General features: G+C 40.9%; 3 protein-coding genes across 4 annotated transcripts; 2 read left to right on the top strand and 1 right to left on the bottom strand.

Moving 5' to 3' along the window:
- The first annotated feature begins 6,352 nt into the window (after positions 1–6,352).
- Positions 6,353–42,614, top strand: RAB11FIP1 (RAB11 family interacting protein 1). 2 transcript variants are annotated; one of them, XM_074287238.1, is made up of 6 exons: positions 6,353–6,812; positions 26,619–27,061; positions 28,310–29,117; positions 30,525–32,483; positions 33,282–33,390; positions 39,484–42,614. In XM_074287238.1, exons 1-6 carry the CDS (start codon positions 6,442–6,444, stop codon positions 39,700–39,702), a joined length of 3,909 nt encoding a protein of 1,302 aa, XP_074143339.1. In that variant the 5' UTR covers positions 6,353–6,441; the 3' UTR covers positions 39,703–42,614. The 2 variants fall into 2 exon arrangements, with proteins under 2 accessions (XP_074143339.1, XP_074143340.1); XM_074287239.1 differs by lacking the exon at positions 30,525–32,483 and having other exon boundaries at positions 6,355–6,812.
- Positions 42,615–56,083: 13,469 nt separating this feature from the next.
- Positions 56,084–59,021, top strand: BRF2 (BRF2 general transcription factor IIIB subunit). Its single transcript, XM_074287241.1, has 4 exons — positions 56,084–56,456; positions 57,069–57,128; positions 57,510–57,831; positions 58,133–59,021. Exons 1-4 carry the CDS (start codon positions 56,297–56,299, stop codon positions 58,839–58,841), a joined length of 1,251 nt encoding a protein of 416 aa, XP_074143342.1. The 5' UTR covers positions 56,084–56,296; the 3' UTR covers positions 58,842–59,021.
- Positions 59,022–59,455: 434 nt separating this feature from the next.
- Positions 59,456–114,846, bottom strand: ADGRA2 (adhesion G protein-coupled receptor A2). Its single transcript, XM_074287240.1, has 19 exons — positions 114,152–114,846; positions 91,286–91,357; positions 77,917–77,988; positions 77,399–77,470; positions 76,939–77,010; positions 75,791–75,954; positions 74,030–74,243; positions 73,540–73,704; positions 69,457–69,655; positions 68,730–68,879; positions 68,397–68,558; positions 67,684–67,908; positions 67,231–67,447; positions 65,861–66,069; positions 64,182–64,309; positions 63,769–63,892; positions 63,037–63,182; positions 62,575–62,664; positions 59,456–62,343 (listed from the first exon to the last, which is right to left on the bottom strand). The coding sequence occupies exons 1-19, from the start codon at positions 114,415–114,417 to the stop codon at positions 61,068–61,070; spliced, it is 4,023 nt and encodes a 1,340-aa protein (XP_074143341.1). The 5' UTR covers positions 114,418–114,846; the 3' UTR covers positions 59,456–61,067.
- Between the last annotated feature and the right edge of the window lie 29,333 nt (positions 114,847–144,179).

Genomic DNA, 144,179 nt, shown 5'->3' with positions numbered 1-144,179 from the left:
TGGCAAGACTGGAAAAGGTCCTAGATGCAATGGGAGACCTTGGCCTTTTTTTTGCTGAGACAATTGGGGTTAAGTGACTTGCCCAAGGTCACACAGATAGGAAATGTTAAGTGTCTAAAGCCACATTTGAACTCTTTTAGGACTGGTGCTCTATCCACTGTAACATGCATATTTTGAAAATAAAAAGCTTTAATTAAAAAAAAAAAAAAACCCATGCAAGGTGTGTGTAAACTAACTCCCTGGGGGCAGGCACTATATTTTATTTAAACTGTGTCCTTTAGAACTAGGAAAGGTGATCTTCTTAAATATTTTTCAATTGGTTTAAATTAAAGTGAAATTAGGTAGTTATAGGCAGTATAAAGTGCAGAAGAGGGACCTGTTGGAGAAAAGCTAGGCTTGTGTTTACTAAATGCACAAATGACTAAGTAATTTCCAATGCGGGCACCACACCCTGGAGCCCTGGGAGGAAGATCATATAACCCAGCCATTGTATCACTGATCCCAACCCCTTCTCTTCTAACCATTCCTCTTTGGGGAAATATTAGCCACAGACTCCTAGAAGCCCCAGCTAGGATTTTCCTGTTTTTGTATTTATTATTAGGAATGGTGATAAGAAGGGGATTGTTGGCAATTGGTGGTCCACCCTTAATAGGGCCCAGAAATATTTCTCCTATAGATTATTTCCTTATTAGGAGGGTCTCTACCCTAGTCTTAAAATTTCTGTTCTGGGACAGAGGTGATCTGTCTCAGAATTTTAGAAAAAATTAAAAAAATTTTTTTTCAGCTAGCAGTTTAAAACTATAAGATGAATCATAGGACACAGAGCTGGACAATGGGACACCATCATTAGGATCCAACCATCTGAAATTTCTGACTGAGTGATATAACTAGGAAGAATGATTTGGTTCAGCCAGTTCAGTGAAGGAATATTCTTTTTCTGGAAATTGCTGAAAAAGAAATCCATGGAACCCACGCAATATGAATTTCTGATGTGACCTACAATGAAAACACAACTCAAAAGACTTGGAGACTGCTGTTGTATTATGTATATGAAAGGACTGCACATGTTTGGAACACAGGAACTCTCATTTCTGTTGCTGTAAGAGGACAACTTTTCCAGTCTAACCTGCTGGGCACCTTGCCCAGGTGCTCTGGGCTGGCTGAAACTATCTTCCTCTTTCGGTCAAAGAACAAGGGCAGGGCAAAAGAGCTCTCATCCTCCCCCACCCACAGGAGGTGTTCGTAAACAATCCTGTAATTTATTGGAAGAGCCTGATCTGAGTCGTCCCTGGAGTTGCACCCCCAGAATTAGGAGACCTATGGGGTGGCAGCAAAGAATGTGGGCATGCTGAGGTGCCAGTTCTGTCAATACCCTGCAGAACACACATCTTTGAGCTCTGACTCAGTGTCTGGAAAATGTGGAGATGTCAAGCTCAATAAAATACCTTTTTGGAGTGGAATCTGTAGGAATAAAAATGAAGGCAGAGAGAGACTGGAAGACGGTATTCTAAGCAAGAAAATGGAATGAAGGAAATAAACTTTATCCTAACAGTGTTAGCAATTGGAAATGCTGGATCCAGTCTTCCCTGATAAACTCCCTCTAACTGTCCCTCTTCAGAAATAGCCAGTATTCTCTACTCCTTTCACACTTAAAAAATTTAGATATATATTTTTTAACATCATCTTCATTCCAAATATGTCTGCCCTTTCCCCTCAACTCCATTCTATAAAAAAAAAAAAAAGTGATCATAATTATCTCAAACACAGCTAATTTTTGGCACAAGGCACTGAAAATTCCCTTTCCCATAAAAGGAAAGCTCAAATTTCATTGTCACCCAGCCAGATTTCTCTGCTCTTTACCCTTGTTATTAGACAGTTACATATAGGAGACCTTGCACTTATATGTGGAGACTCTACTGTCTCTTTTTGGTACAGAAGTGATCCTTGGTTTTCAAAGGAGATCCCAGTAGGTATTGACAGAGCCGGCACCTCAGCATATTCTTTTTTTTTTTTTTTTAATTATTTTTTTTCTGGTTACACATGTATATTAACTTTTTTTTTTAAACACATGTATTTATGAGTCATGTGGGGAAAGAAAAATCAGAACAAAAGGGAAAAACCATGAGAAAGAAAAAAAGTGAACATAGGATGTGTTGATTTCCATTCAATTTCCATAGTTGTTGGGTTTTTTGGGTTTTTTTTTATGCAGATGGTGTTTTCTATCCAAATTTATTGGGTTTGCCTTGGAGAAATCATAGATTCTTGAAGTATTGATGTATGTAGAACTATTTTCTACAAGAACTCCTTAGAAGAACTAAAAGTTGAGTTATGTTGGGAAGGGTAAGGGAGTTGGGGAAAGACTTAATGAAAGGTGAAGTTTATGGAGCAGATAATAACCATGGTATAAACTCCTTTCTCAAATCTGTTCCGTGAAACTTGTACTCTTTTCATTAGGTCTTTTCCTTACTAGAAAGAAGAAAGAAGGAAAGTTGGTTGGTTCTTTAATTTAACTTGCAGATTAGAGAGCAAGTACAAAAATGCTATTTTGCAGCCCAAATAGAGAGGAAATATATTATATATATATATATATATATATATATATATATATATATATATATATATATATATATATATATATATATATATATATATATATGTATGTATACTTTTTTTTTTTGGAGTGGATTCAATCAATGACTCTTAAATGTTAGAAGGGACTTTTAATGTGCCCTTTATTTGAACAGGAATCTCTTTTGCATTTACAATATTCCTGACAATGGTCATTTGACTTTCAAAAATAAAGACCTTCACTGATGAGAAATTCTGACTTACCAAGATAGTCCATTCCAATTGTATACAACTTTAATTACCAAGTTTTTCCTTTAAGCCAATTGAAATTAGCTTCTCTGAAATTTGCCTAGCTCTACAAGGCAGTACTAAGAAGTGGGTAGGAGTTAAAGCAAAATAGATTTTAGTTTAGTATAACAGACAACTAAGATTGTTTTACTGTAGAATTGGCTGCCTTATAAGTTCTCCATCACTAAAAACTTTTGAACTGACCATTTTTCATGGAGGTTGCAGAAAGTATTTAAGATGCGTGTGTGAAACGGACTTGATGATCACTAGACCTCCTCCCAATCATGATGTTCCATGGTTTGATGTAACAGACAAATGAAAAGCCATTAATAAATAGCTTTAATTATTTATTTAACTATCTAGCTGGAATTAAATTGAAGGTTTGAACTGAGGAAAAACAGGTTGGGATCAGAATTTTTAAAAGATTAATTAAGTAGTAATATGGAGATAGGATTGCAGGTAGAGGTGGAAACTAGAAGTGGGAGGATCAATTAAGAGATTGTTGCAATCTAGGCTAGGACTAGGGTGGTGATAATGGAGAAGTATGAATAAATGTGAAAATCGTTTGATTGGAAGATAGTGACTGATTATAGACAAGGGAAAATGAGGACTTAGGTAGCCTTGGTAACAAGTGAAGGGACAAGGGAGGAAAACAAGGACAGTAACTTTAAAATTGCTATTTTTTGTTTTTATATCAACTTCATTTTTCAATATATTCTTGTACTCTCCTTAACATACCAAGTCATCCCTTGTGACAAAGTTATAAAAATTGTTTTAGCAAAATCAATCAACACATCAGCGGTGCCTTATAGACAAGGGCATCCACTTTCCTTTTTTTAGCTGCCACTAAGATGAGCTGCTATGACTATTTTAGAAATGCCATTTATATCAAAATTGTCATAACAGCACTTCTGTGGTAGCAAAAATGAAGTATATCTTGATATACAGGAAATAACTGGTTATTGATGTGGGGGTTTATGGCAATCAGTGTCTGTGTGCTATCAGACCATCAACCAATTAGATCAGAAAGTCAAAATCCACATCATATTAGAAGAAAAAAATAAAATGACTGAGAACAAATACAACAGGCTTAACTAGACTTATTCAAATGAGTAGATAATATCAAACCAAAGATATTGACCTGTATTATAATTTCCTTAAAAAAAAAAAAAAAAACTGGTGTAAAAGTCACCACAAGAAGACAAAAGAGCCGGGGAAATCACCTTAGACAGAAAATATTTGATCTTTTTTTTGCTAAGTAGAGCTATAGCAATCAAAATACCACAGAATGGAATTACAGAGGATTATGATCACTATCACTTCATCAAATAGCAAAAAGTAAGGTAGTTTTGGTGTGAACTGTGCCTGGAACATATAATATCATCAAGCACATTCATAGATAAAAACTGAAAAAAAAAATTGATGAAAAATGGAATTAATTTATCTGCATTTCCATAATAAGCTGTTTTCATTACCAGGGATACTAGTATTGCTAGATTTGGATCCTGTTGTCTTAGACCTTGTTGCACGTGATATATGTATTATACTGAAAGTCATTCCAAGAATCATGTCTAGAGTTGTCCTTAAACTACAAGGGAACTTTGGCTCCGTGTGACTCAAGAATAAAGGGCTTTGCTTTGAGATGATAAAATCTTGTAATTGGCTGCAGATCAGAAAAATGGATAACTCAATAGATGTATAAAAAGGAGCTGTTTCTTTTGCTTTTTCTTCTTTTCCTGCTTTGACTAGTTTTAAATTGCTTCTTATGTTCACCATAGTCATCATTTCTTACAGCACAGTAATATTTATATGCAAGTACCACTATTTGTTTACCCATTCCCTGATTGATGGACATCTACTGTTTCCCACTCTACCAAAAAAAAAATGCTCCTATAAATGTTTTTGTACACGTCATGGGTAACAGTGGAATCTCTGGGTAAAAGGTTATGGGTTTGATTTTTGTTGAGTTTTTTTCTTAGTATAATTCCAAACTACTTTCCTGAATGATTGGACCATTCATAACTTCACCAACAATGCATTATTGTGCCTATTTGTCTACAATTCCTATACCACGGAATGAATTCTCTTTGGTCACCTTTGCCAGTTTTCAGGATAGGAAGTGAAACGTCATCTTTAAAACCCATCTCTTTACAAGCAGTGTTTTTCTAGCCATGTGGTAAGGTGTGAATTCTGGGACAACAAATCTCTAAATGGGGTCTCAAAATGCCACGGAAGAAAAAATGGTGGGCACAATTCCAGAATGAATTCCTTCCAAAAAAGAATGAGTCGTTTTATTATTGTGTTAAATTTAATATATTTATATATATATATGCATATATATGTATATATATATTAAAAGTCACAAAATATAACTAAGGTGAAAATTTCACACCCAAACTTCACTTTGTTCTATAAATTCACCACAAAAAAAGGAAAAATGTAAAACCAGTCCAAGGGATACTTCTCATATACACGGAAGGACTGAGCTCATGGACGGAACCCTTCCTCTAGGGGTGCGATTACATCCAGCTTTAAAAATACAGAGCAGGCTCTTCTCAGCGGCTCAGGGATCCAAGGCAACCCCAGTAACAAATGCTAGATTCACTTTTTTTTCCTCTTGGGTTTTTTCCTTTTGTTCTGAGTTTTCTCTCCCAACATGATTCGTAAAGAAATGTGTTTTAGAAAATAAACGCACGTGCATAAAAGAAAAATATTACAAGTATCCAGCACGCTGCCGTTTTCCTGGAGAGTGTCCGGGGCAGGGACTCAGATGACCCGGTTCCTTTTCCTCTTCTGTCGGATCCCCCTCCTGGGAAGTCTGTCTGTCCGGGAGCGGGGGATCCAGGACGGTAGAGGCGTCTGGGGCTGCGAGGCGGCGCTTTTGTGCACGCAGCTGTGGCTGTGGGAAGTTCTCGGTTATCCTAGCGAGCCGGGCTCAGGAGGAATGAGGGGGAGGTGGCCACTGCGGGGTGTAGAAGACAGAGTAGATGCTCTCTCAGGTACCTGACAATGTCGGCTTCCTGCATTTCCTGTGTATTTGTCTATTTCCCCAAATTTACCACATTACTCCTAGGGGGCAGGGCCCATTTCTTTTGTAAGTCCTAGTACGCTGTTGGTTGAATAAAAGAGACATGTTTTACTTCAGTTGCCTGTAACTCCGCGCAGCCTAGTTAGGGGGTAGGAGCGCCGGACTCAAACAGCCCACGTTCCAGGTCCTTCTAGGCTCCACCTAAAGCTTCTGAGAAACTCCATTTCCCGCTCGGTAAAGAAAACAGGGAGGCTTAAGCCCGGGACCTCGCTCAGAGTTAGCTAGTACTCTTCCTCTCAGTTCCCAGGGATGCGCTCTCTCCTCCCAGACTCAGCCCGCGAGGAGGAGGCGGGGCCATTTCGGTCCAAAACAAGTTCCCGGAGGTACCGCGGGGGCCGCGCGGACAGGTGGGAGGCGGGGCTCCGCGCGGGGGCGGGGCCGGAAGCTTTAAAGGGACCGCGGGCTGTGACCCGGGAGCCAGAATTATCGGGGGCGGCAGCGGCGGCAGCGGCATCGGCGGTGGCGGCGTCGCCGACTTCGGCCACAGGGGCGGCAACATGTCCCTGTCGGCTGGGGGCCGGGGCCTGGGGGCCGTGTGGTCCCCGACGCACGTGCAGGTGACGGTGCTCCAGGCCCGGGGGCTGCGGGCCAAGGGCCCCGGCGGCACCAGCGACGCGTACGCGCTGATCCAGGTGGGCAAGGAGAAGTATGCGACGTCGGTGTCGGAGCGCAGCCTGGGCGCGCCGGTGTGGCGGGAGGAGGCCACCTTCGAACTGCCGCCGCTGGGGCTGCCCGCCGGAGCCGGGGGCGCCGCCACCTTGCAGCTCACCGTGCTGCACCGCGCCCTGCTCGGCCTCGACAAGTTTCTCGGCCGAGCCGAAGTGGACCTTCGGGAGCTGCACCGCGATCAGGGCCGACGGAAAACCCAGTGCGTGCGCGCGGAGCGCCCGGGGGAGGGGGCGTGCGGGGAGCACCTCCGGAGGGGGAGGGGCTGGGCTCCGGAGAGGGATGGAGGAGGAGCTGTAGAGTCCGGGGCGCTGCTGGAGGAGGGTCCGCAGGGATGGAGGACTGCAGGGGAAAGTGGCGGGCAACTGGGAAGGGGGGTCCTGAGAAGGAAGGAAGATAGTGGTTGATGGGAGACAGGAAGCGGAGGTCACTTAGCATTGGGAAAGGTGTGGTTGGTCCTGGCTGGGGAGGGAAGGGAAAAAATACTAACAGAAAAGGGGGAGGGAGGGAGAAGGATTGGGGGAAGGGAAATGTGGGAGTTGGAGGAGTGTTGGGAAGAATGGAGGGGGGGAGAGGATGGTTAATAAAATAAGTTATTTCTGTAATTCCATACTACAAAGAGGGGCAATTATTTGCAAAAGTAGTTATGAAAAACTTTGTAAAAGAGGAAAAAAAGTTTACAATCTGATGACCAAGTAATGTGTAAAATTATAAGGACGTGAAATTTTTGCGTCATGCTCTTCTCTTTCCTAGCGATAGAATGAGGTGTTGGGGCTCTTGTACATAAAGGGAAGCACGTACAGGTCAATCAGTGATCGATTAGTAATCGTGTTGTCATCTGTGTGAATGATACCAGTACGAGGAACTTTGAGCTAAGGATGGGCAGGAGTGAATCAGAACGTTTCATTTTGTGGAGGACAGCCTTGAAGGGATCCTGCACCCAGAAATCAGCCAGGCCTAAAAGATTAAAGAGCACCATTTCTGGGCCGTGCCCTAAAATAGGCTGAATGGTGGGAAAACCAAAGGCAAAGGAAATGGAAGGCAGCCTGAGTAGTGGTCTGGTTAGCAGGTTTGGTACCTATTAGAATAAAGAGATGTTAGTTTCTAGTTGTCTCACATGCAGTGGAGCTCGTGAAAGTGAGATTTCTGGACATTTCTTGGGTAATAAGCTTGGGTTACAGGTCATTCATTAGCAAAATTCTCAAATAGGTGATTGTTTACTATGGGCTCTTTTCTTTCTCTGGGCTTTTTTTTTACTCCCAGATATAGATAAATCTTACCTCCCAGGAAAAAATGTGAAAAATTAGTCAGCATTTGTTTACTATTTCAGCTTATAGGACCAGGCTTAACCCAAAGATGAATTTTAACAGTCTAGCTATTTTTTTTCCCTTTTTTTTTTTTTGACCTGAGGCTGGGGTTAAGTGACTTGCCCGGGGTCACACAACCAGGAAGTGTTAAGTGTCTGAGAACCGATAGGGCTGGTGCTCTATCCACTGCGCCACCTAGCTGCCCCTACAGTCAAGCTATTTTGAAGGAAAAGGGAGTGTGGCCAAGATCAGATTAAAATGTAATTGGAAAATATTTACCAAAATAAATACGAATATGATAAAACAGATAACATGTGGCCTTCTCAGGTATGATTTAGTGACTTCCATTTCTATTTGATCCAAAAGAGTATAACCCTAAAGAAGAGATCACAGACTTTTGAGCAAAGCATTTTTGTTGTTAGGTCATTTTCAGGCATGCTGATTCTTTGTGACTCCAATTAGCATTTTCTTAGCAAAGACACTGGAGTGGTTTGCCATTTCCTTCTCCAGCTCATTTTACAGATGAGGAAACTGAGGCAGACAGGGTAAAGTGATTTGCTCAAGGTCACTCAGCTACTAAATGTCTGAGGGCGGATTTGATGAGTCCTCCTGACTCTAGCATTTCCTCCTCTGTTAAATGAGAGGGTAGGATTAGGTAACTTCCGAAGTCCTTCCCACTTTTTGTTCTATCACCCCAAAGGTCCAGTCTTAGCTGAGATGTCAGCTGATGGGATTAACTCCAAAGTGGGGCCTCCGCTGATGGTGTTTTTCTGATGGGCACAGTGTGTAATAGCACTGCCCAGGCTGTGTCTGTTCGTATACTCACAAGCTGTACAAACTTTATTGAACTCAAGGAAACCAATAAGCAGAAGCTTTTATAACTGGGCACATCTGATCCTGGCTGTCCGTCCCTGTGGCCGCTGGCATTTTCAGTTCAGTTTTACTTGAAACTACAGAAGGTTGCTTTGTTCTTTGAACTCCCCTTGTACCTGTTTTACTGTTCTGATAAGGAGTTCTTTCAAACATATAACTCCACCCAGCAGAAAATGTCTCTGGCTATGGGCATACTCCTTTGCGCTGCTGGGCTCCTTTCAACACTACTGAGGAGGGAACAGAATAATTTAAAGACTTTCCAGAGCTTAATTAAAGAATTGAACCTGCTTCCCTCTATTCTTTCTCTCCTCCCCCCTTTTTTTTCTTTGAAATTTTTGAAAAAAAAAAAAGAAAGAAAAAAATGAAAAATCAATTTTTTAGCTCTTTTTTGAGGATTTTTGAGGGAGTGTCTTATAGGATCAGCTTTTATAAGGTAGATGATGTGCTTTTTCATTAAAGAAATAAAACCAGATAGAATCACATTTTGTCCTTTTCAGTCTGTTTTTCTTCCTGGGATAAGGGCCTAATGTTTTTGTCATTCGTACTTCAAAGAGGACCCTGAAAGGGAATAATAGCTTTACACGGCTGTATGTTAGTTACTTACATGAATTTTTTATCCATTTGAAAGATAAGGTGCTTGTCATGGCTTGGGTAGGGCCTGGAATCTTAGCTTCCTGGGTCTGGTTCCAGCTTTGGCACCGACTCTTTTAGGGCTTTAGGTAACTCGGTTTCTAGACGCCCCAAGTTTCCCTGTTCATAAATTAGAATGTTGTCAGGCTTAATTGATGTTTATGGGATACTATTAGGTTCTTGGATTAAGGGAATCATTGTGTAGATCAGCAAGGTACAGTAGCTGTAATGTGTGTGTCAGAAAGGAAATGAGGATCTTTTAAAGAGAAATAATATTTTGCCTTTTTTAAATTAAGGTTTGTTTTGCTAAGTTTTCTTGCCCTTTTTGGTTTTTGGCTTGATTCTGTGACAACTTAATGCACTAGTTCCTGTGTAAATCAATGAAACAGGTTTGACTAGATGGCAAAGTAAGTCAGGAGAATCTAAGTTCAAATTAGATTTTGGATACTTAACACATACTAGTTTGTGACCCTGGGCAAGTCACTTAACCCCAATTGCCTTGCTAAACTAAACAGAACAGACACCAAAAAAATTCTCTAAATTGGTGAGACTAATTTCTGGTCTGATAAGTGAAACAAGTACACATCTGAAACTTTCCAAGTATCCATGACATCATACCACTTTTGTGCTACATATTAATTTTTTGGAATGCATCCTTGAGAAAAATTTTTCAGTACTAACAGCACAACATGGATTTGGAGATTTGGTAAGCAATATTTCACTAAGGAACTCCAGAGACAAGTTGAAGGGAACAAAAATGGATTTAAGAAAGTTATTTGAACAAACTATCCAGGCAGTTAGAAAAGCAAAGAAACTCAAATTGAATCTTTAAAATGTTTTGCCTTAAACTCCAGGAAAATTTGTTGTTTGTCTTTGGTTCTAAGAGGTCCTGACTTCAGGGAGGTGATGCAAGTGAGTTGGATTTAAGTGAGTTTGGGCTGTACAAAGTCCCTTGCTTCACTTTCTTCTCTAGAACTATCTGTATCCACTGGCAAGATATAGATCAACATGACTGGAGATGGCCCTGGTTTGAGGAATAGTAGCTTAAAAGTGAGATCAGTAAGTTGTAACTGAAGAGACTGATTTACATTTATTCAGAAAGGATTCATTTTACAAAAACTTCACTAATTGAAAAGGCCTATGATGTCAACAGGATGGACACTCTGTACTTTCCTTGCCTCCTCTTTGGATAATGGTTTCCTTTGTAATTCTAGCCAAAAAATGTAATGGCTTAGTAGTCAGTCTCCTAGGGTACTTAGCTAGACTAGTTCTTCATTGACCAACATTCACATTCTGCTTTGCTTAAGTGAGATAAGACTTCGGAAACCCTAGAGAGACATATAAATAAATGCCAGCTGGTATTGTTACTGCTGAACCTGTACTCAGTTTATCTTGGTATTGGACCTGGCAGATTCTGTGCCATATTGTCAGAGTATTTGGGGACTTGGAATGGAAGTTTCTAGAAAAAAAAGAAAAATTCAGGTTCAGATGCTGCAAACTTAGGGTCGATTTTCTAAAGGTGCTAATGTTTCAAAAAGCTCTTCTCATGTCATGTTTATTGTTCTTTAGCATCATAGAAAGAAGAACTGACTTATACTTTTGGTTATGCCAGGGAATTGATAATCAGGTTCACAATAGATATGGTATTTAGGTGATTTTTAAAATACAAAGTGAAATTGACAGGCACACACCATTTATATATTGACATTCCATAAAGGATTTCATTTTAAAGATAGACTAATAGCTTCATGTGGTGGAATAAGAATATTAGATAGAATCTGACTTGCCAAAAGAGCCAGTAAAGTCATGGGTTCTTACTGGACCTCTAAGTAAAACCTGAGTTTTCAAAGCAGAGTAGATGCTGGAGATGAACCTACACAATTTGGTTATTTTTAACATCACAGAGGTATGTGTTTAATTTTTTGTGTCATATAACTTTTTATGATGTAAAATCAAGAAGTCCACAAGAAGATAGCAAAAAAAAATAAAGCTCCCATCTCTGAGGTCAAGTGAAAACCACTAGGTTCATTTTGCCAAAGAAAATTCATAAAGGGAATCCTATGAATGATGAAGTTTTTCTGTTCCTACTGAGGATAAAACTAACAGAAATGAACTTAAATTCCAACTGAAGAGATTTAGACATTAATTCTAGGGCTCTACATTAGGAATAATTCACACTGTCAGAGTTTGATAGGATTTAGAGTTAGAAGGGAATTTAGGGCTTGTTTAATTCAATCTCTTCTTTTCCTGCCCCCAACAAAATCTTTGGAAGCCTGAAATTTGTATCTCTGCCTCAGGGTTTTGAGAATCATTTTTCTGTGACCCATTTTAAACTAATTTTTTGGCTATTTCCCAGAGTGAGTTTCATAGATTTAGAGCTCTAAAGTACATTAAAGGTTATCTAGTCTGTCATTTAAAATAACATTGATAGCTTTTGCTTTTATAGCATCTATATTTCTCAGTGTCTTTTTCCCCTCTCCATCCCAGGCAGCCATCCATTATAATAATTTCCTACATTTAAATATCATGTTCCACATCCATAATTCCTCTACATTGCAAAGACAGGAGGGGGAAGTTTCTTTCCTTCTCTTTGGAGTCAAGCTCGTCATTATAGTTTCATAGTATTGTTTCATTTGTGTTGTTGACCTTTCTACTTGGATTGTTGTCATTACACATATTTTCAAAGTTTTAGCATACTTAACTTTATATCAGTTCTTAATATATCAAGTCCTGCTTCTCTGTGATCATCATTTATTACTTCTTACTCAGCAGTAACATTCCATCCCATCCCATTCCATTCCACTACTCCAACTTGTTTAGTCAATCCCCAGTTAGTGGACCTTTTATTTTCCAAATATCTTAATTTTACAGATGTGGAAATAGGTCCTTTGAGGTTATAGTAGATTTTTTTTTTTTTTTTTTTAATGGTAACTTTTGTGGCCCAGTGTTCAGTCTTGGAATTCAGCACCTTGAATTCACCTACCTTCTACTCTACTCCTCCTACTACCTCACCTTTTTCTCTGGGAAACTGGAGTTGCCTCTGGGTAGCTTAAAAAAAAGTTAGGTATTTATCTTTCTGAGCTAGTTCTGCTTGGAGGCACATAATTAGTTCACCCTAAGAATCTGATTAAAAAGGTTCATAATCAGCACATGCTTAATAGGCTTTGTTTATGTGTAATTACTTTTTATAACTCCTCTGGAAATCAGAGTTCATGTTATTGTTTTAAAATTAGATTCTTTTTTCTCTGCCTACCTTTTTTCTCTCTCTAGATCTCCCCTGATAACTCTGAACCTTACTGGAAAATTTATTTTACTCACTCTTCCAAGTAGCCTTCTATTGTGTGACAAGTTGAAGAAAACAGATTGCTTTCTGTGTGCTAAGGGTAGAGTTCTGAGTAGGTATGTGACAAACAGCCCCAACCCAGAGGTGACGGGAGTGAGATGACTAAGCAACCTGAGTGTGCCCCAGAATTGTTGTTTGGTGAAAATGAAAGAAATTTCCTGATGCTTTAAATGTACTTGTTTATGATGAATTGATTCATTGTTAAAGGTATCCTATCCCTATGGAGAAAGTTGCTACTGCTTCCTCCCCCGCCCCCCTTTTCTCACTTTTACAAAGGGGTAAAGAATGACATTAATGAAAGCCTGGTGTTGAAAGTGAACCAGGTTCCAGCTTTCTTTTCCCAAAATAGCCACAGAAGTAATAATGGGAGCTCCCTATCACAAAAGAAAACTTTGTCACAGTTACACCTTTGAGTTTATTGTTGGAATGAATCAGTAGGTGGATACCATCGAAACCATTTTAAAAAATGTTTCGTGTATTGGTACAAGTTATTTCTTTGTTTTGTAATAGTATACTGGTATTTCCGCACTGGTTAGATTCCTGCCACAGCTCATGAAATGCTTGTTTTAAGTGACCGCATCGAGCACTGCATTTAATGCATAAACAAGTATACTTATATGTTAATAAAAATAAAACTTTGTAGGCAAGTAGCAATTCATTTGATGGGCTTTGGAGCCAAATTACAAGATTGTTTTTATTTTCTCTAATGTCTATGTTTACAATGTTCAATTCAATTCACTTTTCTTTAGCTGTATGCCCAAATCATTTGCAAAAACTGGTGAAATTATAACGAATTTTAATAGAAAGAGTTTTACAAGTGTAATCTTTTCCTTGCTTTTATTAAATTTCTAAATAGATCTTTGTAGATGATTAAATCACAGTGCTAAGATGATAGTTAAGTCATACTTAGGATCATAAGACCATCCAGATTCAGAGCTGGAAAGCTCTTCTAGTCCAGTCAGCTCATTTTGGAAGTGAAGACTCTGAAATCTTCAATAGGGGAAGTGACTTGTCCACGGTCACCCAGGTACAATCACAGTAGTGATTCAGACTCAGTCATCTCTCTGCCCCCCCCTTTGTCCTGTCCCTTGCTCTAACTGATGTTCTGAATTCAAACATCCTGTAACCTGGGAAATGTAAAAGCTTGCCACTAATAATCACCCTTGGTTCCTTCTAGCTCAACTGTGGGAAAAGGACATTGTTGAAAAGGTTCTATTCTCGGACCTAGCCATGATTACCAACACTCAGGAATTTCCAGAGCTGAATGTGCTTCCCTTGCTAGAACAGAGCTATTAGGACTTTTTCCACCAGACTCCTTGACACCTAGACTTTCAAATTAAGCCTTGAAGGAACCAGTTTGGTCTCTGAGAGATCTTAAAGACTGGGAAGGACTGAGAAGGTGGCATCTGGTACCTTAGCAGTGCTCTGGACCAGTCAGGGACCCAAGGCTGTTCTAGTCATTCACCCTGGGGGGATGTGTGTGGGGGGGTGAGGATATGGATTCCTTGCCAGGTGAGATGATAGTTTCCCTGGTTAATTTTTACAAGGACACGTTTTATTTTATTTCAATTGTTTCCAGAGAGTTTATAGCTAAAACTAACTGTTAGCTGTCAACTGTCTAGGTCCTTGCATGGTTTGTGCTATCTGTGCTTTTGCTTAACTTCAAAGGCACAAGTGAAGCCAGCCTCTCTAGCTACTAATGAGAGTGCAGGGGGGGGGGGAGCCTGTTGATAATCTCTTTGGGAGCAGTCTGGGGATTTAGTCTCCTGGGAGTCCCACTGGGACACACTGAGGAATGAGCCTGTTTTGGCAAATAGAAGAGCTTTAGTATATGCAGTTGTCTTTTTCTGAGGTGGTGGTTGTGTGAAAGAAAAATCTGGGAAGGAAATTATGGGAATTTTCAAGAAAATATTGTTTTTTGAATAATTCTTTTGGAAGGCATATGCCTTTTAAAGCATGCCACCATGTTCCCTTAGAGAACAATGAACATTTTGCTGCTAGACTGTTTAAGGAGGTCTCTCCTTGTTATCATGAAGCTGATAAATGAATGATAAAATGATAAAAACCTACAGTATTCTTGTTCCCAATATTACCAAAGGATTTAATTTTAGAATACTAAATCGAGCTGCATTTTATAATACACTTTAATTAAATGTCATGCATTTCACCAATATGAGGCTTTCCCAATAGCTTCTTATTCACAGTGCTATATTTTCCCCCAGGATCTAGACCTATAATTTAAGAGCTATGGGGAACATGAAAGTGTGAACACTCTCCATTAATTGTCATTGGTAACATATAGTCCTAGAAAGTTCCCTGGAACACCAAAAAAGGTTGAATAATCCTTGGTCAGGTTCACATGGCCACTCTGAAAATAGGGAGTGATTGAATCTTCCAGACTCACAGGCCGACCACTATCCCCATAGGATGAATGCATTTTGTCCCCACTTGCTGTTTGTGTTAGACAGGATAGATGTTCCCATTATTAATTTCCCCAACATTGCAGATTGTCCCAGTAGACCCCCAATTCTCCTCGACTGCCTCTAGTAAGGCATTCAATAGCACCCAGCAAAAGGGTTGCTGACAGCAGGATACTAGCATGGGCAGTCTCTGGGGTTAGGATTGAGTTTCTGTTGGTAAAGGCAGTGTAGGTGTCCATTGCTCCCACTTGGGACCACGGGATAAGTAGTTGAGTCCTCCCCCCCACCTGCTTCAGGAATCTCCCTAAGTAGGGACCACTGCCCCTGTTTTCTACCTACTTGGGTTGTTGTAAGGGTCAAATGGATGTAATAGCGCTTTGAAAATTAGTACCATGCAAGTTTAAGGGAGTGTTATTGTAGCCTGTATTTAGTGGACATTCATGAAAATGTTAAGTTTGGAGAGTTTCATCAGGCTTTAACTTCAGAGGGACTTAATTTTACACTCGGATGAAAAGCCCCACTTGTAGGATTGGAAAGAGCTGCTGTCTTCCAAATATTTTCAGAGGCCTCTGGTCTTACCTCTTTCCATATTTAAACAAACAAGTACCTGACACCCAGTACTTGGAGAGAATCATGAGCAAACATTGCTGGGAGGTGGTAGTTTTCTTTCTTTTTTTGGAGGCATCTTCTGGCAATGCTTTTCTAAAAAGATGATCTGTTCCGTGGCACTCCATCTGGAAGCAGTGGAAGAGAGCAGAATCCCCCAGAAACAATCCTTAGTTTGCCCTTTCATGTCCTGGGAGCCCCCTCTGCTCCCAGAAACGAGATCTTACCAGGCAGGCCTGGGTTTGTGCCTACGTTCTTACCAAGGCCAGAGAACGATGACCTTCCTTCAGATCAGGGAGGGCAAACACCCTGAAATCCTCCAATGCAGATAACAGGCCATGGCGCTGTCCTGTCTCTCCACACTCCCCTCAGGAATGTGCACAAGGAAATAGTCCACAGGCTGAGGAGCATTCACCTTGAAGATAGCTTAGTGCAAGGCAGTCTGCAGGAGTTTCACAAGCAGGAGCCTAAACCCACTAGCTTAAGTCCTTCCCGGATTGCTCATCACCTCCTTGCACAGCCCCGCCCAGGGCTTGCCCCATCTTCTTTCTGTGGGCTGATGTTCTCCAAACCAGCTGCTAGAACTTTAATGGGCTCTTTGTAAAGCTTCAGCTGGTCTGCCTTGAATCTTTTTGCAGTCTCCTTTCCCCCCTCCCTGGAAGTAAAACACTACTTTCTCAAGCACCTGCAAAGCTTCAGATACTTTTAAAATTAACTTTTATTTTACTTTAAGAAAATTAATAAGCACTTAGTGGCTCCTGCTTTCTCTCTGCCCCTGTCTCTCTCTGTCCCCTCCTTCCACCCCACCCCCCATATTAAAAGAAAAAGAGGAAAAGTCTTGCATTGAAGACTTGGCAACTTCTTGTTTCCTTAGAATTCTTCTAGATCAATTTCTTGTAGTACCAATCAGTTTGTTTTACATCTTTCAGAAAATCCACAATATCCTGCTTCTGCTAAACAGAATGCCTGCGTATAATAGATGCTTGATAAATGCTTATGGACTGATTTGACATTTATTGTTTCCTTTTAAAAAATCAGCTAAAATTCTGTTTTTCTAAAACTTTTCTCCTATTGAGAATAAAAGGGGGGAAAATATCGTTGCAAACATGTATTGTTAGCAAAATAAATTTCAGCAGCATTGGAAGTGTCCTCAAAAATTCATGCATTGCCTTTTTTTTTTTTTTTTTTTAACTTATTTACTGTATGGGACTATTTTATAGGGATGAGATAGGAGGTTAATTTTAGGGAATCATTATCCCCTGCTAAACATCATTGAGTTTTGAGAAAACCTAATTTAAAAATAAATTAGTTTAGAGGAAACTGAGATGTGTAGGAGTGTGTAGAGGTGTGGAGTGGGAATGGAGTCTAAACTAGATTATTCACTGTAAGGAATTACTAGTTCCACTTTCAGTTCAGTACCAATCTGTAATTCTACAGTTTGTAGTTTTTAAAGCAGGAGGTTTTAGCTTTTTTTGTTGTTAGGGACTCCTATGGTAATTAGTTGAAGCATAGAGAACCTCCTTCTCAGAATGTTTTTTATGTATATAAAATATTTAGGATTACAAGAGAAATCAATTATATTGAAATGTAGTTATCAAAATATTTTTTAATTATAGTTTTTATTTACTAGATATTATATGCATGGGTAATTTTACAGCATCGACAATTGCCAAACCTTTTGTTCCAGTTTTTCCCTTCCTTCCCCCCCTCCAGATGGCAGGTTGACTGATACATGTTAAATATGTTAAAGTATAAATTAAATACAATATATGTATACATGTCCAAACAGTATCAAAATATTTTTTAAAAAATGTTCACAAATCCTAAATTAAGAACCTCTGTTTTAAAAAGTATTTGGGACACTGGGTTTACTTACCCCAAATCACATCAGCAGTGTATGTCAAGAGTGAGATCCTGAGTCTAGACCTTCTGAAATCTGACATTTCTTCCAAGAGGCTGAGGAGGAGAAGAAATGTGTTCCTTAGCAACCAAAATTAGATCCTTAAACATTAAGATAGGAGGTGAAAGGGCAGACAGATGACATAAGATGCTCCTGGCATAGTTTTCAGCTGTTAGTGTCCTTTCTTTCAAACTAGCTTGTATTAATTATCTTATACATATTTGGATTTATTTTCTTTATGTTATATTTATATATCCTTTCCTCTCCCATTAGAATGTAAGCTCCTTGAGAACAGGGATTATATCATTCATTTTACTGTATCCCTGGAGTTTAGTACAGTGCTTGGCTCAGTATTCATATTACTTATTTGACTGGATTAGGAAATCTTAGGTAGAGTACCCATCCTTGGGCTTGCCTAACAACTATTTTTTGATTTGTTGAATTTATCACTTTTTACTATTTAAAGTACCGATAGGTATCTTGGAAATAAGTAAAAGAGACAGCCACGGAATGAAGTTAAAACTCATTTCAGAACTCTGAATTGCCTACTATGGGCATTGGACTTCATTAAATTCTTCTGGGAATAGAAAGATAATGAAAAACAATCCTCATATTCTACTGGGGGAATAAAATAGGTAAACATAAATGAATACAATATAATTTGAGGAAAGAGTGAGCACTAATAAGTAGATTGTTCAGGAGATACTTCCTGCAGCTTGATGTGAGGCTTTGGAGAGGAAGATAGGAGGGAGTGAACTGTAGCTATGAGGGACTGAAAGAATCAGCAGAGCTATGATTAAGCTGTATCCATACTTTATTACAGGATGACATTGGACATCATGGGGCTTATGCTTTATTTTAAAATTCCTTTCAAGGGAGTTGTAATAGACCTGCCTTTAAGATTCATTCTAAAACATTAGAACATTTTGTTGTCTAGCTCTTTGGTTTTCTGTTTTGCCTTTGTCATAACCAGCCAGAGAACTGCATTTGGTAGCTATAAAACCTGCAAGTGAGAAACAACTCTCTTTTTTCAGTAGCATCCTTGTAAGTAGTTTTCAGGCTCTAGGAGAAACTTCCACCCACCACGACTTTATGGGTAAGAAGATGTTGGGTCAGTTGACCAAACAAAGGCACTTATTGTGTGAAGTGCTGGCTCAGTTTGGGTTGATGGTGTTGTCTAGGTGCAGGCTGAAAGGCTGGTTGGTGCAGGTGACACAGCCACAGGCCATGTCTTGAGCTCAACACCAAGAAAATGTTCCCTGGATGAGGCCAATTTAAGACTTTGGAGTCAGGAAGTGCTTAATGGGGGGGAGGGGTGGCACATGAGTAACATTTTAAAGGTTCCCAAAATATTCTCTTGATTAAGAGAAAGATGAAGCACATTTCCAAGGATAGGGATGTTTGGGCTAAGATTTGGAATTGGCATTGTGCAAGGTGTATTTCAGGGACAGTACAGGTTGGAATAAAGTATGCATGAAATCAGACTAGAAAGGTGAGGGGGCTGCCATGTTGTGAAAGGCCTCGAATGCCAGGCAAGAATTTGAACTTGACTCAGGAGACAGTGGGGGATACTGTTGAGCAGAGGGGTAGCATCTTAGGATCCTCTGTGTTAAGGAAGATTAACGTGTTGACATGAAGAGGTAGAACATAAAAGTTAAAAAAATTTAGGAAACTTTTACAAGAGTCCAAGTGGGTTAGGGTCAGTCGTACAGATGAATGAATGTGACAGACCGTGGCCTTGGTTAGAGCAGAGCAGTCTGCTTTCTAAGTAATGATGGTCAATGATGACCAGTAACAAAAGTTATTAAGCTACCTAATTTTTGTAGGTTTTAAACCATACATATTTTATAGGTTACAAAAATTTGTACTTTGTTTTTCTTACTAGATTCTGTCAAAAAGCATTTACTAATAAGTAAGCACCAACTAAGCTTAATACTAACTAAACACTGGAGATAATAGGGAAAGACAAAAACAACTCTAGCCCTGAGTATATATGTTCTGGGGATGGGTCTGAGAGACTAAGTAACTAGTAACCTAGAAAGTATATGCAGAATAAATGGAAGCTAATCTGAGAGAATATACTTTTAAATTATTTTTATATTTTAATGTTTAAGCAGTGATGGCAGTGATTTATCATTTTTTTCAATGAATCTTTTTCAGAGCCTGTCTCTCTCTGTCTTATCTATCCTGAATTTAACATTCCCCCCAAAGAACATTTTTACCTAGAAAGTAGGAGAGAAAAATAGATTATATATGAAAATTAGGAATCCCTATTATATAAAACTTGCTTTTAAAATAGTATATTTAGCATGCTACTTTCTTTTTTTTTTATTAAAGCTTTTTATTTTCAAAACATAAGTGTGGATAATTTTTCAACATTGACCCTTAACAAAATTTTCCCCTCCTCCCCACCCCCTCTTCTAGATAGCAAGTAATCTAATGTATGTTAAACATGTTAATATATATTAAATCCAATATATTTGTACAGTAGTCTTTCTGCACAAGAAAAATCAGATCAAAAAGAAAAAAATGGGAAAGAATAAAATAGCATGTATACTTTCAAAGCTATCTTGCTTGTCTGTTTCTTCCTGGATGCCTGTGCATTTTTTAAATGCTTAAAAGACTTTTTGGCACTATCACTATCTTCTTTTCCCTTTCCTAACCCTCCCCCTATTGTAATCAATCTACTTATTGATCTAGCAAGATAAATCCACAAGCTGTGTCTAAAAATGTGTGTCCATCTTATTCTGCATGTTCATCATTCTAGTGACAGAAAATGTGGGTAGCATGCTTTATTTTTGGTCCTTTGAAGACGTGGCTAGTCATTGCATTGATCAGAATTTTTAAGTCTTTCAATATTGTTTTTCCTTACAGTGCTGTTATTAAATACAGTATTTGCCTGGTTCTGTTTATTTCAGTTTGTATCAGTTCTTATAGGTCTTCTCAGGTGGCATTCAGAGCTCTTTAAAATAGTAAATATCATGGTTTTGTTTTGTTGGGGTTTTTTCCTGGAAAAATGAAATTCTTACTGTTCTGATTTCTTCAGTTCTCCACTTAACATCTCAGGTCATAAAGCTTCTTGTAGATTATTGTAGAGGTGATTGATGCTGCAAACAGAGGGATTAAGATTTTAAATGGAGGAAGCAGGCTTTACATAAATATATAATTGAAAGCATAATGGAGACATGAATATCCCTTATAAAGGAACAATGAAAATCCCTAAAGTTTCTAAGTAGGATCAAAGGGGCTAACTGTACCTGATTTGGTGCGTCCTATAGCTTCTCTGATGGATTGAGTCAATATGGGGGGGGGGGCGACTTGTGGGCAGAAATGAACAATATATAAAGGATCTATGTAAATTCTAGCAATTTGTGTGTCTAAAACACAAGGTTGTTTTTTGGTTTGTTTGTTTCACACAATTATTTTTACCATTCTATGATCAGAAAATGGGATTATTATAAATGTTACTCTTGATTGTAGTGTTTAAAACAGAACACTTTTATTTTCTCAAATCTTCTTTAGAGTGGTTTAAATAGAAAAAATGTTTCATCTGCCAAATGAATTTGAGGCATTCTATCCAAAAAATTTACAGGAATGATTCTTGCTGTCTGTAGATGATGGCTTTAAAAATTTGTTTCTTTTTCTTTTTCTTTTCTTTTCTTTTTTTTTTGGGATGTGAAGGTTTTTTAAAAATTCATGTTAATAAATTGGGAATTTATATTTCCTAATGCCTGAAACTGAATTATCCTTGCTTGATTGCATTCTGACATTTGACTAGACTTCAGAGGAGGGTTATCTGGTATCTGTGTGGGGAAATTTTGAGAAGCTCCACGTCCTAAAGTGCATATTTATGTTGCAAATGGACTCATTGCCAATGAACAAATGAGGTTTCAGTGACATCCCAGAGCAAATGAAGTCTTCAGTTCTGATAATCTGTGTCTCAGAATGATTAATATATAACTGGGCAGAAAGTGTAGATAATTAATTTACTCTTGATCACCAGTTTCCTCTTATTATAGATTTAGAGTTGGAAAGGACTTAAAGGTACAAGGAAACCCACCTTCTCATTTTACAAATGAAGAAACTGAGGCTGAGGGCCACACATCTAGTCAGTTTCCCAGGCAAGATGGGAGTTCTGGTTTTCCTGACTCCAAACAGGGCTCTATCCTCTGGGCTTACTTCATTGCCTCTTTCTTTTTTATGAGTATTTGTCCTCATTCTTTTTTAGCAGGAGGGGGAGAAAAGGAAAAAGAAGAGTCTTTAAGAGACCCTTTCCCCCCTTTTAAAAAGTGATGTTTTAGACTAATTTAAAAGAATTAATTTTTGGCCTAATTTTTCTCCATTTTCCAGGCCATCAGAGATTCTTTCATTAGTCTGAGAAATCTTCTGTGTGTATTTACAAACATAAATCTAAATATAATTTGGGACTTACTTCTAGACAAAGCAATTGTGTTCTGATAAACTCAGTTTCTATCTTAAAAAAAAGAAAAAAAACAAAACCAAAACTCAAATTTGTTTTTTACTTTAAGCAGAAGTTTTATTATTCATATGAGAACTGTCTAGTGAATATTTTAAAAAATCACTTGAATGGAATTCATTTCTTTTGAGGTCATTCTTTTGAGATTGTTCTAATTTTCTGGATTGTTCTAGCATAAGAGTTTAACTAATATGGATGCTGTTTTTTTTTTTTTCCCCTTTTAGTCTTTGTGAACCTGAAACTTGGTCTTTGCTTAGGTTGTAAGGAGCAAGTTAATTTCCTTGTGAAGATGAAGGTTTTTCTAAGATGCATGATCTTTATCAAGGAAGAAAGAAAAAGATCTATGGAAAGAAATAGACATTTGGCAATACCTTATCTTTGGACCAGGGAAATGGACACAATCTTATTTTCTGACATAATGAAAGCTTTCTGAAATTACCTGAAAGGATGTGGGAATACTAGCTTGGCCCACACTTTGTCCCACTTACTGTTTTAGTGTATATAGAAGTTTTATTATTCATGGGGCAGGGAACTGAGAAGTAGCTTAGTGAATTTTATAAAACAAAAATACAAACAAAACCAACCACTTGAATTTAAATAGAATTATTCGGTGCAATTGAAGTCATATCAAAGATTGTTCTGATCTCAGGGATTTTTCCAGTTTGAGACATTTAGCAGTCATTGCTGTTCATTGACCTTTGCAAAGTTGTTTGTGATTAGTGACCTTTGTTTGTTTAGTCTTCCTGATTGAGTAGTGTGTTAGCTATTGTTCCAGGCTCATGTTTTATTGAATCAAAGGGCATATGCCTAATAAAGGTTAGTGATGAGGATAATATCAATATTAAAAATTGTGCTCTCTCTTCCTGTTCCTCTTTCCTGTTTTGAAAACCAGCATCCAAAGGACAGGGCTCTTGTAGGATTGACTTCCCTATTGGTTAAGGGGGTTAGCTTTTCACTTCTTCCAACTGATTGCTTTATGTGCTCTTGGCAGCTTTGAGTTTGGTCCTTAACTGGCACAGGAGTCAATGAAAATAGGTTAATAAAAACAATCAATGAGTTTCTCCTCACAGAGAGAACAGTGTTGAAGTTTCCGGAAAAAAAGCTAAACAACAACAACAAAAAATCCAAACCCTCATCTTGGCACTAGGAAATCATCCCAAGGATCTGACCTATCTGGCACTGAGTAACTTTCCCCGGGGAAGGTTCCCAAGTGGGTTTGTAAGTTGTAGACCAGCATTACTAGCATTGTTACCTTTGGAAGAAAGGCCTGTCCCTGTGCTGATGAGTAGCATTCTTGGGATGCCTGCAGCAGCTCAGCCAAAGCATTTTAACAGGCTCTCAACACAAGAGGGGGCCTGGAGGAGTTGCCACAGCAGTGCAGAAACAGGCTTAGCAGATACCATGTGGAATGTGCCAGGCGGATAAAAGGCTCCTCCGGAGCAGGGTAGCACGCTTCCTGCCCGAAACTGCCCCCGTCTCTCCAGAGAAGGGATGTTGTAGAACGGCTTCATGTTCACAGGCAACTTCCTTCTTCAGAGAAGCTTGCAATTGCTGTTTAAAAATAAAAAAACAAAGCCCCAACAGCTGATCCTTCATCATCACCAAAGCTGCCATTAGGCACGGGATGCTTTGGAGAGAAGCATCTGCTCATCAGTTCCTGACTGAGAGATGCCAGTTTCCTGGCAGGTGTTGGAACATGGTGAAGATATGAGTTACAGGACCCCCATCTGGTGTAATGTGTGGAACCTTAGTGAAAAATTGTCCTCTGTCGCTTTGGGTTTGGTACTGGATGGGAGAGGCCTCTGAGAGTCCAGGAGACCTGGGTTCCCTCTTGTCTCTGACCCAGCTGGCTAGGTGGCCAGAGACTCTACCCTGGGGAGAAGTCAGTTTTGCCTGCCCATTGGGGTCAGCAGTGGACACAAGAGCCCTGCAAGGAGCTCTACTGATGAAGGTAGACATTTGGACCGAGGCCCATCCAAAGGCATCATCTTGTCATACTTACAGACCAAAAGTGAGGCAGGTAGAACAGACCCAGGTAGAACTAGCCCAGTTTTAAAGTTGAGGAAACTGAGCCTCTGAGAGATTGACTTGCCCCCAAAGTCATACTCCTAATTGCAGACTCATGATTACACTCCAGATCATTTGACTCCAGTGCGGGGCAATATTTGATAAATTGCACGGCTTCCTGAAAGCTACAGCATAATAAAAATGAAGGCGGCAGTGTAAAACCACAGGTTTTACATATGTCCACATGTTTAATTAGCCCAGCCCATTTTAAAGAGAGCCACAGAGAAATTTCTTTTAACTGAGCTTTATTTTATAGTTATAAACTTAGCTCCTTAAAAGAGCTGGGGCTTTCCAATAAGACTGAGAAAAGTTAATTGACTTTGCCCAAGGCAATATTAAACCGAACCCTTGTCTCCAAATACCCAGATTAAGATAGCTTCTATCTCTTTTAGATACTACCTTTAAAAAAAAAAAAAAATCTGGGTCCACATTTTTAAATTTATCATAAAATGCTTAAATCACATTTTCTTCTTAAACTGAAAGATTTGACAGATTAATATAGTTGTAGCTTTGAATAAAGCATTATTAGCTTTATATCTGAGGTCTCTTTTCAACTCTAAAATCTTACAAATTACCATCTGAAGATCATCTGACCCAGCTTCTCCTACCTTTTCCAGTTATATTGAAATCCAGAGGACCCAAATGATGCATTCAGTATTTCAACCAATTAATCTTGCTTTATTGACTCTTAGGCCAGGGTTTTTTCTCTTCTGCCATGACTATTTCTCTTAAATTTACCTTGTATGAATTTTATTTTATCCTCTCATCTCTACCATTTTGGATACCAGGTTGCCAGAAATGAATGCTGAAAAAATATTCTGGGATATAATTTAGGGAACTATCATGGCTTTATTTCCATCAGGATCACTAGCCTACCTCATTAAATAAACGAATTGCCATGAGGGAAGATATTGCTACTGGCTGCATTTTCAGTCTCATAAGACCTTAGTTTATCCAGCCCTCTGTCCAGATACAGTATCATACCTTTTTACTTATAGATGCTCTTAAAAGAAAAAAAAAAAAATCCCTCTATTGTACCTCTAAACTCTCCCAAGATGTCTTGGGGTTTACTGGTTAGATTTCTTTTTTTAGGACCAGGCTGTAAACCAAAACCAAGCTAATGGCACCAGTAGGTCCTAGGCCAAGCTTCATTTGATCATTGCTTGGGTCCTGATGACTAGATTGAATGAAAATAGCTGCCAGAAATCCTGAGGATCTTCCCCTTCCAGATTCATTCAGTTCTTTATTTAGATTTTATTTATTTATTTTATTTGGCGTAGGTGAAAGAGGAGATTCTTTGCTTCAGTTGCTACCTAGCCTTAATCACTGAATGGGTACAACCTCAGTCAAATTGAGACCTGTTGAAGACTTAGTTTAAAAAGGCCAAGATTTCCCACTGTATCCAGGGCCATCTCCAGTCATTCTGATCTGTATCTGACCACTGGACCCAGATGACTCTGAAGGAGAAAATGAAGCAACTGACCTTGTACAACCCTGCCTCAATTTAGTATAATTGACTTGCATGTCACATTATCACCTCTCTGAGGTCTTGGTCTGGTCTTTGAGAACAAAGGACAAACAACTAGATAGGAGTTCAAAGATAAAAGGTTCTTAGTAAGATAGAACCTTAAGGAAAAGTTTCTTCCATGCTGAGTTCACTGTGTAGTCAAGGAAGTGTGATTGTTTGTCTTTTAGTGCTGTTTGATAGATTAAGTATCACTAATATCTTCAAGTGATTTTGCATAACATACCAGGTGCAATACTTTTAAAGTTAGATAATGTTTGAAATGTATTCCTATCATTTTCAGATCTTCTGAGCCAAAAACTCAAACTAATAATGAAATTAATGAATACCTTCTGTTGCTTTTCTTTTTTTAAATCACTTTGTTGTTGTTGCTTTTTTTAAACCCTGGTTCAAAACATTCCAGAACTTTCTAGTGAGGACTGTTCTTTCCTCTGACATCTTCATTTTCCTTTGCGATTTGCATGTTTGTTGAGGCATATCATTTATCAAGCAGCTTTTGTTTGACCTTTGCTCTCTTCCCTTATCCTAGTTATGTCACAAAACATAAAATTAGACTGGTTAGGCTGGTTACTTACTGTTTGTTTGTTTTTTTGTTGTTGATTTTTAATAACTAAGTGTTATACACAGAATTAATCATGTTCTTTGTCCAGTGGCCTTTTCAAAATAGAATATTACATTTCAGATAATTGGGAGTTAGAGACAGAGTAGGTTGCCAATGTATTTGTAAAAGAGACAGGTGATAGCAAGAAGGAAAAAGAATGGTTGTAGTTGACTTTTGGAAACTAAAATGCTTTAAAGACCATCCAAGAGTTTATAGAGTTATGATTCTAATAGTTCATTTCTTTACTCCTTTATTGCAGGTGGTATACGCTGAAATCAAAACCAGGGAAGAAGGAGAAAGAGAGAGGGGAGATAGAAGTGGACATCCAGTTTATGAGAAACAACATAACTGCCAGCATGTTTGACCTGTCCGTGAAGGATAAGTCCCGTAATCCATTTGGGAAACTGAAAGACAAAATCAAAGGGAAGCGGCAGGAGGAACCTTCTGACACTGCCTCAGCCATCATCCCCAGCACAATGCACACAATAGAGAGTGATGATGACGACTCTCCCACAAAAGACAAGAAGAAGAAATCAAAGATCAAAACCTTATTTTCTAGGTCTGGTTTGCAGAAAACGCCCCTATCTCAGTCCATGTCTGTCCTTCCCACCTCTAAGCCTGAGAAATTGACGCTCCGCCCGGGAGACTTCCAGTCCCAATGGGAAGATGATGTGGAGGATGAATCTTCTTCCCCCTCTGACAGTGAGTCTCATTTCTCTTTTTCACAGCTCTTCTTTCTTATCCATCTCAGTATAGAGGGAGTTTGCAGTGGAATGAGTGTGGAGTGAACCCCCCCCCTTCTCTAGAGGGGAGACAGGTTAAGATAAGCAGAGAAGCTTCCTTTCCCATGCTTTTTCTCTAGGGGTAGTGTGGTGGAGGAAGCCGTCTCTATTTATTTCTAGGTTTCCTTTGTGATCGTCTGCCTCTGAATTGGCAATGGGGTAGTGTGAATTCTTGCCATCTTTAGGCTGATAGAAGATTGATTTTTGTCTCTCTGGGAATGCCCAACATGTATACGATTCTCAGGGTTTTCAGTTTTTTACAAGCTGCTGTGTCATGGGAATATTAGTAGTCATGCCTCTGTTGATGAGCCTACAGTAGCACATTTCTACCTTGGCCCATCCTTTTAGTCTGAGACCCAGGAGAACTTTTATTCTACTAACATAAAAGTCATCTCATGCAAAATGAGGGCTCCTAGAAAGACTATACCAGGAAATCAGGTAGATGGTTCCAAGAAGTTTGCTAAGTACACAAAAGGTTGTTTTTCAGTCATTCATTCAATAATCATTTCTTGATGTGCCTACCGTGTGTCAAGCATCGATTTAAACCTTTACTTCACACTGCACAAAGAAAGGCAAAAAATGGGATAAACTGGAGATAAGAAATAGAAGAAAGGTACTAGAATTAAGGGGAATTTTAAAAATATGTATATTTAAAGTGTTAATAACCTTGGAACACAGAAAAATTTTTAAAAGTACACCCAGTGAACAGACAAAGCATTGGCCTCAAACTCTCATAGAAAAGGGGTGCCACTCAACCTTAAAGATTCTAAAGGTACATGTTGATTTAGAAAACAATTTACATTATTTATGTTCTGTTGCCTTTTTATTAATTATGCAAAATATCTACCTACTTTAGGATAGGTGCTCAACCATAAATCTCTTCTAAAATTAAAGTTTTGAAATACAGAAAAGGAAACCTATAGAGTTACAGAGAAAAGTAATTATAATGAAATACAGTATTCAAAACATAAGTTCTTGGGACTTAGGTTAAGAATCTCAGCTTTATAAGGATAAGAATAATTCACACCTTTTGCATTTATATTTTTGAGTCTTAGATTCATATGATAATGGTCCTGTCCTACTGCAGGGCCCTTCTGCCTTGCTCATTGATTTATTTGATTAAGATTTATGCATTTGTAACATCAAGGTTTGTTTGTTCTTTCCATAGGCATGTCTCACCGGAGAACAGCAAGTGCAGATATCAAGCAGCTAAGTCAGATAAACTTTACCCTTCCTAAGAAAGAAGGGTTGTCCTTTTTTGGTGGCCTTCGGTCTAAGAATGACCAACTCTCCCGATCTAATGTGTGTATCAATGGAAATCATATTTATGTAGAACAGCCGGAACCCAAAAATGAGTCTGTGACAAAGGACAGCACTCCATCTTCCTCCCCATCTCCTCAAGGCTTTAGGAAAAAGCATTTATTTTCATCTACAGAAAATTTGTCTTCCAGACCTTCTAAGGAATGGGGGGAGACAGGGAGGATCTCTCCAGACCGGCGACTATCTGGGTCTTTTGCAAAAGATTCTTTTAGATCTCTGACTTTGCCATCTTACAAACCAGTTGTTAGTGGAGATGTGAATGTGACCCCTGTGAATACAGAAACTGAGAAAGAAAGTAAGGAGAACAAAAAGCAGGAGAGCAAGAAGTCCTCATTGCTCTCTTTGGTCACAGGAAAAAAAGATTCTCTGAAGAACAGTGAGACCGAGAGCAGCATTCCTGGTGTCTTGGTGAAGGAGAAAGAAATCACGCCTGTGGAAGCCATGGCAAAGGAGAGAGAGGAAGGACTTGTTGAAATTCCGGTGAAAGATCTCGATGAGAAGCCCGAAGACTTGTCATCCTCTGTCTCTAGACAGAGCAAATCTCCAAGCCCTACTGAGGAGGTGACCAGGATGCAGTCTGGAGCAGAGCCTGAGCCTAAACCCAGGCCACCTGCCCTTTCTGCAAAGGGACCCCAAACCAAAGCTGTCAAGCCCAGGTCAGTCTCAGCTCTGCTCATTCATTCACTTGTGGCCTTAACACCTTGCTGTGCAGGAGTCTCCAGTTGCGCCACATTCTTGGTTCCTATTCTCATGATTGTGGTTGTACAAAATAGTATGGAAGGTGACCGACACATCAAGAAAATGCTATTAACTCTGGCTTTTAACTGGGCCTGCTGGTAAATCTATGTGGATTTTAATACTGTGCCAGCCCCAGTTGCTAGACCAGGAGATGTATTGTGTCAGGTAACCTTGGTAAGCAAAGTTAAAACCATCTGAGTGAAATCTAAACCATAAATTTTGAAATACCAAAAAATTTCCCATATTGGAAATTATCCAGAAATCTAAGAAAAAGATATGACTAAAAAGATCATTAAGAATGGTGCTCCCTCAACAGAACTCTTTCTATAGCCTTTACTCCCCCCCCCCCCCCCCCCTTTTCCTTTAGTTCTTTTCTTTGCCTTCTATCCCCAGGATTTTGTTTTTAACCGTTATTTTTTATGGGATTTGAGAAGGTACAAAACTAATCTGTATTTTCAGTTATTGGTGTGTAGTCAAATTTTGACAGTTTTGAAGCAATAGATGGTGATTCCAGATTTGGGCTGACATTTCAGGAAGATAAGACAATATGGCATCGATCACAATTTCAATAAGCTAACTCATGTTATTCTGTTGCGTGCATAGACCTGTGCTAATTTTGTTTCCTTGCAAATTGTGTTTTTCTTTAAGACTAACACTTTCTTCCTTGCACTTGGATATAAGGAGGAGGAGATCTCAGGAATTCTAGTTTCTGTGGAGTATGCCTAGGGCTACTTCCTTTGTGTTTGCTTGGTGTTTTGTTCTAAGAAGACTAACTAACCTTGGGACATTTCTGTTTCTTGGCCTGACTTACATTCATAGCAGCCGTATTTCTGTGTTTTGGGCCATGCATTACTTTTTTTGGGGAGACTCTGCTCACTTTTCACACACACACACACACACACAAAATCTGTCCCCTGCCCTATGATCTATCAGCTTTAATGCTTTAAGAATTTTAAATATCTTTTTACTGCTATAATAATTAAAACAATATGACTGGATCTATCTTCTAAATTAAACTCTTAAGATGTTTTTTACTCTCTGTCCCACGTCATAACTGACAAGCCCAAGTGTGGTAGACATGCTTGATACAAACAAAATACTTCTTTTGTGTTTCAAGCATTGGCGTCAGTTCTCCTAGGATGTTTAAATTCTTTTGACTTCTAATATAATCATGTTGCCAAAAGTATAAAATTCCTCTTTGGAACAGAGTGGTGTGTGTGTGTGTGTGTGTGTGTGTGTGTGTGTGTGTGTGTGTGTGTGTGTGTGTGTGTGTGTAGACATCGCATCTGCAACTGACCTGCAGATTTATTTTGTCCTTTTCACAGACTGGGAGTGACTCCAGAAGCTCCATCCAAAGCAAAGCTTCCCCCTTCTCTTTGTGATTCTTCTTTTTTCTTTTCCACCTCCATCTCTGGTTCTAATCTTGATTCCTTACATTCCAACCTGGGACAAAAATCAGAGACAGAATCCTCAAATCTTTCTGTCCTTTCCTCTTTCTCACCTCCCACCATAGATCCAGTTTCTACCTCTACTCCAATTGAAAACTGGCCTTTTTCTCAGGAGAGCCAGACTAGTTCTGAACCTTCTTTCCTTCTAGCAGTGAAATCTCAAAAAGAAGGTTTAATTCAGGTTTCAAATGCTTCATCTAGTTCCTCAGAATCACTTGACAAGCATTCTCCAGTGCATGAAAGAAATGGAGTTTCCAGAGAAGAGATTGGGGAGATAGATGTAGGAAAGAGTAGAGGGAGCAGGGAATCCTCAAGACCCTCCCTGGAAATAATGGAAAATACAAATGATAAGCAACTCACAAAAGAACAAAAAGAAGAAAAGGTCCCAACATTTTCCCAAGTAAGTAGCCCAGAATATCTCCCTCCATCTAAAGTCTCACAACAAAATAGTACTCTTATTCAAGACAGAAGTGATAGTGGGAAACTTTGGAAGGAAGGAAGTAAAGAACTTGCATCTTCATGTGGGTCATCTTTAGAAGACCAAGTCAGTGAAGTAGGAATTTTTTCTTCTAATGAAGGAGCCGAGTTGCCTCATAAAATGGAAGATTTGACCATACCACTTGACTCTATAGTTGGAAAAAGCAACTTAACTGGTGTCCATGAGAGAGAGGGCTGTAAGAAGATCAAGAAGCGTGTGTCCTTTTCTGAGGAGCTATTTTCAGAAGAAGAGGTAGAAAAGCCCATTTATTTTATGGAAAAGGAGAAAAGCAAACCTCGAGAGCTGAAGTCTAATGATATAGGATCAGAGAATGTTAAGAAAACGATGATAACTGAACCCGAAAGTCTTTCTTTATCACTAAAATCAGGAGCAACAGCTGTTTTTAGGCTCTCTCATGATGAACCAGCTTCCATGACTGGCATCTTTGTTCCGTTTGTTGGCAGTGTGTTGGTGCCTGAATCTCAGGGGAAGAATTCTTCAGGACAACTGGTGAAGGAATCTAGCTCAGAAAAGGCCACTCCGTCATTCAGGATTGAACGATATGAAAATTATAGTGAGAATTATCAGAGCAAAGCTAGCGATCATGAAGGCCTGCTGTCTGACCCTCTGAAAAGTCTTAACTCAGTTTCAGACCTCAGATCTCCAGTTATGGGGGATCTGAACCTGACACTTCCCTCTATTCCAGAAGTAACATCAGATGATGAGAGGGTAGAACAGTTGGAAGATGTCAGAATGACTCCAACCACAAAGAATCACATGGATGCAGAAATACCATTTTTTGGCTCATTGGCTGTCTCTTCTGAGATGGAAAACCAGAGCCTATCGGTGGGACTGAGCTCTGAGATAGCCACTTTGTTGCAAGAGGAGAAAAATACCCTCCAAGTGCAAAAACCTGAAGCTTTGGTTAATTCTGCTCCATTGTCTTCAAGACAGAGCACAGCAATGGGCATTTGCAAACTATCCCATGGGGAAGGTGTAGGTGTAGATACAGACATCCCCAGCCCTGTGAGTTTGGAGAAGCAGGAAAGGAGGGAGGATGAAAAGTACACTGAGGAAAGTAGCAGTCCCAGGTCATCTTCCCAGGGCTCTCCTGTTTCGGGTCACTCCCTTTCTGAGAACTCTAATGTAACACACTCTTTTCCTGGCTCTCTACACTCTGACACTTATCACACAAATAGAGCAGAATCTCCCCAAAAAACAACAGCAGAAAGCTTGGCTGCTAAAGTTGAAAATTCTGACAAGAAGAAGCAGCTTCTCCGAGCGTGGGTTTCACCCTCAGAGCCACATCTATTCCCCGCTCAGCCAACTAGTGGAACCACTGTGTCTGCCAAGCACAGGTGAGAGACTGGGCAGATCCTTCTACATAAGTATGGGATACTTGATTTTTTTCAGTGTTACCCCAAAGGCTGTTTTGATTCTGAGGGCCCCCAAACCCCAGGCTTTTTAAAAGACCAGATACCTACGTATCTGGATCTGGATCACCCACTAAATGGCAGATAAATGAGCCAGTACAGGGTCTTTTTAAACACCTTAGTTATGATAGTTGTAAGGACCAATTTATAAAGCTAGGGTCTGACCTGTAAAAGAAGGATCTGAAGGAATATGCTGCGAACAGATTCTGAACTATCCCCAGGAACAGCTTCAGATATTTAAAGACTCTTTTTTTCTAATAAACATTTACAATTTACTTTTCTTTTTATATTTCTGGCTCTCGCTCCAGTGTTTAGATTTTGTTTTTAAGTATTGGCCACATAAGACACAGTGATTGTCCTTCCTATGGAGGAGGCTAAAGATGTAGTTGGTTCGCATGATGTAAAGATGTAGTTGGTTTGCATAGCCTTTAATGGTTTGTAGAAATAGCTCTAAGAGAGGAGAATCTGTATTTAATTGGCTCCTAGCATACATTATTGAAGAAGTGGTCAGTGTGTTTGGAAAGGTCAAAATACCTGACTTAGGTAGCACTTGACTGTGCTTCTAAATGATTAGTTTAGATTTGTTGTGCTTCTTTAAAAACTCTAAGATTGGACTGTTTGGGAACTGAAGAATGGGGGATAATTGTTTTATGACTTCTAGGACCTTATTGGGTGATGTTTCCTTTGTTTGATTAGTCTATCCCTTCCCTCCTTTTCTTTCAGAACTCATCCTGTGAAACCAATGAATACAACAGCAACAAAGACCCTTCCCACTAGTTTGGGTACTGCTACCATCATCAATGAGAACTTGTTTAATGAGGCCATTATAAAGGTATGCTTCCTCTGGCACGTCAGCTGCTCAGCTTTTATAAATTTCTCATTTTTAGTACAGATGTACTGGTAGAGGTTAGCCTTAGTGAATTTTTGCCTATTCTGGCTTTCTAAATCTTCTTCCCCAGTGGGATGATAAGCTGTTTGAGGGCAGGAATCTTTTATTTTTGTTTTTATATATCCACTGCCCAGCATAATTATCGAGTCATATGTATTCATAGTTTTTATGAATTGACATTTTGTATCTTTTAGCCATTCCAGAGTTAACCATGTTGATGTCCAGTTCTTTTTGCATTTCAATAATGTAGGAAACCAAAATCAAAAAAATTCTCTTGCTGTTTGCAGATAATCAGTTACACATCTGTATTTGATCATTCCTCTTCTAGGAAGAGTCTTCTTTGGCAGAAAAGTATCTTGTCATATAAAAGAGCATGCTCACTGATTTCATTCTTACCTGAGTGAGAATGAGACTGGTTGTTCACAAAGAATCAGGATTCCCTTAAATAAGCAAAAACAACGGCTCAAGTTTACATAGTATTTTATGGCTTACAAAATGTTTTCCTTACCAAAAAAAAAACACTGTGAGGTTGTAAACATTTCCATTTTTGTAAAGGGCTGAAACTGAGTTGATACACTGAGGTTGGATAACCAAGAACTTAAGGGCAACTACCCACTTGGACAATATTCTGTTAGCATATGCTTGGAGAATGGCCCGGCCCAGACTCTGTTCTGGCTGTATCTGTTGGTGTATAGAGAGAATTGTAAGAGGCATTAGAGGGTGAAGTAAGACAAGCCAGAGTTACTTTTTGAGGGGAGAAGAGGAGAACGGATGTGTGGAGATTCCTGTGTCCATTCTCATTTCGACCAAGAATAAAGACCAAGGACTTTTGCTTATCCTGACTCTGGCTGATGCTAAAGTGTCCAGGGTGCTAACTCGGTCTTCACATTTTTTATGTATTTATTTTGGAAGGTTAAAACTTAGAGCAGTTAAGTGCTTTCTTTTGGAGCCAGATCTTCTGACTCTGAGTGCATCATTCCTTCCACTGTGGCAGAAGTTCTGATCTGTAAAGGAGGAAAGGTGCTGGGTGTCATAGGTAGACTTGGCGGTAGATTTCTGCAGCAATGTCGGTGGATGGGTTAGGACTGCTAACTGACTCTGGGCCAATTCAAAAAGTGTCATCTACTAGAAACAATTGTAGAGTTTTCTGAAAGCTCATTCATTCTTTCAGAAAACGGGGAAGCTGATGTCATGAGAGGGACTAGGTGCATATGCAAACGAGGTCTAGGCAAGACAGAGTTCTTGACCTCATGGAACTTCCTTACTCTGGACATAATGAGTCATTGGCAGGAGGCTAAAGTATAAATATGTTAATTAAGGATGAGTTGGATCTTCCTGCCCTTTGCCCTAGTCTTCCTTTTCCTTCCAGTCTCACTTAGCTGGTAATCATGGCTCCCCAGATCACTATCCTCAACTGACATTTTCTCTGCCTTGATGGGTGTGCTTAGGCAGGCTTAATCATCACATGTCTGTTTGGTGGAAATATCTTGGCTTTGGAGTCAGAAGATTTGAGTTTCAATATCAGCTTTTCTGGCTAGGGAGGATATGACAGGACAAATTGCTTCCTCTGCCTAGGTCAATTTCCTCATGTGGGACCCAAGGAGGGGGGAACATCAATTGTACTCCCAGAGCAGGGGCTTGGGAGTCAGGTCCTGGGCTAAAATGGCAGCTGTGCCACTTAATGCCTCTCCCCTCGGGCAGGCCCTTTGCCCTCTGTACCTTAGGGTACCTGTCTGTAAAAGGAGGGAAGTGGGGCCCTTCAGGTCCCTTTTAGCTCTGGGGCTGGATGTGTGTAAAATAAGGGATTGGATTTGCTCCTGTGACTTCTGTCCCCACAACCCCTTCTTTCCCTCCAAACAAACAACAGACCTAAACCACTAAAAATCTCTGCCTTCCCTCTAAGAGAAATGTAGTTTGAAGGAGAAATAAGCTTTTTTTTTTTTTTAACTACTCTCAGCTTAAATTATGACTGACCAAATAAATGCCTGTTTGAATGTCTATACTATACACTCAACAGAATAGAGGCAGCAACTCCTTAAGATATGATGCCAGCAACTGGTAAACTGAAGGAGAGAGCAGGACAGCATGAAGGAGGGATCCAGTAATAAAAGCTAGGAGGGTTCTGCAGCTTCCTCCCCACCACCTCCCCTCGCTGGCTTTTTACTTTGGAATGGAATGCAGTTGGATTCCAAAGTGGAGTACGCAGCTCTCCATCAGTTGGAGATGTTTTAGCCTCTCTTCAATGTGTACTTAATCAAAGTAGTGTGCTTTGATGGGTAGAATACTATTAATAATTACAGGGTCTTCTCTTTCCTTCCTCCAATCTTGCCCCCAGAACAAGAGATAGTAAATAGTACTTGTCTCATTTCTTAATGTCACTTAATGTCTTCCTTCTAACCTCTGACTTTTTTGTTGTCTTAAAAATACTTACTGTATTATACTATACTGTTCATATTCCAAATTGATACAATTATAATGCTTCCTGGACCCATCCAGTAACTAGGCCAAATTTATAATAAGTGCTTTGTACTAAAGTTCTAAGACAATATTTATGTTAATGCCTTTCTTTGGAATGTTGCCATAGCAAGGAGAGGGTAAGCACAGGAATTGCAAAGCTGGAGTTATTAAGACCTCAACTAAACAAGAAACAGCAGTACAGTGCTTCTTTTCTTTCTGCTAATGTGTTAATGCCCCAGCACTTTATAATTGAGTATTGGGAACTCTAACAGGACTGAAAATGTACTTGGTACATAAGTGACTTAAAACTTCAATTTGAAAGTAGGAAAATTAAATGAATTCTAAAGCTCTTGAGCTTTGGGTTCTGCTATAGGGTTTGTATGATTACTACTCTTCCTCTGTACTCTGATTGCTTTGGCAAAGGGTCTCTGAAGCAGGTTTCGGGTTGTACATGTCAATAAAGGCCTATGTTGTTAGACATGGAGAACATGTTAATTTGTTTTATTTTGCTACAAAATGCACTTGGTGCACAAGTGACTTAAAACTTCAATTTGAAAGTAGGAAAATTTAATGAATTATATTATTTCATTCTCTTTGGGGTAATATGGAAAACCCCTGATGTTTCCCTGGCTGTTACTGTCTATGGCTTCACTTCCTATTTGGCTGAGAAGCTTGAGGACAACATCTGACTGGAACTTCCTACTTTCATCACACCCACCTATGTTCATCCTGTCTTCTAGAGGAAGCAGCTAGCATAATAGCTAGAATGCTAAAAGCCAGAATTAGGAAAATATGGATTCAAGTCTCAGCTCTTGCTCTTGCTAGCTGTATGCATGTGAGCAAACTACTTTGACCTATCTGCCTCTCAGTTCCCCTTTTTGTAATTTGGTATAATGCCTGTTATATTTGCCTCACAAGATCTTAGTGAAGATCAAAAAGAAGTAATTGATGAAAATAAAGCGTTTTACAAATGTTACTGTACTGTTTATTTTACTTTTTTGGTAAGGGAATGAAGGCCAAAGCCTGGTACTGGGAGGGCTTTCTGCTGACGCCAGTGTTGGTGGCTTTAGTACTGTCCTGGTTCCACTACTGACGAGCTTGGGGGGGTCCTCCTGCTTCCCGGTGAGCCTGGGCCAGAGCACAGCCAGGCCTAAGGTGCCAGGAAAGCAGGAGCACTCTTTGGAGGCGCTCTGCCCTTTCATCATGGGAAAGAACAGGAGGGCCGGGACAGAGCTGCAGTGGCCTCAGGCACTTGATTAATGTACAATGGTGGTGATTTTGATCTAGAGATGTGTGTCTTTGATCCCCTATGTACTAGAAATAAGTATTCCCAAATGGTTTATACTAGGGGCTCTGCATGGGGTGTGGAGTTTGCAGTGCCACTCTTAAATATTTTACTGATGCTTGTAATCAACTCCCCATAACGGATCTGGAAAGTGAGCTACTACTACTTTCCTTCTTTTTCCCCCTGAACCTGTATCTCAGCTTTCTGTCTCTGCATATAAGATCTAGGGCTGATGATCATGGGGTTTCCAAACTAGAAGGGAGGAGTTATGTGGTCTAATTCCCTCATTTTACAGATGAGGAAGTGGAGTTCTAGAGTCACCAAAGTGGGTGGTAAGTAGCAGAGCTTAGATTCAAACTCAGAGCCTCTAACTCTTTAGACATCATTTTTTTTGTTGTACCAGAATGCTTCTTCTTTCAGTTGAATATTAATGATTTTTTAAAAGTTTCACATTTATCCTCATGGTGATTAATAGCATGAATTGTCATTTTTTTTCAAGATCAACTTGACAGTGGGACTGTCGTTGTCATCTTTTTAGGGACTGGAATATATGACTTAATTAGCAAGTCTTCTTAGAACACTGTGTTTCATTGTGTTGCTTTAAAAACTTTACATTCCTTCTTTCATCTTTCATGTAACTCCTTCCCACTCTTCCATCTGAAGGCCTTAGACTTATTTCATGATTCACAAAAAAAAAAAAAAAAAAAAAAAAAATTACCAGACCATTTGCTGAAAAACTCCTTTTTCTCTCTCATATCATATTCTATCTCAGATGTCTTTTCTCGTTCTTATTTCTTCTGTGCTGTCTTAGTCAAAGGCTTCTCCTTGCCCAGGCAAACCTCTCCACATAAATCTTTGACTCCTCTCTATACTATCTTCTTCAGCAAATTGTCCTCTGTGTCATCTCCACTTTCTCACTAATATTCAGCCTTTTTCTATTTACTGGCTATTTTCCTCATACCTACAAACATGTCCATGTCTCCCCTGTCTTTTCAAAAAAACCAAAACAAACCTTTCATTTGATCTGAATGTTCCTATTAGCTATCATCCCATATCCTCCCTAGAAAGGCTTAATGTTTTGAGAAAACAGTCTATATTAGTTGACTCCACTTCCTCTTCTTGCACTCCTCAGCAGTATGGCCTCTAAGTCATCATTTGATCCAAACTGCTCTCTCCAAAATCACTGATCAACAAAATCACTTCATCAACAGATCTAATGGGTCCTTCTCAATCCTCATCCTTCTCTCTTGGATAACTGTCTGTCAACTTCTTGACATTCTTACCCACCAATGTGGGTGTCTTCCAGAGCTCTATGCTGGACAGTCAGTATCATTTCTCTTCATGGTCTCTTTAGCTTGCATGAACTTTCTTTGTGGGTGATTCTCAAATTGGTTTATCTAGCTGCAGTCTCTTTCCTTACCTCCATTCTCATATCATTAACTTGAATATTTCACATTTTCTCATGGACATCTCAAACTCAACATATCCAAAACAGAATTCATTATTTTTCTTTCCTATGCTTTTTTCCCAGCTCTCCTGTTACCACCAGTCTTATAGGCCCAAGATTTCATTCTCATCTCTTTGCTTGTCACCTGATACATCCTGTTGGCAACTTTTGGGGTTTCTACCTTCACAATATCTTTTCTATTTATCCACTTCTCTCCACTGTTGCCATGCTGCTGCTGTTTCTTAAAACTTCATATAGGCTACTGTGACAGACTTCTGGTTTGTTCTCTTATCTCAGGTTTCTCCCCCTTCCAGTCCATCCTCTGCTCAGTTGCCCAAGTGGTCTTCCTAAAGCTCGAGTCTGACTATTTCATCCCACTACTCTATCAATAGTTATAACCCAGGGTTTAGTTTTCTTTCCCTTTATTCCCCTTTACCACCTCTGAGAGAGTAAATGCTGATCTTGTGATTCCTTGTGTAAGATGCTCCCATCTTCACATTGTGTCCCTTTCTCCTGTAATATTCCCTCCCTCTTTGACCAACAACTTTTAAAGTTCAGCACAAATTTCAGCTTCTGCTATTTCAGCTTCTATTAAAATTCTTTACTGATTCTCCCCTCTGCTTTTTCCTCTGAGATTCTCTCATTTTTATTGTAAATCTTGCATTTATAGTTATTTACCTATATTTACCTGTATCTCTTTCTCATTAAAGTATGTGTTTCTTGAGGTTAGGGACCTTGGTTTTTTGTCCTCCTTTGTAACTCTAGAACTTAGTACTTATAATGATTGTTTACTGATATTTGCATTTCTAGTTTGATTTTTCTTGTTTTTTTCTTTTAAATTCTAAAGAAATACAAGCCATCTGATCCTGAATTCGCTTATACTCAGTTAACCCATGACGAGCTGATCCAGCTGGTCCTAAAACAGAAGGAAACTATAAACAAGAAGGAGTTCCAGGTGCGTGAGCTGGAGGACTACATAGACAACTTGCTTGTCAGAGTTATGGAAGAGACCCCCAACATCCTCCGCTGTCCAGCGCAATTAAAGAATAAAGCAGGGAAGATGTGAGTCATGACAATAAAGGAATGAAATTATTTTTTGTGAGTTTTATACCTCTCTTTGAGGTCATGGACTTTATGTGTGACACCTGGCAAGTAGGATTGGAATATGAATCGCCAACTCACTCCCTCGTAAGTACTCTGGCAAAAGAGTCTATCCACTGACTGAAGGCAGGGAATCTCTTAATATATATTTACATAATTTTATTCAATATGCTTTCCCTTTAAGTTCATCATAAAATATTTTATTCATACTATGGGCATAGTTACAAGATCTGATCAGAAGGCACAAACCATTCGTGCATTTTTACTTCTAGGGTTTTCTAACTTTGATGTTTGGATTTCTTTCCTACTTTTCAAAGGCTGTGTCTGTGAGCCTTTACAGCACAGGATAGACTCATTTTCTTGATGTTTATTAGCTTGGGTGTAGCTTTCCTGGCCTTAGATGCTAAATTTTGATATTTTTATATTTTTTGATATGGATTCTTAGATTTAACTCTAGTTGTTCATTTAACCTTGGCAGGAACATTTAGGGACTGGAGATTTGCTAACTGAACACAAACTCCTGGTTTCACATATTGTGCTTTGGCTAGGCCTGTGTGATCTTTTTATTGCAGGCCATGAAATTAAGAGAGAAAATGGGGAAAGCTGATAATGCAGCTGTCATTTATCATCTTGCATATGGTCAGGGAGACTGTGAGAATTACTGGTATCGTGATACCAGTTTTCCCCTGGGCAGGAAAATTATAGAATTATAGAAGGGAAATTTGAGACGGGTTAAATCTTAAGGAGACAATGGCAGGTTAATTCCAACCTAAAAGTCACATTAACTATTAAGAACTGGGGTTTAAAATCTAGAACTTAATTCAAAGTTCAGCATTCTTTCCATAACATCACCTTGCATATTAGGAATATAGTGTTGATCTTCATAGCCTATACATCTTTTGTAAGGATGTAAGGAAAATATGTGCTTCCTTTAACTGATTCTCACAAGTGACTGCATTTAATTCTCCAGTTTCCTCAGTCGTAAGAGAACAGACTTTTGATGGAGCATGCCATCCTAAGGCATGGGAAGTAGAGAGAAATATGAGGGGCTCTAGAGTAAGAGTGCTTTTTTGGCTCCACTTGAAGTGAATCTGGCTCATTTCTAAGAAATTGAGGAAGTTATAGCCTTAACATATTTAATAATAATTTTACAAAGTTAGGAGAAATCAGAAATGACCCAGATTGTTTATGCAACATAATCTATCTATGTACTTTAGTTTCCTGCTCCTTCTTTCTCTTGGTTCCATACCAAGGGAATAAAAAGGGGAGAAAAGTACAACAGGAATCCTGGTAGGAATTAGGAAAAGCAAGAAGGCAGCATTCATTTCTGCATTTGCATTTTTTTTCTTATTAAAAAAATATTTTTTATAACTCATGCACAAAACTAGGTTATTTGTGCTCTTGTGAATATATCAATTGATGCCATTGGGATGCTTCTGTATTGCACACCTCAGCTCTAAGTTGTTTGTATGTTGAAATAGAGACTGTGAACATGCTTGATTTGTAGTTAAAGGATATTCACTTGGGAATAGATTAAAGTGTAAAGTTGCTCCCATTTCAAATTTTAAAAAGTAAATAGTGCTTTGGTTGGTGGATAAGAAGAAAATCTTTTTTCCCCCCTAAGGATTGCTTTTGCTACAGTATTTGTTATTTCAGAGCACTTTAATCTGAAGGGTGTACTGTAATTCCATTTAGCTAAACGGCTTTTTTTTTTTTTTAATTATGAATGGGTTTACCTAAAACTGTTATATTTAATGTTCTGCAACATCAGAGACTACTGGAGGCTTTTTTTTTTTTTTTTTTTTTAAAGATAACTTGTATTTTGTAGTGATGCAGAATATTTACACATGCACAAAAACACACACAAACACACACACACCCCTCTATCTTCTCTTGAATTATGAAAATGTATATGTATATATGTTTGTTCTTATTTTATTTCTTTATATAAAACTTATTTTTTACTGTGATGACCCAAGTGTTTTGGAAAACTTGGGAAGCAGGTTTGTTTTGCAGAGTTTCTCTTTTTTTTTAAGAAGAGGCTGGTGTGGAGACGGGCAGTACCTCTCATGATAGATGATCAGTTTGATAATCTTTCTTGCTAGGACCTCAGGTATGTAACAGCAATTGGTATTTGAGTGGGACAACTTCAGATGAAGGAAAGGGACCTGAGTGCTCTTTGGAGATTGAGAACAATAGAGGCATGTTTGGTTCAAATGCCTCTAACTCCCTAAGACTGCTGGGGAAAACTCAATCTGCAGCAATACCTCAATAAGCAGCCTTTTGGAGATCATCCTACTAGATCTCCTGAGAATCTCCTCTAATTTATGTGCTGAAAAGCCTTAACTGTTTTAGAGCCATTAGTACAGTTTGGCAAGTTTATAAAAACTGATTGCAGCAGTTCTGGCCAGGTCTCAGGGGCTTTTAAATAAACCAGTAGGAGAATGGAGACTTGCTTCCAAACTGTGTTTTAAAAGCCTAATTGGTATCTAGACAGAGATATGTCCTACATATCTCCATGGCAGGAGCTGCTGTGTTTGACAGTGCCTTGTCAAACCTCCTGAAAGGAATCAGTGCCTTAGCAAGCACCAAATTAATTTAGAGTCAGACTCCTATGGTGTCAAACCTCTTCCCAGAGAATTTCATATATCCTGTGGTACCTTAGAAACTGGGCTTTCTCTTTTTGTTTACTTTTGGGAGGGAGAGAGAGAGGTGTGCCTTTTAGGACACAGAAGGGGAGGAAGAGAAAAAAATCTACTTCCCAGGCTGATGGTGAGAGAATTTCTTTTACACACATAAACACACACACACACACACACACACACACACACACACACACACACACACAGACACTGATAGAATATAAAAGACAGAAAAGAAGGAAAGGAGGGAAAGAAGGAAGAGAGAAAGAAAAAAGAAAGCCCTGAGAGTTGGGACTGTCCCTAAATTCCGGGACTGTCCCTAAATTCCGGAACTGTGAAGGAAAGTCCTTGATGCTTCTTAGCCAGTATTAAGATGAATGTTAAAGGTATGGAGAATCTAATGCACTTTCTCAGTTACTGATTAAGTCAGTGCTGCCTCCAGGGCTGAAGGATTCCTGACATTGAACTGAGAAGCTAATCTAGATCATGGGGAATTTATTACCAAACCTTACTTTGGGCATGTTTCTCATAGTCTGCTGTGGAAGATGTTTATGAAATAAAAACAAAATGTCTTGGTGTCCTTCAATTATATAATGTTTGTATTTGATGTTTCCTACATTGTTACTTTGGGACCTTTGGATTTCTTTAATTTTGTTTTTAAAAGAAGTGAACTCCAATCTTTGAGAACACTAAATAAATGTATCCTGTTCCAAGACCTGTGTCAATGGATTAGTACGCCTGTGCTAAAGACTGCTTTTCTTCACTCAGAAAGTGGCATTCTTTTATAGGAATAATCACTCACGAAGGAAATCACCTACCCATCTCTTTGTGAGCTTGGAATTCACAGGAGGAACAGTTTTTTTTCACCCTTCCAGCTGTAATTACTAAAGGCTCAGGCCTTATTTGATGTGATATGATGGTAGCATTCAGAAATGGGAGGGACCATAGAAATCTGTTCCAGATCATTTTTTGGGATGAGGAAGTTGGGACCCAGGTTCTTCACCAAGGATGAGCAGAAGTACTAGTATTTGAATGTAGTCACTCAGATGCCAAATACAGCCTTTTGCAGTGGAAAGAGTACTGCAGATGGAGGCAGGAGGATCCCACTTTTGATCTTTACTATTGTTGTGACCACAGACAAACCATTACATCTCTCTGAGATCTCACTTTCCTCTACTATGCTAGTTAACTCTTTTGGTCATTATGAGGATCAACTGAAATACCGTAGACATGAAGTACTTTAGCAATCTTAAATTGCTATATAAATGTCTGCTACTTATTAACAATTACCTCAGATACCCTACAGTGCTTATGCCTTTGGTTATCTATATAAACATTAACACTCCTTCCCTATCTTAAAGGATTGTTTCATTTACATCTGTAGCTAGCCCAAGGCTAATTCCATTTAGTCTTAAAACCATTTGTGTTTCTAGAATTATGGGGACAATTGGCTCTATTCACCAGCTTGGATAAAGGTTTTGTTAGGGGCTGTTTAAGCAGCAGCCCTGCTTTCACTAATTGAAACCTCCAACAATTTTAAGGCTTCAAGGTCTCATTGGAGGTGAGCAGATCAGGGAAGAGACTTGCTATTGGCTGTGTACCTCTTGGTTGGCTGCTTTTTTGGGGGAGAGGAGTAGAGTTTCGTAGTATTTGTAATTAACTTGAGAAACTTTCAGTTAAGACTTTCAGATCTACTGTTTGAGGATCTCTGCTATAAATGCTGGAAATTCTTTCACTACCTTCACGCAGACCAGAAGGATTAGTGATTGAAATGGGTGGATAATCTCTACTTTCCCCATTATGAAAAATCAGACCCTTCTCTATTGTTTCCAATTAAATGGCTTTCCCCAAACTTTTAGAGAGCTCCTCTTGGTCACACAGAAACTTTGTTGGCTTAGAAACACTGTGCAGCACAATCCTAATACAACTGATTCTAGCTTTGTGAGTTCATCCTAAAGTTAAGGAAACCATGTTTAAAAAAAAACCCGTGGGGACGGCCCTAAAGTCTGGAGGACCTGATCTCAAACACTTAATACTTCCTAGCTGTGTGATCCTGGGCAAGTCACTTAATCCCAATTGCCTCAGCAAAAAATAAAAATAAAAAAGACCCTTGCTCTAACAGATTTTTACAATCCTAATTTCACTCACCCTTAACTAAAGTTGACTCTCCTCTGAGTAAATTTTTGACCATAACAGTTCAGATGTTTGCTAAAGCATAGAGAAATGTTTTGGAGATCTTTGAATTTTGAATCGCAAATTTTGCTCTTGTGCTTTGTATGCCTGACATTGCTAACAATCATAGGTCTTCTTTCAAAGTTTTCTTTTTGTCATTATGAATATGGCAAACCTCAACAAATGTGATAATTTCCCTATACAGAGAACAGAAAAAGAGGACTGCATATAAAGCCACGAATCTTTATATAGTTTTTATGTCAAAACACAAAGGGAAAGTTCTAGAATGTCTGCTACTTATTATTGACAATTACCTCAGATACCCTACAGTGCTTATGCCTTTGGATATCTATATAAACATTAACACTCCTTCCCTATCTCAAAGGAGCTAGTTTAGTAACTAGTCTAGTAACTGATGCAAAAATCAGGATGTTGAAGCAAAAGCCTTTTCCATAAGTGGTGGATTTAGGGCTTTTCATGATTGTCCTCTTGCCTCCCAGATAATTGTAAGATGTAGGTAGGAAGGGAGTGATCATAAACAAAACTGCTTCATGTTTACTAAGTTCCTTGGTTCTGGGAGTTTGAGGAATTTGGTCCAGTAACTGATAAAGCTAGTAGGGAGGGCTTTGCTTCAGATTCCTGATTTCTGGGGATAAGCTACTCATCCTTCCTACAGTAGTCTAGCAAGTTTAGTACCCCCCCCACACACTATTCTCCCCACACCCACCACCTCCTAATGGCTAAATTGATTAGGTGCCCCTTGCCAGCCTATTATGATCTTATATCCCAGTTTCCTGGAGGCAACAGCACCCCTTCCACTGACTGAACACAGTGAAGGCCATAGGATCCCAGAGTCTTACTGAACCTCAAGTGAGCTCCTACCCAACAGCGCACTTGAAGACATCCTAAGGTCTGTTTCCATGGGGTACCACTGTGTCTGTACAATGGGGCCTAATGTTCCAAGGAATTCATTCTCTAGATCTCCTTACTCCTTGTTTCCCTTACTTGTCAGAATTGCTCATCCTTTCTAGGCCCAAGGGGTTAAGGGCACTGTATCTATTCCTCTTCACTAAAGGGCCCCTTCTGCTTTGGTCCTTCTTTCCTTCCCCACCCTCACCTCAACCCCCAGATTAGGTTCAGACCTATGGCCGCTACATCTTAACTGTTTGAGGAAATAATTTACTTAAAACTTAGGTTTTGGACCATATCTGGGGTCTCTCTAAGGGGGAGAAAAGAAAGTTACTAAGTATAATAGGAGCCAAATGAGGGACAGGTATTTAATATTTGTATGCAAAGGAAGAAATGCTAAACACAAAATGTGAATAGACATTGAGGAAAAAAACAGGATTCAGTAATTTAATAATTACATACAGATATATAACCATCTCTCTCTGTGTATATATATGTGTATATATATATATATATATATATATATATATATATATATATATATATATATATATATGTAATATATATGATTATAATATAGCTATTGTTTTATATTCTCTTTACTCTCTATACTTTTTATACTATACTCTTTATACTCTCTATACTCCTTAAACATAATTAGAATAAAAAGCTTTTTGTCTTTGTCATTTTTTGTCATTATTTTTGTCATTAGTGGACTAATTCTTGAGTAGATAAACCACAATTTACTTTCTTTACTTTCTTCTTAATGGTAGATTTCTTCTAGTAAGCCAGATCAGTACTTTAATTCATTCTTTTGCCAGTGGTTATTTTCAGGAATTACCAGAATATTTGTTGGAGCATCTTCCTTTTTTACTAGTCAGTTCCAACTAAAAGACCAAGGATTTCTACAGCTCTCAAACTCACTAGTTTAGCCTCCAAACTTTAACATTTCTATCTCAGGAATGCTTATTTGTCTAATATTGGGAAAGAATAAAAACACAGAATAGGCAGCCCAAAATCCAGGATAGGCCATAGAATGGGCTTTAGTTACCATTTGCTTCTGGTCACATGGTAATCTAGGGGAGTGTTGGGTAAGCTGTCTGTCTACCTTATAAACCTATGAGCAAGAGAATGGAAAACAACAATTTTAAAGGTTCAGTGAGTTTTTCCTGGTAGGTGTCCAGTAAGGGAATTACGTCTTTCACTCAAGGGTCTGAGTAAGAAGAGGCAGTTTTGCACATGTAAATTCTAGCAATTGAAGTTGCTTGCCATTATTATATAGCTAGTCAGCTTGTCAGAAGTGGAATTTGAACTCTCAAGTTCCAGGCTCTTGAGACCTAAAGTCTCTCTTGATTTCAAGTCCAGCATTCTTGCCATTTTATCAGGCTGCTTCCTTAGCCCAAAGGTAGAATAATAAGAATAGTTCGTATACCAGCTCAAAAAATATTTGCTATTATTTTTAGCTATTTAATATATATGTATTTTATCTCTTTATTAGAAAACCAATATTTAGTTTATAGGCTGAGTAAGGACAGGGTTTTGTGAACCTTAAAATCCTATTTTAGTGACTCTTGATGGTAGTGATGAATAGGGTCTCGAGTGCATTCTTCAAATGATGTTGTGCACAATAAACTCAGCAGGAAGATGGGGGGGTTAAGTGACTTGCCCAGGGTCACACAGATAGTAAATGTCTGAGGCCAGACTCAGCACTCTATTCACTGTCCCTTTATTTCTTAAAATCAGATTAGAACATTAGAATTTAGGGACTTTAAAGATCATCTGATCTAATCCTGCTTTTATTCAGAATTGTGAGCCAGAACAAAAGGAAGTGATTTCAGAGAAGCCCTCCTTTAAGGCTTCATTGATTAACCTCTTGGCTCCCTTCAGCTCTTACCACTCCTCCACAATCTCTTCATTTCTTTTGCTAGATCCTGGCTCTAGGCTGTGATGACTTGATTTCTGAGGCTGTCTTTTCATCTGTATGTTTTATGCAGCCTTTATTTCACTTAGAACATCTGTGATTCCTTCATTGTATTTAAAACTCACCACCTTCTCAGGTTGCTACCTCTCCAAGTGGAACAAAACAAGAACCCTCCAGGTGATCAGTGTGCTACTGATGAACCTCAGCATTTTGCAAAGCTTTCATAAGACTATAGTGAATTCAGTCTGATTTTCCATTTTAATAAAATCCTTCAGGACTTTAGTGTAACCTTCCATGTTGAAGCACTGGGAAAAAACCAGGCTACCTCCTGTAATGAAGTCCCTTCTAGACAGTCAAAAATCATTTCCTCCTTTTGATCATACCTTCTCCTTCCCCATCAGCCACCTCCTGTAGGCTCATGAGATTCAGTGGGATTAAATGAAATCTGAAAGCCTTAATCAAGGGCGCCATCTGCTGACCTCAATCATGGCCCCTCACAAAGAGGTAGTTCCCCAATGGGTAGCATGGGTTTATAGCCTTCCCTGCTTTGGGGGCAGAGGAATGAAAAATTCTAAATGCAAAGCTGAGTATGTGTGATTCTATAGCTCAGATCCTCTTTTCACCAATGCAAACCTATCTATAACTAGGCATATATGTCCTAGGAATCTTACTGAGTTAAACATAATAACTTGCCCAAGATCATACAGTTAGTGTCCATCAGTTAATAGGTATTTATTAAAGAAAAGGAGAATTTGAATCTAGGTCTCTGACTACAAGCCCAACACTCCACCCATTCTACCATACTGCCTTACGTATATGATTGTTTATGTCCATGTAAATGTAACCTGGGACACGCTTATATCTTGGCATCTGTTTTCTGGGATTTTCCCAGAAATTTTGGGGGAAATTTCTCTTTTGCTTAGCCCTGACCCTCATCACAAATTTGGCTTGCAAGGAAATCGGGAAAGGGATAAACATTTAAATAATATCTATTATGTGCCCACTACTTTACAAATATATCACTGGATCCTTACAACAACTCTGAGAGGAAAGTTCTATTATCTCCATCTTACATTTGAGGAAACAGGCAAACAAATCAAGCAAGTTGACCAGACTCACACAGCTAAGTGTCTGAAGCAGTATTTGAATTCAGATTTTCTTGACTCCAGACCCAGAGATCTACCTGCTGCTCCACTTTGTTGCTTCCTGCAAGCACAGTGTACCAACTGCAAGAAAGAAGCTATGTTAAAAAGAAAAGGAACCTGCAAAAAAGTTCAGCAAGTAAATTCTGGTGGACTTGTACCATAACATTTCTTATAATTCAACAAACATTAAAGATTTAATCTGTGAAGAGCACTGTGATCTTCCCTGGGAGAAATATAGATTAATAACATGCAGCACAATACCCCTGTCCTTTTTCTGCTTACAGTGTAGTAGTAGGCTACTGTGTACACCAAGTACTCAAAGACAAAAGTGAAAACCATTTTTTGCCTTCAAGGAGCTTACATTAAGTTGAACAGGATGTAAAATGTATTCAAATCCAAAAGAAACAAAAAGCATAGAATGGCATCCATCTATCTTTTTTTTTTTTTTTTTTGCAGAGGCAATTAGGGTTAAATGATTTGCCCAGGGTCACACAGCTAGGAAGTGTTAAGTGTCTGAGGCCAGATTTGAACTCAAGATTTCATGGCTTCAGAGCTGATGCTCTATCCACTGGGCCATCTAGCTGCCCCTTATATTTATCTAAAATTGTACTGATACCTTTTATTTTTATTATTTCATCCCAATCCGGGCCCCTGGAACTGTCCCTTGGAACAAAGGGGGGAAAAAAAAAATATATATATATATATATATATATATATATATATATATATATATATATATATATATATATATGTGTGTGTGTGTGTGTGTATGTATATATAAAATAAAAAACTTTAATTGAAAAAATATATATTTCAATTAAAGCTTTTTATTTTCAAAATATGTACATGAATAATTTTCAATATTCACCCTTATAAAATCTTATGTTCTAAATTTTTTCCCTCCCTTCCTCTCACCCCTTTCCTAGATGGCAAGTAGTCCAATATGTGTTAAATATGTGCAATTCTTCTATACATATTTCCACATTTATCATGCTGCACTAGAAAAATCAGATCAAAAAGGAAAAAAAATGAAAACAATGCAGGCAAACAACAAAGAATAAAATGCTATTCTGTGATTCATACTCAGTTCCTCTGGGTGCAGATGGTTCTCTCCATCACAAGACCATTAAAACTAGCCTGAATCACCTCACCGTTGAAGAGAGACATGTCCATCAGAGTTGATCGGCATATATTCTTGTTGCAGTGTACAATGATCTGGTTCTGCTCACTTCATTTAGCATCAATTCATGTAAGTCTCTCCAGGCCTCTCTGAAATCATCCTGCTGGTCGGTTCCCAACTAACACAGCAATCACATTCGAACAAGTATATGTCCTCTGCTACAAGATATCACCACTTGGAGGAGGGGTGATCTCTGGCTTGATGGAAATCAAGGGATAGAAATCACTGAAAGAGTCCCAAAGCAAAAGAATATAAGAGTGCCTACTCCTACAGTAGTGTAGATGGTGCAGATGCCTGAGCGTTGTTCCTTCCATAAGAACCCCAACACTCAGTTGCTGATTTTGAAGCAGATCCACAATCACTGAACATCAATCAGTGTAGAGGGTCACAGACAGTGGGGGAGCTCTGGGTGAGGAATAAGACCCTTCGGCCCAAAGAGAACCTGCTGACAATATCTGGTTCGGCTCCCCATCTCCCTTTGGGGTTTCCCAGCCTTCCTGAGAAGTGTGTGGGGGTGTTGGGACAATCTGTGTTCTACTTGAAGGCAAGAGATACTTGCAGTAAAGAAGTATTTACATAATAGCAGGGTGCTTATAGCTAGCACATAGCACAGCACATGCTGTAGTGTACTGGTACTATAGTTAGCACATGCTCATTGTTCTGTGGTGATATAATCTTACTGTAGTTGGCACATCCCAGTGAGCTGTAGTGATGTAATTGTACTAAGGTATTTAAGGCTGAGAGAAATTGAAATAGAGACTCCATATTTGACCATCCATGTGGGTTCCTGCCTCATCACTCCTCTAAGAACAAGGACTGGGGCTAGTCCCCGAGATCCTCCAGAGAGCTAGTCCAGACTGTACATTTTGGGACCCAGATGCGGGGCTCTAGAAAGCACACTACAAGTCAGGGGTGCTCTTGTCACTCTAGCAAGGTTCTAGAGCACACATTTCTCAGATGGCCTTTTTCAGCCTCAGTTTCCTCATCTGTAAAATGAGGATAATAGCAACAACCTATTACAAGTGGTATCAGAAGATTTAACATTTTAAAATAAATTTTATTATTATGTGAGGTACTTATTTCTAACAAAGGTTCAAATCTATAATCTTAGTTCAATTGACCACCCCTAATTTATTTATGTTAAAACAAAGGACCATCTCCCCCTCTCCAATAAGTGGTGAATGGATACAGATAAATAGTTTTCAGAAGGGTAAGTACAAATAAATGATCAGTGTCTGAATGGGCAAAAAAAAAAAAATAACTCCAAGTAATGAGCAATGCAAATTAAAACAACTGATGTTTTACTTCATACTTCAAAAATGCTCTATCTGGACAAGTCACAAAGACTTTCTCCACCTGGTTTTCACTTCATGTGGGAGTTGGATTAGCTCATCTCCTCAGACCCTTCAACTCTATGATCCTGTGGAAAAAGATCACAATGGTCAATATCAGAGGGACAATGGAAAAACAGGTTAATATCTTATGAGTGGGGATATGAAGGTTCAACTTCTCTGGAAAAGAGAAATTTGAGAAAAGCTTTGTTTCTCTTTGCTACAAAGGAGATTTTTATGTGGGAGGTGAGGAAAGTATTAGGAATCAACTAATTTTTAAAATATTATTTGAGAAATGTAATTAAACTTGTTTAAACTCTTTGGTTGAATGACAATTGAACTTTGACCCAGCAATAGCACTATAGGTCTGTTTCCCAAGATAGGGAAAATGGAAGAGAATGTACATGTTCTAAAATATAGCAGTTCTCTTTGTGCAAAGAACTGGAAATCGTGGGGATGCCTATCAGGGAATAGCTAAACAAATTGTGGTATATGCTCATGATGGAATATTATTCTGCTATAAGAAATGACTCAGTGATTTTGATAAGCATGGAGAAATAATGAAGAGCACAATGAGCAGAACCAAGAGAACATTGCGTACAGTAACAGCAGTATTATTTTAAGAACTTTGAGTGACAAAGTCATCTTGACTGTTATAAATAGCCAATTTAATCCCAAAGATCCTATGAAAGAAAATGCTGTTTGAATCCAGAGAAGAATATTGCTGTGGTATGGGAAATGATCAGCTGATTGATTTGAAAAAAACATGGAAAGAATTGGACTTAATAAGAAAGATGCTATCCACTTTCAGAAAAACATTTGATAGGAGCAAATAGTGTGGTTATATATGTGGGTATGTGTGTATATATGTGTACATTTATAGATATCTATCTTTATGTGTATATATATCCTTAATTATAGCTTTCATTAGGGTGCAGGGCAGCAAGAGGGAAAAAAATAAAGTTAAAAGTTCATGGGGAAGAACAAAAGAAAGCAACGAAAAGCTGGGCAGCTTTGAAAGCAATGTGTGATATTTGTTATATAGATTTATTTTAAATTGGGAGAAGGGGAGGAGAACTGAATCAGTATCCAAGAAGATATTATCTGGAAGGAGGTTAGACATTCCCAGAGTGAAAAACAAACAGTAGTTGATGGAAAATGATAAGGAATGAAGAAATTAGAAGCAGAATAACAATGAACACAAGGACTAGTCAACTATATGTAAATTAGAGATAATCAACCTAGGGAAGGCATTAGCATTAAGGGGGGATCAGGAAGGGCTTCTGTAAAAGATGGAACTATAATAATATAAATAACTACCCAAAATGGCAGCCAAACTCTGATTAGTTGCATTGCTCCATCTTACTCTAGGATGGCAGATAATCAGACACATTTTTTTCCTTGCCAAAGGAGCAGGAGACAGGTTGCAGAATTTTGCAAAGCCCAGATGCACCTTTGTAGGTGGGTTTTGCTACCTTGTTTTCCTTTGTTACAATGGTTCATTGAGGTTTGGGGATGAGGAGATAGTAGAAATAATTAGAAAATAGTTTCTAGGTGTCTTTTTTAAAGCATAAATAAAATTTGAAAAGTATTCACTGCTTCTCAAGTTTTCCTAAAACCTCATACCTTCTTTTTGCCTCTTCGGTCCCTAGCGTGTATTGTATACTTATCTGTGTATATCTATCTGACTTCCCCTCCAGTAAGACACACACACACACACACACACACACACACACACACACACACACACATCCATATATAAGTAAATATTTCTCAGCCATGAGTGTGCATGCGTATGTATACATACACACACACAACCCTTGCATTTCTTTGTATCCCCAGTGCTAAACACATGCACCCTGATGAACAGTAAATTCTTTTTTTTTTAATTTATATATATATATATATTTTTTTTTTTTTAATTTTTTTTTTATTCATTTTTCCAAATTATCCCCTCCCTCCCTCCACTCCCTCCCCCCCCCCATGGCAGGTAATCCCATACATTTTACATGTGTTACAATATAACCTAGATACAATATATGTGTGTAAATACCATTTTCTTGTTGCACATTAAGTATTAGATTCCAAAGGTATAAGTAACCTGGGTAGATAGACAGTAGTGCTAACAATTTACATTTGCTTCCCAGTGTTCCTTCTCTGGGTGTAGTTATTTCTGTCCATCATTGATCAACTGGAAGTGAGTTGGATCTTCTTTATGTTGAAGATTTCCACTTCCATCAGAATACATCCTCATACAGTATTGTTGTTGAAGTGCATAGTGATCTTCTGGTTCTGCTCATTTCACTCAGCAACAGTTGATTTAAGTCTCTCCAAGCCTCTCTGTATTCCTCCTGCTGGTCATTTCTTACAGAGCAATAATATTCCATAACCTTCATATACCACAATTTACCCAACCATTCTCCAATTGATGAACATCTATTCAACTTCCAGTTTCTAGCTACAACAAAAAGAGCTGCCACAAACATTTTGGCACATACAGGTCCCTTTCCGCTCTTTAGTATTTCTTTGGGATATAATCCCAATAACAGCAATGTGAACAGTAAATTCTTAATAGTACTAACACTAAACATAGGCATTCAATCAATCTTTGCAGAATTGAAATGGAACAAAAGTACATGAGAAAGGTAAAGTAGTATCAAGGAAAACCTGAGAATTTGGGCTCAGTCTTGAAAGGACAGAATATACTTTTGGTAAGAAAAAAGTGGGAATTCTCTTGAATTCTTAGCTTTAGCACTGTCCCAGTTACTTGAAATTTAAGACTATAGTTTGTGTAAGTGGGATTGAAATTTACAAGTTGATAATTCATGAGGTAAGGTAGCAGATTAGTTCCATTGAGTTTAACCCCCACTTTTTTTTGAAGCTCACATGTTTCTAAATGTTTTTTTTCTTTTCCCTTTATTCCTGGCTTGCCTTAGATTTACTAATCCTGATTCCAGTTTTAGGTAGGAACGTGAAAGTCTTATTTTAGCACTGGTGTCCCACCTGTCTCATTAAAATAAGGTATCCTCTAGTTGCCAGGAACAATTTAGGCATTCCACTTTCCTCCTAATTGACTTTTAGGTCACTGGATAGGACCCTCAGTGACAATCCCACTTTCAGTCCAACTCCTATAACTGTCATTGAAAGGAGTAATGATTATGGATAATGGGGTCACCTTTCTCAATATCAATAATACCAACTACTGAATAACTGCCACAGATGGGAAGGGAAGACCAAGATTCCTGGGAATGGCAACATCTCCAGGGTCCTGGCCCAATCCTGAGGCCCTGGGAGATTACTTTGGAAACCCAACCTGGCCATTGCTTCTTCAGGTATTGAAGCCCCGAATATAAAGACCCAGTTCTCAGCAGCAGAGTCCTTGGCACTGTCAAATGGCAACATTAAAAACTCAAGATTTGTCCATGCAAATGTCATTAAAGATGCATTACCATGTGCTTTGCCCCTGGCCCTTAACTACTACTGACCTTTTCCATTTTATTTGTAACTGTTACTTAACATTCATTGTGGAGATCTCCCATGAGATTATGAGCTCCTTGAAAGAAGCGACTGTTCCTAATTTTCTCTTTGTGTTCCTAGAGCTCAGCATTGTGTTTTACACATAAGTGCCCAATAAATGTCTTTTTTATTCATTTAATATCCTTACTAGGAGTCTGCTTTCAATTTTCCTGTCAATAAGAGTTAGTCAGCTCAGAATTTTTGCTCTGCTAAAGCAGAGTGTCTTGATTCAAGTAATCATAGAGTAAGAAGTTTCTGGCATTCACGAGTATGTAAGAGATAGGTGATTTATATATTATGGCCATTTTACACTTTGCAAAACATCATTGCTTCTGCGATATTCTAGATTATACCTTTCCATTCTCGTTTTACCTCTCAGATACCTTGAATTTGATGACTTTATATGAGATATTATTTCATTGGTTTGAAAACAAACAGGCAATCCTCCCTTGGAGATTATAAATTCATAGATTTATTGGGGAGGGAACCTTAGAGGCCAATGAGTTTGGTCTTCTTATTTTACACATGAGAAATTGAAGACCGGAAAGGATAAGGGACTTTACAGTGTAGTCAAACTACTTAAATATCTGGGTAGAATTTGGACAAGTTCTGTCTTCCAAGTCCAGTGTCCTCTCCTTAGGATGTTGACTTTTAACAGTATGAACATTATATACTTATCAATAGTCAGTATTTCAAAAGCATCTACCATTGTGTGTGTGTGTGTGTGTGTGTGTGTGTGTGTGTGTGGTGTGTTTGTGTGTGTTTGTGTGTGTGTGGGGACATTCAGAGTTTGCTTTGTGTGGAGAGAAAGCTTCCTAACTTTTACTGGGAGATTCACCAAGATTCGCACTGGGAGTCGGAGTGGGGCAAGATTCTAGGCCGGGGGAAAGTGAATAAACAATATCTATTTATTTGTCTTTAAAATGTTTATATAAAATAAACAAATGGATTTTTTAAGAAGCGACTCAAAATAATGAGCATAAAATGTAGCAATGACGTTATTTATAGCCACAGACATGAAATAAGCCATTTTTAAAGGCTTCCGAGTTAGGCTCTGCAAATATCTCTTCCGGTCCTCGGTGCGGTCATTATCCTCGTTTTACAGCCCAAGTAGGTGACTTCCCGGCTCGCTCCGGGGCTGGCTGAGGCAGAATTTGAACTCTGGATTTCCTGCCTCAGGTCCGGTGATCTAACCACTCTTGCGACATCTCGCGACATTTTTGCCTGCACCGTGACTAAAGCACCCAGTAAGGGCTTCTCATTGTCCAACCACGAAGCTCGAATACTTGACATAAGAAGTTACTAAGGCAGAAGGGCAGGGTCAGGCTCCTGGATTCCAGGCTCTTTCCCTTCCGGCCACCCGAGAGCCGGCCCTCAGGCGTCATCCCGTCTAATACGGGCGGGAAGGAGTCAGCCTAGGCAAACCCTAGCTATAGACAGTCTGCCAGGCACACCGGCGGAACCTCCAGATCCTGGTTCCCGTTTCCGTCGGAGGCGGGGAAGAGGGCCGGCTTGCGGGACGGATGTGACGTAAGAGCAGGGCGGGGAGGAGGTGGGACAAAAGGCAGGGCCACAATTGAGAGCAGGAAGGTGCGACGCCCAAAAAGGTCCCCTTCCTAATAGAAGAAAACAAAGGCAGGGGAGGCGGTGGGAGGACGTTTAAAGCCGACGCTAAGAAGTCGGGCAGCTGCAGCCTGAGCTCTGGTACTATTCCCGCGGTGTGAGGCTGGAGGTGCATCCGAGATGTCGGGTGGGGGCCGGAGCCGCTGCCCGGACTGCGGCTGCGCGGAGCTGGTGGAGGACTCGCACTACGCACAGAGCCAGCTGGTGTGCGCCGACTGCGGCTGCGTGGTGTCTGAGGGGCTGCTCACCACCACCTTTGCGGACGAGGGCCACCTCCAAGGTGCTTATGCCCCGGGACCTCCGTCCTCCTCGGGCCGGCTTGCAGCGCCGCCTTCAGGCGGCTCCGACAAAGCCCCTTTGCCGCCCGGCCCCTCTCGGGCTAGCGAGTTCCCCCTTGTGTTTCCCCGTGATTCCCGCCCTCTCCGTCTGTCCCTTCACAGCGGGGCCAGGAGGAGCCCAGGAGGGGCCGAATGCGGAGCCCGTTTGTGTCAGCCATCCCCCCCTCCATTGCGGGACCTAATGCGCTCTCTCTTTCTAAATGGATTTTTCAGATGGTTGAAGGCTCTGCTCCTTCATCAGTAAACCTGCTTAAAGGAGTGGAATTAACTTTCCCGGGTTTTGGGCGATTCCTTTGAGTCGGGAGCGACTAAACTCTCCGGGGTTGATAATTGGTGGAAGTGACGTATTCCAGGAGTGGGGAGTCTCCTCCCACCCCTTGCTTTTTTTTTTTTTTTTTTTTTTAAGATTCTTTAGGTGGCTTAAGGTGGCGTCCTTCCCATTAGGGGCTTGGGACAAATACTTGTTAAATTGCACAGAGCTGCCTCCCCGGCCTCTGTGGGTGGCCTCCTCGGACTGAGTGACTAACTGCCTGTGGCTGGTCTTTGTCTTGCAGAAGTGACGTACTCCCGGAGTACCGGGGAGAGCGAGCAGGTCAGCCGCAGCCAGCAGAGAGGTGAGGGCGGCCTGAGATGTCGCGGGGCCAGAACCTTTGTCTTGATTGGTTCAGCGTGAGGTATTTGAGAAAGACTTGGGTAATTGCGAGTGAGTTTAGTTCATCGTCCTGGGGAGCTCATCTTGCGACGTCATTCGTCGTTTGTTAGCGGGTTAGTCGCTGTGCTGGAGGTTTGAGTCCCAAGTCCGGCACGGGTTGGGGGTGACCCCCAAGAGTCACACATACATATGTCGCGCTCAGTGAGCTGTTTGGAAGTGCTTCCTTTCCCTCGGGCCTGGAGCTTTGGGGAGAAGCGGTAGGAGTTGGGACTGGAGACTTGGGCGCGCTCCCGCCATGCCAGCCCCGAGAGCTGGCGCTTACGGAGCACTGTGACTTTTCCAGGGCTCCGCCGGGTCCGGGACCTCTGCCGCGTCCTGCAGCTTCCGTCCACTTTTGAGGACACGGCGGTGTCCTACTACCAGCGCGCCTTCCAGCACCCCGGCCTCCACGCGGCCAGGCTCCAGAAGAAGGAAGTGTTGGTGGGCTGCTGTGTGCTGGTCACCTGCCGACAACACAACTGGCCGCTGACCATGGGCACCATTTGTGCCCTGCTGTATGCCAACCTGGAGCTGTTCTCGGGCACATACCTGCAGATAGTCAAGGCTCTGGGACTGGACGTTCCTGCCTTGAGCTTAGCAGACCTAGTGAAGACTTACTGTAGCAGGTACTCAGGGCAGGGGCAGAGGGATCGGGAGGGAGGGAACGGAGGGACGTATTTCCTAAAGCTAAATGTCATTTTTTGCCTTTTAAAAAAATGTTAGCCAAGGCCTACCAGACAAGGCTTTATATGTATTATGCCAGTTTTATTGGTATATATCGGGTCCCATGTTGCTAAGAAATAGCAATATTATTCCCCACCACCTGTAGCCAGCATGTTTTCCTTAATTATGTTATATTAGGAGAAACAACCACGTCTGGTCACTAAATAAGGTCTTTTTGTGGGGGGGGGGGGGATGCTCTTACAGCTTCAGACTGTTCCAGGCCTCCTCCTCTGTGTCAGTCAAATTTGTGGAAGACAAAGAGAAGATGGTGTCCCGGACGTTACAGCTGGTAGAGCTGGCAAGTGAGACGTGGCTGGTGACAGGAAGGCACCCTGTGCCGGTGATAACTGCCGCCGCTTACCTGGCCTGGAGGTCCCTGCAGCCGGGAGGCCGGCTGACCTGCTCCCTTTCCAGATTCTGCAAGTTAGCGGGGGTTGACCTGCCCCATCCAGCATACCTCCGAGTTCAGGAACTGCTGGCCATACTTCTGCGGATGGCGGGGCAGCTGGCCTGGCTGCGGATATTGAACTTAGATAAGCAAACAGTAGTGAAGCATATTGGGGACTTGCTCCAGCACCGGTGCGTTCTTCTCCGCCAGGCTTTTCGGGATGAAGCTGAAGAAGAGGAAGGAGAGGAGCAGCAACAAGAGGAAGGAGAGGAAGCAGGGAGCAGTTCCTTAGAGATGCCTGAAAAGAAAAGGCCAGCTAGCTCCCCACCTCCTCTGCTCCCTCCCTGCATGCTGAGGCCTCCAAAGCGGCCCTGTCCCACACCTGCTGATTCCAGGGTTACTGGGGAGGAGGAGATATCTGACAGTGAGATTGAGCAGTATTTACGCACACCTCGAGAAATCAAAGATTTCCAGAGGGCCCAAGCTGCGAGCCAGGCTGGGACAAGTGCCCCCATCACTTCCTGACCAACCTCCTCACTGGAGGACTTTGCACATGGCCTGAGCTCTGCTCCCCCCAGAGTAGCACAGTGGGGAGAGTGCTGGCTTTAGAAGACCTTGGTTAGAGTTCTGCTCCAGCTCGCCGTATGATCTTGAGCAAGTCATGTCAAATTGGCTGTGGGAATAAATGATCTCAAGGTGCTCTCCAGCTCTAACTTGCAATTAGCGGTCCTACAGCAGGAACTAGTCCTGTGCAGGGAAGAGAATGGAGTGTATATCATTTACCACAATATGATCTAAGCAGAAGAGGCTGCTCTGTGTGACTGGTACCATGTCCTAGAAGAGCAGGACTGAATGCATGGAGTGAGCAATATGTTGGTTTCATTCCTCTGTCCTTGACAGCATGTTGACTTAATAGGAATATTCTGACTGTGGGGTAGGACCTAGTACCTTTGATTCTTTACTTAAGATCATACCATTTCATCCTGTCCACAGGTTAAAACTTAAGGTTTTTTGCTAAATGATCAAATGGTCTAGCCTATTACAGATGAAACCCATGGATTTGGGGGTAAGACAGGAGGATTTTACATTTCCCCTTACTCCAAGACACAAAAAAAACTGAGGGTGAACTAGAGCCAAACTCATGGGACTTTGCAAATCTTTAATATATTAAAACAAGAGGCATCTGCTAGAAAACATTCTATTGTATAAAACCCGAGTTTTTAAAAAACACGTTTTCTTTGGCACTTTTCATTCCCTCCCCTCAAGTCCCTTTTCCCCAGCATATTGCAAAAGCTCTCCAGTGCTAAGGCATTGGCAGGGTATGTAAACAGCAGCCAGAATATGTGGAAGAATAATACAAAGCTTTTTTTTTCTTTCTTTCTCTAATATAGTCTCTGTGCAGCAAGCGTAAATAACAGAACCCACCCCTAAAGAATGGGATCTCCTTCTCCCATATGCCCTCCTTATGGACTTTGGGTGACATACAAAGACAAGAACAGAGAAGCATGAACAGTTGATCTCTGCTTCTCAGGTCTCTCACCCTCTCCCTCTCTCCAAAAAGGACTGCTGGGCAGTTTCTTTAGGAGAAAGCTTAAGGCCCAGGGGTGGGGGTGGGAGTGTGAGGGGGGTAGAAAATGAAGGCAAAACTGAACTATGCAGCATGAGTGGGGGAAGATCTCCACCAGACGTTTCAGCTACTGCCTTGCAGAGGTCCCAGTGAGAACAGGAAGCTGGCTTGACCTGAGAGGCACTTTATGGCCACAGAGCTGGGGTCTGATAGGACTCCCTGGAGTTCTGTCATATGCTCTTATTCAGGAAGAGGAAATTCATTTTCTCTCAGGCCCTTCAGGGCCAAAGCCTGAGAGAGAACTGGGCTTCAAAATGTGTTTCCAACACTGAAGCCCCAGCATGGCTCCTCCATGGCTGCTCTGGGAGCTAAAACAGCAGTTCCTGTTCCTTAGCTTTGGTTCTCCTTGCCTTCAAAGCCCCTGACACGATCAACTTTTCAAGGCTAGGGATAGTTTATCTTTGACCTCAATTTTGAAATAAAATATTAAGCTTGAATTAGGCACTTTAGGTCAAAGGTAACACCCTATTCTTCTTTGGTTCTATTTGAACAAATCTTAGCCTTCTTGCCCATTTCCCACTTTCCCTTCTGAAGATCACCCTCCTTGCCTTTGCATAGTTGCCTTTCAAAGCAGCAGCCTCCTCCTCTCATTAACCCATGGGGCCTGGTTCTAAAAATGAGGCTTTAGACCTTTCAAGAAAACTGAGGTGGCCGAAAAGCTCCCCCAGATGCTCTTCTGACCAATTGACACTTGGGTGAAACAATGGAACCTTTGTGGGCCCCCACAAGCTGCCCATTTTCTGTGGGGGAGGGTTGCTCCCTGGACTAGGTGGCCTTGTCTTGCTGGACGGAATCAAGGATCCTGGATAGACACACAGAAGGAGGGTGGGGCTGCGACAGAAGGGAAGCACGAGGTTATCGTGTGCCCCAAAGATTGTCATCCTTTGGGGAATCTCCCTCCAGAAAGGGGCAGACCTCTTTCCCTTCAGGAAGTAGCCCCTCCCCTAGGAAAGTTGAGGAATAGTGTTTGTGGACTGGCATTTGCCTTACTGTCAAGGAGAGGTGCTGCCTTGGGCTGCCACCTATGTGGGGAACCTTATGAGGTACAGCCAGAGGCTCCCCAGCTTGGCCCCCGGTGATCAGGGTGCGTGTGTGTTCCCTACTGCTCCCACAAGCCCTTCCAGCTACACGGTGGTCTCGCTCTTCCAGAGGCCCGTCTTCATGCAGCCACCAGCACCAGTCTCTGTGCTCCCTAGGTTGATGTCATACTTCCCGGCCTTCAAGGCTCCGTTCTGGCTAGCGGTGTTGAGCGGGTAGGAGCGGCGCTTGCTCTCCTCCAGCAGCCCCCCGCCACCCTTGAGGTTATCCCGGCTGGCACAACGCCGCTGGCCCGCGCGTCCGGTCTCGGGGCCGGGGGCCCCACTGGTGTCGCTGCCCTCAGAGGGGCTGAGCGTAGGCTCTGCTTCCCGCGGGTCGGCGCTGGGGCCGGCGCCGGGGCTGTTGCGGCTGCTGCCCGGGTAGCTGTCGGATGGGCTGTTGTGCAGGCTGCCGCTCTCGCTGGACTGCAACTCGGACGGCCCGGTCAGTGCCGCCGCCGATCCACCCCGGAGCGCCTTCAGGCGGTGCTTGCCGCTCCCGTCCCCAGCACGATGCCCTTTGGGCCGGCTCTTGTGCCCCCGACGGGCGTGGTGCACGTTGTTGGGGTGGCGGGGAGCAGGGCCCCGAGGGCCACCCGCTTCCGGCTCTTCCGCGGCTCCCACGCCCACGTCGCAGGCCTGGCTCTGGGCTAGCTGCAGGTTGGTCAGCTTGCAGGGACTCGAATGTTGGGCGTGGCCGCTGCTGCCACTGGGGGAAGATTTAAGGGAGGAGTGCCCCTCGGCAAAGGCTGGAGAGCCGTCCTCTAGGATGGTGGACAGGGGCCTGGGCAGGGGCCGAGTGGAAGGAGGGGACGAGGGGCAGCAGGCCTGCCAGGAGGCCCGGACGTCCCTTCTTCTGACACAATGGTGGGAGAAGACGAAGAGACCCAGGGCCACAGCTACCACCCCATACAAACAACTGCACACCACGCTGGGCAGCCACTGCTGGGATACTGCCAGGGCACCACAGGCCCACAGTGCCAGATACAAGAAGTGCGTGGTCACCAGCGCCCCGAGCTGGGCCCCTGGGGAATAAATGCCATCCCCATCCCCCGGATGTCCCGGAGAAATCACTCCTCCGCCCGAAGCAGACAAGAGGGAACCCGAGTCACTCAGGAGGGGGCCGCTGCCTTGGAGCCTGGCCGGACACCGGAGGTCCTCCCCCGGCTCCAGTGAGGCTCTGCTGTGGCTCCCTTTGGGGCCCTGCCCCTGGGGGCCCCGTAAGCTCAGCCCAGCACATAGAAAGTAGATCCAGGTGATGAGCAGGATCAGCGCCACCGGCACGTAGAAAGCTCCCAGGCTAGGGCGCCACACCAGCCAACAGCTGTGGAAAGAGGGCGGTAGTCAGGAGGGCAAGGAGGGGAACAATTTCTGCAGGAGACCCGGGTGAATGACGGGCTTGTCAGAGAGGAAAGCCTCGCGTGCAGGGAGAGGGGCGAGCAAGGGCCGGTGGTAGCCACGGGGTCAGCGCGAGGAGCCCAGAGGACCCGCGGGGGGGGAGGGCGTTTCCGGGGTAGAAAGAGCGGCTTTTGACTTGGCTGGGGCACATACTCACTAGGGATTATGATCCCGGTAATTATGGATGTTGACAGCCGCAGTGATACCACAGATGATGAGTGGGATGCCTCCAGCAATAAGATAGAACCTGAGGAAAAGAGATCTGGGTTAAGAAGTGGAGAGAACGGGAAGCCTCAGGATCCAGGAGCTGTGCGGAGTGACTCTTTCCCTTCCCCGTCCCATTCTCCCCTTAGGCTTCTGGCAGGCGGGGGAGAAGCGGTGAGGGGACGGGGAGAACCCTCCCCTTTCCTTTCGCTGAACGGAATGGAAGATGTCCTCCTGGCTCTCTGACCTTCATCAGGAGGTGATACCTGAGCTCCTGCTTCACCTTTCTCCAGGACTGATCCTGCCTGTGCAGGTGTGCCCAGCGAGCTAGGTCTCATATACTCATCTAGCTCTCCATGCCTTGCTCCTCACAGGCTCAGAAGAACATTTAGGGGTGGGAGGAGGCTGCTTTTACCGGAGCATTGGCCGGGGAGTGGGTGCGGCTGGCTCCCCTTCTTGAGGCGGTGGGGCCCTCCAGGTCAGCTCCTTGTAGAGAACGCGTGCTTTCACCCCCATCCAGAGCAGCGTGGACAGCGATGAGTAGTGCAGGGTGATGCCCACCTGCAGGGGGGAGGAAAGGAGGCGTCCGGCCGGGCAGGAACCTGGGCGGCTGCCGGCAGGATCGGCCCGGAGTACAGCCGCAGCCTGAGAAAACTCCCATTTTCCCTGACCCATTCCTCCTGATTCTTCATCCTCCCTTAGCAATTGCTCTTTTTCCTCCCCGGGGGTATCTGGGGTGATATCCTAGCTATATCCTCCTCAATGATTTCCCCACGGAGGTTCCCACAGCGTCCTTCCCCCTTGCCCCCACATTCCCTCAGGTCCTTCCGGCATTTTCTCCCTCCTGGGTTTTCTTCTTACTGCCCCCCCTTCAGTTCCCCATTACACCCTTCCTTGCCCTGCTTACCCCTATGTTCCCCATTGCATTTGCCCATGGTATCATTACTTCCCCCTCATCCTTGCCCTGACCTTCATCAATGTTTTTATTCCTCCTTCCCATAAAAGGGGAATCGGTGTCAGGTCTATTAGTATACCAGCCTCTCCAACACTGTGCACAGACTGTGGTGTTTCCTCTACGAGGTCACCCCTCCCCCAACCCTCCTTCCCCGCCCCCAACACTCCCGGCCCCAGTCGCTCCCTGCCTTACCGCCTGACAGACAATTAGGTAGTTGGTGAGGGTGATGCCGCCTGCAAAGACAGCCGAAGTCATAGCCATGTGGAAGCACAGGTTCAGCAGCATGTGCCAGCCCTTTCTCGAGACATGGATGGAGCTGCCATAGACACACGTCATGCTGCTGGCACCCGGGCTCAGCTGGGGGCATGCCCAGCCCACCCACCGCCAGTCTATGGCACCTCTCTGCACCCTGGGGACAGCAGGTAGGAGGTGCAGGAAAGGAATGGGAAACCTCCATCCTTCACCTGAAAACATGCGCTCACCAAAAATGGGGAGTTGGAAAAGTCCTCAACCCCTGCTCTCCGTTCCCCAGAACCAAGGACCGCCTCCCAACTCCTCTGCTAACTCCTTTTCCTAGTTTCCATTTTCACTCCGAGGACTCCCACCTGTGATTGAGGATGTAGGTGATGATGGTGGAGAAGAGGCAAAGTAGCAGCAGGGCAGTGCAGGGGTATACAACGGGATGCAGAACTGCACCTGGGCCTCCTGCTTCCCGGGGAAAAGTGCTCAGCTCCTAGGGAGGAAGCAGGAAAAAGCAGGAGAAGAAGAGCCCAGGGCTCTGAGCAGAAGGGATGGGCCCACTTACAGCGTTAGCAATAGTCATTTATTAGGTGTTTTCTCCCTGCCGGACACTGTGCTAAGTACTAGGGATCTAAACAAAGGCGGAAGACAGTCTGTGCTCTTGAGAGCTCACAATTCTGTGTGGTGACAAGCTGCACTGTCCCTAAACAGGAACTCTACATTTTTCAGTGTTTGGGCCAAAATATAAACACACCCACACTTATTCTCCAAGATCCATGCAGCTAGGCTTTTTCTCTCTCCTAAACTCCTCATCAACTACTGCTTTCTGGATATTTCTGGATGGTCCCCAGGGACCTCAAATCTGACATACCTAAAACAGAACTTGGGTAGTGAGGTTGGCACAGAGTGTCAGGCCAGAAGTCAGGAGGACCTGAGTTCAAAACTGCCCTCATACCCTCCCTAGCTGGTTACCTAGCCCTATGTGCCTCAGTTTCCTTATCTGTAAAATGAGTTGTAGTAAGAAATAGCAAACTACTCTAGTATCTTTGCCAAGAGAGCCTCAAATGGGCTCACAGAGAGTCACCTACAATTGAGACTACTGAGCAACAGCAGCAACAACAAAAACAGGAGTCATTTGTCTTCCCTCTTAAGTCTTCCTCTTCTTCAGACTTCTTTCTGTTAAGAATACATCTGTCTGTTCTCTCAGTTACTCAGGCTTGTAATTTTACAATCACATTTTTGACACTTTGATTTCCCTCCATCTAATCATTTGCCTCTATCCATTTTCTATCTGTCCCCCTCTCTTCATTCTTTCCTTACTATTTCTTCCCTGGATTACTGTAATAGCTTCTTAAATGATCTCACAACTACTGGAGGTAGGTGTTTTACGATCCCATTTTACAGTCGAGGAAACTGAGGTAGACTGACAATAAATGAATTGCCTCGAATCATGGCTAGTGAAGATCTAATACTGGATTTTAACTCAGGCCTCCCTGATTCTAGACCTGCTGCTTTGTGGTTCCCCGACAGAGTTGCTCAGGAACCTCCTTTTATAGAAGAGGAAACAGAGGCACACAGAAAGTGAATTACCCACAGGCACATAGAAAGTGCCAGAATATTCTGACTCCCAAATCCACTGGTCTTTCTACTGCTCCATTGTTCCTTCTTCCCAACCATCACATGTACAAGTCAAAACTCTTATATTTGATTTTTCCTCAGGGAGAAGCAAAAGAGTGGGACAATTTTGTTCGACTTGGAGAAAGTGAAAGCAAGGATTGAAACAAAATTTCCTGCTTTTTTACAGATTCATCTTCTCTGGGCATTGAGCTGTAATGGTGGGAAAAGTCAGCCATGGGTTTTGTCAGGAAAGATGGAGCCACATGGGAGAGACTGTTGAAATGAGCTTCCTCTCTCCCAATTCTTTCCTACTGCCTCTGTTCCTTGTGGAAACAAATATTTTTCCCCAGCCCTCCTTCCTTTCTCCCTCTCCTATGCAGGTGTTTATCTGTCCATCAGTCTGTTGGTGTCTCACACATAGACATACCATAAGCACTGCAATGTTGCCAAGGTGCTGGCAGTACAGGGAGCTGACATTGGACTGGCTAGAGTGGAGCTGGCAGCCCTCAGAAGTCCAGCCTCCTGGTCCTCCAGGTCCTTCCATGCTCCATGAAGCTGCTACAGGATCCACCCCTTCAGCCCAGTGCCTCAGGGAGACAACCACTGGCTCGGTGAGATTCCCAACACCACAGCCACCTAGGAAGGAAGAGATAAATAAAGATTGACTAGGAAGGCACACCTCCTCACTATTTATATAATTGAATTTTTGAACCCAAGGGCTGCACTTTATGTTAATACTTATACCTTTTTCAATCTGACTCATTTAGTAGATTATTACAATATATATAGACCTATATTATAATATATATATATATGTATGTATAATAGTATATATGTAATATGATAGACAGGAAGTGATGAGCAAACCTGCTGAGATCAGTTTGGACCCTGATTTTGCCATCAGCTATATTAATTATTCTTTCTCTCTGTATTTGATGAGAATGTCATGGGATGTAGTCAGCCTTCTACAGTCCTGCTATTCCTATTCCCTAGACTTGTTGTATATTGCCTTTTGTAGTTATTGCTCAGTTGTTTCTGACTCTACATAACCCTATTTGGAGTTTTCTCAGCAAAAATACCAGAGTGGTTTGGCATTTCTATCTCTAGCTCATTTTACAGATGAGGAAACTGAGGCACACAGAGCTAGGTGATTTGCCCAGCATCACACAGATGGGAAGAGGCTGAGGCTAGATAATTTTTAATTAGTTGTTCTTCACTGGTATTTAATTATTGTCTTGCTTTATATCCATTGTGTGTGTTCTGTTTTCCCAATTAGATAGTGGGCACTCAGTATTTTCTATATAGTTGTATGTGTAGGCAGTGGAAATGGGAACAAGGGAGGTGTAGTGAATGTGCAATTGTGTATTAGGGAAGGGATTTTTTCACACGAGATCCAGACTCCTACAGTCCTTCTGTAGCTTAACATCTGGTCTTATCCAGGAGCTGCTCTGTCCTTACTAAGGAAATCTCCCATTCTCTCCCCAAGTGGCAGATTTCACTTGGTTCTGTTTCAAGCACCAGCGTGCTCAGATGCTAGAAGAAAGAAGGCTGGGGGAGCACAGGAGGCAGGGTGCCCACCCGATGCCCCTCCGGCGGGCCACACTTGCTCATGCACTGCTCATCTCACCTGTAGTAGTGAGATGGCTTTAGTCACTGGTCTCCACCTCTTAATCTGTCATTCCAAGCCCAGCTGTCTCATTTAATCTCTGAGCTCTTCCCTCAACCTCCCCTCCTCCTCCCCATCCCCAGGGATCTCCCTCTTCTCTGGGCTCTTGGGAAAAGAATTGGGTCCCTTACTGATTCCGGCAAAGATCACAGGAGTGGCCACTCCACGCCTCTTGCTGGGCCCTGTGGTTCCAGGCCGGGAGGTGTTGCCATGGCTACGGAAAAGGCGACCATTACGGAAGACGAGCAATTGCAGGGTGCAGTCCGGGGGTATTGGGGGGGCCAGTGCAGCCGGAGGGGATGAGAACAGGCTGGGGGGAAGCTGGATGGAAGCCAGGGCCACACTGTTCTGGGGGGACATAGGGGTTCCTCAGAGACCACAAGGTTTCTTGGCCCTTTGGGCTCTTGACTTCATTAGTACTCAGTCCCTCTGGTCTTCCTCCCCCTCCCTCCACAAAAACAAACAGATAAACCCAAATTTGTTCCAATTCCCCTTTTGTGGGCTATCCTTCTCCCCAGGATCCCTCATCCCACATCCCACCCCCCACCTCTATTTCTACCTCTACTCCCAACCAATACCCCTACCTTGATATGGAAAGTGGACAGGGAGATATTGGGCCGCCCAGTGGTACAGCGGAAACGGAGTTGTTGATCAGCGAGGGTTTCCTGCTCAGGCTGGGGATCCAGTCCAGGGGGCCCTGGCCGTGGCCCTGAGACCGCCGGCTCCCGCTTCTGGTACGCTGTACAGCTGAGGCCCACGTAGCTGTGGGGTTTGATGAGGTGGGCTTCCAGCACCACGTTCCTTGAATTCTAGGAATGGAGATCCGATCACTCCATAAGCCGTGAATTCAAGTCACAGTAAATGGTGTGTGTCCCACTGTGTTTCAGCAGCCCCGAATGGAAGGACCTCTCTGAAAGTGTGTCTCAGGGTCCTTCCCTCACTTCTTCCTTGGAAGTAGTATTCTCCCTAGTATTCCCTCCTAATTCCAATTCCTTCAAGAGCTGGGAATCACTTGCCCCCTTAGCTCCCTCCTTTATGAGGGCTTCTGTGAGAACTTCAACCCATATTAATCTCATCTCCCCTGACTAGAAGCTTGAGACTGTCTTTCCCCATCTCCATTCCTACCTCCTCTCCCCTGCCTTTCCCACCCACGGATACCGAGTGGACACAGTTTGATTGGCTCTTCCCATCCATAGAATGAGGGCACCGAATAAATGATCCCCATGCTCTTAATAAGTGCTCCAGGAATTAAAGTGACTTCTAAGGCTCGAGGGGTCTCATTGGCCCCCTTTGTTACCACAGAGATGTGCTGGGCATGGGGGCTGAGGGCGACCCCTCCGATGCGTTCCAGGGCCCCGATGATCCCGCTGCAGGCCTTGTCTTCCCGCTGGGCCAGCCAGAGCAGGTGCTCATCCACAAGCATTAGGTTACTGGCCATGTCCACCATCACCTCCACCAGCTATAGGAGAGAGAAGCCCCCACTGCATAATGACAATGTTGGCTGTAGGGAACGGTTTGGAACCGAAGGCGCTCCCTTCAGGGTGAGGGGACTGGGAAGACCAGGCAGTCAGGGAGTCTAGGCAATTGGAACATCTGGGGCTTGTAGAGTGAATCTTTACAGAAGCCTCACCTCCTTAATCTGGTCAACGTAGCCCAGAAATTTCTGGATCATCTGTGCCACGTAGACCACATCCATCATGTCTGTGAAGCCCGCTGCCTCGGCTGTGTAGACCCGCAGCTGGTGTGCCAAGGTCAGGGCATTGGAAGCATTTATGGGCATCTGAAAGAAGAGTGGGAGTGGGGGATGGACGGTCCAGACCCCCTCACTTCCCCCTGCCCCGAACCAGAATAATGAAGTCCAAGAACTGCTCTGCTGGATCCAATCCCCTCCCTCTGTGGCTGTGGCCAATGGGTCATGACTCACAAGAAAGGGGAGCAGGGCCCCTTCCACCAGCTGTTGCTGATGAAGACCCCAGGCTCTCAGCCCATGGGGTCAGCCCGTGGATCATTAGCACTATCAGAGAGAAAGAAGCAGGGGGGCCAGCTCTGCCTCTGAACTGCCCACAGTTACTCCCACATGCTTGGGAGCTGGCAAGAATCAATAGCTGGGAGTGTGGAGCTGCCAAGAGGCCCTTTCTTGTCCCCTGCCTTTTCCTGACCCACTCATCTTTCATTCCTTCAGACTCCGCTCCCGACTCTCCAGGGTTTCTCTACCAGCATTCCCCCCATTCTGAAAGGCTATTTTACCTCTGAACTTTTCACACTGGAAATGCACTTCACCTCTGTCCCAGGTATTAGGGAAAAATATAATGGTCCCTGTTCATCCCAATTCCTTCCTTCCCATGTCATAACCTTACCAGGACGAAGGTATAGAGTACACGGGTGATATCGTTGGTGTAGAGGCAGTGGGAATAGTCCCCTGGCTCCCATCGCCCACTTCGGTCACAGCGTCGGGAGGCTCTGGTGCCTGGAGTGCCCCCGCTGAGGGGCACTGAAGTGAAGGGGTACTGGAGGCAGGACTGATAGGCTGTGATTCCTCCCAGCGTTCGGGGCCACCTGGGAGTGAGGGAGGATTGGGGGCTCAGGGATCAAGGGGCCACAAGTCTGACCCACTTCTATTCAGTCTCAACCTCCCTCCCTGTCTCTTAGGGCTATTCTGCTCCTCCAGGAACAAAGTTGGGGAAATAGCATCAAATGAAGGCGGGAAAGACATTTCTTCCTCTCCCTCCCCTTACCACCTTGCCCATGGCTCTTTGGAATTCTCCTAGTTCCTTGGTAAATCGGAAAAATCATTGAATTGGCATCCAAGGACCCCAGGTTAAATCAGATTCTTGCTACTTAATACCCGTGTGACCTCAGGAAAGATTTCACTTTATTTCTTCATCTATAAAATGAGGGAGTTGGACTAAATTTTTAAACAGCACAATCTGCTGGATTGAAAATAAATTAGGAGATAAGGAAGAAAGGAAACCGAATCTTGCTAAAATGTATCATAGACAATAAATAAAGTAATATCAATAGTAAACATAGTTGCACTAAGTAGTATAGCATCTTTTTTTTTTTTTGCTAAGGCAATTAGAGTTAAGTGACTTGCCCAGAGTCACATAGCTAGTTAAGTGTCTGAGGTCAATTTTGAACTCAGGTCCTTCTGGCTTGAGGGCTGGTGCTCTATCCCACTACATCACCTAGCTGCTCCAGCATCCAAATTTTTAAAGGAAAAGTTAAATGAGTAAGAATGAATTGCCTTTTTAGGATTTCCCTACATTAGTGAAACCCCAGGTCGAGACCAAAAAATGACATAAATTGACATTCTTATCGGATTTGCAGATGTCACAGAGGGAGCAATGATGACTAACACAATGGATGACAATCTGATTTGGAAAAGATTGTTGACAATCTAGAACCTGTTAAGAGGAAGAATACAGAAGACTTTCTTCTCTCACAACTAGATAAATCTAACCACAAAATAAACAAGAAAGAAAGAGGTGAATAGAATTTTAGAAAAGTTAGATATGATTGGCCTTTGGAAAAAACTGAATAGGGATAGAAAATATATCTTTTTTTCATCAGTATATGACAATTACACAAAAATTGACCATGCAGTAGGGCATAAAAATCAAGTGTAGAAATGCAGAAATATGAAATTAAATTTTCAGATCATAATGCAATAAAATCATATTCAATAAAGGGCAGTGGAAAATAGATTAAAAATTAATTGGAAACTAAGTAATCTAATCCTAAAGAATGAATAGATCAAAAAGCAAATCACAGAAATAATTTCATTAAAGAGAATGAAAACAATGAGACAACATGCCAAAATTTATGGGATAAATAAAAAGCAGTTTTTAAGGGAAAATTTATATTTCTCAACTCTTACATCCAGAAAATAGGAAAAAAACAAACAGATAAATGAAGTGAGATGCAACAATAACAACAAAAAACTAGAATAAGAACAAATAAAAGTAGAATCAGAACTAGGTTCAAGTCTCATCTCTGCTCATTTATTGGCTGTGTGAATGACCTTGATAAGTCCCAACTCCTCCGTGAATCAGAGGTACTCTGTGGTTATATTAATTGCAGAGCAGTTGCTGATCAGCATTAGTAAGAAGAGCAGCCTTCTTAGAACTTCCCTACATTAGTGAAATCACAGGTTTAGACAAAAAAGAAAATGACTTAGACATAAATTAGAATCTTATCAGATTTGCAGATGCTACAGAGGTAGCAATGATGACTAACAAAATAGATGACAATTTCATTTGGAAAAGATGCTGATAGTCTAGAATCTGTTAAGAGGAAAAGCACTAGAAGAGTCCAGAAAGTCTGTGGTCTTATCATTGGGAATATTCGAGCTAGTCCCAACCACACCTGCCCATCCTGTGTGTCTCATAGGTTGGCAGTAGGGAGTCCATTTAATGTACCAGGGGCCTCCCTTGAGCTCTCTTAGCATCTCAAGAGCAAGTAGGTGGTGCAGTGAATAGAACATTGATCTAGACTCAAGAAGTACTGAGTTGAAATGCAGCCTTACACACTTACTAGCTGGGTCACTTAACCTCTGCTTGCCTCAATTTTCTCAACTGTAAAATGAGCATATAAGCAGCATCTGCTTAGCTCCCAGGTAGCTGTGGGATCAAATGAGATAATATTTGTAAAACACGTACCACAATGCCTGGCAAACAGTTGGCACTTAATGGATGCCCTTCTTTCAAGAATTTCAGTGATGCATTTAGATTGTCCAGTCCATTCTTCCTCAATCTTACTATATGAACTAGCCCCTTTTTTTCTTGTACATTTCTTTGATGACATCCTGATTTTTTTCTGTCCTAATTCCTTGTTCATGATATGCTACAGTTTGCTTATGTCTTCCATATCTCCATTTCTCACTCCATTTCTCAATTTCATTTCTTGGAGATCTAATGCAGAATCCAATTTGAAGGGAGATGTCCAATAGGCACTGAGACACTCCAGATACTTCTATTTTTACATGAAATTATTTGATGGTAAGAGTTCCCTTCTGACTCCCCATGGGATTACTGATCACTCAAAAGTTTGGCCTGACCATTTATACAGAAAAAAGGAAAGTGATTGTGTTCAGATTGTTATATAAATTAGATGAAAATGGAATATGATAGGGACAAATATATATTCACACTGACTTCCTAACTGACTTCCTAAATACAAAATGACAGAGGCTACTTAAACAACAGTTTGAAAAAAGAGTTGGAAGTTTACTTAGTAGATTGCAAGTTCAATATGAGTTAACAATGTGAAATGGCAGCAGAAATAAAAGCTAATTCAATCCTCATAAACCATTGTGAGTAAGCTTCTGGGGGAAGGAACTGAATTTACCAGCTCTTAATACAGACCCTGGCACATAGTAAGTAATTAACAAATGTTTACTAATGATTTTGGGTTGAATTTAAGACAGGGAGAGACCCTAGGTATAAGGAAATGATAATTCCATAATGCGTGTATTTGCTTGTAGGTATATTTTAGGAAGGGCATTGACAATCTGAACCATAACAAGAGATGGTGAAGGTCATTCCATATGAGTATTGATTAAATGAAATGGGGATGTTTGGCTCAGAGAATAGAAGGCTTAGGGAAGACATGATAGTTGTTTTTAAGGATCTGAAAGAATGTTATGTGGAAGAGGGATTAAGTTTGTTCTCTTTGGTTTCAAAGGGCAGAACTAGCAGTGAGTGGAAGTTCTGAAACGCAAACTCTTTAAATTTGATACAAAGAAAAACTTCCTCAAAATTAGAGTTAGTTAAAAGTAGAATACTCTGCCCATGGGAGTGGGAATTAGGTTATAGATCTTCCTGCAAAGACTGGGTACTGGCTGGGTATGCTGTCCTGATGACTTTTCCAGGCAGGGGTTGGATCCTCTCCTCCAATTCTGCCATTGTGTGATTCTTGAGTTTGGGGGGTATGAGATTACACTGCTGATTTCTTTCATTTGTCCATAGCCCTAGAACAATATCTATTTTTTTCTGTAGAATTATAGACTCTTGAGTTCAAAGGAAACTTAGAATTCATCTAGTCTCTTCTTAATTTTTTATAGAAGGAAAGTGATACCCAATAACAAGAAGTCATTTACCTAAGAGCATTTAGTTAGTATCTATTAAAGTCAATTTTCAAACTGGGGTTCTTTGAGTTAAAACCAAATACTTTTCCCATTGCAATTTAGATATGTTTTGTATGCAGAATGCTAAGTAAATGCTAAATATGGGGCTGATGAAAAAAGAAGCCATTTATCCATAAAAATTGTAAGTGGTGAGGGGAAGATTGAAAACATGGTAGGAGAAGTTTGGAGGTTTGACACCACAATCAAATTCCCTCTTGGAGTCTATGGTAGAAAATGAGAAATAAGAGGCTTTGCTGAATACATTGGAGGTATGTGCACATTTTGGAGGTAACCCTTTGCATCCCAACCCTCAAACCTGAAGTCTCCCCGGTTGTTGGCGACTCTCTCGGCAGGACAGTAGGAGGCTGAAGTCTCCAACACTACGATCTCCACCCTCTTGCTGGCGTTGCCTTGGGCAGTAGAGACGGAGCACTCCCATTCACCAGATGCCCACACATGAATGTGAGACAGAATTAATTCACTGGGGGACACAGGAATTTGTGGTTAGGCTCTCCAATGAGAAGAAATCTCCAATGGCTTCTCTTCATTTGGATAAGGATCTTCTTTACAACTTTGGGACCTTCACTAGTATTATGTCTTTTATATCCCTTATGATAGTCACTCATTCCCCAAGTCGTGGGCTCTCCCAGAACCTCCCCTATGGAGGAGCCTAAGCCCTTCCTGGTCTTCTAGACATGGTCCTTTCTTTACCTTCCCCTGTTCTTCACATTCTCACCTCTTGGGGAAATGTTGGCGAGCACTTCCCTTTCTTAACCCCACCTTAGAAAGGGGGACAATGCTCCTACCTGGTGATGAAGGTACAGTCGTGGACCAGGCTCTCCTCTAAGATAACGCCTGCTTCCTCATCCCCCTCCACAGGTACCCGGTTATGATACCAGCGGATGCGGGTACTAGTGCCCAGGTAACTGGCAGTACACTGGAAGGGAAGCCGATCACCTTGGAACACCACCTGGCGCAGCGAGGGGATCAGGTGGTGAGTGTGCAGCTCCAGGGCACCAGCTGTTGTGGGGGGAGCAGAATCACAGTGAGGACTATGGGCAGAGGATTGGGCAGGAGGGCAAAGGGAGCTTCAGACACAAGGGGACTCAGCAGGAACTTGGACTTGACTCCCTCGTCCTGTGTCCCATAATCTACTGAGCAGGGAAGAGGAGAGAAAATGGGGTAAAAAACAATGGGAGCAATTCTAAAGGCTTAGTATCTGCCAGGCACCATGTTAAATGCCACGGATACAAAAAAAAGAAACAAAAACAATACCCCTGTTCTCAAAGAGCTTACATTCTATTTTGTTTTTTTTTAATGGTCAAAGAAAGCTTTTTTTAAAAATTTTTTTATTAAAGCTTTTTATTTACAAAACATATGTATGAGTAATTTTTCAACATTGGCCCTTGCAAAACCTTCTGTTCCAAATTTTCCCCTCCTTCTCCCCATCCCTTCTCCTAGATGGCAGGTAGTCTAATACATTACATTCTAATATGGGAGAAAAAAATAATAATGACAATGATAATGATAATAATACCTAGCGTGTATATAGCACTTATTCTGTGTCAGGCATTCGGCTGAGCGCTCTGCAAACATTATTTCATTTGATCCTGACAGCGATGCTGGGAGGTAGGTGCTATGATTCTCTCTATTTTACAGTGGGGGAAACTGAGGAAGGCAGCGATCAAATGACTTATGATACCTTTATGACACAGCTACTAAGTGTTTGAGGCTGGATCTGAACTCAAATCTTCCTGACTTTGATATATAAATATTTGTAAAAGTAAAGTTTACTATTTGTAAAAAAAAAAAGAAAAAAGAAAAAAAAAGTAAAAGGCAGGGATCGTGGGAGAATGGGACATCTAGAGCAAAGGAAAAATATGGTGGAAAGAACATTGGCTCTAAAGTCAAAGGATCAAAGTTCAAACCTCACCATCTGAAATCTGTGTGGATAAGGGCTCAGTCACCTTAACTAGAAAGTGAGTGGTTTGGGCTAGCTGGCCACTGAGGTCCCTTCCAGCTCTAGCTCTACATTCCTAGGCATATCTCCTGTATTCAGCAAGGGGAGTGTGATGTATTTCAAGTTGGATAAAGGACTCTTCAGTCTAGAAAGGGCTGAAAAAGGTTATGGCTTATATCTATAAAAATATAAAAGGTAGAAATTGGGTAGAAATCTGATCACCATATTCCAGAATTTTGAAATAAGGGGGCATTCGTTGAATTTCAAAAAAGGTAGTTTTGTAATTGATATAAAGAAGTGGTCCTATACATAGTGGTTGTCAATAAGCTAACAGATCTTCCTCCAAAAGCTTCAAAAAGGACATAAATAAATTAATGAATGACAGCTCCATAATGAGTTATTAATGGAAAGTAAAATATTTAGGAGCTATCCTGACCCTTAAAATTGTCGTTCTGGGCTGGATGGCCCAGACAATTTAGAAATGAGAGGAAATTCTTAAATTTTTAGAGGAGTCTTAGAAAATTGAAAATGAGGCATCTTAGGAGTTTAGAATGGGACTGGAGAACAGATTTTTCTGGTAAGTCAGGAAAGGTTAGAAGTTTCTTACCACAATGGAGCTGGGTATCTTGGAGACTTCGAAGGGCCTGGGCATGGAGGGAGCTGGGATAGGCACAGAGTGTCCGCTCAAACAATTGTACAGAATGGTTACGGGCCCATGGCAGTATCCAGCGGAGATGGCAGTCACAGGTCAGGAATTCTGTGCCAAAGTCCCTAGGTTTGTGAGAAATTAAGAAGGAAACCATGGGATAACGGTAGGGAAAGGTGAACTTAAAGCAATGGTCAATAATGGTAAATGAGTGACTAGCTCATGAGAATATGAGTGGGTGGTCTTTTGGCTAGGAGGAAGGGAAGAGTGATGCAAGTCTAATGATCCCCCTCCAAAAGAAAAGATATGGGGTTGGAAAAGACTGGGATCAAGGAAGATGAATCTACAAAAAAAGTCTGTGTTCTTCAGGTCAGGCCAAGAAAACTGCAAACTAGATGGAATTTATAAGAGGCATCATGATACAATAAGTAGATAGTGACCTCAAAGTCAGAAAGACTCAGGGTTCAAGCCCTGTCTCAGAGGTGTATTAGCTATACAACATCAAGCAACTTGCTTAACCTCAATAAGAGTATAAATTGCAGAGACGATGCCTATATACATTGAAAGAGGGAATGAATTCACTGGAAACTTTATACCATGAAATCATCAATTCAGTCTGTATCTCTTGGTAGAGCTTATCTTTGGGGCCCTCTCACCCTTCTTTTTAGCTCATATCTCCTGCCCTGGAAACCTGCCTGCCAGCATTCACTGTTGAAAGCCACATGCATGTTATCTTGACCATTTCCAAGAGTCTTATTTCTCAGCTACTTCTCAATTAATTCCTTATGATGTGGTAGGATAATAGCTTCAGGTATCACTGCTGTGTCTGTAATTTAACAAGGAATCCTTTGGGACTTGAAGAAATTAATCTCTAAGGATATCATACTTTGGGTGGTATGGCAGGTGGAGGTGGGGATGCTTTGGGACCTACCGATACTCCCTAAGTCATCCTACAAAGTTGCCTATCTATCTACTGTCTACTCTCCTGGATGATTCTGACGTCCACATTTGTGCTAGTCCAATAATGTCAATGAATCTTCACTTTCTGGACAAAGAAGGGGAGAAAGAATTTCTCTTAGAAGTCAATTGGGTTGGGAGAAGATACTCACACAACTTTCAAGGCTGGAAGCTCATCGAACACCCCAGCTGATAGGCTGGAGAAGATGTTCCCAGACATGTTTCTATGAGGGGAGAACAATAAGAATGGTTGTGAGATCTTGCTAAGTCAAGGGATTCTCATCCTTTTTTGTGCCATGGACCCTTTTTGACTTTTTGGAATGTTTTTATATGTATAAAATAAACTACATAGGATTATAAAAGAAGCACTGAAATATAATTATCATAATATTTGAAAACAATTTTCAGGGACCTCGGGTTAAAAAACTTTTTGCCTTAGGGAGAGGAGTTGAGAAGGGAGTGAGACTCCAAAGAATCATGGTGGTTCAGAAGCAAGAAATTTAACTTATTGGAAGTCCACTTTTAATTTTTTTCAATCCCATTATTTCTTACATTGTCTTCTCCGTTTTGCCCTCTGTCCCCTTTCCCCTCTTCTAGCCTTTTCATACTCACAAGCGGTTCAAGTTGTTAAGGCCCTGGAAAACTCCAGAAGAAAGACAGCCAATTCGGTTGTTGGAGAGATCTCTAGAGAAATAGATACAGCCTTAGGGGAATTTATCAACTTATAGATGGGTTAGGATGAAGGTGAGGAGCACGGGAAAACAATATTAATCCATATACATATGATGTTTTAAGGTTTCATAAAATATATCTTTTCTGCATGTCACAAATACCTTCTGAGGTAGGTAACATTATTTTGTGGGATGGATGAGGAAACTAAGGGGTCAAGTTAGTGACTTATCCATGGTCAGTAAATGCCAGAGGCAGAATTTAAATTCAGACCTTCTTAACTCCAAGTGTAGTGTTTGTCCACTTATAGAAACAAAGGGAGGGCTGAGTAGAAAAGGACTGAGGATAAGAAAGGGTACCAAATATAGGTTTGAAATACCTTTATGTACTACAGTAAGAGTGTTGAATATCTGGAATGAGAAAGTGAAGGAAGAGGAGACAGATAAATCATTGGTACTCACAAGCGCTTCAACTCTCCCAGTCCCAGGAAGGCACCAGGATGCACTGTACTGATGAGATTGTTCTTCAGGTCCCTGAAAGAAGAAGGTGGAGGGAGGAGACATTATAAGACCTGCCAGACCTCTCCAAGGCAAGATTATTATCTTCCTTTCTTCTAAAAATGTGAGACTCTCTCATGCATTCTCTAGATTTCTTTTTTCTTTCCCTCTCTTTCCCAGCCCCAAACCTCCTCTCCATTCCCACATGGCAGTCTTCCTTTCTCAGCATTGTCTTCCTCAGTCACTTTGATGGCTGGCCAATCAAAGACTACAGAGCATAATTTTGGGGAGAAGAAGCCAAAAGAGGTGGCTAGGGTCAGGAAACAAAATGGTCTTTTATACAGTGGGTTGTTAGTCAGCTAACAGAATCCTCTGGCAGTTAGCTGTGCCTTCGTTTATGAATCCCCATTGACAAATAAGGAAAAAGAGACACTAATAGGTGCCTGACTCTTGTCACAAAGCTAATTAGTGTGGGCATAGAACGGATCTTAAAAACCATCTAAAGCCACCTCTTTTTATAAATGAGAAAAAGAAGTAAGCTTAGTCAGTCAATAAACATTTATTAAGCATTTGTTATATGCCAAGCATTGTGCTAAGTGATAGAGAGAAAGGTATAATTCTTGCTCTCAAGCAGTTCCTAGTTTAACAGGGAGACAACATGCAAACTATTAAGGATAAACAAGGATAAATTAGAAATAATTAACAAAGAGAAAGCACTAGAATTAAGGAGTCAGGAAAGGCTTCCTATAGAAGGTGAAATGTTAGCTGGAAGTTGAAGGAAGCTAGGGAAGCCAGTAGGCAAAGATGAGGACAGACAACATTCCAGGTATGGGAGACAGGGAAGAGGAACCAAGATAACAAAGTATTAGGAAGCAGTGTGGTAGGGGCATCTAGGTGGGGCAATGGATAGAGCACCAGCCTTAAAGTCAGGAGGACCTGAGTTCAAATGTGGCCTCAGACACTTAACACTTCCTAGCTGTATGGTCCTGGGCAATTCACAACCCCAACTGCCTCGGGGGAAAAAAAAAAAGGAAGCAGTGTGGTGAATCCCTCCACAAAATTCCTCCAAATAAATCTAGAAAATTCCAGGATAGAATCCTGATGGGAAAATCCAGAAAAAGACACAGTGAGTCATTTGTTCAGCTCAACATAGCATTGGAAGACATGCAGGAAGTTTTGCACACTAGAGATGGAGGTCAGACAAAGAACACATGACATGCAGAATTCTCCAGCTCTCAGGGAGAGGCTGGGTGCAAGAGCAAGAGGAGATCCTACAGTACTAGCAGGGTATCAGCAGAAACAGCCCCATACAGGGACAAGTGAGAGCTGGTAGCTTCATTATTCAATACACACAGATTCAAGTTAGAGTAAGAAGGGAACCTTCACAGGGGAGTGGTGTTCTTATATGAAGAGGTTCTGGGTAGCTTCCTGAGAAAGAAGGAAGTTCAAAAGGCAGCAGCAAGTAGCAACACTGTGGATCAAATCCCAGCCTCAACTCAGGATCGCACTTCTAATATTTAGCCCAGAATGTAGAAGAATAACTAGCCAGGAATCCCAAAACAAATAGGAGCCTACAATTCTGTCACTCCGACCAACAGTTTTTCAGGTGTTGAGAGGGATGGAGTCCAGCAGCCATTTTACTCTTGTATATTCTTGACCCAAACCCAGGTCAGAAACTTGAAAAGCTCATATTGGAGGTAGAATAATGATTGGGCAGCAAGCAGAATTTGCCTTGGATCAGATCACTCTGGGAACACTGAAAGGTTGCAAGTACCCAGCCTGTCCTTGAGATGCTGGGATAACACAATGCAAACCCATGTCCTCTCACTTTGTATCTTTAAAATCTTCAATAGATTGTGACTCCTTCAGAGCAGAAACTGTCTTTCATTGTGTCTTCATAGTTTAACACAATGCCTAGCACATAGTAGGGATTTAATAAATCTTTATTGACTAACTGACTTTAATTCTTGTGATCTTTCCTTGTCTCCTAGTCATAGAAAGTTAGAAGGCCTTAAGAGATTATCTAGCCTATCTTAACTTAAATAGGAATAAAAACTGTCGCAGTTGAAAGGAATTTTAGAGACCAGTCTAAGCTCTTTATTTCTACAGATAAAAAGATTAAGAGATCTGCCTAGGATCATAGACTCTTTCCAGTTTGCTCCTGACACATCCAAGAGTTTTCAGCGTTCTTCTTCTTCCATAATTCCTGGGTGACATAAATATAAAATATTAGGTGAAAGAAAAGGGAACAAATTATTTTGCAATCTCCAGGTTGTATTCAATCCAGGGGATTTGTTCAGAAAGGTCACAGATTAAGGCAGAGAATTGGATCTAATATTTGCTGAGGGATATCCTGTTTTCTGAGTTTATATGAGACTCCAGGGACAGAAGTCTTTAGTCTTAAAGTTTGCAGCCTTTCGGAGCACTATAAATGAGTCATGGAAGAAAAGAGAAAGGTACTTGGGGCATTCAAATCCTGGCTCTTGTGGACAGTGACCAGAACTTCAAATAAATCCACAGTGAATAAGCCACTCCTTCCAGGGGCAGATGGAGACTCATGCAATCCCCAGCAACTAAGGAAGGGCACAGTGCTGAAAGGACAGCTCCCACACCTGTAAGAACCTGCTTGGCACTACTAAACAGGACCAAAAAAAACTCCTCCTCCTCTCTAAAAGTAGACACAGCCACTTTCCTGGCAAGAAGGATGGGCAGACTGTTCATTCTCCATGTCTCCAATTCCCCCTCCCTTTTCTTCTCCTCCCCCCTCATGTTCTAGAGGGAGGAAAAGGATAGGGGATGGAGGGTGGAGGAAGGTACCAGCTGCCCTGAGCTCACTCAACTACTATTCTCCCTGCCCTAGCACCTGTTACCGGCGGCTGTCATTGTGGGTACAGTTTATATCCTCTTTGGAAACAAATCCAGTGTCCCCACTCTCTCGTCACTATTCATTTGGGTTTATTTCTATTTTCTTTATCACTCTCCCGTTTTGTTCCCTGTGCCTTCTACCCTCTATTTCAGTCAAAACAACCAGGAGGTTTTGATTCATTCATTAATTTGATAAATATTTGTTGAGTATTTATTATAAGTAGAAGAACAGTACTAGGCACTGAGAGGAATAAAAACTGTTCACACCTATTTAGTACTTTATCTTTGATAAAATACTTTTGGAAGATGACCTTTCAAAAGAGATGACACAAAAATTTCTCTTATTGTACAGATATGAGATTAAGTGATTTGCCCAGCATCATGGTCATTTCACAGAGCATAAAGTCTGGGAAGGGAGGTCGTATTAATTACAAGCCAACAAGGATTTATTAAGTGCCTACTGTGTGCCAGGCACCATGATAATACCTGGAAATGAGATGCATTACACAAATGTTTATAGTAGAAGGCAGAAAGACTGAGTACTATGGTAGGAAAAACACTGCTCCAGGAATCAGGAGACCTAGGTTCAAAAACCTCAAGTTTTACTAGCTGAATGGCTAGTCTTGGACAGGTCATTTAAGTTCTCTAGAGTTCAGTTTCTTTACTTGCGAAGACAAGATGATAGAACTCCTTGCCTCAGAGAAATGAGCAAAGCATTACATGAACATAAACTATTATTCACAAAATGGCAGCATTTCTAAATTGGAAGGGAACAGAGAGGACAGCCAGTCCTAAATGCATTTGAACAAGAAATCCCCTCCATAATATGTTAATCAACAAGCATTTGCTAAGTGTCTACTATGTACCAGATACCATGCCAAGTATTAGGGGATATAAATAAAAAAGAATGAGACAATCCTTACTCATAAGGAATTTGCATTCTAATGGCAAGACAAATACATAAATACAAGTAAAATAAAAATAAAGAAAATAAATATTAAAAATAGAGTAATTATAGTTAAATTTAAGGTAGTTTGAGTGGAGGATACTAGCATTTTTAAGGATCAGTAAAAGCTTCGTGCAACATATGGTGTTTGGGCTGCATATTGAAGAAAGAGAGGGATTCTATGAAGTAGCAGTAAAGAGATGGTGTTTTCCAGTGATGGGAGGAAAGGCCAGTTTGAACTGCATAGGAAGTCATATTCAAATGAGCCTAGAGAGCAATATTGAGACTAGATTGTGAAGATCTTTCAAAACTCAATTAACCTAGAGACAATTAAGAAACCCATTTGAGTTCATTGAGTGGGGGAACAATAGAGTAAAATCTGTGCTTAAGGAAAATCAATCAATAAACATTTAATAAGCTCCTCCTATGTACAAGGCACTGTGTTAAATACTGGGATACAGATATAAATAAAAATAGTCTCTATTGTCAAGGTTCAACTAAGGGGCAAGAGTGAAAAGCTCAAAGAAGTCCAAAAGCAGTACAGCTGGTGGGAAATAGGAAGAAGACTATGCTGTGACCTCTCCTTGGATCTTTGGAGCTCATTGCTCTGCCTTCCAGTCAGAGGATCTGCTCAGAGGGTACTGAGGAGATGTGAATATCAAGGCTGATTCAGTCTTGTAAGATAATTAGATTTCCGAAAGACAAAGAGATAGTGTAGAGGGTTGGTGAGAGAGGAGGGAGAAAGACCAATTAGGAGATTGTTCCAATTCACCTTGAGAAGTGATGAGGGACTAAGATTGTAACTATGGGAGGATAAAATCCCAGAATAAATCTAATTTGAGAGATAATTCCAGAGATAAAAATGACAGAATTTGGCAATTGTTTGGATATTTGGGGTTAGGGAGACTTAAGGATGATGGATAGAACAGTTATGAACCTGAGAGAATCTTTGAAAGAAACGGGAAGAGAATGGTGGAAACAAAGGCAATGCTAAGTTTGAGATATCTCTGAGAATTCTAGTTTGAAAGGTCCAATAAGCAATCAGAACTTCAGGTTTGGAGAGAGACTGGAAAGTCCATAAGCAATCAGGACTACAGGTTTAGAAGGAGACTGGAGCTAGAAATATAAATCTGTGAGTGATCTGTATAGATATAAAAATTAGATCCATGAGAGCTGATGAGTTTACAGAGAAAGAGTGTATGGCTAAGGTTTCTGAATTTGTTTTTAATAGCACAGTCCAATAGTCGTTAGTCAATAAATATTTATTAAGAAACTACTAGGTACCAGGCACTGTGCTAAGTGCTGGAGATAAAAACAATAAAAATAAAAGATAATTCCTGCCCTCAAGGACTTTTACAATCTAATGGGGGAAGACCATACGTAAAAGAAAGCTGAAAAGGCATGTGTGGGCCACCAAGCAGAGTAGCTAATGGTAAGTTTTAAAATCTTTAAATGGTAAGTTTAAATCTTTAAAAGGAGACAAGTTGTCATTTTGTAGCAGGTATTGGCCTTGATTTTTGGAACCCAAAGCTTTACACTTGGTTGCTTCTACCTTAGTGAGATCCTTATAATATACCTCCTTCTCTCCTTTGACACTGCTATTTCCCTGGTGCAAGCCCTCATTGCCTAGACTATTGCATTAGCTTGCTGGTGGGTCTCCCTGCTTCAAGTTTCTCCCCAGTCCAGAATTCATCAACCGTTCTGCTGTCAAACTGGTCTTCTGAAGTATAGATCTGACTATGTCATTCCCCTCTTCCCCCCCCCCCCTTTAGTAAATGTCAGTGGCTTTTTGTTAGCTCTAAGACCAAACAGGAAAAAAAAATTCTCTTTTTGGCTTTTTAAAGCCCTTTATAACTTGACCCCTTCCTACCCTTCCAGTTTTCCTATACCTTATATACTCTATAAGCCACCTCCATTGGCTCCTTGCTGCCCTCATAAGATATTCCAGCTTCTAACTGTGGAACTTTTCACTCCTTGTCTTCCATACCCAGAGTTTTCTCCCACATCATCTGGTCCCAGTTTCCTTCAGGTTTCAGCTAAAATCCCACCTTCAGTAAGAAGCCTTTCCTGATCCTCTTAATGAGATTGTCCCCAATTAATTCTGTATGTATATTGTTTGAATGTTGCCTTTCTCCCATTAAGCTGTGAAATCCTGAGGGACAAGAGACCAGCAACAAAGGAGCTGCAGATGCTTGACAAATGCTTGTTGAGCTGGCTTTCTTTGACAATGCAGTAAGAGAGGAAGGTAGGTACACAGAGCCATGCAAGCTCAGAGAGAGATCACTTCAGGATAAAGAGGGCTGATGGAGTGTTCACCATGCCTTGGCAGATGACAGAATGGAAAATGGCCTGCCTAACCACCCGCTGTCACACTCCAAGCAGGTTCTGGGCACTGCCCTCTGAGTCTCCAGGGAATCCTCATGGCCAAGCAGGGGTTAATAAAATCTGCTCTTTCCTGGTGGGGGGGAGAGGAAGCTGGGGTCAGTAGGGGGAGGCCCTGTTCCTACCAGAGGCTTGTTTTGCAGAGTTGCACACTGAACAGAAATAGCTGGAGAGAGCAATAAAATACCCCACCCAGCCCTTTCCATCAGCAGGGCACTCACATAGCCCACCACCACTCCGATGCCCCCCCCTTATGGGACCCAGCCCTTTCCCTCTGGCCTCAGTATTAATCCTGAAACCCAAGCAGATTCGGGAGGGGGGCAGGAAGAAGCCACCAGCCATCAAAGGGAAGGAGTCTAGGAGAAGCTTTCGGCAAAGGGACAGACCTGGGGATGCTCACACATGTGTGCTGGACCAGATGGCTCACATACAGTTGTGCCCACAGATCCTGGGCACACCCGCTGCCCTTAGAGTCAGATCCCCCATCTCTCCAAGGAGCAGCCTGGTTGTCTTACTCCCTCCTCCATTCCCACTCCAACATTCCCTGGGGCCCAGGCATTTGCCCCCTGAGCCAGTTGTGCAGTCTCAGACTTTGGAAGGGCCTGGCCTCCCACCCCTCTGTAAGGGGTGGGGGGTGGGGGGGAGGACTGGCAGAGGGAAACACATTCCTCATTGTGTCACTTCCCTTCATGGGCTGCCAAGGGGCTGGGGCTGAGGCCGCAGCCCCTTCCCCCTCCGCCCCCCACCCCTTCCCTCTCTGCTAGCCAGTGTTTATTCCCATTTCCTCCCCCAGCCCCCACCCTGCCTGCCCAACTGATGCTTTGCAGATGGGGGCTGAATTGCGCCTGGGCTGCCCCTCTACTCAGTCCCCAGTGCCTCTTCCTGCCTTTGGTTTCCTGCAAGCAGCCTTTAGACATTTTGGGGCCTCTTGGAGCCCAGGGGCCTGGGCTGGGAAGCCTCAAATTCAGGGAGTGGCAGTGGGTCCAGCCCCCTTCTGACTCTGACCAGTGGAGGCCAGGGGCTGGAAACAGGCTGAGTCCATGATCCCTGTCAGAGCTGCTGCTAGCACCCAGATAACCGTCTGGATCCCACCTAATCGGTCAGATGGACCCTCCCAGTTTAGGTAGGGGACAGTTTACCAATCCTTCTCTGAGGAACAGAGGAAATCTGTCTCCTAGACGCATAAAAGGTCAGAGCTGCAAGGGACTCTATTAGTTTAAACCTGAAGCTCATGGAAAAATTCAGGATGTCTGTAAATTTTCATGAAGGAAAAAATTACCTCTTTATTTCAACATGATGGCTTTCCTTTGTAATCTTAGGCCTTTCCTTTTAAGAATATTATTCTGAGAAAAGGTCCGGGACTTCACCAAACAGGTCCATGACACACAAAAAGGTGAAGAACCCCTGATCTAAACCAATCCCCTCATTTTACAGATGAAGGAACTGAAGTGTGGGGAGTGGAAGTCATTTACTCAAAATCACACAATTATTTAGTGACACAGCCAGGCTCTCAGTTTCCAGGATTTCCTCCCTTCCCTGTGCTCCTCTCACCCCCACATGTACAGGGCCTCTTCTGTAACCCAGAGAAGGCGGAATGTGTCAATCAAGCTCTTGGGGAGTCTTAGGAGGTACCGACCCCCTCACTTATTAACTGGGACATCAGCTTTACAAAGGGAGCCCTGAGCCACAGGCAGGAGAGCGTCCCAGGAGCCAGCTCTGACATCCTACTCTCTGCTTGTCAGCTCGTGAAGGGGGGCTGGGTGGAGTGGCCCCGAGCTGGCTCCTTCTAGCCCCCACAGACCTCCCTGCCTGGGAGTTTGGAAACCAAATTACAGGGTCTGAGGCCACAGAACAGCCCTGTAGGACTTCCAGGGTTAATTAGAATATGGAGCCTGGCTGCCAACCCCCCTAGGCACCCACGTTCTGTATGTCTGGGAAGAAATCGAGGAGGGAAGGGGATCTCTGCGGGGCAGCCGGGGAAGCCGAGTGTCCTCCTCATCGGCAGGGTCCCGGTTCGGGCTTTCTGTCCTTCTGGGGCTGGGACATCTTGCCTCAGTTTTCCCTCCTGGCTCCAAAGGAGAGCGGCCCCTTTCGCTTCTTCCCAAGGGGTTTGGTGGCAGCGTCTCTCCCGAATTCCTCCCTCGTTAATATGGGGGTGGAGGAAGGAGGGGAGGGAAAATCGACAGAAGCATCCTCAAGTCCCTGCCCCCACCCACGGGCTAATAGAAACCACCTGGATTGTGAGGAACACTCGCTCTCCCGCTTCCTTCGCCGCTGATTCTGTTTCTAATGAGTGCCCCAGCACCAGCCGCATACCAGCCCTCAGGGCTCATTAATCTCATTAGGCAGCTACAAATCATTATGGGGCCCACCGCGTTACCTTCCCCTAGCCCTTTCCTCCAGCTCAGACACACGTGTCTGTTTGCCTGCATATAGAACACGCTTGCCAAGGCGCAGAGGGAAAAGAGTGCTCCCCGCTGTGCTCCAAGGGACCCTCCCCGGACCGGAAAGGGTTTCTGGGTCGGGTGCCCCCTTCAGCGTTCGCACAGTGCGATCTGGAAGGGAAAAGGCCATTTTGTCCAACTTTCTCGTATCCCACTGAAAAAATCCCAGAGAAGTGACTTCCTCATTACACAGCTAGTAAGCGTCAGAGGCAGGATCTGGATCCATCTTCCTAACTCCTAAATTCAGTGAGCACATACTCTGTCTATTCCCGGGAGCACGGTATAGTGAAAAAAATCCTGCTGAAATCTGCTCCCCGATTTTCTGCTTTGCTGCTTGTGTGACATCGGACATTTGACTTATTTCCCTTCTCCCAGCCTCCGTTTTCTTCTCTGTAAATGAAGAAATTGGGGCATTAAGGTCCTTTCCTGCTACGAATTCTCTTATCACTCTCCAGTTCGCTTCTGGCAGAGGGAATCACCATTAGGGAGAGTGTGTGGGTGGGTGTAAAGGAACAGAGAAAAGAATTTTCAGTCTAGCAACAAAATTAATTTCATTTGAAAACTGCCTGAGACGAGATTGGGGGAGACTAGACGGGGTAGGTGGATGTAAATAGGGCGCGCATTCCAGGGGAGCAGAGGAAGGAGCAGCCCTTTTTTGCACATACGCAGGCTGAGAGCCCTTCTGGGTGGTGGGTGCCAGAAGCTGGATTTGAATCGCCCCTCCTCTTGAATGTTTGAGCTCTGACCCAGGGCTCCCCAGATGAGACTTTCTGGCCAGAGATCAACTAAGCACCCCTCCCCTTTTCATATTTTTCCAGTCTCTGTGGTTCCCATCCAAAATCAAAGCCTTAGCCAACAACATCAAGTAAAAGAAGTCTTCTTAAGACCATGGGGATATTCTCCCCTCTCCTTGCAGAGCACAGACTTCTGGAGATCGTCGGGGATATTTTTCCTGTCTTTACACTCTCATCTTCTCTTCTACAAACTCATACAAATGTGAGCTACCCTCCTTTTCCTGCACAGACCAGAACTTGGTGGCTTGAGGGAGTCCCCAGGGACCAGAATAAAGAGAAAGATACCAGTAAGGCGCATACTATAGTGGGAATATTATTAGACTTGGCGTTAAGAGGCCTGGATTTGAATCAAGACTTTGACACTTCCTAGCCTTGTGTCCTAGATCATTTGGACCTCAGTTTCCCCATCTGTAAAATGAGGAGATTGGAGCTAGATCATCTCTAAGGTCTTCCCCAGTCTAATAGCCCTTTAATACAGCAATTCATTAGCTCATTAGAGAGCTGATGGCTCTTTAATAAAGCAGCAGACAATTTGGGAAGGAAGAGTCCAGGTTTCAGGAGGCTCTTCTGAAGTTAGGAGGCAGCGACCTAGATTCCTAACAGCTTGCGTAGAGAGAATAAAGCTACTTGGTCAGCTTTTGGCAGCTAGAGATCGTTTTAAAATCTCTACTTTTGTGTCTTCTCATTTTCTCTGTCAAATTACTTTAGGCTTATCATAGTACAAGTCTTAGAGTATGTACCAGTTCATGTGTACACACTGTATACACATATCCTTCCTGCAGATACACTGAATGGATGCCCCACTCCAGTACACACATAAATACATCGACTGTTTGTACATTCACACACACTTGAATATTCAGACATGTACATACTCTCACTGTCTTCTGATCTACAAACAGACTTGTTCCTGGCTCCCAGTCAGATTTCAGACTTTTTTTTTTTTTTTTCCACTTAGTCCCTTTCTCTCTCTCCCGATCCTGTCATCATGTTCCAGATGTCAAGGATCCCAGTAAGATCTGATGTGTTTTCCCTGAATCCACCAGGACCTGAGCAGAGATATTTCTAAGGAAGGATTTATTTGATGTTCTGTAAAGGAGTGATGGGGTAGAGAAAAGGGAAGGGAAGGGAGAAGTTTTGAGATGAAAGGGATTATTATCTGCTGGTATTTATTTCAATAAAGCAACAATCAAAGGAATCTGAATTAGAAGCCAAAGCAATAAATATGTTAAAGATCATCTTTATGGTTGTTGTTCAGTAGTCTTTCAGGTATCTGACTTTTTGTGGCACCATTTGTGGGTTTTGTTTTGTTTTTGCCAAATATCCTGGAGTGGTTTGCCATTTCCTTTTCCAGTCCATTTTACAGATGAGGAAACAGAGGTAATTATTGCTGAGTGACTTACCTAGCTAATAAATGTCTGAGGTTAGATTTGAACTCATGAAGATGACTTTTCCTGAATCCAAGCCCAGTGTGCTATCCACTGTACCATCTAGCTGCCCTAAAATCATCTTTATATGTCAGTAAATATCTGTTGAATTTATTTTACCCTCAAACTCCTATTTTATAGAGGAGCATCTAAGGCAGAGAGAGGTGAAATATCTTTATCACATAACCGGATTTCTTGAAGCCAAGTCCACTGCTCTTTCCAAAACCTATCAGCATTAATTCAACTCAAACAAGCATTTACTTATAGAGTGTCTATTGTGTTTCAGGCATTGTCTAAGTGATGGGGATACAAGGATTAAAATGTCCTGCTCTCAAGAAAGTAACCTTCTAGAAAGTGATAATACAAGATAGGGAGTGATTGGGACAAAAAAAAAAAAAAAGAGATCAGATAAAAGTATACAAGGATTATTTGAAACAAGACAACACTGATCAGAGAGTGTGGGGGAAATGAGGGTGATACCTGAAATGAAACTGGAGGATTCTGATAGATGGAGATGAAAAAGGAGTATGAATTCCAAGTATGAGGCTGGGGGTCAGGGGGTCGGGACAGCTTGTGCAAATGTACAAAGACAAGAGATGGAATGCTGAGGTCAGGGAACAGCTGGAAGTCCAAGTTGGTTGGAACAGATAATTCTTAGAAGGGAGGAATTTGAAATAAGACTGAAAAGGTAGGTTGTAATTATTGTATATTAAAGCATAAAAAGTAATTCATTTGTTTTACTTGTGTTTCCTTAACAAATTTCCTATCTTTCCTTCCTCTACCATTTAAACCATCTGACTTAGGAAATATCTTTAATACTTTTTTTATAGTCATGATTTTCATTGTGGGATCATTCTCCCTCTACCCATGAAAATTGCAGTTAAGTCTTGGTAGAAAGTCTTCTTACTTCAAGATTCGATTTAAGCACCATTTTCTATAGGAGGCCTTTCTTAATCCCCCCAGTTGCTTCTTAATTACCTCATCTTTCACCGTTGTTCAATTGTTTTTAGTTATATTCAACTCTTGGTGATCCCGTTAGGGATTTTTTTGGCAACGACTCTTGAGTGGTTTGCCATTTTCTTCTCTACCTCATTTTACAGATGAGGAAACTGAGGCAAATAGAATTAAATGGCTTCTCCAAGATCACACAGCTAAGTGTCTGAAGTCACATTTGACTTCAGGAAAATGAGAGTTCCTGACTCCAGTCCTGGTACTCTTCCACTTCGCCATGGAACTGCCTTTGTCTTTAGTTGCCAGGCTGTTTATTATCATTATATTGATCATGTTTATTCACATATGTACTTTTTGCTTCCCCTAGTACAATGTTCTTTGCATTTGTAGCCCCACCACAGGATCACATACTTTGTAGGTGCTTGATAAATGCTTGTTGTTTGATTCGTTTCTAGGCAGCTAGAGGGATGAACTTCTCTATACTTAAGATATTTATTGAATCACTAGAGTTGTGACTTGGTGAGTAGGGCTTTGCCTCAGGACACCTTCATAGAAGGGGAAGCAGGCTTTCTTCCTATAACCATGGCAGGGTCTCTGAGTTATATCCTAGCTTCTTAAACTGTAGTTTCTGACCTTAAATGGGATCTCACAACTGAGTGTAGAAGTCATGAAATTATAATTTGTTATCAATAAATCAATAATCAAATAAATTGATTTATATCCTATTTTATATATCTATATACCTGGGCTCATATAAAAATTTCTTGGATGAAAAAGGGTCATGAGTGGAAAAAGTTTAAGAAGCCCTGAGTTAACTCTCACAGGCTACTTTCCAGGGTCCTGTCACTGTAGCATCCCTCCCAAATGACCATCAGTTGGTAAACCTCACCAACCCTTGTCAGATAAGAGATGGGCTGTCCCCTCTTCCATCATAAGTGCATCAGAGATTGGCTTATCCTCTGTCCTGCCACTGGTCTCCCACCATCGATGGATTTTTTTCCCCAGATAAAAATATTATAATTGCAGCTGTGGACACTGCAATATCAGATCATTGAGTCAGTGACCCCAAGTGGGATCTGAATACTGGGATCCAAAGAATGTCCAGAAAGTACTCCAAGTTGCTCATGTAACTGAAATAGCCAGCAACTAAATGCTGATCAATAAACATTTATTAAGTGCCTACTATGTACCAGGCATTATGCTAAGCAGTGGTATACAACAAGAGGCAAAAGACTCCTCCCAAGAAATTTATAATCTAATGCAGAAGACAACATGCAAACAGATACATACAAAGCAAGCTGTCTACAGGAAAAATAGGAATTAATGGAGGGAAGGCACTGGAATTAAGAGGGGCTGGGGATTTTAGGTGGGACTTAAATGAAGCCAGAGAGATCAATAGTTAGACTTTTATTATCATCTTCTAATATTTCACAGACTCCAGCAGCCACTCCTCTACCGTCTACATCATTGCCACTTGCCCCTACCCTGGAGGGAGAGGAAGTTATATTTGCCTCAGACACTTACAGTTTCTCCAACATGTGAAGTCCAGAGAAAGAGCCGTTCCGGAGCCCGGTGAGCTTGTTATTGCTTAGGAGCCTGTGATGGGTGAAAAACAAAATTCCTGTTACTGGGAGCTTTAAAACACCTTTCCTAGTTTCAGTTTCCTAGTGTTCTTGTTGGAAGGGATCAGTAGTAAAATTCAAGGGAAGATCCCTCCCTCCAATAACAGAAGGCAAGGAAGCTGCCCTCAATTCCCATCTTCTCTAGAGAGACTACCCAGAGACTCTTACAGAGGGAAGGAAACAAGACAGAGAGAATGGAGTCTGGGTTCCTTTGGACTCCCAAAACGGGAGAGGAAGGATTATTTGTTCAGGGACCTCCCAACAGTGTTCTCGCCAATCCTCTGCCGTAGTTTGGGTCCCTTACTCAAAGGAGGTAGGAGTTTTAGTCTCATGTTTGTATATCCTTTCACCCCCACCCCAAGCCCAACTTCAGTTGAGGATGAAAATATGTCTCCAAGGGTCAGCTGATGGACCGAAGGCTCTGGGAGCAGTTCTAGCTCTAAGCCATGAATCTTTCCCAGATTTCTTTGGCTTGCTTTTTTCCTCAGTCAAGGAGGAGGGGGCCGACCACTATTTAGATGGCACTCCCATCATAATGCTTTTTCTTCCTTATCCTCTCTACTACCCCCTTTTCAGCCAGACCCTCAAAAGCTTCAAGTGGAAAGGCGCCGGGTTCATGAGCAGCACAGTCAGGGGCCCAGCTGAGGGGTTCAGTCACTCCCAGCTAATTGCTCATTAAAGATCTTTAATGAGTTTCTTGGTATCCATCCCCAACCCGGGGCAGGTCGCCTTTCTTGAGGCCTGGGGAGAGATAGGTCAGAGAAGGGAAAGGTTGGGATCCTGAGTCTCCCTTTTAGGAAGAGATTGGGATAGGACAGTCCTGGAGGAAACTTTAGTCTAGTCCCTTAATCTCAGAAATCATAACTTTAGAGCTTGAAAGGATTTTATAAATCATTTAATAAAAAGTACATATTTTACAAACAGGGAAACTGAGGCCAGAAAATGTTATGTGACTTGTCCAATATCACATAGGTTATAAGTAGCTCATCATCATTAATAGCCATTATACTATAAGCGTTCCTGAGTCTCATTTTCTCTATTTGTAAAATGAAGGGAGTTAGATGGGATAATCGTTAAGGTGCTTAACCTTTACTGCATCATGGACACCTTTGGCAGCCTGGTGAAGTCTGTGGATTCCTTTTGAGAATAATGTTTTTTAGATAAAATACTATATATAAGATTACAAAAGAGGGGAAGCTAGGCGGCTCAGTGGATAGAGCACCAGCCTTGAATTCAGGAGGACCTGAGTTCAAATCTGGTCTCAGACACTTAACACTTCCTAGCTGTGTGACCCTGGGCAAGTCACTTAACCCCAGCTTCAGGGGAAAAAAAAAGAAAGAAAGAAACTGAGTTAAATCCAGATTCAGACACAAACTAGTCGAGTGACTCTGGGCCCCGATAGCCTAAAAAAGTTATAAAAAAGGCAATTATATTGACATGACTATCAAAATATTTTTAAAAAATAAGTTCTTGGACTCCAGATGAATAATCCTTACTTTAAGGTCTCTTCCAGCAGAATGAAAACCTGGGCTCATATCAATTCACTGAAATTGAATCTGTTAGAAAGTGGAAGGACCCAGGTAACAGGCTGTCCGTCTCAGCCACCTATCTTCATTGGGTAGCTAAAGTTTGAAGAGGAGGGAGAATTTATTAGATTAGTGGAGGAGAAGAGATAGCTCCTCTTCCTCTCAATCCCCTTTTTTCTGATGTCAAAGTGAGGGAGAAACATAAAATCCTAACAGAGCAATGGCATGTGTGTGGGTTCATTCCCAAAGGATTCTCCCAATCAATGAGTTAGCCACAAGACTGTGGTTAAGAGAGTAAAGCCAATTCTTGGGGTCAGGAGGCTGGAAATAGGGAACAAAGGACATTGCATTCCTATCCTTGGAGGGGATTGTAGGGAAACATGATAGGGAGGGGACTAGAACCCCAGATTTCAAATGAGGAGACATAGCTATTTATTAACCAAGAGAACCTGGGCAAGTCAATTCTTTTTTCTGGGCTTGTTGCCTCCTATACAGAATGAACAGAGTAGGCTAGATGATTTCTGAACTTCTTTCCAGCTTAGCAGCTGGATTCTATTTATATTCATCTTACCATCTAGAATGCTAGGAACCTACACTGCATACTTTGGACATGAGGACTCCAAGGCTTGCCATTTTATGCTAGATCTATTCTATTTCTTTCTTCTCAGTTTTCTATCTACGAGATGGGGTGAGTTGTTAGTTCTTGGAATCTAGCACAGTTACCAGTTTAGGACAATTAGAATTAATGATGGAAGGGGGTGTGTGACTAAATCAAAAATAGGCTACTGGAGTAGTTATAATGGACTCCACCCAATCCATTAAATGGAATTTGGCCTGGCCTGGCCTTGGGAACTAAGCTTTCTCATCTGGAGCTAGCTGCTCCATCCCTAACAATACCGATTGACTCCCCTAGGATAGCCTTCTGTGTGGGCAAGTCAGCTGCTGACCACATTTCTAACTTTGCTAACCCACCTGGAACTGGATCCTTGGGAGACTGGAATAGTAAAGTTGCTGGTCAGAATGTGTTTTTTATAACTACAAAAAAGAAGTACCTTAGCTCACTTCCCAAAGCAAGGGTCAAAGGGTGACAAATGGCTTTCTCTTTATCCTCCAGTCATTAATGTCAATGAGTCAAGACTATTACTCTCCATTCCACTGACATTACCAATACTTGAATATCAGTAAGGCTATATCTAGGGGTGTGCCAGAACTATGTTTAATAATAGGTTCACAATTAAAAATTTTTTGCCATTTAATCTACATTATTGACATTTTTCTCCATCTCTTTCATAAGTTGATAAATCAACAAAATAACAAAGCAAGTCCTGATTTGTAGTATTCCCTGATGTCTAAGTTAAAAATGCTTTTATTTGAAAATTTTAACAACTGGCTCGACAAGTATATGGGAGATGGTCCCCAAACACCCTGATTCTAATTACAACAAAATTGAGAATTTAAACAAATATCTATTTACAGCTAGGAGGGACTTTACAGAGCATCTTTATTCAACTTCCTCATTTTCTGAAGAAACTGAGTCCCAGCGACTTCAGTGATTTACAAAATGTCAGAGATGGTATCTGAGGTTTTAGGACCCCAAAACAATCGAGCATTCCATTGTACCAAGAAGGTATCTCCATCTAGATGATTCAAGCCTTGGAATCTGCCATCTTTGTGTTAGTGATTTGGGCATTTCCAAAAGTAGGGTTTTGGCCTATATGACTATGAAAGTTAGTTATATAACCTTGTTTTGTGAGCAGCACATAGTAAATGTTAGTTACAAGCACTTGTTGGATGGATGGAGGAGAGATTCATTCTTTATAGAATTTGTTAGGATCTGGGATTATGGGAATGGGTAGGGAACCCACCTATACTTCCTCATTTTTTGAGGAAAAACCTCAACTTTTGGATATCCCTGTCCCAAAAACTCATAGGATAGTAGAACCACGTCTTCTCTCCATTTTACAAAGGAAAAAACTGAAATCTAGAGAAGGAAAGGGGCTTGTTAAGGGCAGAGCTGGCTCCAGAATCTCCTGCTTCTTATTCCACTGCTTTTTCTATGAAAGTAAAAGTAAATGAATACTTTTGTCTCTGGGGATGCCTCATGGGGCCAGGGGGAGACTGGCAAACATATAAAACTCTTTAGCAGAGTAAGAGAGAAGGAGGGAAAGAAGGCGGGAAGGAGCCACAACCCCAGCCCTTATTCCACTCTTACTGGACACTGTGCCAGCCTCTGCCCAGGCTTAACATCCCTCCAGACACCACCTCAGCCTGGCACAACAGGGCTTTCCAACCACACCAGGGACTCTAGGGGCCAGGTGGGTTTCCCTTCTCAACCACTTCAGCTCTGCCCTGCAGTGCCCTGACTCTTCCAGAATAAACAATTTAAGGATTCGTTTTCCCCCTAACCCCTGCTTCGTCCCACACTGCCTCCCACCATACCCAGCCCAAGTCCTTCCCGGACAGAGGGAGCCAAATATTGGTGTCCTGGGCACTGAATCCTAGAATCAAGGGGAGGAGACATGGGCAGAGCCCATCATGAAAGTCTGGAATACTGTTCCAGTTACTTGTTTCAATCAGAGAGGAAGAAGGAACAAACTTAGTTACCACTAATGAGATTAGAGATCTAAGCAGCAAGGGGCTGGAGTTTTGTTTTGGTTCTTTTTAACCAAGAGAGAAATTTGTTAAATTCCTTCCCCAGAGCTAGAAAGCACAGTGGCTAGAGCATGGGGCTGGAATCTGGAAGTCCTAAATTCAAATCCAGCCTTCCTACAAAAGTTAACCTATGACTACTTCAGTTTCACATCTATAAAATCACAATTTTCTCATCTATGTGATCCTTCGCAAGTTACTTAATCAATGACTACCTCAATTCCTCATCTATAAAATGTGAATTTTCTCATCTGTAAAATGAGAGTTTTGTTTGGGTTCTTTTCCTCCCCAGGGTTGTTATGAGGGTCAAATGAAATAACAGTTGTAAAGTGTTTAGTACAGTGCCTGGCATATAGTAGGTGCTTAGTAACTGTTTGCTTCCTTTCTTTCTTCTAAGAAGGAAATAATAAAATAGTAATTGTGAAGATGGTGCTTAGTAACTGCAACTTCCTTCCTTTCTTCTAAGAAGGAAATAATAAAATAATAATTGTGAGTATGTAGTAGGCACTGTATAAATGTTAGCAATTATAGCCTACTCATCCCTCATCAGAGAGAACATTTTTTCAATCATGAAAACATCACAGAATAGAAGAGACGGAGAGACAGAGAGACAGAGATAATCCTCTTTCTGGATGCAGATTAGCCTCAGTTTTCTTAGCTATAAAATAGGGAAATTTTTATCTATATCAGTGACCACCAAGGGTCTGTTACAAAGACCAAATCAGGCACAGACAATAGGAGTGACACTAAATATCACCAGTTAGTATATCAGTTTCTCATCCTTTTGGCTAAGGGGTCTACTCAGCTTTGAGTATCTAGGGATGAGAGTGCAGGATGTTAGAATGTGAGCCCCCTGAGAGTAGGTAGTTATACTTTTCCATTTGTATCCCCTTCATTTAGCCTAGTGCTTTGCATATAGTAAGAACTTAATAAATGCTTCATTTATTCATTCCATATATACTTCTGCATTGGGTATGTTCCTGTAAAAGGCTTATTATGGTCAAATATAATTGTGATAATATTTATAAAAGCCCTCAGCATAGTGCCTGCCACATGGTAGATGTTTAATCAATATCTATTCTATTCAATTGGCTGATTTGGACAAAAAGGGAACATTTTATGGACTGAAATTGTCACTGGCTATACTTATGTGGATCCACAGAGATGGTCTGCACATGATCTAAGTGACCCAACCTTGGTCACTCAGGGGAGTCAGTGGTACATTTAGAAATCGCATCCAGGTCGGTAGCTTCAGACTGGAGCTTTTCCCATTAAAAATGATATTTCCCAGTCCTTCCTCAGCCACAATGCATGAATTTTCCCATTGGCAGATAATTCATTGGAATTAATGAGCATCCTCTTTGAAAATACAAATCCATCAGAGAATGTAATCTCATTCACACTTTTTTGTTTTTGTGATGAATTTGCTTAGATATTTTCACCTTCAATTCCTATCTGATGTCAGGACATGTTAACAGTGGGAGTTTTGTTGTGGAAATGATGAAGGGTAAGGAGAGAAAAAGGGGAATTTTTGAGTAGCAGAGTATTTCTCTTCATTCAAGGCTGAATTGTTCTTCATGTCTTTGGTTAGGTTCAACCACTCATAACTTTATCTTCTTAGAGCTCATTACTTCATCTCTGCATAGTACATAAGAAATAGAGGTAAACAGAGCTCAACAAATCATTTACAAACTTTCTTGGACTTGTCTAGATAGTGCTTCACAGACTTATTTTTTCCTTAACTATTTTTGCTATTTTATGTGGTGATATTGCTTAAGACATCTAGATTGTCCTTCTGTTGTGTTTTGCAGCTAAGATACTCCTCCAAAACTGGGATAACTTCTTGTCATCATTTCTCTGCTTAGCAAGAAGATTGTATAAATAGGATATGAGGCAATGAACTGAATAGGAGGAGTATCTTGACTTAGATCAAAGATAAATTATATTTGGAAAATTACACAATATTTTCAATAATACCAAATTTCTCATTGTTACAAAAGTTCATCTCTCTTTAACACCAATATTTATGTAATTAAAAAAAATACAAATGACCAGTAATGAGTGGGATTGTCATGTAATAAGAAAGAAAAGCAACAGATGACTAACCCCAAGGAATGCCTTATTATTTTTGATTTGGAGTAGATTTAGTCCCCTTCTTGTTCTAAATCCTTAATTTTATCATTAAGAAGAAACTTACCCATTTTTGAACATGGGATATATTCTCCATGACAGATTTATAGGAAAACAAAGACAACATTCATCCAAGATGATTTTGATCTGTAAAGATGCTGATGAGATCATGAATCTTCCAGAATATAACTGATTTGGCTTTTCCCCTACTTGGCTCATCTCTCTATGTGCATGAGTACATGTAGTTATTGACCACCCCAATATAATCAGCAGTATTTTATATTTTCCATTTTAAAGGAGACCATCAATAGCTGCACTTCCCTCTTTAAATGGATCTTCCTAGGTTAATTTACCTAGGGATAAAATCATACCAATTCTAAGGGTCAGTTCTGGTCTTCCACCATCCTCCTAAAAGATTTACATAAGAGAGGTGACAGAAGATGGCAATTAAGATACTTGATTTAATAGCTTCACTGAAGTTCTCCCATACCGTAATGTCTCTTCATGAGATGGAGATGATTTTGGTTCTCAAAAGCTGCCTACCAGCTCCAGAAGACTTTGCCAGATTAGTAAAAATCAAGAATAGGTCTGACAATGGACTGTATGTCTGCTGTCTGACAGCCAGCCTAGCTGAGATAGGAGAAGCTTACTTCCAGAGGACTGATTCCTCTCTGATGAATATTTTTGACTACTATTCATGGTAGCTAAATGGTGCTATGGATAGGGCACAGGGTCTGGCGTCAGGAAGATGAATTCACATCTGATCTCAGACACTTAACTAGTTATGAGACCCTAGGCAAGTCACTTTCCCTAATCTGAAAAATGATAGCATCTGCCTTTCAGGGTTGTTGTGAGGATACAGTGAAATAATAATTGTAAAATGAAAACTTCAAATTAAAATTGCAAAATGGCATAAATAATAATTGCATATTGTCTGGAACATAGTAAGTGCTATATAAAAGTTTATTATTACTATTATTCTTATGATCTGTGTGAATGGAGTCTATCAGAGAAGAAATAATGGGTACACCAAAGTATAAGGCAAAAGTTCTTGGTGGGTAAGAAGGAGAGCCCAGGACACATTGGTGTAGGATGATTGTAGGGTGAGGAGGTACTCTTGAAATGAAGAGGCCTGGGCTCAAATTCCACTTAATCTACTTATTTTATCTTGGGTGATTCAGGGAAAATCACTTAACTTTTCCAAGTCTGCTTCCCAGTCTGTTGTTGCTGTTCATTCATTTTCAATCATATCTGACTCTTTGTGACCCCTTTTTTTTTTTTTTTTTGGCAAAGATGCTGGGGTGGTTTGCCATTTCCTTCTCTGGCTCATTTTGCAAATGAGGAAACTGAGGCAAACAGGATTATGTGACTTGCCCAGGATCAGATAGCTAGTAAGTGTCTGAGGGCCACATTTGAACTCAGGAACATTAATCAGCCTTCCTGACTCCAGGTCCAAAGCTCCATCCACTGAGTCACCTATGGGAATAATGATGATGTCCCCACTTTCTCATATGGCTGTGAGGAAAGTACTTTGCCAAACTTTAAGTGATCCAAAAATATGAATTATCATTTCATTACAAGGAATTATCTTTAGAGACATGTAGTTCTTGCCTCCCCACCTAGACTGTAAAATTCTCAGAGGACCAGAATCTAAGTAATATTGACTTGTATTATGTTATTGAACAAAGTGATAGATCAACAAGTATTTATGGATTGATGAATGGGTGTCTAGGCAGGATTGAGTTTCAGAGAGAAGGGAGAATATGGAAGTGGGACAGGTCAAGAAAAAGTGTGGTTTGAAAGCAAAACCTGGCTCCTTGGTTGCTTATGGTTCTCATCAATCACAAAGGCCTTATCTCTCCATCACTCCCCACCACTATCTCTATTAATGGAAGGATTCTAGGAAAGGAGACCATCCCCTAGTGAGTTTCACAGTCTAGCAGCAACAGCAGGCTCATCACAGGCATTAACTTGCAGCTGTTTTCCTCCACTGGGTGGATAAACTATGAAGCTAAAAAAGGGGGTAGGGAGAGATGCTTGCCAGACTTCTCTTGGAAAGGGCATGGTGAGTGGGTGAAGTCTTGGTGAGGGGAATCCCCTATCTGGGGCAGACTCCCCAAAATGAATGTATGGGAAAACCTTCTAAGGTCCTGATAACATCTATCTGCTCTTAAATCTTCTACATCTAAATCTAGTATTCTTTGTTCTTTCTGTGTGATCTTTACTTTTACTTCAATTCAGTCAGCAATTGTTAAGCATTTTCTGTGTCCTTGTTTTTTTTCTTCCTTCCTTCCTTCCTTCCTTCCTTCCTTCCTTCCTTCCTTCCTTCCTTCCTTCCTTCCTTCCTTCCTTCCTTCCTTCCTTCCTTCCTTCCTTCCTTCCTTCCTTCCTTCCTTCCTTCCTTCCTTCCTTCCTTCCTTCCTTCCTTCCTTCCTTCCTTCCTTCCTTCCTCCTTCCCTTGACTCTATCACAATTTCTCTACTTAGAAAAGTATGTATATTGGGCATGGGCTGAGATGGATGGGGCAAGTTGGAAAAAAGGAAGGGGAAGAATTGATGACAAGGACTCAGAGCTATAACTAGGATGGGGTAACTAGAGCATTGCCCTGGGGTGCCAAAATTTAATGGGCACTGACAGTATTTTTCCTTCTTTAGTAGGTAGAAACAGTTGAACTTAGTGCCCTATTAATAAGAATAACTAGTGAAAACAGGAAGATATCAGGTGGTACATTTTCTTCTCTATTGGTTATACTCCAAGTGCATTCAGCTCAGGCCCAGACTTACTCTATTCCTTCCTTCAATGGTGGTGTCTCCAATTGTGGCCTTTCAATATCCTTTATCTTCTCCTTTCCCTCCTAACTGAATCAATCTTTTAAAAAAAATGGACTGAGGCACCTAGGAGATTTAATGGCTAGAGCAGAAGAATTGGAGTTAGGAAGATCTGAGTTTAAATTGAACATTTATCAATTGTGTGACCTGAGTGAGCCATTTAATCTGCCTCAGTTTTCTCATCAGTAAAACAGGAATAATAATAATACCTACCTCACAGAATTCTTGTATGGATCAGTGAGTTAACACTCATTAAAGCTGATTATTATTTTGTACTGTTTGTCCCAAGGGTCATAATTGCTGGTTCCATTTCTTCAGGGACATTTCTCTTTCCTGTTTTAGGAAGTCTACTCCATACCCCTACTTTCCAGAGATCATAATATGTCCATTGACCCCCCTTATCTTTTTTTTTTCTTTCTATACTGCCTATAAACAATAGAAGCTTTTTTTTTTAACTTTGGGAATAACTGGTGTTTTAGGCTGAATTACTCAGACTTTGGGAATGATAGGGACTATCTTTGTTTGTACGTCCTATATATCTTTCCTGCTGGTGGTGGGAGGTTGAGTGGGAGGTGGGGAGTGGGGGAGGTGAGATTATCTCAAAGACCTAAGAAATTCACAGTATTGGGTATGAGGAATCTTTCTGATGGCTGAGGAGTCTGTGATGGAAAGAATAGACCAATTAGCTCAGTCCAGGCAGCCCAGATAAACTCATTCCAATCTGGACTGGGTATGTTCTGAATGGAAGACACCATTTTCCTCTTAGGGCCCAACTTAAGGAAAATGAGGATGGGTAACCTACTCTCCTTAAGGGCATTGTTTAGTTTTTCAGTCATTTCCAATTCTAGGTGAGCCCATTATAGGGTTTTCTTGGTAAAGATACTAGAGTAACTTGTCTTTTCTTTCTCCAGTTCATTCTACAGATAAGGAAACTGAGGCAAATAGAGTTAATCGAGGGCAACTAAGTACACAGTGGCTAGAGCACCAGTCCTGGAGTCAGGAGGACTGACTTGACACTTGCTAGCTTGTGATTCTAGGCAAGTCATTTGATCTACTGCCTCACCAAAAAAAAAAAAAAAAAAAAAGAGTTAAGTGACTTGCCCAGGGTCACACAGTTAATAAATGTCTGAAGCTGCATTTGAACTCAAGTCTCCTTGACTCCAGAGCTACCTACCTGCCTCCTAAAGGTTAGGAAATTTTAATTCTAGCATATTTAAAGTACTTTAGGAACATTTAATCTAGAATACCTAGTAGACTTCTTATATGTTTATACAGTGTAATTCCATCTGTGTAAATAAAATCTCTAACAATGCAGGTGACTTAGTAGATGGTTTTAAAGTCAAGAAATGCATCTGTTTGCTGTCAGCCCAGTAATGAGCCTCTTCAAATTTAGCTAAGCTGGAACAGCAGATACATAATCTATTACTGGGTTTCTAATTACTTTATTTTGGTATAATATTTCCAAATTTGTATATATACTTTTTCCTTGCAAATAAAAACTAGAAAACATACTCTGGTGGTCCTGAGTGAGTGGAGAAGGGTAGAAATGGATGTTGGAACAATGAAGTGATTCAGGTGAATTCCAACAGACATGATGAAGAGAACTTTCTGCACCCAGAGATAAGATTGTGGGGCTGAATATGAATCACAGCATAGTATTTTCACCTTCTTTTTGGTTGTTGTTTGCATGCTTTTTTTTTTCCTTCCTATTTTTCTCTCCTTTTGATCTGATTTTTCTTGTGTAGCATAATAAATGTGGAAATATGTTTAGAAGAATTAAACATGTTTAAGCTATATTAGATTATTTGCTGTCTAGGGGAGGTGGGGAAGAAGGGAGAAAAATTTGGAACACAAAGTTTTGCAAGGGTGAATGTTGAAAGATATCTTTCCATATATTTTGAAAAATGAAAAACTATTAGTATAAAAAAAAAGAAAGTCCCAAAAAGGGTCATGCAGAGTAGGACATGATGGAAACAAATGAACAACAAAAAATGTTTGTTGTCTCAAAAAAAAAAAAAAAAAAAAAAAAGGAAATTGGGAATGGGTTGTTGGAGATGAGTGCAACAGCAGCAGCACAGGAATGGGATGGGTAATTAGGGTCCAGGTTGACCACTAAACTCAAGTTGCTAAACTGGTTTCATGGGCCAGCTAAGTCCAGGAGTCTCAGTGCTTTGATCAGGGATTCAGGTATCCGGGAAGTTAGGGGTATAAGATGAAAGAGCCCCTATGGAGTTGAAGGTAATTGTGCATCTTTGGGGTCTGATGTCCTGGGAAGCCAACTTCTGATCAGAGAAGACCAAGGCCCATGTCTGGATGAATTGGTTTCTTTCTCTCCTGTGAAACTGGGACTTCCTAACACCTGGGTTCTGCAGAAGTAATCTGTTTTTCAGACTCCATTCACCAGAAAGATCACTGCCCCCAGCTTAAGGCCAAAAGAGAAAGAGAAACAGAAAGGGCTGTAAGGATAGTGAGTTGGAGGACTGGATCATTTCCCACGGAACTAGACATGAGTTTCAGCCTCAATAAAGGACATGTGGTCCCAGCATGTGCTCTGACCCTTTTCTCTAGAAAGTCTACCTCACCCCATCCCCCATACATTTAGAAATGTAGCCCTGTAGAATTTTTTTTGTTGCTTAAAAAAAAAAAAGATTTCACATATTAACAGGTATCATTCCACAACCACACTTTTTAAAGTGACTTTTTCCAGCTCTAATTCAATTCTTATAAGTATTTACTATACACTGTGTCTACTGAGACATACAGTTATACCATCCCTCCAGGAACCTTAATAGATCCTATTCCAGGTTAACATACTCACTTTCTAATATCAGATTCACTCCACTCCATTACAATATAAAGGGGGGCAGTAGTGAAAGGGCTCATTCTGTCCAGAAGACCCCCATTAAACTCCCCTCCCCAAAATATCCTGGGTTAACGTGCCACTTAAGTTAAATAGCACATCTCCATCTCCTAGCTCAAGTCCATAGTATCATTACAATGTTTCCATCCCCTATCAAGACCTTTTCTCAGCAATTCAATGTAGCATAACAGAAGATTGTTAGACTGAGAATCAAAAAAGCCTGGGTTTAATTCTTGGTTCAGTTACTATTAGTGTGACTTAAAACAAATTATTTCCTCACTGTCAGTCAGCTTTCCCATATAAGCTGACTGCCCATATTTGGGGGTTGAATTCCTTCCTTTTCTTCTTTGTTATACCCCAAAAAATGACTCTAAAGTCAAGAACTTCAGGCAGAATTTCAACTTCATCTGATATTTTAAAAAATTCTTTAAATTGGAAAATGACTATACACATATTATTTCATTTGAGTCTTCCAAAAACTCTAGAAAGCATGGTCTAGTGGTATTAACACAGCTTTGCAAATGAGAAAGCTGAGACTCGGAGAGATTAGTGACTAGTGAGCCCAAAGTCACACAGTTATTAAGTGTTAGAAAAAGAATTTGAATTCTTCCTGAACCTAAGTCTTGTACTGTACCTATACTACATATGTACCTATATCACATCTGCAAAAAAGAAAAAGTAATAGCTCAGATTTATATAGCACTTTCCTTTAAAATTTATAGCAATTACAAATGAGCAAATTACAAATATATAGCAATTTCCTTGCAAAAACAATTAAGTAAGTGATACACATATTATGGTCTCTTTATGTTGATGAGGGAACTGAGACACACATAGTGACTCCCAACTATTTACCTTCATCAGATTGTAGTGAAGAAAGAGCTTGTTATAAACTTTAAAGCCTCCTATTTGAATTTAATCATTATTATTTGATTATCAATAAAAGAATTGAGGTCAAAAAAGTGATTTGCCCAGTCACATAATGAGTGAAGTCTCTGCAGAGGAGGTTTGGAATCCCAGGACACCTATGAGGACACCTATTGTCCTTTGGGCAATTTCATTTTCTCCCCAATTTTTTATATGGGTGTGACATCCCTTGCTGAGTCTTGGGGTTTAGTGATGGTGACCACATTTTCAGAATAAAGAAATTTTAAAAAATGTTGACAATGGGTATTCTTTTCAAAGAGTCTTTTAAAAGTGTTTCCTGAAATCAAGACTGTCCTGGAAAATCTAGCCATATGGTCATCACTATTCTAAAGGCCTCTCTCAAATCCATGGACAGATTTCCCCAGCTGCCAGATTACTAGTCTTTCCAATTCAGGCAAGAAAACTGTTCCTGGTCTTCACCATTATCCTATCTGGATCCACCTCTTTTATCCCACCTGCCCCTATCCATCTCCATATCTCCTCTAACTGGGGGGAAGAGGGAGTCTGGAAGCTTCACCCCATGGTAGAAACTGAGGAAAAGAGCTGGGGAAACAGCTGGTCCTGGCTGGTCAGTGGCCAGCAGGCCCAGGGGATTCTGCTAACATATTCCCCAACCCCCACCAGATCCTAAGAATATGAGAATATTTTTGAATCTTTGGGGAAGGGGGGCAGGAGGGAAGGAAGAGGAGGGGGGAGGAGGGAAGTGAAGGAAGAGAAGGGGGGCCATTGATCCACCCTCAGTGTCAGAGCTGGAAATAGAACTGAGCAGCCAGTCTTGGAGAATGAAAATAAACAGCCCCTCAGTACAGCCCATTCCAAGCAGTTGCTGGATCTTCCCTCCTGTTCTTCTGTTCTGAGGCTCCCAGTGCCACTTCTATCCCTTCCCACATTTCCTCTGACCAATCCTTTCTTCCTTTCTCCCCTCTGTCACTACTGGACAAGCCCAAGTGAAATACAATTAAGATCCTTCCCTTGGGGGCAGGAGGATTCTGGTTTCTAGCTAAGTGACCTTAGAAAACTCAGTTCCTTTCTTTGTGTCTCAGCTGGCCTCAAGGAAAATAATTTTTGTCTCTTCTATATTTTATGGAAGGACTGAGGTGCTGCTTTCCTTGCCCTTAAAAAGGGTGGGAGGAATCCTGAAGATAGCCTTTCTCCCTCTGACCTTCAGTGACATCCACAGGAAATCCTTTACAAAATAAAGCTATTGAAGAACGCTGCCTCAAAAATCAGGGAATCAAAATCTGTAAGAATCAAAAGTTCCCTTCAAAAATTAATTTTTATTATTATTTGATGATTTGTCTAGGTAAGCCTGTCCATGTAGTCTACATTGTAGACAGTTTAGATTATTTAAGTCAAATTAATCCATCGTGGAGGAAATTGTAGAATTTTTCTTTCCCTTCCCTTCCTTTTCCTTCTCTTCCTTTTCCTTTCCTTCCCTTCCCTTCCCTTCCCTTCCCTTCCCTTGCCTTCCCTTCTCTTCCCTTTCTTTATTCTTTCCCTTCCTTTCCTTTCCTTGTAAAGTCAATGGGATAGGGAGATCTAGCAGGGAATTTTCTCTACCCATGAAGACTGATGATACTTTGCTCTTGCCTGGGATACTGTGAAGTTGAGTAACTTGTCCAGGTTTACACAGCTAGGATTTATCAGCAGTAAGATTTTTGAATCCAGTATTTCCTGACTCTGATAACAATTCTCTCTATATATTAAGCACAGTGTTGGTGCAGTGGATAGACTTGGAGTCAGGAAGACTTGAATTCAAATCTTGTCTAAAATATTTACTAGCTGTATGGCTGTGGGCAAGTCACTTAATTTCTCAGTCTTAGTTTCCCTATCTATAGATGGGGCTAATAATAGCATCTCTTTCACAGGGTTGTTATGGGAATCAAAGAGATATGTAATGTAACTATGTAAAGCACTTTGCAAATATAATATAAATGCTAGCTAATATTACTATCATCTTTATAGATCACATTAATTGGAGGAATTTTCTGATTTCCATTCTACTTCCTGACAGTGAACCCAGGAAATCTGGCTCTCTGTCCTGCCTTTGCCTTGTGAATTTGGATACACAAAAGAATGCCTGTTCCCAAAGGCCCCCCTCTACTCCACTCATAAGGGGCACCCTAGGGAAAAAGGTTTTCCTAAACTTCCAAAGAATAAACTTAGCTTTTAAGGATTAAAAACTGAGGTGACTACCCTTATCTTGGGCATTTAAGATCAGATAGGGAAGAATTTAGATTTCCCTGTCACCCCCTCACTGATCACTTTTCCTAGATCTGGGGTTTGGGGGCTTCGAAGGGAAGCTACATGATGGGACTCTTCAAGTGTCTGGGAATAGCTGGGGATGAAGTGGGGCATAGGACTGAAAAATCCTGATTCCTTCTCCTCTCTTTTCTCTCTATGTCCCTTTTTTCTCTTCTCTTTTCTCCTCTCTCTGATTCTGTGTGTGTGTGTGTGTGTGTGTCTCAGTCTCTCTATGTCTCTTCTCTGTCTCTCTTTCTCTGTCTGTCTCTCTGTCTCTGTGTCTGTCTATCTGTCTCTCTGTCTCTCTATTTCTCTTTCTCTTTCCTCCCCTCCCCCCCTCTCTCACAAAAGCTCTCTGTACACAGCCACTTCCTTTGGCTGCTGTCTCTGAGCCCAGACGTTATGAGAACCATATGGGAAAAAGAGGGTGGAAGGGAAGGGGGGTGGGTGAAGTTAGCATGTAGCCCCACCCCTCCAGCCTTCATCTTTCTAGACTGACAAGGCTGTGGAAAGTAGGATACTGCATACCCTTCCCCAAGTGCCTTTATTGGACTCTATGAGCAGAGGATCTGGGCCATCTCCACTGACACAAGGGCCTGCTCCCAGGAGTGGTGTTCAAGAGCAGGAGGGAGGTCTGTGGGCTGAGGGCCACTTCCCAAAGGTCAGAGGATTAGTGATGTGGTGAACTGGTATCATTCCACAGCCTACCCTGTGCCCACTCACAAATACTCCTCCCTCACTCCAAACCCGTTAGGTAAGATGCAACTGGACTTCTCCCTTAGCTCTGTATGCCCTGAAGACAACTGATCCAGGGGCTACATCAAATATCAGCTGGTAAGCTGGACAAACACCCCCAAATACTGGTGACCAAGAAAAATCCAGGTCTTTCTGTCCCAAGGAAATCCAGGGCAGGTCTCTTTGATCCAGAATGCTCCTTATTAAGTCTTGCCAAAAAGGAGAGATGATGTTTCTTATGTAGACACACACACACACACACACACGGGTGGATATGAATTACATGCATATATTATACATAGGAAATGTTCCTCAATCGGAGAGACATTAAGTCCTGCCAATAAGGAGATATGGTTACTAATATGTATGTATATGAATAGCATCCATGTATTATGTATAGAGAACGTTCTTTAGTCAGAGAGACATTAAGTCTTGCCAATAAGGAGATAAAGTTACTTGGGTACATGTGTATGAATAAATATATACATGAGGGAGATAAAGCTGGGGTGGGGTGCACCGTGCCCTCAATGATCCTAACAGTGATCCCCATTTTTTTGCTGCTGCAAAAGCCCATCTCTTTAATACCAAAAGCTTCCAGGGGATGCTAAATGGAGCTTTATGCTCTTTTTATGCTTGATATTAACAACAACCCAAAGTCAAAGAGAAAATGAGCCTGTTACTGAGAACGGTTTCTAACTGAGGAGGGATACCCCAGTAAAAAAAAAAGCCATTACCAACACCATGCATTCCCAGAATGGATTTGCTGGTCATGAAGTAGGACTTAGAAACAAGAGAAAGCCCAAGCAATTGATAGTTTCTGCTACCCTGTGGGATACCAATAAAGCACCATTGGCCTCTGGCTCCTGGGAAAGGATCTGCTAGCAAGTAGTAGTCACCGAATAAATGAGCTGGGTGGATTGGGAGCTTTCTCTGTGAAGAATACATGGAAAAACATGGACGAGAATTATTCAGGATTAGAAGATACGGTGGGAATGACTCATACCTAGGAAATCATGAACCTACCAAATAACTACAGTTTTATTAAATTATAATTTCTTTTAGAACAGAGACTTTTATATCACTTCTGTATCTATAATATCTTATATAGTGCCTCACACAATAAATGTTTAAGAAATATTTGTCACCTTCCTGTCATCCCTCAGCAGAGATTGGGCTGGCATAGCTGTTTTATACATATAGTTTTTCAATATATTGATAAGTTTCAATGCATTTTATTCTTTTACTTCCTTTTTTAGAAAAATAAATTCTTTGTTATGAAGAATGGATTTCTGGAAAGGGAGGGGGAGAGATACATAGGGAAATCTAGGCAATATCAAAACAAAAGATATTTTTCAATGCTTGTTGAACAGAATTAAAAAAAAAAAAAAACAACAACCAAAGTCTCCTCCCCCCCAATATTTATAGTGTGTAAGGTAAGGTCTTAGATTTTTCCAGGTCCAACAAAGTCAGCTGGTAGATCAGAGGATTTAGAGTTAGGAAAGACTTGTTCAGTTTTAGTTCATTTAGTTCACACTATGAGGCTTTTCCTTGGGAGAAAGGCATAAAACACAAAATCAGGACACTGTTCCATTAGAGGGGACTGATTCTTGTATCTGGAAGAACCCTAGAAGTAGATGTTTTCCATTTACCCCAATCTGGGGCTAATCACTTTTCTTTGAGGATCACATAATCCTTTTCCCAAAAAATTCCCTTCATGTGGAGAGAAGGCAAGAAGAGATTACTCTTAGAACCAGTGTGTGAGAATACCACTTATATTTGTGGGGAACAAGGATAGGAGAGAAGCAGGACTTATTTGATGTCTTTCTGGTTCTTCTTCCTATTCTTAAGGTCTTTATGTTGCAGAATTTAATGGTCATTCTCTCTGGGGAGAAGCCTAGAACTTTTAAACTTTGGACAAGAGTATCCTTATTCTGGAATTGGCCCTCACTATGATGTCATTGTGGATGGCGGTGGTTGCAATGTCAGGGGTCAAAAAGATGGTGGGGTGTGGAAGGGAAAGTGCAGGGCAGTTGAACCAGGAAGGAAACTCTGTGTTTTGCTGTTCTGCAGTAATGCAAATACCAACTAGGGTGGAGGGGGTTGGGGATAAAGTAGATGAGCAAGGGAGTAAGACAGGAAAAATGAATAGAAAGAAAAAGCATAAACTAAAGTCGGGGGAAGATGAATCTCATTTAATAGAATAACAAACAAGGTATTCTATATACAGAGTGGCTTTTCCACAAGGCTGGGATCCACTATTAATTTGACTGTAAGCTCTTCCATGGGAGGGACTTCATACTTCTACTTCCATGTCCTGAAAAATGGCCCTAAACAATAAACGACTTTGACCAGTACAATAGAGCCAAGTTGTCTACTCTGAGAGTCTTAGTCTTGGAAGGGGAGATTCCGGGAGCACATTCCACTATCTACAAATATGTGAAGATATCACATAGTGAGCATCAAGATGAACCTGATACCTGTCCTTTCTCATCACACTTACAGCTATTAGTGTCTCCCCTCCTGCCAAAATTATCCCGTATTTACTCCTCTGTAATTTTGTTTTTCTATCTTAAAAACAAATGCAAGTTCTCTGAGGGCAGAGATAGGTTTTGTTTTTGTTTTTTGTTTTTTTCACTTTTGTAGTCCAGTTCCTGGGACATGGTAGAGATTTAATAGATGATTGTTGAAAAAAAGAATGAATGAATGGTCCCAGAAGGCAGAGCTTTGTCTGGTGGATAGGAGTTATAGAGAGGCAAACTTTAGGGCTCAATACAAAGGAAAAAATATTTAGCAATTAAAACTTCCCAACAAGGGAATAGGTTGCCTTTATAAGATGGCTTGCAAGTGTCACTAGAACTGCTCAAGCATGACCTCTGTACTATGAGGGATGTTCCTGTCTTTATTAAATTCAATGGAAGGTACTAAGGAGAGGGGGTTGGGGCATACTTCCTGCTCTGAAAGAGTTTTTGATCTTTTGGGTGGGGGGTGCACTGGGAAGGAGTTTGAATTAGAGGACTATGGCCACTGCCAAGTCTAGTATTTTATGATTCATCTCCTTGTGTTAAAGAAGGCATTTTTTTTCAATGTGGATTTATAGGTCCTATAAACATGGAAAAGTTGTTAATTTCCTGATGTGATCAGGGACAACTTTGAAGTATGTTAGAAAACTGGGAGGTACAAAGAACTAGAAACAAATTAGATGCCCATTAATAGAAAAATGGCTAAAACAAATAGTGGCATGTGGACATAATGGAATATTACTATGCTGTAAGGAACAAAGATTGTGATGAATACAGAGAATCATGGGAAGACCTACATGAATTGATGCAACTTGTAACAAGCAATAGACATTAATAACTACAATAATGGAATTGGAAATACCAAAACAATAAAAAATGAATGTTGTGAAATGATAAAAATCAAGTTTGGTCCCAAAGAAGAAATACAAGAAGACTTTTTGAACTAATTTGCAAATATTAAGGTACAAGGATATGACATATTGCATATGACAGCAAGGTTTTTAAAATAGTATACTGATTTTGCTGCTTGTTTCCCCTTTTCTTTCTTTTAAAAAATCTTTGTTATAAGGAATGGATCTTTGGGAAGGGAAGAAGGTGAGATCAAGGGGGAGGTTAGGAAATATAAAAACAAAATATATCAATAAAAATTTTTTTTATAAAAAAAATGCAGTAAGGGAGGCAGAAATAATCATGTATGGGCATCAATTTCAACAAGCATTTAAGTATTTGCTATATGCAAGACACTGTACCAGGCACTGGGGATGCAAAGACAAAATGGGAAACATCTTCCCTCAAGCAGTTTACATTCTACTCAGGGATACAAGATGTAATATACAGTATATCCACAGTAAATGGAGGAGAGAGGGAATAACAAGAAAGGGAAATCAGGAAAACATTCTTTGTAGGAGAGGACATGTAAGCTGCACCTGGCCTATTAAATGTAGAGTACCACATACAATCTACAAAGCTGCCTGGTAGGCAAGAAGAAATTGAGATTTATGTTACAGTTACAGTTAAGGAAAAGGTGAGATTTATGTTACAGTTACAGTTAAGGGAGAAAAAAATCAACCCAAACTAATAGAGTAAAAGGCGTCCAGAAGTGAGGGTGGAAAGGATTTAGTGTATTCAAGAAATCTTAGATGGAAATTTATAAGAGCTCAATAACCTTTTCTTGTCTTTCTACCATGCTGAAATGACAGCTTTTAAAGGTGAATTTTAAGGAATAGGATTGCTTCAGTGAAAGAAAGGACAGAATCTCAAATCAGACATTTTTCTTGCACAGCAGGCTCAGAATGAAGTGTCGGATTTTGATGGGACACAGAAATTAAGAGGCTAGATAGGACACTGAATAGAATGTTGGTGACTAACATTGACTGAAAGGGAATCTGAGTCCATTTTTTTGGCCATAGAAGTCTGGTCAGGGGTCTTAGATCTCTCTGTGTGTTTCTTCTGGGTTTGAAGAAAAAAAGCCAAGAACCCTATTTCTCCCAAGGAAGTAGGGATATTAGGGTATTCCAAGTTGAGTGGGCAAAAAGCTTCCAAAGCTTATCCCATTGTACAGAATGCTGCTGAAATGACTGGTCCCTTATCAGAGCTGCTTGTCACTGTTGCAATTTCTCCTGCATCTGGAAGAACTCTGAAACGATTAGGACTCTGAACCCGTGAAGGGGAGGAAAACCCAAAACAAAACAACCCCCCCCCAACAACAACAACTAGTTGTTAAACTCATTATGGGCAGAATTGGGATGAGGAAAGTGAACTGAGAGGCAAATTTCAGCCCTGCCATTCCGTAACTTTTCCCTCCCTAGGGACTATCTCACCTCCCCACCTTTCCCCTCAAAGTGGAATCAATGGGAATTAGCTATGGATGGAAAGCATTAGAATAAGCCAAATTACTTTAGGATGTACAATGGAATGGCTTTCCCATGTTATTCCTTCCCTCTACTTTCCCAGAACTTGTCTGTTAAAATCCCTCAGAATAAATATACACAGAAAGGGACATTCAGATAGGAAGATATCAAATATATGTGTGACACACGTTCACCCTATAGATTAAGACACATAAGAACTATTCAAAATGGATTATATGTGTGTGTGTGTGTGTGTGTGTGTGTGTGTGTGTGTGTGTGTGTGTGTGTATAAGAGAGATACATAAGAGAACTCAGAGAGAAACTAGCCCTTGCCTTTCCCCCTCAAGGAAGCAAATATACATACTCAAGTATTGTGACTGAATAGTCACAGATGGCAGGCATTCTTCTTCAGAAATGAGCAGGCTGGGAAATACCCTGTCCTGTCTTAAACCTCAAATCTTGGGTACCAAAAGTCACCAGTCATTGTTAGCAGTGGGGCTACTGCTGTCTCTACTAGTTGCTGCCAAATCATTGGGCTTCAAGGAAGTAGGGCAGAGGAAAGCAGCCCCCTTGTACACACACACACACACACACACACACACACACACACACACACACACACACACACGAGTTATAGGTTAACCTGTTGTATCCCATCAGGAAGTAAGCCATCCCTAAACTCATCCAACCAGAGAGAGATTACTGTATTGTTCTGAATATAATCTGAGCTACTTATAAATCAGTCCCCAACTCTGAAAAAGGAAAGGTAGAAAAGTGGAGACAAGGGAAGGGAAAGGGCTAGGTTGATTCTGTGACAGGCCACAGAGAGGGCTGGACCCACATCTCTGTGGTTCTTGCTCAAGGACTTCCAGTGAATGATCTGCCTAGGAAATTGAGGGGATTGATGTGTTCCCTGTTTTCTTTTGATTTTCAATGACTTCAGATTCCCAAGGATTTGATTGTAGATCTGCAGCAACCAAGAGATTTTGTGACATTCTTTCTGTAAAAACATTAATCAGCCTTCTAAAGAGAAGACTAGGGTTATACTCAATGAAGAAAGATTTCTCCACAATCTCCTCTATGAAGAACTACTAAAGGTTATACTCAAGGTTTATCTACGAAGCCCAGAGGACAGAAGGGGAGGGGAGAAGGATGTAGTTAAAAGACTTTATATGTGGATGGATGATGTCTGGATGGATTTGGGTGTTCGTGTTAGTGTCCCTTATCATGCATGCATATTTAGGTTCTGCATAAGTAGATTTATTGCCTGAGGGAAGTAAGAGGAAATGGGAATAGCTCAAACACTTACTAGAACTAAGAACATTCAGATCTTTAAAAGACAAGATGAAGGTTAAGGAGGTAGTTTTTTCCCCTTTTTTTCCCTTGACACCCTTTTCACCTCTCCACCAAGCTGTGAGTTGGCAGGCTGGGGAAGGGAGTGGATGACCCAGATAGGGAATCCGACCCTCTAGTCAGTCCTGTCCTGAGTTCCACTTGGCAGGGCAGGGGGAAAGATTCTTTGGATGGATGGGAACTATCGACTAAATCAGCCATCATCGATCTCTCTCCGTGCCTCCTTCCCAAATCCAAAGCCACCATGCTTAGTACAGAGGGAAAGGAGATGGGGGGTGTCTTAACTTTATCTGATCTGGTGAGCAAAAACTACCAGGTTCTCTCCCATCCCAAGGCTTTCATTGTGGTTTTGGCACAGTTCCTGGCCCCCTCTCTAACACTCTGAGGGCACCTCTCTCACTACTTCTCCCTCTAAGTCCAATAGTCCCAGAGAACCCCCCTTTTCCTTCCATTCCCTCAGTCAGACGCTGAGAATAGCACCCAGGCAGCCTCGCGTCGGGGCACAATGAAGAGAGATGAAGGCATGCTGTCTTCTCCGTCTGCCAGTCCACCCCGTCGGAGCCGCGCAGGAACGGGATGGGACGGGACAGGACGGACAGAACGGGACAGAATGGGACGGGATGGGGCAGAGGCGACGGTAACTTACAGGATAACGGTGTCATTGGGCAGGAGGCCGGGCTCCGGCGGCTCCGGGAGATCCCCGTCAATGCACATCACTCTCCTTCGAGCCGGGTTGGGTGCGCCGCCGCCGCCGCCGCCGCCGCTCAAGGGTTTGAGCCGCTCTCCCGAGCACTTGCAGCTGCGGATCGGCACCGGGCAGCCCCGGGCACCCCCGGAGTCTGGGGCCAGCAGCAGCAGCACCAGCAGCAGTACGGCGGCCGCCCCTCGCATCCTGCGGCCCCCGGCGCCCATCAGCCCATCGTCCCTCGCGGGGACGGACAGCGCTGGCACCGGGGTACAAGCAGAGGCGGGCGCGGACACCGGCTTTGGGGCGACGGGCTTAGCTGGGGCCGGGGGCTCCCATGGGCCGGGCGGGGAGCCCTAGGCGGAGGAGAGCCCGGGGGTCCCCGCCGTCGCGCCCACGGGGCATGTCCGGCGAGCTCCGGGCCCCTGCCGGCGCGCCCCGGAGGGGAGGACGCGGCTGTCAGAGGGGCTCGGGCTGGGGCTGATCGCACTGGAGCGGCCCGCTGCGCCCTGCCGGGCCGATCCCCTCGTGCGACTCGCCCGCTGCGCACTCCACTGGGATCTAACGGATTGGGCTGGGCTCCTGCCGCCGCCGCCGCCGCCGCTCCGTGCCATGGATGGAGGCAGCTCCGCGGCCTCTCCCACCGCCGCCGCCGCCTCCTGCCCTAGCCCCAGCCCCCTCCTTCCTCCCTCGCTCGCTCCCTCCCCTGCACTAGCCGACCCATCCGCAAGGCCCTAGCGCCTCCCGTATACCTCCTGACCGGTCACTGCGCTCTGAAGTTCTGACGCCAGGAGCTGGGGAGCCCTCCGGCGGCTCCCCATCTTATTCTGCGGTTCTTCCCTCCACATTCCCCAGCTTGGAGTTTGTAAAGATTTCCTCAGGGCAGGACTGACGGGCTGGGCTGAAAGGCCCGCTCCAGCTCTCGATAGTCATAGAACCCCAGCATCAGTAGAGTCCCCAGAAGTTCACTTAGGCCAGTTGAGACCTCAAAAGAGAAATCTCTCTAGAATATCCCTGGCTATGTGTCCTCCACGAGAAAATCTCCGGGGGTGGTGATCTCGTGACTGCTAAATCAAAGTAACTTGAGTCCCCGAGACCTGGGAGAACCTGGCTCCAGCCTGAAGATCAGTGCCTACCTTGTCTCCCTGGTCCTTGACCTTGTGTCTTCTTCCCCAATAGCCATCATCACCTGATAATTTTCCCCAATTACCTAATTCTCTTTCAGAGCCATGCTGAATTTAAGACAAGCACGTTTATTAATAAAATCAAGAAGAAGTTAGTACGTAAGAAAATAGCAGAGACAAAAATAGAGGTACTTTGTTACTGACAGAATGATGTAATAAAGGCAGGAATGAGGGCCAGGAAAGTGAAGGGGCAATATAGTCTTGATTTCTTCACTTAGCTTTTGTTCTGACTTAAGTGCACATTCATTGACAAATTGGAATAGTTTAGGAATGTCTAACTCTAAATCAGATCGTTTTCTGGCTCAAAGGACTGATAGCAAGTTCTAGGCAAAGATACGTTAAAAAACAACAACAACAACAACAACAAAAAAAACTAACTCAGAAGCACTCTTCTTTTTGGTATCTGGCTATGGTGGTTCATAACCTTTGTTACTTTGTCCCTAAAGAGCTGTTACCTTGCACTTAGAGAGGCTTTCTAGTCTCTGTAGCAGAGAACAACACTTAGTAATGACTTGGAGCCCAAATGGAGAGCAGAAAAATCAAGGAGAGAAAAGCAGACACACACACACACACACACACACACACACACACACACACACACACACAGAGATAGACTGGGTGAGGAGGACTGGGTACAGCAGAGATGCAATGTGATGGCCAGTTATAGGCTCAGAAAACAGCAGGATCCAGCAGGGAGCAGAAGTTGGGAGAACTATTGAATGGCAACAAACAGAAGAAAATCTGTAGAATCTAAAGCCTGTTGTTTCCTTTCTACATATGTGGCTCCATACATGTTTCTTATGTACATACACTGGTGATACATGTTCTTTCCATGAGCCTCAGGTTTACACAATGAATGCTACATTATCACTTTTCTTACTATAGTTTTGCTATTCATTAAAATGTCTTTGCTTGTGCCTTCTAGATAATTAGTAAAAATTAATAGACGATTGGCAGCTTGTGAGTTACAGCTTTGAGTAGATATGGAAGCATATGGTACCTTAAATTGTTCCACATTGAGAGGGAGCTGATTGCTGTAGAATACATAGATAAGACTGAGAGTTTAAGAAAAATAGCAAAAAAAAAAATTATGGTTCCCATTCCCAGCTAAGATGATTCTCAAACTTCATAAATTTACTTTAGTCCAGTTTCCTAAAGCTGTTCTTTTGGCTTGAGGCCTCAGATATTTCCTGGCCATAACCAAGAGCTTAATCCTTTCTGGTCCCAGATCCGCAAATGGCTAATCTCCTTCACTGGACTCTGCCCTGGCTGATTTTAGGCTTCTCAACTTTCTGAGTCCTGGCATTAACTTGTTGATAAATTGAAAAATCTTCAGCCATGCAGGAGTAGGCAAGGTAACTGGTGTCCTCCCATACACACCCAGGTAATTACTCATTTATACAGTACTGGCATCATTAATAATCAGAAAAAGGCTTCTAGCTCATCCAGTGGTTCTTCTTTGTAGAATTTTTCAGAAAGAGATAAATTATAATAGTAGAGGAAGGCTATACCCACCTTGAGGGATCATTGAAGGAATATCATTAAATGATATATCCCCAAATTCCTAATTCCATCACAAAAATTCACAAGGATATGCTATTTCTTCATAGATCCTTTCACAAATACTGACCACATTTTCACAGATTCCATCTAGTATATTTTTGTTTCCTTTCAGAATCTTGTTTTTTCCTTCCTGGGCCCCAATATCCTGAGTTTAGCCTACTCAGTTTCTGGCCTTTCTGACTTTGGCTATTGGTTTGTTTAAAAATCCACAACACATTCTCAGCCAATCAGAGATGGCCACAGAAATACCTGGCTGGGCCCTGGCACTCTGCCCACATGCCCACATGTGGTCACTATATATATAGTATGCAGGCTCCCAAGATTACTACTATCCTACCACCAGTTTCATTCCCAAGAACTCATTAGGATACACTAAGGGGTCTTTTAGTGTGTATGTACATGGGTGGAGGGCTTTTATAGTTTGGGTCCTCTTTAATTTGGGGTGCTTTTCTGTTTTGGGGATGAGAAACAGCGAAAAGAGAGAAAAGAAGGGCTATTGGATTAGTCTCCTTTCCTTCTCTTCCTTGCAACCCCTCAAATCCAACTCTTTCCAATCTGACACAAAAAGAGCACACTATATATATTCTGGGAAGAAACTCTTACTCTTTGCTCAGCCCTACTGGGGAGCAGGCTTGCCTGTTCTCTATTACCCTCTTTTACTGACTTCCATACACATATTTGCTCCTCCTGGGGGGTTCTCCCCTCCTTTTCTTCTCTTAACTCATTGCAAGCTCAGAGTCCTATCCTTGATTCCAGGATTCTTCCTTATTTTCTCTCTTTCCCTGCTTCCAGAAGACTGTTGCCATTGCAGGCAGAGGCTCATTGACTTTCCTAAAATAAATAAATACCAACTGCAAATGGAGGAATAGAGAAGAGGGATTGATTCCCCACCGCTGCAGGAGCCCTCCTCCTCAGGCTAACTAAGACTGTAGCTGCCAGGAGAAATAGAATTTTTTCAGAAAAAAGTCCTCAGAGATTCCTTCATCTCTGACAGGGTGAGGGAATAGATGTCCCAGCTTTTGTAGGAATGATTGCCTCTCTGGAGGTAGGAGGTTGTAGCAGAAAAGTTTTTTGGAATGTCTGAAAAGGGGCAAAGTACTTGTAGCTTTCTGTGCTAGACTCAGGGAGTCAGGCCTCTTGTACCAAATATAGCAAGTGACCCAGCAATTCCCTTCACTTCTTTAAGACTCAGTATTTTGCTTGTTGTGTAGTCTCTGTCATGTCTACCTCTTCATGATAGGGTTTTCTGGGCAAAGACACTGGAATAGTTTGCTATTTCCTTCAACTAATTTTATAGACGAGGTACTGTGATAAATAGGGTTAAGAGACTTGCCCAGAGTCACACAGCTAGCAAATGTCTGAGACTGGTTTTGAATCCAGGAAGATGAGTCTTCCCGACTCATGTGCTCTAGCCACTGTGCCCCCTAGCTGCTCTGCAGAGTCAAAATGGAGGTACACCATGTGCTTTCTAGAGTTATTGGAATTCGTATATCTTGACACATTAACCAATGTTGTTACAGATTATCTCCAAATGGAGATACTCTTTCTCTGGTCTGGTTTCTTTCTCCTGTTTACCTTTGCTCTCTTCCTGAGAGGCCATCTGGTATAAATGATCCCAGTTTACCAAAAGAGTTGGGAAACCTCGACTTGCTGAAAGGGGAATCAAGTTGGCTAATATACCCCCAGGATTTAAAAAAAGAGACAAGCTCCAGGCTCAATTGTGAAATAGGGGAAGGTTTTCATCCTTAATGCTCTCAGCCTTCTCCCTGCTGCCTCATTCTGTCAACCATTTCTTCCTGCCTTCTGTATTCGTGTAGAATTAGCTCTTCAGAAAAGAACTATCATCTTTTCATATATTGGTAAGTGTTCATGTTCTCACTCCCAGGAGAATGTGAGTTCCTTGAAGAAAGGGACTGCTTCACTATATAGAAAGTGCTGCTTAATTGATTGTTTGATACTTAATATTGTCTGTCCTTCATTCCAGAAAAGGACCATGACATTAGGGAGGACATACAAGTGAATTATATTTAAGGGAAAGAGGGCTGTGCAAAGTCCCCAGTTACACTTTCTCCTCTGAATCATCTAGACCAGACAGATTAGGATGAGGGGAGGTAGCTCTGGATTCAGTGGCCTTTTTAATCTAAGATCTTTAACAGGTCTCAGTTTGAATGAGGCACACTCATTAGGTGATTAACTAGGTAAGAATTGAGGCAAAGAATGGCCTTTTTTACCTAGTCAAAAAAAATGCAATCAATCTAGGATGGGAAGACCCTCAGGATTTCTGGTTCAAACAGCAACAATTGCTATTTACATTCACTCTGAGGCAATTAAGGCAAAAACAAAGACCAAGGGGGCTTGTGAAATCCAAGATAACTAGGAAGGAAGGGAAAGAAGGAAAAAATGAAGGAAGGAAGCTGTGTTGCCCTGTCCTCCAGGAAGCAGAGTGTAATAGAAAGAGGGATTGCTGCTGTATGGGATAAAGTGGTCCTGGGTTTGAAATCCACTTCTACTAAAAATTAATTTTCTGACACTGACTAAATTATTTCATCTCTCTGAGTCTCAATTTGTCCATCTGCAAAATGGTGAGCATTACCAGACTTACTTTTTAAATCTTAAAACAACGGAATCCCAAGTTATTATTGAGTCCTAACCTCACCTCCTCAAGGTCACGTTTTTTTGTTTTTTGTTTTTTTAATTATAGCTTTTTTTTTTTTTTGACAGAACATATGCATGGGTAATTTTTCAACATTGTCCCTTGCGCTCACTTCTGTTCCAATTTTTCCCCTTCCTCCCTCCACCCTCTCCCCTAGATGGCAGGCAGTCTCATACATGTTAAACATGTTAAAGTATATCTTAAATACAATATATGTTTGCATATCTGTACAGTTCTCTTGCTGCACAAGAAAAATCAGATTTAGAAAGGTAAAAATAACCTGGGAAGAAAAACAAAGATGCACGTAGTCCACATTTATTTCCCAGTGTTCTTTCTCTGGATGTAGCTCGTTCTGTTCATCACTGACCAAATGGAACTGATTTGGAGCCTCTTATTGCCAAAGATAGCCACTTCCATTAGAATACATCCTCATACAGTATTGTTGTTGCTGTGTATAATGATCTCCTGGTTCTGCTCATTTCATTTAGCTTCAGTTCATGTCTCCAGGTCTCTCTGAAATTATCCTGCTGGTCATTTCTTACAGAACAATAATATTCCATGTAAGGATCCTTTAAATGGGCGGCCATGGTGCAACAGGAGATTGAGGGGCCCAGAAGTAATCTCTATGGATATAGGACTGCCTTGTAGATGGGATTCTGGCCATATTGAGATAGCTTCATGATGGGTGATGGCTCTCTCGCTGGTTGGCTGTGTGTGTGACCTCACAGGCCCTTTATAAGCCCACTGCAGGCAGCAAGTCACTCTCTTTAACCTGGCTCCCTAGCTTGGGGTAGCTGAGCCAAGCTGATGGATAGCCGAAAGAGGTAAGGAGTTTGGTAGTGAACACGTGGATCTTCAGACCAGGTGTTCACTAAGGAGTTAATAAGTCAGGACATTAAGTCAGGGTATTATGTGACCAGGTATAATAAAGGCTTTTAAGATTATATATGGCTGTTCTTGAGCACGCTATTGGTTATTAAACTACTATTCAAGAAATTGTGGCCAGAGACCTTTGAAGGCCTCAGAGGAGGCAAGCCGTGTAGAGTTGACACTGCAAAGGTCAGTGGTCAAAGGTACTCTGTTGAGCCTAGGACAGACTGGTAATAGTAACTGCCAGTACAATTCCATAACATTCATATATCACAATTTATTCAGCCGTTCCGATTGATGGGTATCTGCTAACTTTCCAGTTTCTAGCCACTACAAAAAGGGCTGCCACAAACATTTTGGCACATACAGGTCCCTTTCCCTTCTTTAGTATTTCTTTGGGATAGAAGCCCAGTAGTAACACTGCTGGATCAAAGGGTATGCACAGTTTGATAACTTTTTGAGTTTAGTTCCAAATTGCTCTCCAGAATGGTTGGATCCGTTCACAATTCTACCAACAATGCATCAGTGTACCATTTTCCCCACATCCCCTTCAATATTAATCATTATCTTTTTCTGACATCTTAGCCAATCTGAGAGGTGTGCAATGGTATCTCAGAGTTGTCTTAATTTGCATTTCTTTGATCAATAGTGATTTGGAACACTCTTTCATATGAATAGAAATAATTTAGTTTCATCATCTGAAAATTGTTTGTTCATATCCTTTGACCATTTATTAACTGAAGAATGGTCAAGGTTATGTTTTTTTTTTTATTAAAAAATTTTTTTATTATAGCTTTTTATTTACCATATATATATATATGTAATTTTACAGCATTGACAATTGCCAAACCTTTTGTTCCAATTTTTCCCCTCCTTCCCCTCACCCCCTCCCCCAGATGGCAGGTTGACCAATACATGTTAAATATGTTAAAGTATAAATTAAATACAATATATGTATACATGTCCAAACAGTTATTTTGCTGTACAAAAATAATCAGACTTTGAAATAGTGTACAATTAGCCTTGAAGGAAATAAAAAACGTAGGCGGACAAAAATAGAGGGATTGGGAATTCTATGTTCATAGTCATCTCCCAGAGTTCTTTTGCTGGGTGTAGCTAGATCAATTTATTACTGCTCTATTGGAACTGATTTGGTTCATCTCATTGTTGAAGAGGGGCCACGTCCATTAGAATTGATCATCATATAGTATTGTTGTTGCAGTATATAATGATCTCCTGGTTCTGCTCATTTCACTTAGCATGAGTTCATGTAAGTATCTCCGGGCCTTTCTGAAATCATACTGTTGGTCTTTTCTTACAGAACAATAATATTCCATAATATTCATATACCACAATTTATTCAGCCATACTCCAATTGATGGGGATCCACTCAGTTTCCAGTTTCTGGTCACTACAAGGAGGGGTGCAAGGCCAAGTTTTAAATTGCCTAATGAAAGGCTTTCTTTGTTAAAGGAATTGCAAGTGTCTGCTGTAAGTTGGCAAATATGTTTTAGGCCAATTGAGTCCTACATCTGAAATATTTCATTGAAGTCTCAGAGTTGGACTTCATGTCTGAATGGAGCAGAACTTGTCTCACTTTAAAGAAATCTGTTTGCAGGTTTTCAGAACAAAACAAAACAAACAAATAAACATGGTATATGAGAAAGAATTTTGGGTTTAAAGTCAGCATATCTGAATTCATTCATTCTTTCAATAAAAACTTATCGCTAAGCACTGGGGACACAACAAGAGACAAAAGACAATCCCTGCCCTTAAAGAGTTTATAATCTAGTAAGGGAGACAACATACAAATAAATGTATACAAAGCAAGCTATATACAGAATAAATAAGAAATATTAATGGATGGAAAACACTGGAATTAAGAGGGGTTGAGGAAGGTTTCCTTAGAAGTTAGGGTTCTAGTTGGGACTTAAAAGGAAGCCAGGGAAGGCAGTAGACAGAGTAGAAGGAGAATAACCCAGCCACAGAAAATAGCCAGAAAAAATTATCTGGAACTGAGAGATGGAGTATCTTGTTCCTGTATCAGCCAGGAGTCCAGTGTCCTTAGATCAAAGCATATGTATCCTGCTTTTTACATTTGCTATCTATGTAACCTGAAGTAATTCTTTGGGTCTCAATTTCCTGCTCTGCAAGACCAAGAGGTTGGACTTCTAATGTACTATGATCAAAATAGAAGGCAAGTGGCTGGTAGAGGACCAGGTGTGATTATTTGATTTAGTAAAAGATTCACTAGCAATAGCGTTCAACTGCCTAACTTACCAATATAACAAACTGAAAATATGATCTGATGTATAAAAACTTATTCTTTCCAGGAATGTGCTTATTATTTAAAACAATAATTTCCAGGCTTTTAAAATCATGTACACTATCAGTAAAAAACAAAGAACTGAGCATATACTCTCTGTAAGTGTACATATATTTACTTATAAATTATATATATGTAGTACTATATTAATAGTTATATGCATTACAAGATTTATGAAATGAGAAAATTATAATTATGTAGGTTTTATTTATTTATTCATTTCCATTTTTTATAATAATAGCTTTCATTTTTGAAAATACATGCAAAGATAATTTTCAATATTCACTGTTGCAAAGCCTTGAGTTCCAGATTTTTTCTTCCTCCCTTTTTCCTCCCTTCCCTAGACAGCAAGTAATCCAATATAGATTAAACGGGTTCAATTCTTCTAAATATATTTCCACATTTATCATGTTACAAAAGAAAAATCAGATTAAAAAGGGGAAAAATGAGAAAAAAAGCAAGCAAACAATAAAAAAGGTGAAAATATTATGTTATGATTCACGTTCAGTTCCCATAATCCTCTTTCTGGATACAGATGGCTCTCTTCATCACAAGTTTATTGGATTGGTCTTTATCACTACATTGTTGAAAAGAGTCATGTCCATCACAATTGATCGTCACATAATCTTACTATTCCTGTGTACAATGTCCTCTTGCTTCTCCTCACTTTATTTAGCATCAGTTCATGTAAATCTCTTCAAGCTTCTCTGAAATCATCCATAACTTTCATATACCATAACTTATTCAGCTTATTCAACTGAAGGGCATCCATTCAATTTCTAGGTCCTTTCCACAAACATTTTTGGACATGTGGGTTCTTTTCCCTTTTTTAAGATCTCTTTGGGATACAGGCCCAGAAGAGATATTGATGGATCAAAGAGTGTGCACAATTGTGCCCTTTGGGCATAATTCCAAATTTGATCACAGATTCTTTATTTTTGGGGGGCCATCTAGTGAAGCTGATATAACCTTGTTATGGGACAAGACATATTCTCTACTTCCTACTTTACTTCTTGAGCTCCCATCAATGTACTTCATTGGCACAAAACCAGTCACTTTAAATGATGAACATTTAAAATTCCAAACAAGCGTTTTACTTATTAATAAGGCAAGGCAATAGAAATAATAATGGCTATTACAGATACTTGTATACTAGCAAATGCAAGAATACATAATATATCAGAACTACACATACACTTGGGTCAAACTCTCCCATCAATGTCTTTGACATTTTTAGGAGAGAACAGGCACACAGAAACCAAGTATTGAAACACAAGTGAGGAAAACTCATGTTTGCAACATTCACAATTCTGAGTTTGTAAACTTTCATGTTCTCTTTCTGTATCAGGAATTGTTGATGATATTTCCTCAATAACCTAGCTTTTATGTTGATGAGATACTGCTACTTCTAAGCTGAATTGATTCATGATATATACATTTGACTAAAACCTCACTAGATCTGATGTCTTGCCCATTACTTGACTTTGCTGATTTTCTGTTCCCAAGCTATTCCTCTGCTGAAGTGGACTATTCCTCAATTGTAACACAGTACCCATCACTACTAGCTTCTGATTGATGTAGAGTTATGAAATCTGTCCTTTGCTACGCTAATCCTCTGTCATTTCTTTTCAGTAACCAGATTTTCACCTTCTGTCTATGATCAGATAAATTATACTTGTCCCATAATCATTGAATAGTTCTAGTATCTCTATTTCCCTAGTAATTAACCAAAATTTGTTTTTTAATTCTTCATCTCATAGTCATATCCCTGAAATTTATTCTCCATTTGTTCCAGTTATAACATTCTTATTACAGCTTATAACATTCAAAATAACCAATTGCTATCTCATACAGTAGAATAGTTGTTTCTTTTAGAACTCTGAGACCTATGCCCTAGACAAGTGAACTATAACTTCCTATACTTGTAACTACTCTTGCAGTCTAATGGAAAGTTACATATGTCTCTTCAAGTTCTAACCCAGTTTGGCAATTCCACTGGTTATGAATTTCACATTTCATCTTTGCCCAACTTTCTTTCCAGGGTTATTTTTCCTGGCAATGATAAAATTATTTGATGCTGCCACTTCCCCTCGGAATTAGCCACTGCTGCTCTGGGATTCACTAGAACCATTTTGTCAGTGGAAGATACCAATGATACAATTTTTCCAGACCATTCAGTTTTCAAAAGGTCAGTGCTAAAAGAAGAAAACAAGAGAGACAAAATGAGCCAGGGGTACAAGTCTGGCTACTTGACACCTTGTTCCATGAGTAGCAATACCTGTTGCTATTGTGTTTTAAGTAGAGTAAGGCTGTCCTCCATCCCTTGCTGAGATCACATCTTGTCATCTGGAGGGCAGCATCTAAGAGATGGAAACATTCTCTAATTTTTACCAGGTGTGGAACTCATAATCATCAACTCTTCTGGCTTGTCACCAAATTAGGAGGCCTCCCCACCCTGCTCCCAAAATGTTCCCCAGAAGCTGGCAGAAAATAGCTACAAGTGCTCTGTGGTAATGAGGGTGGTAGTAGCAGGAGCCTCATTACGCTTTTCTAAAAAATTCTAAATCAAACCTTTATTATTATGTTACTGGTATCTTATGAAAACTCATAATTCAAGGAAAAAGCAACCTACAGCTGGTAAGAGATAAATCCAAAAATCACTAACAAACAGCTTCCAATTTCTATTATGTCATTCTACTCTGCATGATAACTTTTGATCAGAGAAATCTGCTACCTAGAATAAAAGTCTGTTTGAGATAGATATGGGACAGAACAATATTCTTTGAATTTGATGGAAGTTTAATGATTAATATCAATCCCAAGTCTGTTGCTTCTTTTACTGAAAGAAAAAAATGCCATTATTTGCTATCTCCACATGCTTTTTATAATTCTGAGAACTATGGAAGTAGGAGAAGTTCGTTCCTGAAAAGTTGGCATGGTACCAACTCTTCTCCTTTAGGGGCTACACACTCACCCTTGTAAAAAATAAGGGGTCTCTTTTAATAACAACATTTTTCTCTAAAAAATCATGAGGTTGGGTCCTCCAGAAGGATATATATATATATATATATATATATATATATATATATATATATATATATATATATATATATATATATACACATATATATATATACATATATATATATAATATTTACAACTGGTATAAAAAAAATGCCCTAATAGGCATTGATTTCTATTAAAGTCAAATTACCCAGTTTGTCGAGTGCTTTCTGCTATTTGATGTAACTATCTCTATAGTTTAAACTATTAGAGTACCTTATGTAGAATTAATCAGGGTTTAGGGTCTCTTATTCCCTCAGGTTATCTGAGGCATAATTCAACAACTTTTTGGTAAGTTCCTCGTAGTGAGAGCTAGGGATAATGTTTCCTTTGTTTGCTCTTGATACCATATCTCCTCCATTTTTTCAACATCTGGGAGGTATCACTCAATATTTCTGTCTGTGTTTTAAGTTAATTGCTTACCAAAGGGGCACTTCTGTGGATAAACAAGAATTAAAAGGTCCCACCTCCATTCTGATGAGGTAGATACTGAAACTGGGGGTGATGACCAGTTTCTTCTTGGTGATGGAAGATGGAAATGGAGATGGCGATCTTATTCTTTATTTATTTATTTTTTGCTGAGGCAATTGGGGTTAAGTGACTTGCCCAGGGTCACACAGCTAGAGAGTGTTAAGTGTCTGAGACCAGATTTGAACTCAGGTCTTCCTGACTTCAGGGCTGGTGCTCTATCCACTGCACCACCTAGCTGCCCCATGGCGATCTTATTTTGGCTTAGCACATATTAAGTTCTGGGGAAAACAAAGTTAGCAAATAACCATTTATTAAGTGCTTACCATGTACATCACTGTGCTAAGAACTGGAGATACAGAGAAAAGCAGAGTCTGCTCTCAAGAAGTTCAAAGTCTATTAGGAGACTGCCAAAGAAATCCTTGCACGAAAAAAGGTTAGGAAGCCCTGATTTAGACACATAAATACATATATTGCAAAGATAAAGTTAGGTAATAGTGCAAAAATGCTTGATAAAGTAAGCAAATATCATTAGACTTCAAGGAACAGAGTAAGCACTTCCATCTTTCTTCTAATTTGATGTAGTCAAAGAAGACTACATGAAGCATGTAGGATTTGAGATGGGGCTTGAAGAAAAGAGATTTTGGAGAGATAAAAAATGAAGAAAGTAAGCATCGAAGGCAGAGACAATAATCAATAATTAGCTGAATACATGCACAAGACATACCACAGAGATACTAAGATCAGCCTTGATGATGGACAGTTCCTGCTGGGGAGTCTTCAGAAAAACAAGGTTGAAAAGGCAGAAGTTAGAATTCCAAAATCATAGAGGTGAAACAGACTTCATTTATACCAAAGTTTCTTAAACTTCATGTAACTGAATGTAAGTGTCCTGAAAAATTTGGCAATAGTAAAAGGTTTCTGAATATTCTATGACCTGCAGTATCAAATATTCCACCAAGATTTAATCTTTATGTAAAAATAAACATCCATCTTATCAATATGCACATTTGTTTTCATCTTTAATAAGTGGTAAAATGATATGTATACCAAGACTTGTTTTAAAATAAATTTCTTTATGATTTATTATCAGTAAATATTAGATTAGTATTTTATATTATATTATTATTTTATATATATTATATATATATACATATATATATGTATATATACATATATATACATATATATATATATATTTTTTTATATACCCAGGGTAGCATAAAAATTTCTTGGACAAAAAGGTGATGCGAGTGAAAAAATGTAAGAAGCCTTGGTCTAGTCCAATACTTTAATGAAATGTCATAAGGAAAGCTCAGAGATTTTCCCAACTTCACATTAGTAGCAGAGTGTAGATTAGATCCTCTGGCCCACTGCACCCTTTTCTAGTCTTTCATAGGTCTTAGTTTTGTTTTCCCATAGGTTTTTAATCTCCTTTAGGGCAGAGATCATGTGTCTTTCCTCTTTTTTTTTTTTTGTCATCACCCATATCTCTAAATAACTTAATAGATTTTCTGTTGAATTGAATGGGCTTGGCAAGCATGAAAGTTCATTGATTTAGAGCCAGGTCACCCAGGCTTAAATTCTGATTTTATTATTTATTGTCCATGTGACTTTGGACAAGTCCTCTTACCTCTTTTACATTTCTTTTTTTTTTCCCCCCTGAGGTTGGGGTTAAGTGAGTTGCCCAGGGTCACACAGCTAGGAAGTATTAAGTGTCTGAGATCAGATTTGAACTCGGGTCCTCCTGAATTCAAGGCTGGTGCTCTATCCACTTCACCACCTTGCTGTCCCCTACATTTCTTATTCTGATGTAAAATGAAGGTGATAGATAAAACTATTTGGAAGGTCCCTTCTGTTTCTCCACTTATGAATATTCAGGAATGGGAGGAGAGTAAATATTAGAAGACATGGTCAGATTTCAAACAGTGGGATAGAGGTCCGCATGACTTGTGGATAGGAGAGAGCAGGTTTAGATCGATAGGGCACCTAAAGGAGGGAACATGAAGGATGAAGATAAATTTTTGTAGATTTATTTGTGCCTCCCTTGCCCTACTGCATTTCTGAAGTAATATTTTCAATTTCCTGCTATGCTCCTCAAGAGTGCTTTATAAATGAGTTTGCGTTTTAAATTAGCATTGCCCTTAGCAACAGCGACTGCCATGTCTTTCTGTTTTGCAAGGAGGACAAATATTTTTTAACTAAGACTATTCCTGTGCTCTTTTAGTTTCCTCATTGTGATGTATGTTTTAAATAACTTAAGCTTTTATAGAAAGTGATAGTTACACTTGTGCATTTTTCATTTCCTATTTTTCAACATGAAAAGCACATTTGAATAGGTAAGGCTGAGACTATTGAAGTTAGAGAACTCCTGAACATTTTTATTCATTCTTCTAATTTGTTGTTTTTGACTTTTAATTAGTCGATATTCTGACTGCACACAGAATCTAATTCTTATATGACATAGTTATGTCCAATCTCTTAAGACATACTTAATTTCATTTTTTGGTGATTTTGTTCAGTTCTTACTCTACCCAGAATCTTCCAACTCTCCTAAAAAAGTATTCATGAGCCATAGAAACAATCAGTGCCATAATTAGTTATTCCAGAACTCAAGGCAAGCATCCTAAAACATCTCTGGGACAACCAACACAAAAACCACACTCAAAACAATTTGAACTTACACTTTAGGATCCAAAACCTCAAGATGTAACGTGCTCTCCTGGCAGTTACAATTACTAGTCTGTCCTAGACCCACCAGAGTACCTTTGACCACTGTCCTTTGCAGTGTGAGCTCTACCCGGCTCGCCTCCTCTGAGGCCTTCTAAGGTCTCTGGCCACAATCTCTTGAATCTATAGCTTAGTAACCGGTAGCGCACTCAAGAACAGCCACGTGTAATCTTAAAAGCCTTTATTATACCTACTCACATAATGCCCTAGCTGATGCCCTGACTTGTTGGTTCCCGAGTGAACACCTGGTCAGAAGACCCACGTGTTCACTACCAAAATCCTTACCTCTTTCGGCTACCCATCTTGGCTTGGCCACCCAGGCTAGGAGCCAGGGTGAACAGCACGAGGTTAAAGAGGGCGGTTGCTGCCTGCAGTGGGCTTACATAGGGCCTGTGAGGTCACACACACAGCCAATCAGCGAGAGAGTCACCCATTACAAAACTATCTCAATATGGCCAGGATCCCGCCCAAGGGCAGTCCTAATATCCACAGAAATTACTTCTGGGCCTCAATCTCCCGATGCACTGTGTCCGCCCATTTAAAGGGCCCTTACATCAAGATATCATGGGACAGTACCCCATTAGAGAAGTGGAGATAGTAACCCTGGGACACCTACAAGATGCTTTTGAGGAGCTTGCCACCAATGTGAGAATAAGCCATTAAGGGTGATTAGGTGAGTTTGTTTAGCATCTAATCCCTGGAAATATAAGAAATATGCAGTCTAGTAGTCCCCTATTTGATCTACTTATTTTTGCAAGCTAGGCATTTAAAGCTCAACTATTTCTAACTACTGAAGGAGTACAATATTGTTGACGCCCTTTAAGTTTTGACTCCCTGGAGCAAAGCCATACTCATCCAGTCACAGTTTCAGTTCAGAGCATAAGGCTTCTGAGTTGTCCTTGAGCTACTGTTTCTAAAACATGAGATACTTTCTAGCATACTTTTTGTCATCCTCTCTTTACTCTTTTCCATTCATTGATATCACCACACAGTCAAATGTTTCTTGCTGTAGTTTGAACAATCTTGTCAAGATCTTCATAGAATTTTTCTATTCTCTTTCAAAATAAATTTCTAGAAATAAGCAATACTTATTTTCATGGTGGTCTTATGTTCCTCATGAGCCCTGCAAGATGAGTTAACTGAGCATTTCAAGGAATTTGGTCCTACATCTTATTTTACTCATTGTATCAATTCATCCAGGTTTTTTTTATTCTTCTTTGAATTCTTCAGTTTAATTTTTTTCTTACAGCTCAATAATTAATCTTCCATTACATTAAAAAAACAATTTGCTTAACCTTTTCAATTATTGGTCTGTTTTTATCTTTTTGTTATTACATAGTCCTGCTTGGAATATATTCACTGGGATAAGTCTTTCGTTTCCAATGACCTCCATGGACTCTTAAGTCTGGTAGAAGGATCACTGGGTCAGAGTGTATGAAAAATGTTGTAACTTTTCTTGCATAATCCCAAATTGGTTTTCCAAAATGTTTAGACCAGTTCACAGTTCTACTAGCAGTGAATTGATATAACTGTTTTCCTGTACTCAAGCCAACTTAATTGTAGCTAGAATATTGTATTGAGGGGAGGGAGGTGATCAGAGGGTGTGATTAATTTAACTCAACTCACTAGGCAAAATTCTAGGATATAAGACACAGGTGTTAAGGTGGGGTAGCCTATAGGGAAGTCCTCTGAGGGTGATTTAAGTTTAAAGGAACTATGCCTAAAACTCAAGTGTTCCTACAAATGAGCTTATCTTTAATCGTTAGCCAATAAACTTACACAATTTGCTCAAAGCAAAGGTATTTCCTAAAATGACAAAATTAAGAATGGCAACAAACATCATCCTCTCATACACATGAGGTATATTTTCCCATAAATACCCAGATTGTCCACTGGAAGAATAGGAACCAATGTGGAGAATGACAAAAAATGAAGTTCATGTGTAAAGCACACATATGGCCAAAGCAACTTGCTTCTTTGGTACAGTAGGACCTCCATGTCCTTTTCCTTCTTGAGGTGTTCTCATGCTATTTCTGAATCATCCAAATTTCATCATCTTTACTGGGCAAGTTGCTTAGTTGGACTTTCTGGGTCTGGTTCTTCTCCAGGACTTGATTCTTGACTTCTAGAGGAGTGCCCAATGGAATCCACACTTCCCTAGCTCTCTTTTCTTCTGCCAGAGGTCTCACTCCTTGACATTTCTTCTTTCTTTGAATGCTGCCTGTGTTTTTCTGGAGAGTGCTTGTCTTTGTTCCTTGTCTCAAAGTGCTCAGTTCTTTGAATTCTTTCCTTTTGGATGCTACATCTCCTACTGGGTGAATACCTCCAACAACCATGGAGGATGACAGAGGAAGAAGAGAAAACCTTTTATTCTCCTACTGCTCTGTGGTGAAGGCAGAGGGCAGAGATGCACTGGAGCAAATTCAAACCACTTTCAAGAGCCAATTGTTAAATTTTGAGTGTGAGCATTTATACTTCCGAAATCAGCAAATGCTCCAAGTCAGGATGTGACTTATTATTTTATTTATTTTCTAGATTTAAGAAAGTAATGGAGGATATGTTAATAAGGAGGATTAAAATTAAAAGTTTGTCATATATACTTTGTGTGTGTGTGTAGAAAAAGTCAGTTGTTAAATATTTACTAGCACATTCCAGTATAGGGGCCATTCTTCATAAAGCTGTTTCCTGCTTCAAATGTCTAGAATTCTCAAACTGCTTTGAAATATTGCTTAGGGTTGGGAAACTTATCTTTTAAGGTCCTTTAAGTTGTGACTACTATCTTCAACTAATGTTTACTATCATTTTAATTTTATTTAAAAAACGTTTCACAATTTGTGAAAGAGTAACATAACAGTCTTGGCATTTCATCATCATATTAATACTTTCTTACATCATTTATCTAAGCCTCAATTTTCTCATCAGTAGAATGGGAATAATACCTATACTACATACTCTTTATTTGTTCTGAAAAATAAATGATAAAATGTATGCAAGGCTCTTTTTAAATCTAAAAAGGCTACATAAATATCAGCTAATGTTATAAGAAATTTACACAAATAATATTTTTAATATACTGTTATAATGTAGAGGTAACATAACAAAGAAGGAAGAACACTGGATTTGACTCTGGAATTATTTTTGTAGTGGTTTATTAAAGGCTTTTTCCATTTCTTCTGAGACAAAATTATTTATTTATATTTTCCACTTTGTTAATTCTGGCATTTTTGGGTTTTGTAAATATTCATTTTTTCAGTTAATGTTTTCAGCTTTGTTGCCATATCTTTCAGTATGTTTCTAATCATTTTATTTCTTTTCCATTTGTTTTGAATACCTTCTTTTTATTAAAAAAAATTAACTCTTAATTTTATTTTTATTTAAGCACTTTATTAAAAACAACAGTAAAAGGGCAGCTAGGTGGTGCAGTGGATAGAGGACCAGCCCTGAAGTCAGGAAGACCCAAGTTCAAATCTGACCTCAGACACTTAACACTTCCAAGCTGTGTGATCCTGGATAAGTCACTTAACTCCAATTGCCTTAGTAAACAAAACAAAAAATCATGAAAATTAATTCAAGAAACTATACTTTCCTAATAACTGTTTATAAATAATTAGTTTCAATTCACAAAGTATAATAACTTTTCAGTTACTCTAAGTCCCCATTAGCCTTCTTTATTTGTTCTTTTATTTTTACTCATATTTCCTTTCCCATAGCCATGGTGTATCTGTCATTCTTTAGGTTCTGCATTTTTTAATCTCTTCACTTCTCATTATTACTTAAAAATCTTTTTAGGTCATATCTATTGGTCTTTATTGGTGCCATGATATTCCAATACATTAATGTATTATAGTTTATTTTTTATTCTCCTTTTGTTGGGCATTTAAATTGCTTCCACTCCCCCTCCCCAATAATATATCATGTTGTCCTGAAAATCTTTTAATAGGATATGGATTTAGAATTAGAAGAGACATTTGAGATCACCATGTGTCTAGTCTCCTCAACATCCAGATAAAAACTGAGAATCACAGAGAGGTTATGAGCAGCTCAAGATTACCTATGACCTCTGACTCTAAATACTTTTCCCTACTATGCTGAATGGCTTCTTATAGTTTCATAATCATTGCTGCTGTTGTTTTGACACTTTACAGGCATATTCTCAACAATTATATTGTTACCTTAAGATTATTTTTATAACTTTTACTATATATTAATTTGAAAATTACTTTCTAAAAAGATTATGCAAGTTTTTAACTTTACCAGCAATTAATGTGTATTGGTTTCCCTACAGCTCTTTCTGCTAGCATGGATTTCTGTGCTTTTAATTATCCTTCTCCCTTTTATTTTTTCTCTTAATTTAATTTTATATTCACTTTTAATAAAGTAAATTAACATAAAAAGCCAACTCTTTGTTTATGTGTGCAATTTGAAAAAATTCAATTACATCTAGCTCACATTTAATTTTCAAAACCTCTTTTGTGCTTGTTTTAGGACTAATTTGTTTATTTTTCCATATTTTAAATTGCATGATCAAATTATCATTCTTCCCTTTTGTTAATATGAAGGCTCAGGAACATAAATTGTTCATTAGGGAATGCTTTAGTTGCATTTCATAAATTTTCATATGTTTTGTTATTCCCCAGTGAAATGCTACTTCAATATCTCATTTTGGAGTAGAAGTGATCCTGGATTCTCAAATTGTGTGACAAAGAAAGAGGCAGACAGACATAGACAGAATTTAGAATGGCAGTTTTTGGAGACCCAGACTTTTATGGGATCTGACTTTATCATATCCTTTACTTTTCAGGTCTTGTAATTCTAGAGAATTCTAAGAATGATCTTCCCTTCAATAAGACCATTCCTGTTCTCTCGATTTTAGCTAAGGTCTTATCTTGCTTCTTTTAAATTTGTGTTTTCTTTAATATATTCTAATCTGTAGAACTTCTCCAGTTTGGCTTGCTGTTTTGTTTGGATAAATGGCATTATTCATTATTGCTATTCATAATGGTCTTTTGTGTAACTAGTATTTGGTGGTAAGGATGACCTGGAAAATATAAACTAATATCTACCCGTTAGAAGCAATCAAAGAAATGGTTTTACTTCTGAACCTCCAAACATTGTACAACTAGATTAGAAATATTTGAGAGCTGGCAGACATTTAATTCTAGCCCAATATTACTGTCTGAGTAGGAGAGATGTCTCAGCCTTCTGTGGTTCTGAACACTGCTAGAGTGTCAGTGGTACTGGATTATCCTGTGGTGACTCTGTAAATGTGGCCCAGACTTTTGATTATACCTATCCATGACACCCATGAGGCACATCTACATATTTAGATAGCACATATACACATATAAACATTAACTTGGCTGTTAACTCTCTGAGTGTGTGCTCCTTTTCTAATGATCAATGAATGAACATACCCTGGAAGAACTGAATCATATTAATCTTAATTGTATCTCTATAAATAAACAGAAAACTTTAGGAAGTTGCAATCAAATGGAAGTTTTCCTTAAAGAGAAGAATAAAAATAATTGAAGGGATCTTTTTTTATTATGTATTCAAGGGCAAGAGGAAACATCATTTTATGGTATATTTGATCACTTTATTTTGTAGTGTTCAGATAAAAGTTTTCAAGAATAACTCCTTGAAAATAATTGCAGCTTAAATATATCACATCTTTCCCAATAGGTGAAGAAATAGAAAAATTAAATAAATTAAATGAAGAATGTAGTAAGAGCCCTTAGATAAAATCAACATATATCACAATACCCAGGGATTTCAGTAGACATCAGATATAAGCCTTGTGACTCATTTATGGGAAGATATTGGAAAGAGATGCACAAATGGGCAGATATTATTACATATTTTTGTAGGGAATGCTTGAATTGATGGGATTACAGATCCTTTTCTGTATTAAGGGAAAAGTCTCATTATCATCCTTTTCACACCATGCCAGTCATTATTTAAATATAGTACTACTCTTTATTTAGTTTTGTATCTTTTGTTAAACTTTCATTTATTAAATATAATTGTTATTATTTTGTGACCTGTAATAGGTATGTTGCATTTCTCCATTTGTTTATGAATTATTTGTATATTTGTATATTTTTATGATAGAAGTATGGAAATCTAATATATATATTCTCTAACATTTTCATTCAGAGAGTCTCAAGAGTCTACCAAATCCAGTCTTTCAAATGTTTTTTGAATATAATGTCCTTCTTGCCTAATTTTCAGGTGGATTTTTCAAGTCTTTTCAGAATAGTACTAGTCATGTGAAATTAGTGTCTTAGCTATTTATGTCTTTTTCCATTTCAGGTAGCTTTTCCTTCATGAACTTAGCTGCTGTTATTATTTGCTTTATGCATATTTAATAATAAAGTTTCCCATTACATATAATGCCTTAATAATGGTATAGCTTTCCTGTGTGTCTCTCTTAATAGAATTTATGTTTATTGTTATCTTATGCAAAATCATGATTTCAATATCTATTTTTTTAATTCAACTAACATACAATAGATTTTTATTTCAGCCTTTCAATTTGGCTCTGTAAGAGTCAGCCTATGTCATTGGTATTAATCTAGGGTTTATGGATAGAGGTGATGGGATTCTTGGATAAGAAAAAATATATATTTATTTTCAATAACTTTTAATTGAAATTTAGAATTGCCTTCAATTATGAATGTGAGAACAAAAAATATTCTGAGAAAGAATAAATAGGTTTCACCAGGCTGCCAAAAGGATCCATGACCAAAAATGTTTAGCAACTCCTGTGCTATGTGTGAGATATGTTTCTTGTAAGCAGCTAATTGTTGATTTTTGTTTTCTAATCCTTCTTATAATTGATTTCCTTTTTATTGGTGAATTCAGCCCATTAACGCTATTACTATGGCTTTCCTGCATTAGAGCCCATAATTTGGCTTTTAAAAATTGCTTCTTTTTACTAATAACATTTTACTCAAGTAACTTTTAATAGACAAATCTTATTCATTTAAAAGGCATTAATTAGACACCAATTATGCACCAGAAACTGTGCTAGACACTGAATATACAAAGACAAAAATGAAATATCCCTTCTCCTCAATGAGCTTATATTCTATGAAAGGAGAAAATACAATACATATGTAAGTAAATACAAATTACACAAAGCAAACTTTAGGTAAATTCAAGTAGGGGTGGGGCTGGGAAGGAGCAGGCACTACCAACTAGGGGAATCAGATAGGATAGAGTCTTGAAAGAAATTAAAGATCCTAAAAATGAATTGAGAAGTGAGTACATTTTAGATATGGAAGGCTATGTCTACTCAAGACAGCATTAATATAACATATATCTTTATTATATATAAAGGATATTCATATTAATATCTAAAGACTTCTGCTTTCATTCAGGTTGGTGTTTACTTCCTAGACATTGATTGCATCCCTTCTCCAACCTAGTAGATGATCTTTGAAAGTTGTTGTAGTTGAAAAATTCAAACTAGGAGAGCTTTTGTTCTACTAGCTCACCATACCAGCACATAATTGATTCATATTGACAATGCAATATATATTCTCATTGCAATTGACATTGCAAGATTCCCCTTCCCCTTAATCTTTTTTATACTATTTGAAAAATTAATTGATGTTGCTTGGCAGTAGTACACTGACAAAAAAAAATAAAAATGTAAAATACAGGAATTTAGAAGGAATCACTTGGCCCTTTAGGTATTGCTCCAGATTGCATTTTCATGAAAACCAGGGGCACTATGGGATTTAAAAAGAACCTTATCATTCGTATTTTACACAATTCCATTACAATTTTTGTAGTCTCAAGGATGTTTTGAAAGGATGCATATGAGCAACTAGTTTATGACAGAAGTTGAAAGATATGATTTATTTTCAAGTGAGCTAACATACTTGGATAAAGGAAATTATGCTCAGCTAGAATAAAGGCAGGTCAAAAAACAGACTTAAAATTTCCTGGTGCCTTCTCTAGCTAGTGAACTGATTATAGTTGGCTACAGTTTACACCTCAAAAGAGACAAAGATGGTTTCTGTAATGATGGTTTCTATAATGAAGATGGTTTCTATAATGAAGAAATTTCATAGCACCCTAAAACCAGCAAAGTATAACACAGAACAACAATGTAAGCATTCAGAAGCAGTAAGTAATTTGCTAACAAGCAAAATTGCACAGGGAACAGAACAGCAAATGACTCCAATTTAGCCAAGAAACCTGCTCCTCTGATCAATCAACCAAGCCTTTTATTTGATTACGACATAAGTATCTCTGCAGCATCTATGTGCTAATATTTGAGCTGTTAAATGTGCTTCCTATGTATGTATCCTTCCTTCCATGGTAGCCTGGTAACCAATAGGTAAGTTTACTCTTGTGTATATGAAGACCTCTTACCTGTCATTTTTCTTGCTCTGTTGGTTAATTAATTTTTGCTTTCAACTAATGTGTCTTTTTTGTTGCTATACGATGTTATTTAGACCTTTAATAACCACTTGTTGATTTGGGGCAAAACAATCATATTTCTAAAGTTATTTTTCTTGATCTGTAAATAGATAGTCAGACTAGATTTCTGAGAGGTAAGTATATCATTTTGTGAACTGGGGAGCAGAACAATTTAAGTCACACAGTTTGCTATTGGCCAAACTAGGAATGAGGACCATATTTTTTGATATGAATGAAATATTTGGGCCAAAAGGATTTTTGGAGATTATTTAATCAAACAGCCACATTAGACAGAAGAGCAAACTGAAATCTTATCCAAGATTATAGAGATAATCCAAGATTATAGAGATAATTAGATAATTAAGTAATTTTTTGCTGACCATTAGTCATGGCAAAGTCAGATTCCATAGGCTCTGAAGTCAGCTGAATGAAAGGGGGTTCCCAGCGATTCCCCTTTCTCTCCTTCTGTCTCTGAGGTTCCTAGGCTGATTTTAAAGGTGTAAACTCATCTTCTATATCATGGAATGAATGGGGAAAGGAATAAGCATTTAGGACCTACTATGTGTCAGACACTGAGCTAAGTGCTTTACAAAGATGATCTTATTTAATCACCTCTCTTTCCAACTCTCTAGCATGGGTATTTTGCTTCTGCTTACAGCTCAGAGCTGGGAAGCTACTGACTCAGAATCTTAGCTCTAGAGAGCTTGTTCCTAAGCTTGTTCTCCCTTCCCACTAAAAATGTGCATCTTTAAGCCTAATTCCTTCCGTTGCCCTTTTCTCAAAAGACACACAGTGAAATCCATTTCCTACATCTTTATCTGTTTCAGAGTTAGGATTCCTCTTCTGGAATAGACCAAAAAGTTCACATTGGCAAACAGTCCTAATGCTTGATTGGTGGGCATGATAAAGAGCATGAGAAACAGTAAAAAACCAACAAAACCCAACAAACACCCCCCAAAGCCCCACCTCATAGGACTAAAACATACCTACATATAGGTAGATACATATATAATCAGAAAAAAGAGGTGTAATTAGAAACATAGACATTGAAGAGGTACATATTTCTTTGAAGATTAGATAATTTTCTTTGGGATGAGGGAGAGAGGAGAGGAGAGGAAGGAAAGAGAGAGGAGACTCAGGATCCTAGAAAAGACCTTATTTTGCAGAACAGCCTCCTTCTTAGAACTGAAGAGATTGCTTTATTTTTGTCTTTGTACCCCCAGAACTTGGCACATAGTAGGTACTTAAATAATATGCTTGTTGATGGATTGATTCCCATTTTTCTCCCTGGGATGTTCTCCTTTGAAGAATTAGCAGCGGTCATGGAAGTTTTCTCAAAGGCCCTGCTAGTCTAAGCAGATTAGTGCTACTTTAGGTTCCAGACCCCAAAAGGGGCCTTTTTGCCAGGAGACCCTCTCAAGAAGTCCCCAAACTCAAGGGCCAGGAATGGCAGCATCTCGGTCTGATCTGTGCTGCAGCTGGAGCTCCCCTCCCCAGCCCACAGCCCAAGGGCCAGTGCTGGCAGGGGCTCCCTCCGTGCAAATCTCTGGCTTTTCTGCCCAACACATTGAAACCATCAGTGCTGAGGCCCCCTGACTGTAGCTTTCCCAGCTCCTCAGGCTACACTTCCCAGAATACTCCTGCCTGCCTTCAAACCTTACTTGCCGGCTCCACTGGGTCCCACACAGTGGGGGCCCTGCTTCTCACCCCCATGTCCCCTAGAGGCAGGCTCAGATCTTTGCCGTTATGCTCCCCACGTTGGAACCCCTCCCCAGGCCACCCTGCTGGCCCCATCCCACCCTGTCCCTTTCTCCTCGGTCCTCCACCGGGAATTTCGGTTGATGCTGTGAAAATAGGGAATCCTTGGGGGCCACAATGCTGAGCTGGCCCATCAGAGCAGTGGATCTCCTTCAGCATTCTGAGGCAGCAAACCCTGATTCCTCTTGCCAGCAGCCAATACAAATTTAGCTTCAGCAACAGCTTCCCCTGCTGAAATCAGATATCCAAGTAATAAACAAGTTCCAAAGGCAGGAAAACCCACTTCTTTCTCTCTTCTGATTAGTTTTTCTCTTCTACTTCTGAAGCAAGGGACACCTTCCCCTAGAAACATAAGCACAGGACTTAACAGAGGCACCCCCTTTCTTAGCCCCCATATTAGTCGGGCGCTTTGCCTTCTATCCTTGTTGCCTTCCCCCCCATCTCTTTACCTATTTCTGTCTACTTTGGGCTGGGTGGGGCCCATTTTCCCCTATGTTCAGACCTGACTTGGGTCAAAACCAGGTCAAGAGTAAAGCGTGAGGGATTTATGGGTCCGAGGCTCCGTCCACTGGGCCTGCATTGGCTGCAGTGTCCAGGCCGGTCAGATAGGGCCATAGACCGGGGATGGGGAGGTGGAAACTTGGGGGAGAATTTCTCCGAAGATGATGGCTAACTCATGACTTGGTTCTGGCTGCTTCCTTGGAGGACAGACAGCTGGAAAGTTTCAAGATAGATAGAGGCCCCTCGGAATTCCTCGGCAGGAACAAAGCCTGCAAGCAGCCAGAGCCCCGAGAGCTGGGGCTCGGACCCGTCTCAGACAGGGCGGTCGTGGGGTTCACCGGGAGGCGCCTGCAACAGCATCTCAGGGGACCAGCTGTAGGCAGGCCCGCACCCCTCCCTCCTCCTCCTCCCCTTCCTCCTCTCTTTGTCACGTCCTAGGGTAAACGATTCCCCATATGGGCCCCGCTGTCAGGAGCTTCCCTCCCCGACTCGCTGACATCTCCCCTCTTCCCCCCAAATAGGTTTTTAAGTGACTTTGTCCTCAGAAGATGGGATTCCGTTTGTTTTTCCTTCTGACATTATCTCTCTGGAGAGTTTCTGGTTGGGAGAATTATGTCGAGGCTGCAGATTGCGAGAGAATTGCTCCTAATAGGGAACAGACAGACAAGACACCTTTCATGTCCAGCCAAGTTTTTCTTTCTCCTCCCCAGCCCCCTTCTCCCTCCCTCCCTCCCCCACTTCTCATCTTCCCTCTTGGCTTCCACGTTTGTGCTTGTTTCTTCAGGACATCTGGTGAATAAGGTCACACATTGATTTTATTTGGGAGATTGGCGGCTGGGTCAAGCAGGACCCGGAGGTTGGCCAGGGAGGCTCATCGTCTCAGAGCCCAAGCCCCTCCTGGGGAGAGGGCTGGGTGCTGTTGGTGGCCGGAGCCGGAGCGCGCCCACCCAGATTACCGGACGCAGAGCACGGCAGACCTTGTTTACACAGGCCATCCGGCTCCTAGCCTCAGCAGAGAAGGGACCCCAGGGGTCACTGCCTCCATCCACTCATTTTGAAGCAAGGAGGCTGAGGCAGAGATGCCGACTTTGTCACATAGCTGCAAGTGAGATTCACATCCAGTTCTTCCTGACCCAGCACCCAGGCAGTTCTGAACTGCCTTCAAACTCGGTCCTCCGAAACCTGGATTTGCATGTGTTCTGATGTCCAAGTTTAAGAACCTCAGCCTTCAAAAAAAAAAAAAAATCCTAAATATTCTGCAATTCTTGCTACCAAGGAGGCTAAGGCTTACTTGAGTTGGGGAGTTCTGGGTTCCAGTGAGGTTCTAGCTCTGGCACCAATAGGGCAGAGCTGGGAGCAGGGGGCCATCAGGTCACCTAAGGAGAGGGCATCAAATCAGGCTGCAAATAGAGCAAAGCAAAGCTTGCATTCTGATCAGCAGTGGAGTGGAGCCTGGGAATGGCCCTGAGATGGGACAAAATTGGTAGACTCAGTCTCAAAAAAAAAAAAAAAAAAAAGAACCATAGATACCCAGAATGTTGGTTAGAAGGGACTTTAAAGATTATCTATTCCAATCTTTTTGTTTAAGCAGAAACTGAAGCTTGCAACTAGCAGAGTTAAGGACTCACTTTTCAACTCCCTAATTCACTATTTTTTCCACTTTATCACAATCCCTCTCTAAGTTATCAAATCTTCCTTTTCTTAGTCTGTTTAATTTATCCTTTCCAAACTTGGAAAAATTAGTGCTGGAATTTAGATTCCTGGGGACCTGGTAATGGTAACAAGGGAAGGAAAAATGAGTTATGGGCTGTAGTGTCCTAAAAATAACTGACCCACAAGCTACCCTTGGTGTCAAGTGGGTAGAAACTCCCCTCCCCCCCCAAAACCCACCCAAAACAAAACCAAAGCCCTGGCGTCTAGAGGAGCAATAAAACATTTGGTGGACTGTTTAGAATTCTTTGTACTTAAGTCAGGAGGCTGATATCACAGCTTATACCCATAAGCAGTCAAGATAGTCATAGTTCCCAAAGAGAATCATTTCCTATTGCTCCACTTATTAAATCCTGCCCTTGTTTAAAGCCTTGGGGAGGAGGGGGAGTGAGGGGAGAGAAAATGTTGGGGGAAGCTTCTTCAAGCTTCATGAGGAGTAGCACATTAGCTTCTGTAGAACTGTCTTGGATACTGACTGGCTCTCCAGATGTCCCTGATTCCATTTAACTCTTGTCCCCCAAAGTATCTCGAGCTTGGGAAACAGCTTAGAGAGATCAATTTACTTATAGGGAAAACATTCCCTCCCAGCCTAAAGGGAAAAAGGATAGAATAGTCTTAAGACAGCTAAGTGGCACAGTGAATCAAGTCTTGGGCCTGGACTCAGGAAGGCCTGGATATTTACTAGCTGCATGAACCTGGAGAAGTCACTTAACTTTGGTTGCTTCTGTTCCCTTATCTGTAACTAAATTGGAAAAGGCAAACTACTCTATTATCTTTGTCAAGAAAACCCCAAATGGGATCATGAAGAAACAATACAACTGAACATACACAATTAGCCCTGGGACCCAAGAGATATTTCTGGAGGGAACTAGGGAATTGGAATCAGATGTCTTACTTTGAATCTGAGTAATAGTATTTATTAACTGTGACCTCAGACAAGTGGTTCCTGAATTTGATAGCTCCTCTTTAAATGAGAATAATAGCAATTTACCTATCACCCACAACTGCTATGAGTATCAAAGTATATGTTTGCAAATGCTTTGTTTTTGTCAGTTTCAGATCACCATAAATTGTTTTTTAAATTATTATTATAGCTTTTTATTTACAAGAGTATGCATGGGTAATTTTTCAACACTGACCTGCAAAACCTTGTGTTTCCACTTTTGCCCTCCTTCTCCTCACCCCTCTCCAGATAGCATGTAGTCCAATACATGTTAAATATGTTAAAGTACATGTTAAATACAATATATGTATATATATTTATAGTTATCTTGCCACACAAGAGAAATCGAGATCACCATAGATTGTAAGCAGATTATTTTAATGTATAAACTCTGAGACAGGCCATTTTGAATTAAAAGCTGCAAATTTGGATTAAAAGCAAGTATCTTAAGAATTGTGGGGCGCAACAATGTTCTTATTGGGCCTATATCTCAAAGAGAGCTTAAAGTAAAGGGACCTGTATGTGCAAGAATGGTTGGGGCAGTCCTTTTCGTAGTGGCTAGAAACTGGAAACTGAGTGGATGCCCATCAAATGGAGAATGGCTGAATAAGTTATGGTATATGAATGTTATGGAATATTATTGCTCTGTAAGAAATGACCAGCAGGATGAATACAGCAAGGCTTGGAGAGACTTACATGACCTGATGCTGAGTGAAATGAGCAGAACCAGGAGATCACTGTACATGTACAGGGAGTTGGGCCCTCTGTAGCTGAGGGTAGTCATGGGTGGAGACTGAATTGGGCCGATTTGCCGGTTGCGGCTAAGATAAGTCTTAGTAATGCCATAATATTGATGTTTGATATGAGGACTTGTTGAATGTCTCAAGAGTTGCTGTTCATTATCAGTCAGGCTATAGTAAGTATAAAGCCGATGCCACCAATTCGGTTACAAAGGATGGCCTGTAGGGCGGCAGTGTTTGCATGGATTTGTCGGAACCACCATCTGATGAGTATGAATGATATGATTCCTATTCCTTCTCATCTGATGAAAAGCTGAAACAGGTTATTTGCAGAGACAAGAATGATTATAGGGAATAGAAACGTAATTAGGTATTTAAAGGTGGATGATAGGGTCTGCATGTATATAAAATGATATATTGAGAATTCTAAGATGGACCATGTGATGTACAGTGCGAAAGGGATGAAGATAATGGAGTAGTCTAGTTTGAAACTTATAGTTAGATTAAAGGTGTTCATTGAGAATCATCATCAGTTGGTGATTGTGGCTTCCTGTCCTGAGTAGATAAAGAGGCTAAGCGGAACGAGGCTAGTAAAGAAGGTTAATTTAACTGTGTTATTACATAGTGTGGGGAAATTGTTTTGTGTGGGAGGATGATGTTATAGATTAGAGGAAAAGTAAGTATGATAGTAGATAATAGGAGTAAAGAATTTAATAGATGATTAATTATTTTTATTTTTATTTATTTCTTTATTATTATTATTGTTTATTAATTTTATAATTATAACATTTTTTGACAGTACATATGCATAGGTAATTTTTTACAACATTATCCCTTGTACCCCCTTCTGTTCCGAATTTTCCCCTCCTTCCCTCCACTCCCTCCCCTAGATGGCAGGCATTCCCATACATATTAAATATCTTATAGTATATCCTAGGTACAATATATATGTGCAGAACTGAATTTTGTTGTTGTTGTTGCTGCAAATGAAGAATTGGATTCAGAAGGTAAAAATAACCTGGGGAGAAAAACAAAAAATGCTAACAG

The sequence above is a fragment of the Sminthopsis crassicaudata genome, chromosome 2, assembly GCF_048593235.1.
Source record: "Sminthopsis crassicaudata isolate SCR6 chromosome 2, ASM4859323v1, whole genome shotgun sequence".
Lineage (NCBI taxonomy): Eukaryota > Metazoa > Chordata > Mammalia > Dasyuromorphia > Dasyuridae > Sminthopsis > Sminthopsis crassicaudata.
This window is presented reverse-complemented; position numbering and strand designations above follow the sequence as displayed.

Excerpts from the sequence above, each read along its gene's own strand:
- RAB11FIP1 (XM_074287238.1), top strand. The coding sequence starts at position 6,442 with ATGTCCCTGTCGGCTGGGGGCCGGGGCCTGGGGGCCGTGTGGTCCCCG. Across the intron at positions 6,813-26,618 it reads CAGGGCCGACGGAAAACCCA|GTGGTATACGCTGAAATCAA; the intron begins GTGCGTGCGCGC and ends CCTTTATTGCAG. Across the intron at positions 32,484-33,281 it reads ACTGTGTCTGCCAAGCACAG|AACTCATCCTGTGAAACCAA; the intron begins GTGAGAGACTGG and ends CTTTTCTTTCAG.
- ADGRA2 (XM_074287240.1), bottom strand. The coding sequence starts at position 114,417 with ATGGGCGCCGGGGGCCGCAGGATGCGAGGGGCGGCCGCCGTACTGCTG. Across the intron at positions 91,358-114,151 it reads CCCAATGACACCGTTATCCT|GCTCCTAAGCAATAACAAGC; the intron begins GTAAGTTACCGT and ends CACCCATCACAG. Across the intron at positions 68,880-69,456 it reads TACTCTATACCTTCGTCCTG|ATGCCCATAAATGCTTCCAA; the intron begins GTAAGGTTATGA and ends CTCTTCTTTCAG.
- BRF2 (XM_074287241.1), top strand. The coding sequence starts at position 56,297 with ATGTCGGGTGGGGGCCGGAGCCGCTGCCCGGACTGCGGCTGCGCGGAG. Across the intron at positions 57,129-57,509 it reads CAGCCGCAGCCAGCAGAGAG|GGCTCCGCCGGGTCCGGGAC; the intron begins GTGAGGGCGGCC and ends TGACTTTTCCAG. Across the intron at positions 57,832-58,132 it reads GTGAAGACTTACTGTAGCAG|CTTCAGACTGTTCCAGGCCT; the intron begins GTACTCAGGGCA and ends ATGCTCTTACAG.